The following is a 115,876-nucleotide window of genomic DNA, read 5'->3' as shown; positions in this document are numbered from 1 at the left end:
ATTAACACCAACTAAAGTCCAAAGAACCTGAAATGTAGAGATGAGTATAGTGTCAGTAAGCCGTTGTAATGAAACATGTTGGTTAGATGTCTTTAGGAGAAGATATATCAACCAACATACTGTTGTCTGAGGTGCAGGGGAATGTGTCACAGACTTTCAGATGTGAAATAACTAAATAACATTACAATGAATGAGAGAGCTTTAGGGCTCTCTTAGTGTTTGGAGCTAAGTTGTATTTCCTAAACGTGCAAAAGGACTAAATATCTGTTTTAAGTTATCAATTTTGTATCAGAAGGCACATTTGTGAGGCTTATAAGGACTTCAGTGTGAAATGTTTGCCTAAAGCAGAACAGCTGGAGGTCAGAGTGGGTGACATCAGCTGCTCCGCTATCGCCCCCTTCTGGCTTGGGCCCCGTTCCTCGTACGTGGTTCAACTAAGTCAATCAAATGTCCTATCATCCAGCTTAAATTAACCCGATGATTGATGTCAGGCTATCTCGCGTCCTCAAAGGCTGATCCGCGCTCAAACAATCTCGTTAATTCGAACCAGAAACCATGATTTTCTAACAGTACAACGGCCAATAAACTCAAAGAAAGAGCCTCTTTTTGTCCGCTGATGAGCAGGAGATGATCATGAACGCATATGAGGGAGTTAAATGCGTAAGTGTTGGGAAAATGTATAGGTTAATTTTAAGTGCCTCATCACCCCAATCAATCAGATGATATTTCTTTAAATGTGCCTGCTGGCAGTAGGCTTAATGGAACGCATCATCCAATGAGATCTTATAGTGAAAATTATTATCTCAACTCTTTCAGAATAAGTAGATAAAAACAAGCCCAAAGAGTATCTAACTGATACGAATTAATAGATACTTATGAGGATATATGTACTGTATGCGCTTATGTATCATGTACTATATATATGTGTATATACATGTATGTGTAGTTTACCATATACAACTAGGAGTTTGAATATGCGTGTGCGAATCTGTGTATGGGCATATCAGTATATGTATTATTCATAATCAGTAATTCAATCAATTGAAGCAGTGAAAATAAATTATGTGTGATTCTCTCTATTCTTATCATGAGTCCACCTTAATCATGTTCTACAATAATGATATGCTATGGTGTACTAATAATACTGTCATATAATTATGAGTGCTTTCAACCATCATGTAGTTGCAACCCAGCTATCAAGAGGACACGGGAGCGAGTAAAAACTAAGCACTAAAACATTATTCAGAATGGTGAGTCAATATGAAGGCAAATCACTGTCAAAATCCGAGAGCGCAAATGAGATCCATGCGCGAGCGAAAATCAAACAGCCGCGCTGTTACTTTGACGAGCGCTTTTATATCACTCAGCGAGCAAAAGTCGCTCGCGAAGTTTAAACCTGCTCGCTCGTGAGTCTTTTTCCTGCTCGCTCGCGAGTAGTTTTTCTTTTTGACAGTAAGTGGGCGGACCCAGTCTCCCTTGTATCTCTACATATAATTGGTTACAAACCTCGTCTTTGGATAAACCGGATATCACTCTGACTTTTCAGATTTTCAGATTGCACTACAGGTCAGGGGCAAATAATGTACATTTTACTGCACGGGTACTTTTACTTTCTGCACATAAAGTACATTTTGCTGATAATAACATACTTGACTAAGGTTTTGATTGCAGGTATTTCACTCGTAGTGGATTATTGTTTCATCAGTATGTTATTAGTACGTTTACTGCAGTGAGGATCTGAATACTTTTTCATCCACTAATTACTTGTCAGTGATTTAAGTTGGGCAAACAGTTAATATACAAATAGTGGTCCCTAATCTCGGCTCCAGATCCTTGAGCGGGTCCAAATTGTTGCTCATATTATATCTCTTAACTTCTGTAAACATAACAGTATGATTAAATATGATCATCATGTTTTAATCAATTAAGATCAAAAAGTGTCTTTGAGCTGTTTGTCACAAGAGGTTTGACTATCAAACACACATTGTCTGTAATAGAATGATGGAGTGAATTTAAACCAATCTGAGCAACTTGACTTTAACACATTTTGTATTATTGTATTTAATAACGCTATTAAATTGAATTGAAAACCACCTCTATCAGACCTAGCATCTGCGTCAGAGTGATATCCGGTTTATCCAAAGACGAGGATTTTAACCAATTATATGTAGAGATACAAGTGAGACTGGGTCCGCCCACTTACTGTCAAAAAGAAAAACTACTCACGAGCGAGCAAGAAAAAGACTCGCGAGCAAGCAGATTAAAGTTTCGCGAGCGAACAGGTTTATACTTCGCGAGCGACTTTCACTCGCACGAGAGTGAATTTTGCTCGCGGAGTGATATAAAAGTGCTCGTCAAAGTAAAATACGCTCGCGGCTGTTTGATTTTCGCGCGGGCATGGATCTCATTTGCGCTCTCGGATTTTGACAGTGATTTGCCTTCATATGCGGCGTGTGGTGTTAAATGTATGGCTTGAGAAGGTCTTGTAAATAAATGATTCCGTGTCGGCAGAATCGATAGCGCTCGTACAGGAAGTCATCATGCCATACCAGACAGTGATGCCTGTGGTGAGGGTGCTCTCTACCAGTCCTCTGTAGGCCTGGGTGAGAGGGCGACGGCTCAGACCAGCTTTCCTGAGCAGCCTGATGAAATAAAGCCTTTTCTGGGCTTTCTTTACTGTGGCTGTGGTGTTAGGAGTCCAGCTCAGGTCCGAAGTAACCTGCATTCCCAAGAATCTGTAGCCGTCGGTCCTCTCCACCTCGGTCCCCTTGATGATAAGAGGCTGTAGAGGGGGAGGATTCTTCCTGAAGTCTATTATTATTTCTTTGGTTTTGTCTGTGTTGAGGATGAGGTTGTTCTCTTCTCCGTAGACAAGAATGTTATTTACCAGGGTCCTGCACCCTGACTCGTCCCCTCTGTATATATGTGGCCTAATTAAAAGGATGAGACCAAACACTCAGATACATTTAGATTTTATGTGGGTCTGTCGTGTAGACAAGTTAACAAATTGAGTTCGAGGCGTTTACTTAGATTCAAGCAATAGTTTTATTTATCACAGAGATATTAGCCGAGCAGTTAAACGTGCACGGTCCTAACAGTTCCTCTCCGAGTGAGAGCAACGTGAAAAGGCGCTTGGACACGGCAGCTCGGTAAGTTTTGTAGGTTCTCCTTAGAGGAGCCTATTGGTCAAAGTCAAGTTGCAGGCGGGATCGATTTTAGCAGAGCGGCCTGGTTGGAGCACTGAGCATATCCGCTCACACTGGCTCTCGTCCGGGATCCTCCTTCGATGCGTCTTCAGTGTGTGTGTATGTTGTGAAAGCCTAGCCTAACAGGCTCCAAAGTGTGACGTCTACGTTTTGCTATCTCAAGCTGTGGTACGTACTGTTCTCAGCTGGCAGTTTACTCCAAGATTTGATATCAGTGTATAGTTGCCCAAGCGTGTCCTTCAGAGTTACAGTTTTCTCATTCCTTTGTACAGGCGAGTGCTAGAGCGCCCCGCCTGGAGTTTTAAACCCTTCATAACCTGTAACTCGCAACTCCGCTAATTAGCACATAACGCTCTGATTAAGTGTATTTACATAACAGGTCTTTTATTTCCCCCCGACTGCACTCACAGAGTACAGCGTTAATTAGTCAGATTTTAAGGCACTTTACAATTTACAGCAAACCTAAACCATTGCTTTTTACTGAATTTAAGGTTACGATATACATATAGCTACATATAAAACACAACAGTAGTGGCTTCCTCCTGCCAAACAGAAACAAAGAACCTCGGCATCTGGGCCATGCTGTTCAACTCTCCAAGATATGCAGATAACATTCATTTACACAGGAACACAATTTATCACTCCCTCACTCCCTCATCAGCAATCGACCTGTGCGCTCTGATCCACACCCATGGAACTGACGGCAACTTCCGTCTCCCCTCTAAACGAGGCAGATGTACACAACTCAACACCAGATGCGTACAACTTAACACCAGTTAACAAACAGTTAACCCCAATTTCAAGGTGATTCTGCATTTATTCGTAACTTACGCTGACCCGTAGTTCAGGTATTTCTAATCAGCTCAGTCCTCAGCAGCCTCTGATTCCCGCTCTTTATTTACACATGTCGCGTGAACTCAGTCCTCTCGCGTAGCTCACGCTTCACGGTTCTTAAAGTGACAGTACAAAAACCTTCCTACACCCACTTCGCCTGGCTACACATATATATATATATATATTTGTGAGCTGTGGCCAGGTTTTAACACGTCAAGCACTTCTACATATCACAATTAGAAGAGCAATATACACTCTAAAAAGCACAACACAGCAAATGTGTAAACCATTCGCCGTCAAGTCAAGGCTCGCTCCGCCGTCAACTGCCGACAGGCTCCGCCCCGCCCCATCCCGCTCCGCCCCACCCTGCCCCGCTCCGCCGTCAAGTGCAGACAGGCTCGACGGGCTCCGCTCCGCCGTCTAGTCCGACAGGCATGCCGACAAGCTCCGCCGAGCCACAAGCTCCGCCTGGCACACAAGCTCCACTGAACCGACAGGCCTATACCATTGCCAACAAACTCCCGAATCCGACAAACTCCGCCGATGCCGACAGGCTCCTCCGATGCCGACAGGCTCCGCCAATGCCGACAAGCTCCACCGAGCCGACAGTCTCAGGAGACTGTCGGATCGGCGGTGCTGCTCCGCCGAGGCTAACGCTCGGCGGAACCTGTCGGATTGGCAGAGCCGCTCGTCGGACGCTCGTGGATACTGTCGGATCGGCGGTGCCGCTCCGCCGAGCCTGACGCTCGGCGGAACCTGTCGGATTGGTGGAGCTGCTCCGCCGAGCAGGCTCGGCGGAGCCATGAAGGCAAAGCTCCCGGCGTCAAGGCTCAAGCGGCCGCCGTCTAGGCTCAAGGCTTCGCCGTCTACACTCAGGCTCCAGCGTCAAGGCACAAGGCTTCGCAGTCAAGGCTCAAGGCTCTGCTCCGCCGTCTGTTCTAGGTAGGGCCATCCAATCAATTTCAGCAAACTTCCCAGTATGATTTAATGCAAACAAATTAAGGTATCAAACACGCATTACTACCTTGCAGTTAAATATTTAACATTATTCCAACACGAGAAAAAGCAGTAAATAACATCTTATTTTTGTCACCCTCACAGGCAATTCAATATATATATATATAATAATAATAATAATAATAATAATAATAATGACGACTATAATACATTTAATTTCACTATATTTTTTAAATAAAGATGTCTACATTTCCCTTTCTCTCCTGTAAGCTAAGCTCTTTTTTATTCTACTATGTAAATAATCAATGTGAACAATTTGATATTCAAGGAGGGATTTGGTAATCCTAAAATCAGTCTGGTGGCACCAAACATCCTGAGCCAAATAACAAAAAGTGGTAGCAGTCAAAGTCTATTCTGAATCCAAAGTTACAGGTCAGATATGCTACTGGTTTACACGACAGGAGTTTGGTGCAAGTATCTTACCACAGCATCCTACATCAGACCCACGGGAAGCTTGAAGTGAGCTCTGAGGCAGACTGGCGCAAAGACTTCCTGCCCCCAGGTAGCACTGAAAACTGGCCGACCATCTTTACACTCTGCTGACGGCAGCCTGCGGCTTGCCCCACCCAGCGAAGTAAGCCACACAGTGACCTATCATTGGCAGGACTCAAGAGCGCGACTGAGTCTTCCCCCCAGTTCAAACACTCACCGTCAGCATTGGCTCCGAGAAGCCAGCTACTACCTGAGGGCAGTTCTGAAAATATGCTGCGGCCTACCTCAGAGCTATCCAGCTGTCCTCTGTGGAGTTGTTTTTTTTCCATACTATACAACATTTCTACAACTGTGTGATTATAAATACCGTGGCTCATTGGGTAGAGGGGGTCGTCCGGTAACCGCGAGGGCGGCGGTTTCATCCTTGGCTGCTACATGTCCTGTGCCGAAGTATACCTGAGCAAGACACTAAACCCAGCCCACTGCTCCCAATATGCTAGGGATTGGTTAAATGCAGAGCTTGAATTTCATATGTATATAATGACGACTATAATACATTTAATTTCATTATATTTTTTAAATAAAGATGTCTACATTTCCCTTTCTCTCCTGTAAGCTAAGCTCTTTTTTATTCTACTAAGTTAATAATCAATGTGAACAATTTGATATTCAAGGAGGGATTTGGTAATCCTAAAATCAGTCTGGTGGCACCAAACATCCTGAGCCAAATAACAAAAAGTGGTAGCAGTCAAAGTCTATTCTGAATCCAAAGTTACAGGTCAGATATGCTACTGGTTTACACGACAGGAGTTTGGTGCAAGTATCTTACCACAGCATCCTACATCAGACCCACGGGAAGCTTGAAGTGAGCTCTGAGGCAGACTGGCACAAAGACTTCCTGCCCCCAGGTAGCACTGAAAACTGGCCGACCATCTTTACACTCTGCTGACGGCAGCCTGCGGCTTGCCCCACCCAGCGAAGTAAGCCACACAGTGACCTATCATTGGCAGGACTCAAGAGCGCGACTGAGTCTTCCCCCCAGTTCAAACACTCACCGTCAGCATTGGCTCCGAGAAGCCAGCTACTACCTGGGGGCAGTTCTGAAAATATGCTGCGGCCTACCTCAGAGCTATCCAGCTGTCCTCTGTGGAGTTGTTTTTTTTCCATACTATACAACATTTCTACAACTGCAGTTGGTAGAGCGCTACCGAGTCTTCCCCACAGTTCGAACGCTCACCGTCACCTTTGGTTCCGAGAAGCCATGGGCTACTATCCAGAATGTAGTTGTTAACATATACTGCAGGACACTCTCCAAACAGCTCAACACAGTGAGCATGAATCTGCTTACATGAAAGGGCAACACCCGACTGTAATAGGTTGAAAAGCCTCAGCCAACTAGCCAGATGATAGACCTTCACGTCAACAGGGAGCCCCCCAGGAAGTCTGACCACAGTCAAATAAAATAAAACTGTACTATAAATTATGAGCAGTTGTTTTCCCACGGCCTACCTCAGAGCCTCAGAGCCTCAGAGCTGTCCGGCTGTCCTCTGTAAAGTTTTGGAAGATACTGAGTTTAATTTGCATATTAACCTGGCTTCATACATAAGATGACACGCCAACATTCTAATTTATTCGAGTCAGAGAACAGTGCGTGTTCCATCCAGCATTCTATTCTATTCTCAAGGGCAGATAATGTCTTCTTTTATGAATTCACTATTTGCTAGTCCAGCATTCACTATGTTTTCCATGGCACAGTTTTCACAAAACTCCACACATTATGACCAGTTAGCAGTAATGAAATAACACTGTATATTACAAATAAAATGTGTCTATTGCTTTGCAGAGTCACAAGTCAGAACAAAAGTTTAAGCTGTTGCAAGTAACTCAACAAATTCTCCTTTTAACATTGTTAAGCTGTCTATGTTTGCAAATTCATATTCAAATGCTAATATATTGCATCCTGTGTACTTGATGGTAACTATAGCAACATCCAATCTCACCTGCTCCTGAGTTTGGGAATTAGTCAGTTGATGGATTTAAGACCTTAAAACTGTTTTGAACTGAAGTATTTGGTGGTTAATAGTTATTAAGACAAATAATAATAATAAGTCTTTCTATTACCCAATTTACATTTTACTACTATGACTTTTTTTGACATAATATAGGCCTACTATGACTTTATTCAATATGCTATACTGTGACTTATTTATTACTTTATTCGACATGCTAAAGCTAAACTATGACTTTTTTAGCTTGTGAAGTAATTCATATTTTTCTAGCTACAACGTTAGCGAGCAAGCAAGCTAAGGTTAGCCAGCTAGCTGCAATTTAGCTATGCTGCATGGATTTGGCAAAAACGTTTTGGACATACTTTATATGACTTTTTTCAATATACAATACTTAAACTTTTTAGACATACTGTAATATGACTTTTCTCTGACTTGGTCCATATTATTTTGCGACAAAGGATGCTCTGCTTAATATTTAAAATGTAAAAGGTATTGTGGACTCTCATCTTAGTATAAATATTCATTTTCAATTGAAAGCTTCCTAAAATTCCTCTTTTTGGGGTCCCAGTAAAGGAGGACGATGCTGTAGGATCTCTGAAGTACTTAAACTGCAGGCTTGCTATCTTAGTGAGTGTGCAGTATGAGAACAACGGAACTGTGACATCAGTGGCGGCTGGTGGAAAATCCCAGTATGGTTTAATGCAAACAAATTAAGGTATCAAACAGGCATTACTACTTTGCAGTTAAATATTTAACATTTATTCCAACACGAAAAAAAGCAGTAAATAACATCTTATTTTTGTCACCCTCACAGGCAATTCAATATATATATATATATATATATATTAATATAAAATGCATATATAGATATAAGCTATGATGAGTTTTCACTGTTAATTTACCATCTCAATTAAATATTGATGCCTCCATGACCAAGTTAAGCAGATGAGACTGAGGACAACTATGTAGAAGAAAAGATGTTCACTTTGCCTAATATGTAGCTTGACAGAGTTCTCATGTGTGCCCTGGTGTTCTCATGTTTCCTTACCTCCTCATCCCTCACTCCCAAACCTGGTTTTTTCATGTTTCCTTACCTCCTCATCCCGCACTCCCGTAACTGTCCGTGCTGGATCTGTTCCCGTTGTTTTAAGTTATTAGCATGACTGCATCCAGCTAGCCAAACCTGTCTGGTACAGCTAGTAGAGAAGCTTCATGTACTGCTTCCTTTTCCCGCTAGTCTGCTGTCTGATTGTGAGGTCAGGCTTATCTGGGGTCAGCTCTTTGGCCTGTAGTTTCTCCTAAAACTTCTCCTCTCAAACGGGTCTTGGGGGAGTAGCGCTCGCGCTCGCCTGTCGAGACTTCTCCTGACGAGAACGCGCAGCTTGGGGCCAAATCATTTTGGCCCCACTCTGAATCTATTTGAGGACGCTGATTGGGTAAATTGTATGTCACTCATTTCTATCTTTAATCAGCAATTGGCTAAACTGCTTCATAGACCCGCCTCGGTGGGGCCAGCCCCACTAGCTGCGCGTTTTGAGCCGTGCACACAAGCGGAGATGATGAGCAGACAGGCTGCATACAAAATCCCCTTCAAAATAAAAACACAGGATTTTCTTTTCTTCTTTTTTTTTGGGGCTCAAGGTGGGGTCAGGCCCCATGGCCCCCTATTGACCAGCCGCCACTGGAACCAATGTTCACAGGGTAGGCATTGCACGTAGAAATGTGTTCTCAATTATATGTTATCTATTTGTATTGTCATATGCAGGCTTTATAGAGTTAATTCAGATACTGTGTGATGGACAAAGAGAACAGCCAATAAGAGGTGCTGAAGGTGACGTGTCAATAAAGTTTTACTTTGAAAAAAGAGTTCCACTGAACAGAAGTGATGCCCCACGTTGTTTTATTCCTCCGTAATTACATTCGGGTTAGCACTGGGTATACACGCCAGCATCGCTGTACAATCTACATCTGATAACAGGTTATGGGCCCAGAGTTATCCAGAGCTACCCAGGGTCACCCAGAGAAAATTATGCAGCGAAGTACCACCGAGAGAAAAGTCGCAACGTACCGCGTGTCCAGTGAGAGTTCGCATACTATGCTAGCACCATGAGTAGGCGAAATTATGAACTGTGGGAGACGAAATTTTTGGGCCATCTTCGGTTGCAAGGGCTAAAGGATACTATTTTAAATGAGCCCACCGAGGATGAAGAACCGGCAGCCTACGAGACGAAAAATGCCAAAGCATACGCAGAGCTAATCCAGTTTCTGGATGATAAAAGTTTGTCGCTAGTAATGAGAGAAGCGGCAGACGATGGGCGGAAAGTACTGACGATTCTGAGAGACTATTATGCTGGCAAAGGGAAGCCACACGTAATTAGTGTGTATACAGAACTGACTTTGCTTCAAAAGTCGAGCAGTGAGAGTGTGACGGAGTATGTTATACGCGCAGAGACCGCCATCACAGCATTGAGAAACGCAGGTGAGACATTGAGTGACGGGCTGTTAGTAGCAATGATTTTGAAGGGACTGCCAGAATCATTTAAGAAGAGGGAGATTGGGAGCTTGTATGTCATATGTGATGAGTATTTTCTTGTTGATACAACGCCAAAGTTTATGGGCTGTTAAGTCCCATTAATACAAATATATATATATACATAATCAATCAAGTTGTTGTCTTGTAATAGCTTTGCTTAGTTACACTGACATTCCGTGACTGTTCTTCCTTTTTGTGGGGTTCACCAGAGCTTTGTGTACATTATATAAACCTGAATGCTCTGCTATACCAAATTGTGAGAAAACAGAAAATCCAGAAAAAAGTATTTCCTATATTTTAAATACAAAATACATGTATTTTGTTACATTTTCTGGCACCAGTATTTTGTATTTTGTTGTAATACATTTATTTGGGGGTATTTTGTATTTTGTATCAAAATACATTTTGATGTATTTTTGCCCATCTCTGGCTGTTGCGGTCTTCCAGTACGTTTTTAACCAGGAGGGTTCAGTAAACAGACTCAGTGAAAACTAAGACTTCTCCGTACATGTACTGAACACTTGGAACAAGTGAAGAGAAATTAAAATTCTAAGTTGGATGCAGACAGAACTTGAGAAACCTCACTCTCTTTATTTTACATTTTTTTTACAGTGCAGTTCACACTCACCTCTTTGATATTCCTGTCGTACAAGTGAACGCATTAATGTCCCGAATATCAACTGCCGGGGCTCACAGGAGAGGCACTCACAAAGCTATTCTCTGCAGCGCCCAGACCCATCAGCGAGGCGGTGGAGGAGAGGGGGCCTGAGGAGGACAGCTGATTGATTAACTGTTTATACCAAACAGGTTCGACTGCGACCGCTGGCCGGGCCGCATCCGCACAGATTTACATTCTCCGAAGGATCGGTTGACTTTTGTATTCAAGATGATGCATCTTCTTTTTGCTCCCAGCATGCAGTTGGCATTCGAACCACTCAACAGCCTTGGTTGAATGGAAAATGATAATCCCCCCGACTGTTGATTTCCCCCAAAGCCAATTGGCTCAAAACTGCATAAAGACCAGGATGATGCTGAGGAGTCGACGGCATGATTGCACAGGGCTGCTGGTTGGGCTATTGATGAAAAGAATCGCAGAGAAAGAAGGGCCGGCTGCAAGGCGAAGACTTTAGTGGAATCTCAATACCCCCTGCCTCTCCTTTTCCTCCTCCCTTTTGTCTCTCCCTCCACCTCTATTCCACCTCATCCTTCCTCTCGTCTCCTTCTCTCTGCTGGCCCTGCTACCAACGCTACCCTGTAATTTAATCCATTTAGTCATGGCTCCAGATCAATATCCATTTTCCTTGGCCTTAGGGAGAGCCTCTTGAATCTGCTTGTTTCAAACAGTGGCTGTGTTGGCCAGCAGGGGCTCCCATGGGCCTGCGGGGCCCGATACAGATGTACAGCCTCTGAGAAAACAAAGCAAAGCTTATACGTCTAATCTCTCACTAACCTGCTGTACAAAACACAGCTGTATGTGTTGAAGCCTTATATGTGCATTTTTTAAGGTACTTTGCCTCAGTTAAAATGCGAAAAGACTCTTTATTTTCATTATTCTCTTCCACTGAGACGTTGAAATGCAATGACCCGGCTGCAAAGCAAATGAATGACATCAAAATAGATTAAATTAAGGCTAATTTGATTAGTGGCCTTGTAAGTGACCAGGAAGAAAGACGGCATTATTATTTCTCACAGGATTTGATTTACTGTCGACACAGTGTAACATAGTGGGATGGCAGATGAAGGTTTTACTGTACTGCAATGAAAAAGGTTCAATCACCACATGCAGGCAAGCACACAACGGCCTGCTAAAGTGTCCTCGAGCGAGATAACAAGATGCCATCAGCTGAAAGTCTAAATGTGACTGTAAGAATTAGTCACTCGCTGTCATTGGGTGAATATTTTGAGCGCACATAACATTATTAGCCGCACTACTTCAGTATGGACTGTCTTTAGCCCGCCCCGTGGCGGCCTGCCACCGGCCAGCTGCACGCTCTGTGGACGCTGACAGTGATTCTCCTTCACCTGCTCCACTGCGTTGTGCGTCGCCATGTTTTATAAATAGCCGTGTTAAATATTCATTTGTCAGCCTTTGAGTATTTTGTACTTCACAGCTGAGTTTCATGAAGTCAAAAGGACAGGCAAAGAAGTTGCACAACTGTTTAGTGACGCGATTATAAATACTGGTGTGAAATAAGACGTTAAAAAGAGATGTGTCAGAATAATCCATTGAGTTTAATGGATTTCACTGAACCAAAAATCACCCCAAAACAAACGCCCCACCTTTATTTCAAACACACATTTTAGAGTTTATGTAAAATATTATATGAAAATATATTCATCAGTAAATATTTAGATTTTTTATCTAGTATTTATATTGCATATAAGTCCAATTACACTCTAGACAACTACATTCTGTAAAGTTTTCATGGTTTCTGTCTCGCAGTACTCAAATGATTTGCCTGAGGGTTTACTCCAAATAAATGTCACTATTTTTTGTTTTCCAATGGGATTTTCGACATTTTATGCCTTTTATTATAGAGTTGACAATTGACAAACAGAGTAATGTCTTAACTTCAAAAAAGAACAGTAGTATTTTGGGGTTTTCACGTGACCTTCATCAGCAGGTTTCTGTGGTCAAGAAATAACTATGATGCTCAACTGTTAAGTGCTTAAATGTACAATTTCATCTTAAATATGCAAAACTTCTGATAAATATCATGCGATAGCTTCAGAACAGCTACTAAATGGAGCTGGAGGTGAGTTTGTTTTTTGCCATTAAATAATATTTGTTTTACAGTATTATTGGATACTGTTTGTAGTTTACTGTTTGTCTATAATTCATTTTGACTCATTTTGAAGCAACTTTCTTGTTTTTTTCTGTTAAAAAGAAGAGCCGTTTTTGGTCACAATTGTGCATACTGACAGTAAAAGGTAATTTTTAGAAGCTGAAGTGGAGTGTGTTTTTGTTTTTGTCCAATACTGAAAGTCTAAATTTAGAATAACTTGCCTTGATAAATATTTCATGTAACCTCACCTCCAACTTAAGGACTTGAATATTTTATCAGGGTCCTCATCATCTCAAACATATGGTTCTTATCCATACATGCATATTAAAGTAGTTGAAAATGTCTGCCTTTCATGACTGTCCCTGTACCATATCCACAAAGATTATTTTTTTGTCTTTCTTATTTTGTTGCAAGAAAATCTTATTTTCTTTCCTTTTTTTGTCTAAAGCTCATTCTGCCTGTGTTCGTGTAGCCTGATGTTTTACTTGCCTTCACTTGATTTCTTGCACTTCTTGACCCAGTTTTGTTTGATTTCTATTCTAAAACCACATGCACACACAGTTATCCTTTCAAGCTAATGTGTTTGAAGGTTAACATTTATTTCCTCACCACTCTTAGAACTATGCTTTTTAGCAACTATATTTGCTCAAAAGTGACTTGAGATGAGAAGCTAACCTTGTGACATCTGTTTTACTAAATATATTATTCCATGGAAATGTATAGATTCTTTGAAAACAGCATGTTGAACTGGCAGTAAATACAAAACAGCTCAAAACCAAGCCTAAAGGCAGTAACTGCACTCTTAGCTATATATTTAGTGAAAGCTAACCAGGGGCTAGCCTTAGCTAACGGTAAAACTACATTTGTTATCTATTTTTGATAAACTGATGTCATCAATTTTGATAAACTGACATGTTGATAATTCAGTGTTTTATTCGACATAACTAAGTGAAGCAGTAGCTAAAATCATGATGATGAAAGGAGAAAAAAGCTGCTATGTTAGCTTTCTGCTTAAGCGAAAAAGCTAACATAGCTAGTTTAGCCACAAAGTAACATCTCAGGGTTCGACTCTGGTCGAATTCATGCCATTTGTGAGCTTTAGCTACCTTTAAATCACATATTTGGGTGTATTCAAATTGTATGTGATAGATATCGTTTTAATATAGCCACATATTAATAATATACTGTATATGGACAGACACCTAGCAAAAAAGAGATACTGTAACCACACAAAATAACATTTATTTTCCTTAAAGAATTGTTAAAACAATAGCTGAATGGACATTTTGTTGGTGGATGTTGCATTTTGTGAAGATTACCCAAATCTATTTTTTAGGATAATAATTAGACAAAAAGGCATCAATTTAAGGCAGGCAACCTTCTTTTTTTTGTCAAATGTATTGTTCCAGGGATATATGTTTCACAGACAAATGAAGGCTACACATGGGAACTTACAGATATAGACTGTAGGACTACCCAAAATCTGAATGTACGTAAGTTAAATTTCCCAGCTTGCAACAGTGTCAGCGATGCAGATTGTTCAAAGGCTTCTCATTTGGGAAAAATAAAGTTATTCAAGAAATGTTGCTACGGGCTGCTATTGCAGAAGGAACAAGACTCCTGCTGAAGCGAGTTCTTCTCCGTTTAAGTGTTCTGTATCTCCGACCAGATGGAAGTAATGAAGTGTTGGTTCACACTATAGTTAGCCTACAGCTCTCTGCCAAAATGCTGAAAATGACAATATTTAGCCTAGCTCCAGAAGACAGAGTCATTTAAACTGTCATGCATGTGTGCTGTGCAGGCATAAAGGAAACATGGCTGCAGCCTCTGACTCCTCCTCCTCACACATTCTCTGTCTTTCTTCTCATTAGGAGAAGCAGGAACAATCGAAAAACCCTTCAGTTCAGCACTTGTACATGATTAATCTGGAATGAATGTGCAGTTTTATCCATAATGATCGTGGAAGATTATACCAGCAAGCCGAGAAGAAAGAAGTTTCACAAATCACTTCTTTTCCAGCCTCGGAAGCGTTTACGAAACTGCCTCGTGTATCCCAAATTGTTTCTATCGGGAAGTTCTCTTTGCAATCAAGTGTCTCTCAGCTTATCTCAGAAATTTCTGTTGCTCGCTTCTTGCCAGTCAATATGCGCCCAAGGTGGCATTGGAAAACCCATCATCGGTTACCGTCTCATTCATGGATGTAATGGTTTTTGATTGAACGACTCAGCTCTTGTTAGAAATGAGCAAAAGTTGTCTTTATCAGAGTTTGAGAGAGACTGCTTTCCACTGTATTGTTCTTAGCTTACATCTCTTTTTTGCCGAAGATTTGAGTTAGTCAGCTCTCTACTAATTAAACGTATTCAACCCTTTTTTCCAGGAACATTTCTATTCACTTAATGACAATTCACTGACTTTTTTACTGCCATATGAGCGATCGTGTTGTCAGGTCTTGCTTCTCTGAGGAGTTGCACATTTTCACTTTTATAGTTATGACTGACTGAGATTTCCGAGATAAAGAAATAACATTTGGTGTGCACAAAGCAATAACAACATGCTCTCTTTCTAAAAATAAGAACAAGCAAGAAGAAAAAAACCCTCCTGTGATGTCACCTTGTAAACCTGAGGTAGCCATGACTGAAGCTAGGACTGAATACTAGAGTGCCATCTTGCCTTTTACTCCAGCAACAAGTAAAATTGCTTCTAAAAATGTGCTCAATATAGAGTCAAGGGCAGGGTCTATTTTTAAGGAAAGCAAAGATTCCTACTCTCTAAATTCTTTGATATACCAAAAAGTCTAAAAGCCTTTGGCTAAGCGCTGTGTATCCAAAGATGAAGGCAGATTTACCCCTAACCGCACATTTTTTACATAAAAGAATGACTTAAAAAGATCCTGTAGTATTTTGCACCTTGACGACATGCAAACTCCTCTTTTATCGCCAGATGTCCTCTCAACTATGAACAGTCATTAATGTCTTTATTCTCTTCTTCCCTGAGAATAAAGTTCTTGACCCTGAGCTGAATTTATCAAGCATGTCTGATTGATTCATGACTGCCAATCTCATTACTATCATTAGGCCATATATCTCCGGTACTCTCTGGATATGGAGCTTGTCAAGGACAGCTATCATGGTGGTGTTACGCTGAAAGTGACCTGCCTGTGAACTGTCAGCATTATCTGTGGATTAATTAAGGGGCCGGTGAGCTCCATCAGAAGTGCTCGCTCCAGCTGCTCTCCTCTTATTCCCCATTGTCCCTTTCTTCCCTCTGAATTTAAATGTGTCCCTCCTTCATTTTCTCCCCACGTACCTTTGATAAAACACGGTGCATAATTTAGTTATTAGATTCAATTTACATGTTTTTTTTAAATCCATCATACTGCAGTAAAAACAGTGCTACTAGCAACTAACAACTGTGTCAGTGGCCATTGTCATCATCATCCCCCTGAAGGGAAATTCAGAAACACTGAGCTGTGCCCATTGTTTTCACTGAGAGCAGCACAGAGAGCAGTAACCTAACACAGGAAGTCTTGCGTGCCTCTGGCTTCAACACAAACTTGTACCCCTCCGTACATACATACAAATGCATACACATACGTGTACTCACGTGCATATATAAATACACTGCAGGTGAGCACATACTTGCATGACACACACACACACACACACACACATCTACCTCTTTCATGCCATCGTTTCTCGTGTGTAAGTACTAGTGAATGAACTGCAGCTGGATTCCACGGTTTTGATTCAGATCTTTCCAGCATGCTGTATTTATCTGTTAAATGTATCTTTATCCTTACGTGGCCGGCAGCGGTTGTTGTGTCACGTGATGCATAGTTTTCTTTTGAAAAGGATGCAGAATAAAGTCTGTAATAACACCGCTGAAGGTGAGAATTCATGGCAACAATGCTGGAATGTCCCAGCTCAGGATTGATCGCTCTCTATTTCGCATTGTCATTTCGCAATGCATCTTGTTCAAAGGCATCTGCAGGTTATCAACAACGTATTTGAACTCGGCATGTTAGAATGCTATCATTTGCATAAAACTTAAAGTACACTTAAGAATGATTTAGCAAATATTCAGTCATAAAACAAAGTACCGGTTTGAATTTTGAGCTGATGATGGCGCTGGATAAAAAGACGGGAACAACAAAGTTGGCTGGAAACATTTTACGGCAATCCCTTCTTCTTCACCATGAATATTTCACTCTAAACCACAAATATGAAGCTTATAGTGGCGCTAGAGTCACGGTCATAAGGATTCATCGTTGCAGGGCCGTGAATGTACAACATTTGTTGTGCCAATCCATCGGGAAGATGTCCAGATAAATCACAGAATGAGTGAAAGCTTTGACCGAAGTCATTGCGAAACATCACCTAGAATCTACGAATGTCTGTTCCAAATTTCATGACGATACATCCAATAAATGTTGAGAAACCTCAACCGACCAACCAACATTTCCATCCATGGAGCCGTGCCATAAGCGTGGCCAAAACGCCAGTAAACCACTCTACACCAGTAGAGAATTGTCAGATCCCTTCTCAGTGGGGAACCTCGTATCGATTTTCTCATAACCCACAGATGTTGCCGATGCTATTGATAAAAGGGAATTTGAATCGGGATTCACAGACTAACCCGGCGAGATTACCAACTAAACCCAGTAAGACACTGAGAACAGAGAATATCTCCACCCTCCAGTCTCTCTGTCTCTCTCCCACTCTCCAACACTGATGGATATCCAGCGCTACGTCTTAACTCAGCCATGCACACTTGTCCTCACATTTCCCCGCTCAGAGGTCAGTTCTGTTCGTGTCCATTGGAAAGCTTTCACAGGGAGCAGTGTCCTTAGCCACTCTGAGCTAACAGCAGGTTAGCCGTGGCCTCTGTTAAAGTGAAGTCTGAAGAGAGCAAAGTGAAACACCTGTACTTGATATCCCCAAAAATGCAAATAGCATCCCTTTAACTGAATGAATATTGACTTTGTTTTATGTTTTATGGTTATTTGCAAATTCTATATATGTTTGAGCCTGTTAATTAGCTCTTTAGTTAGAGTGTTTTGCACGTAGCTTGATCTTGTACATTGTTATTTCTTTGATCTCTGTGCTTGTTCAGTGATGACCAGTTTGAATTCCCACATTTCTGAGCTCTGAGAATGAAATCTTGGATGAATGGCATCCCTGCTGCCTCGGGGAACAGATGACCTTAAAGGTTAGAGCATTCTTGTACGTGACTCTCGGGTTAACGTCCGCTCCGTCTCTCCAAAGACAGAAAACACAAGCCAAGCAATGCACTGTGGGATTTAGGAGAGTGTAACTGTCATGTAGGTCTGTAGATTCCCAGGCATACAGGGAATCACACAGCTTGTTTATGATGCTGGTGAAAGGCTGATTTGCAGTTTTGTTGCCACTTGCCGAATCGTTTTGAAGCCTATCTGAAGGTAATAGTTTCCAAGGTTGATTAGCTTTATTAGATCTTTACCCAGTGGCCTCATTCTCCTTTTCTGTAATGACGGCTGATCAGGTGGGAACCGCAGGGCACCAAATTGCAGAGAAGGATAATGATATATCAGCTGGGGTGGGGAGAAAAGCGGTTTTTGGAACTAGCGCAGTGTTATTAAAAATATCAATTGTGGACTTGTACAGCAGGTGGAAAAACATCACAAAAATGGCACCTGACTCCTGAAAACACATCCATGTGAACGGGAGCACAAACAATTTTTGGAGCACACACCCAATACACACAAACTGTGCACAGGAAAAGATTGCACTCCTGCGTGTATGTGTTTGTGTATGTTTACTGTATGCGCTGTCTCTCTGTGACTTGCACAGTGTGCATGTCTTTGTTGGAGAAGAGTGTTCATGAGTCACCACTGTCTTCAGCCCGAGGCTCAGCAGCCAGCCAGCCAGCTGAAGGAGGGGATGCATGTTTTATTTTAGTCGCTCTAATATGCCGTGAAGACATCATTATCCTGAGACATGTTGTATTCCAGAGCCTCTATTGTTTTAAAACGGCACAGAAGACGTGGGTAACTTAAACTGTTTCATCCTCATCACAGTCTTGGAGATCATTAAATGTGCAATTCAATTTGCTTCATTAGATGTGGCTTTTGTTATTGCCAGCTGAGCAGCGTGTGGCTGTGTGAGCCCTCCTTGGCGAGTGAAGGATGTGATCTTTTCTGTCATGCACATACCAGCGCTGCCCATAGGGACGAGGTGAGCATGCAAGGAACTTGGCTGATTGAGGGCACGGAGGCACGCTGTGCACGGCGACGGCTGCCTGCATACTAAGGACGCCTCACTAGAGTCTCTTTTGTCAGCATCAACTCCCTTTGAGGAGAGTCATGAATAGCACAGAGTGTTTGAGATCGTTTCTACATTCCTCCCATAGCAGCATTTCATATCTTGAATTTTATATTTATTTATTTTTTACGCCTCTGCAGAACCCAAGAGTTAATTTTTCCCTTATACATCAATGTCACAATAAAAAACACTTTATGGCGTTCACGGTTTGGTAGATGATATCAGTGTGATATTTTCCTTCAAATACATCACAAAGAAGTAAAGAAAATCTATGTAATCTAATGATTTTGGCATCAAAATCTCTTTCGCCGTGTCACCACTTTGGCCTTGATGGGATTTGTGACTGTGAAATATTATGTGCATGAAAGCATATTTGAGCTGAAGCTCCTGGTCGGGCCGAATTTACCGACAAAATATGGGAGGAGCGTCAGCCTAAATCTTCTGCTGCACTTCAGGTCATTGACACTTATGGAGTTAGGCCAAGAAGTGTTTCAGATGGATGTGGAGATAGGTGACAAAGTACATTTACTCAAGTACTGTACTTACATTTTGAGGTACTTGTACTTTACTTTTTCCAGTCTTTACTTTTTATTGCACTAGATTCATTTTTAAAGATTTAGTTACCTCGCAGATTCAGATTATTTATGCAACACACGTTTAGCTGATAAAGTATGATGTGTTATTCTATATTGAACTTCACAGCAGTATTAAAACTAGTTAAAACTAGCCCCTTATTTGCCAGCTGTATCATGTGTGGCGGTTTATATCCATGCTGGTTCACAAAAAGTCATGTCTGGCCTACAATAACAAAACTAAGCTCAACTCAGTAACCTCAGCTTCCTGCAGACAAACACACACACACACACACACACACACACACACACAGACAGAAGAAGAAGAGGAATCCCGACTCTCCCTCCTTTAAAATGGAGCAGCCACCCAGTGCGTCAGTAACCTGATTACCCCAGCTGTCAGTTTGAATAAGGCCGGGCTTTGGGATCCTCCCGTCCCCTGATCCTCAGTATGGGACGTAGCCGGTCCTCCTGGAGAGTCTGGAAACAACCTCAGAACAGGACAGACGCAACAACCACAGAGGAGGGAAAGCACGAGGGCTACACAAGTCAGCAGGTAAGAGGATGCTAAAATGAGGAGTTTCTTTTTTTAATTCTATGTCAGCTGATGGTGAAGTTTTTCACCATCAGACATTAGGCTTTATGATGTTACTCTCCTACTTCAGATTGGTCTGGGAATATTCTCTTGATATTCAATTCTATTATCACATTACTGTAAAAATACCCAGCCTGATAAGTTATAACAGACAATGTGAATGTGGGAAAGTGAATCAGAAAAAGTCACAGTTGAGAGGATAAAGGAGGGGGACCCTTTGGGGCAGCCAGCCACTAAGGGGAGGGCAACAGGATACAACTAGTGGGTTGGGCCTTGATGATTGTTTCTGTGCACAACAAATCTTTCACTTCCATGCTTCCTTCCCTCAACAGAGGAGCACTTTGTATGAGTTGGAGGCAAGTTCCTCAAGTTATACTTCATTAATCTGTGTCTTTCAGTACTTCAGAGATCCTGGATCACTCTTTGGACCCACGAAACAGGTCATATTACTGCAGGAAAGGGAGGAACCTGAGCTGCACTTGGCAGCTCCAAAACAATGGCGGAGTGCACACAGGACGCCAACCCCACCAAGGTGATCAAGAATCCACAAGCTGACATCAAGGACTCGGTCAGGGCAGCGGTCAAAGTCAGACCCGCAGACCTGGGGCTGATTCGAAGCTTGTCCAAGTCGGACTCTGACTTGTTGGCGTCACCACTCGGAGAGGAGGATGGAGGTCTGGCTGGCCGCAGTGGGTCCGTGTCTAACTGCAGCACTGGGCAACCGTCCATGGAGCGCATGCCTTCCTTTGCCTCTGAGTGGGATGAGGTAATACTCCAGCTCTGTGGATGGGAAACAAGTGGGAGGGTGTAGATGACAGAGGGAGTGGCACTGTCGGCGTTAAGGCATGGACGGGCTTTCAAGTAGAGTGTGTTAATGTCCTTAAGAGACAGTGTGTCAGCGAGAGTGAACGTGTGAGGAAAAAAAAAAGAGAGGCCGATGAAAGATGCAGCTGAGGATTAGTGAGGGAAAAAAGAAAAAGAAATGGGAAGCAGCATATTTCAAGAGAGAGGAAGGAAGGAAGGAAGGAAGGAAGGTAGGAAGGAAGGAAGGAAGGAAGGGGAGCAGAGGCAGCATTATGAGAGTGATCAAGAGTCCAGCAGAAGCAGTGATAGACTGTAGTAACTTTACCCAGGCCGTTGGCGTAGAGTGCCTGTGGGTGAGTGCTTGAATGCATGAATGGTTTGATCACTTGCACCGACCTCCCTGTAGCAGCCCTGGCATCTAAGACTAATTGGGCTTGTGCTGTCATTCCACATCCGCTCAGTACATGTCTCAGGGGCCGACCCACGCTTCCACTGTCTCCTCCTGCACTCCTCTGGCTCCTTTGCTCCGTCTTAAGCCATCTACTTTCAGCCCACTGTGAGCGATTCCCCCTCCCCCCCTCCCCAAAAACCTTAACTTGTGATTTCTGAGCACTTCGGAGCGTCAATGCCGTACCCTGAAGCACTGCAGAAACCCTGAAGAATATTAATATCTTACCAAAACATCCAGACGCACTTAAATAGTCAAAACCTTTAGGGGACAATAGCTGATGTCTGATAATACAGTGTATTATCATAGTGCACAGCTGAAAGGCAGAATTATGTAATCCAAAATAATAAATCAATTCCACAGCAGACTAGAATATTTCTGACACTTTCTGCTGAGTGTTTAATCCCCATCACAACGATAAAAAACTGTAAGATGTTATTCAGAATATGAGGTTAAATTCTTAGAATACTGCAATATTTTGTCATAACCAACAGCTATGTTGGCTAGCAACTAACTTGTCGAAGTAACAGTGAAAAGTCTGTTTAGGAGCGGTTCACATTTATCTACTTTGACTTTGTGCGTTTTTATCTGCCGATTTGATAAAAGGTTGAGCAGAATGGAGCAGAACTGCCATTAAGTCCAAGGTAATGTTCTAAATACATGTATTCAAGAAGGTATTTATCCTGGCACCCTTCTGTCAAGCTTCGAACTTTCCAGGAGTACACAGAGGATATGAACTATATGTACTGTATTAATGCTTAATAATTTATGTGAATACAGGATGTTTAATGGCATGAAGAGAGTCTACATTTTGCGGTTTGGGTTTGGATGATTCTGATATAATAGACAAAATGTGATAGTTTTCGGCAAAAAACCCCTTACAACAGAATTACATACCCAGCAATGTAAAGACAACTTTGAAAGAACATTTAGACCATAAGTAAGGCTGGTAAACTTAACCGAAAATCTCATTGTACACCCAAGTGAGACATTTTGAGATTTTTCTTATATCCTCAGAATTTCTGCAGAGTTTGGATGGAGGCTGGTCCATAATTTCTTGCTTAGGTGGTTCTGCTGGAGTTATTTGGACTCATGACCTCAGTGTTTTTGAAAAAGAAATCCTGGCTATAGCCATATTGGCCTCTACTGAGCCTGGTTATCTTTTGGGGGGGGGGGGGGGGGGCTTTCTTGCCACATGCCTTCCTCACATGCTGCTAGTAATGCTTATTTCTCATAGTGTGTCTTTGCCAAGTAACAATCTCGCATCCTCATTTTTGATAGAGTTATGCACAAAGTTATGTTGTTTCCTGCAATAGAAAAACAAGTGATCTAACAATCAAACACAAAGCAGGTGATGCTGATGCATGGATAGGTGCACAACACATACACAAAGTATGAACTTGGTGTTGTCTTCATTTGGAATTGAATTGAAACTGTCCAAACAAAGACACGTCTTAGACTCAACTTCAGTGGTCTTGACGACAGCCCTGCTGCAGTTATGGTCACAGAAAAGGGGCGTGGCTTTTACATTATGTCGTGAGCATGTCACTTTTTCATCCTTACAATAAGAGCAGTTGGGTGTCACCTCAGCTCAGAGCACTTAGACATCTTGAACTTTTACTTGACCTGTATCCCTCTCTTTGTCATCCCTCCCCGTCCCGAGCCTGCTCAATGCTCCACCCCTCTGCTCTCTGACAAAACTGTTTATTCAGGCCATGTTGGGTGGGGTGTCCTGTTCTCAAGGGCATCCTGTTTTGCAGCTGCTCTTGAGTGTCTGTTTCTCTTCCAGATTTCAAGGGATTTGTTTGGGTTGGGGATATGTGTGTGTGTGTGTGTGTGTGTGTGTGTGTGTGTGTGTGTGTGTGTGTGTGTGTGTGTGTGTGTGTGTGTGTGTGTGTGTGTGTGTGTGTGTGTGTGTGTGTGTGTGTGTTATGTGTGAGTGTGTGTGTGTTTGTGGCAAAAATGGACTCTTGTGAGTATATTTCGTCAACCACCATCAAGCGATCAACCAGCGTAAAACATTAAAGCGACACACAAGTCTCACACGGCGGCTGGGCGTTAGATCAGCTATACAAACGCACACATATGTCAGTGCATGCGCACACAGGAAGCAAACGAACTGAATACGAATGCTGGTTTTCAGATGTTGTTATCATAAAAAAGGAAGTTATGAGATAAAGCGTAACCTTTAAACCCCATTGGCATTTTCAGTGGTATATATACATTTTGAATTGTATTATGTCTGGCAGCTTGTGTAACTGCTGACCATTTTTTCCATATCTTGTCCTATTAATGAAAGTACTTGGTATTCTATTTAAACTTTTATCTGAACAAAGAGAAGAACAGTATTTGTCGATTTTTTTAACCAACACACCCAACTTTATAAAAAAAAAAACTAAATAGACGACAGGGCAAACATGTCAAGCTATCCTATTTGTACAGGGCTGGATATCAGTCAGATATAAGTGTGCGGGACACTTAAACTCATGGTTAGCCTTCTGGAGGTGCAATGTTGATACATTTAAACAAAGAAAAAGACGTACACCATGTTCACCTGTAATTGGTGGCTGCATCTGCATGATGAGTGTTAATGCCACAGTGATGGTTCAGATTCATGATGTTCACTACTGTCAGTATCGTTCTTTCGACATTTGGCTGCGGGCGTCTTTATGGATGATCACTCTTTATCAGATTCAGATCGCATAGCCTATTGGTAAAAATATATCTTGAAATCTTGAAATAAATTACAATTAGGCTACTTAAACTGAGTAATTGATTTTAGGAAAGTAGTGAGCCTGTGGTATTATCATATTTATGAAACCTTTAAGGTGATGTGACAAACAAAAATAAAAACAAAAAAAATCTTAATACCATGAGTTTCCTTTAAAACACTTTTTTTAAACTTAGGTACATACATTGATGTACAGTTTTCATTGAATTTACATGAAGGAGACAAATAAAACAAACTAAAAACCAATGAATCGTATAATCAAAAATCAAATTAAAGGAATAGATACATAAGAATTAAAAATAAATTAGTAATACCGTTAGCCGCCATCTTTATCGTCTGAGTCGGCAAAATCCAAATATGGGCAGCAGGGTGGAGCGGAAGAGAGGCTGTAACTGAGTAAATCCGCTAAAGCTTTGCTTGAACTAGAATAACGGAGTCACTAATGGCAATTGTATTTCATTTTTTTTTTGCCACATTATATCAGTTTAGTTATGCTGTTAAGCTTGACACAACAGCCATGGGTATGGAACCCAAGGTTGTGTAGCGTCGGTGATGACAAAGATGGCATTTGATAACTCATAAAACGTTGCAGGTGATGTCCTCAACTCCCGGGACACAAGTTTAACCGTTAGGTTAACGCCAGACGTTTTCAACTGGAAGTGAAGTTTTCACTTTTAATGTTGCATGTCTTTTCTGTTCAGTTAAAGTTTTGTCTCACACAGCCATCATTTCAGTGTCAACTTCATGTAAATTGTTGTAACTCCAGTTAGCTAGCTAGCGTTACCGTTAAACCTGCTTAACATTAAAGCTAAGGCGAACGTTTCGCTTGACAAACCGGTCAAAACGCCTTTTAAAGTAACATTATTTCTATGTGTATAGAAGCGAGAAAAAAACAGACTTTTGGAGGGGGGAGTAGATAACCTGTTAGCCAGCTAACTCAGCTTGATTAATGTCCACCAAAAGGTTGTGAGTTAATCCTCACTTTTGAGGTCTTCAAATGTAAATGTCCATAAATTGTATTATCAATATTCATCATTCAGCAAAAACAATTAGAAAGTGTTTGTTAGAGTTTAATAAAAAAACGGATTCATAAATAATGCAGGACACGCTCATTATTAATAATTATGAGCGTATTAATAATAATAATTAGCCCTGCCTACACTGTGCCTTGTCAACTAACACTCAACAGCTGTACTGAATGAAGAGACAGTAGGGACATTGCCATCTTGCTCTCCTACAATGCCTTTACTTCTGCATGGCAGTCGTCCCCTTAGCTGTATGATTAATGTTACTCATGTTTGACTAGTTGGACTTTCAAAGGGTACATCAGTGCAACATTGCGTGTCTACGGCAAGACACACCATACATCTCATTCAAATTGGATAACAAGTGAATAATTTGGCTGAAAGAGCAAGACTTTAAAAGTGCTCAATAGCTACATCTTGTAGACATTAATAATGTACTTCCCCTCAAACTGTTACTGCTGCTACTATTTTATATTACAAGAACACAAATCTGATAGATTAATCCAGCAGTTTTGTCTTCAATTTTGTTTCAATAACGGTCATTTAGCATGTAATGTAAACAATTATCTTGTTAAACTGCCTTGTAGCTGCCATGAAACAAGTTAGCATCCTTGTGTTGACATTTGGCAAGTTATCCACATAAATTAGAAACGTGCACCACTGACCAACACAATGGATCCCTGAATGTTTGGCATATCCACACTACTGTTACTGCTTTTATATGTTCATATAATTTAACGTGGACTCCTCCTTTTCTGTTAAAATTAATACCACAAATAACACAAACGTCGTTATACAGTAATCTTGCATTTCAGTCACCATTACATTACTAACAATAGAAATGGCATCCATGATTAAGGTGATTGATGTCTTCACCACTGTCTGTTCAATACTCAAAAGGCAAAGGTTAACACAACCACATGTTACAGATGCTTCAGTGGCTTCATTCGTGTGCGTACTCTAAATTTCCCAGCGGTATTCCTCAGGTCATTACACATGCAAGCTTTTAAAGTGCACACAGTGTGTGTGTGTGTGTGTGTGTTTATGTACCTGCTGCAACACTTACTAATGGCTGTAGTCTTACATAACACAAGCAGATTGGGACCCCTAATACCCCTAATAAAAAAAACCCATATTTATTGATATGTTACCTTTGGTTTATTACAATCTTTTTGAATGTATATGATTTATACAGCTTTAGTAATATAATAATGTTGATAGTGTGAAAACAGATATATCATAGCTCTTATAAACCAAAATTCGTTTTCATTAGTTATCTATGAATTTGAATCTGCCACAACGAAAAAGAAATAAAACTAACTTACATCTTCATGTTGGTAAATCCAGTTGATGTGGATGGAATATTTTCAAAGTACATGTAAGTTGGTTTATAATTCATATAGAGAGCCACGGCAGAGTGAACACATCTTAAGATCTGGTTTGACAGATGTGGTACATGAATATGAGAGTAGTGGTGATGGGGTTGGTGGGTGGGGGGGGGGAGGGGTGGCAGTCCTTTTTCACCTGCCACATTGCCCGTAAAATGTCTCACCGGGTGTAACACATGAGAAACCACATTTCCTCCAACCCGCTGTTAAATGCTGTTTTTCCACACATGCAATAGACCTGTTTTAAAGTCATTTTGCACCTTAAAAAAAAAAAAACAGAAGCTCTAAAATAGCGATGTGAGGATTTCAATTTGAAGGGGAAGACATGGTGGCTCCACAGTTCCATAGCTTTTAAGTAATTGTTGTATGTTATTTAGTGAAATAACAGGTTCAATCTGGCTTTCTTTGTTGTGATCACATGCTTGAAACTCAGACTAGCTCAGTTATGCTTGACTGCTGGCCGTTTTGACAACCTGGTTCAATAGAAGCTGCTTATAAATTACAGTCAGATGTGACAAATGTGCCAGATTTGGCTTTTGAAGAATCATATTTTGGAGGAAACATATTGCCCAACAGTAACATAGGAGACCAGTCAAGTTAAAGTGCCAATTAAATGTTTTATTAGAAATGAATCAAACATAACTATTTACAAAGGAGCATGGGTTTGTGGAGAGTAAACGCATCAGTAGTGAGCGGAATGTTTGGATGAGCGTGGACGGTGTATGTGCAAGTGTTGCAGGCAGCAAATTGTTCAACCATACCAAAACCTGGGCTGTGCCAATTCTAGGAGAGCAAGAGGCAGACAACGAAAAGTGGCTGATATTTGTTGCCTTGGCGGAGGCCTGAACAGCTGCCACCAAATTAGGATAACGACCCTCCTGACTGCAGGCTCCTGCAGGAGGAGACAGGTTAGTTGGAGGGGTCATAACAACATCCAATATCAACCTTTTGCAGCATTTCCATGACTTTTATTGCCCCCAAAAAACCAAGAGGTGTTGAGAACAGGGATGATTGTATAAACCATTTTCTTTTAAAACTGGTGTCTCATTTCATAATAGCTAGCTTTTATATACTTAATTAAGCAGTTTTTTGTTGCAGAAACATACATGTGTGAAGTCTCAAAGAAAAGCATATAAGACAGCAATACTTTCCCCCCAAAACGTTTTTTTTTATTAAAATATCTACGTGTGTTTATATATATATATTTATATGTAAAATATGTATAGACATACATTCAAATTCTCAACTTTACAATTTTGCTTTCATTATAGATGGAACAAGTAGTCGATCAATCAATCCTCAGATCGACAGAAAAATTATTTTTAACTTTTTTGAAATTGGTAAATCATTTAAATCAGTTTTCAAACAAAAATGACAAATATTTAAGAGTCCAAGTTTTGCCTTTGTGCGGATTTGCTGCTTTCCTTTGTCTCATGTAATAATTTAATATCTTTAGGTTTTGGACTGTTGGTCCGACATTTAAACGCTTCCCGAAATTGTGATGGCACTTCATAGGTCAAGCAATGAATCCTAAATACAATCAGCAGCAGCAGCTGTTAGTTGCAGCCGTACATCTCACCCGTCAGTCACGTATATAGAGTTGATAAGTCTTATTTTGTATAGGTGGGAAAATACACACTATGGAATTTAATTTATGATAATCTGACGTTACCTTACATTAAGTCCCAATCCCAGCACTACTTGACAGGCTGAATGCAGCGTGGAAAAATCCACACAAATGAAGTGATGCTATACTCTATCATTCAGATGCATTAGCACTGTCAGAATCTTACGTTTATTTTCTTGTAGTCGTTAATAAAGTAACTGGTCCCTGACTGAAACCAATACAAAAGCATTAATTAAATGCTATGTCCCCTAAAAGACCTAAATGACTAAAATATTTGACGCTTAGAATGATAACTTTAACTATAAAATTGTATCAAATTCATGTCACCATGCCTCGCCACATTTATAGCACACCATAAATGCCATCATGACTTTATTATGATCATTCTTAGTAGCTTTATTTATGCTGTGTGGTTTCAAAGCTGTCCAATACATAAAAAAAACAACAATCATCAAATCATGAGCACTGCTGGATAGAATTATGTGATCTGGGTCTTGTATAGTGGGGAGCTACTGGCCCATCTGTCTTTATTGACAATGATACTGAGTGGTAATCCTGTTTCCAGGCCAGCGCCAGTGAGGCAGGCAGCCTTTTTGGTTAGTTTATTATATCAGCCATCATTTCCATTATCTGCTCTGCTTCGGGCTCACTGCCATCGTTTATGTGCGGGAGACGTTGGCTCAGTGGACAATATTGTACTCGCTATCGCTAAAGCACATTGTTCAAGATTATTTCACATTATCCCAATCTTATTTGGTAGCATGTAGTTTACTAGACAAGAAAGATGCGAAGACAGGCAATTGCATGCAAAAGAAGATCACTTGCTGAATTAGGATCACATGACTTTAGAGTGTTGCTGCAGTACTCTAAATATGTCAGTAATTATACTAAATTCTCATTGATCCGTTGAGGAACACTACTGCCCCACAATGCAATGCACACATGAAATCGAGAAGCAGCTCAAAGCTTGAAAAATTGGGGAAGGTGAGCCAGTTTCAGGAACATCCTGTAAAACAAAGAAGGGAGTGAACCTTTTACAAGTTTAATTGGCAGCAGTGTTCACAGCCGTCGCAGTGTGATGATTGACAGCTTATGTCTCATACAGTTGGTACAAAATCATTTATTGTATTCTGGCTGCATGAATATGAAGATTAGCGCACTGAATCAAGGTGGGACACAGCTATGGTTTCTAAATTGGCTCATTGTATTTGCTGCTTTATTGATTTGTTTTTTGATTAGGTTTTTCAAAGCCCATAGCGGACAGGGATTGATCATAAAAGAGGTGGCATCGAGGCTAAATATACTGTAAGGCACTTTTGTTAATAGTGGAGGCTGGAATTTGTTGTCTTATATTATATCATGTAATTATTGTACAGTTTGATTTTGTTTGCACCATTTTTGCCATTTCTTTCTGTCATCTGAGCACTTTTGTGGCACAGGGCCATTTCAGTGCAGTATGACCCTTTTGCCCAAAATGACTGGTTCAATAAATCTGAGAACACAAAACAGATAATTGGTGGGGCCGTAGGTAGAGCAGATTGTCCATTGATCACAGGGTTGGTAGTTACATGTCGGAGTGACCTTGAGCAAGACACTAAGCCCGATTGTCAGGTTAGTGTGAATGGGTGAACGTGAATGAGCGGCAAAAGCCTTGTAAAGTGCTTTGAATAAAAGCGCTGTATGAAAAAAATGGAGCCAAGTTTAGATAATTGGGAACATTTCCAATTTATTTTGATTACATTAGAATATTCAGTTCCCTGGTTTATACAAGTATTTCTGGACTCCAACTTTTCTCTCATGGAACAGTGCCATATATGTATATATGCTGCATATTTTCCAGGGCCAGCGAAGCACGTAATGAATGTAGGTATAATAAGGCCTGTAGGGGAACTCACTGAGGCTGACTGACTCAGGATAAAAAGTGCCCAATGTGGAGCTCTCTTCATATGTTCAAGCAATCTGTAAAAAGATGCAGTCGATGTTTAGAGATGCATATATCAACACCAATTGATACTGATATTGGATATCTCTCCGATACTGACTCAAATAGCTGGATCGGGTATCGGATACCATTATTTCAATAAATAATCATTTTGTTTTGCAAAGTTAGGAAAGCAAGATTGATGTTAAGCCTGATGATGCCTTCACATAATAGAATAGTCCCAGTCTCTTCCACACAGTGACCCATACAGGTTATTGATTAAAAACTGGTGTAAACACAAGACCCATTTTGGGTCAGGTCTGTTTTGTGTTTTTTTGACTTGATCTGACTGACATTGAATCAAGTCCTCAGTAGAGTTGGTCTCAGATCCTGGAGGAAACAGAGAGCATAACGGAGCATAACTTCTCTAAGAAGTGGGGAGTGCACTCCAAGAAAGATCTATCTTAACCATTCCTTTGCTCAGTTATTCTCCAAATGAGTCAATTCCTTTTTCCATGTTTTATCACCTGTTTTGAGTTTGAGAAGAACAAGTCATACTCTATAGAAGATAGTCAGAATAAAGCAAATGCTAGGACATGAATTGTAAAAAGAAGAAAAAAAAGATCAGTGATTTCCCCTTACTGTCATATCTTTTCATTTGTAACACTTGAGCTTGTAAAGGTAATAAAATGGATAATGTTTGAAGCGTGTGCATGAATTGAAGTGCAGCTCAACCTGTATTAGCATGTAAATCATTTCAGGATGTGGAACTATCACTCAGAGTTGAGCACCAGGGATTTAATCACAGTCCGCTCAGATCCCCATGTGCTTCTTAACGGCACCATCAATTACGTCTTTGTGTGAATAGATCTTCTTAGTTGATTATTTCCATCCTGCTCCCAGACATTCAGTGGAAAGTGCTCCCTGAGTCAAATTAATTCCCATTGAGTTTAACTGCACCTTCCTCTTTTGGTTTAAAGATCATATAAATAGGGTGGACAATATAATAGAAACACCTGTCAATGTCAGCTGGCACCTCTCAGTGTATTATTTCTTATGGTTTTAAAAATGAATTTACAACCTGATTCTCACCTGCCATCTGCTGTTTAAAGCTGAAATGGATCGAGCAGTTAAAGACACTGATGGAGCAGTTGTCGGATTCCAACCTGCCGGCTGGCCTCTTCTTGTGGCGTTTGCATGTGGTGTGAATGTTTGAATGGTTGCATGTCCCTGTGATTAACCGGCCAACCCGTGTACCCCGCCTCTCGCCCAATGTCAGCTGGGATTGGCTCCAGTCCCCCCCCCCCCCCCCCCCAACACACAAGGTTAAGTGGGTTTAGCTAATGGATGGATGGAAATGGAAATACTAATGGACCAATTGACCTCAGTTCATACGGCAAGTCTGTTTCATGAACTGATGTGGAAAATAATTTTGACATATCTAACAATACATTTCTCGTTTGAATAACATAAATATATTCAACACGTTCCTCGTCCATCCCTGAGCCAAACAGCTGGCTATTCGTCGGATGACGCTGAGTGTGCGTTATGAAATATTTCCGCACTTAAACTATGATGATGCAGGCTTCCCTAGAGGCAGCATTTTGGTGACTGGTTTTAATAACGATGCACTTATGCTCAGACGTAATGTAGTCCTGATGTGTGTGTGTGTGTGTGTGTGTGTGTGGGTGTGTGTGATATAGAATGTAACTGGGTTAATTCAAAGAGTAATGTGAGGTCTGTATTGCTGGAGGCATATGCCATGCGTCCCACGTGCCTGACTTCCAAATTAATCAAGGCTTTTCCACAGTGTTGATGCCACTAGCGAAGTGCATAGGGCTTTTTCAAACACTAAATATTACATCAAATAAGCCTGGCTGTGTCTCTGGTGTCACTAGTGAAAGCAGAATCAGCTTTTCAGGCTCGCAAAAATCTTCATTGCCGATTGTGAATAGACTAGTCTAGTGATTCTAAATTTAGATCTGCAATAGCTTGCACATGACATTTTAGGTGACTCCAGTCTGCTAATTGCCTCGTTTAAAAATTGTCAAAATAACTTCTTGCAGATATCCTCTTTTCTACCACAGTCAAAGAATATAAAATGATAATAATACGTAAAGTGTGTTCTCTATAGAATGGAGCGAATGGTACACTTGATCGTCCTGCTGTCCTTCAAGCATGAAGTGTCAGCAAGTAATGTGGTTTCTGTGGACAAATTGCGATAAGTGATTATTATTCAAATATGCAGTACATTTAATGGATCCCAGAGTGTTTGTTTTCGTTGGGATATCATGACTTGTGAATACCACTTTGTTTATTTATATGGAAGGAATATGACACCGGGTACTTCACAATGTGTGTTCCACTCGAGCTTAATGAAATCAGTGAAATGCAATCCTTGTATTTCAATGTTTAATAAGAGGGAACAGTGACAGGACATGAGGATAACAACTCATCTCACACCTGTTCTAAGTAGTCCCACCTTATTCAGCTCTCGCTCCGTTGCTTGTTCACTATTAGCATAGCATAGCATGCGTGGCTATGTCAAACATTAATGAAATGTGCAACTCCTGGCTACATTGTTTAAATTACATTACAAAAATAAACAAAGAGTGAACATGACAATTCGTGGTTTTCACATGGGGGTTGTGTGCAAGGCCATTTGTTGTCTCGACAGTGTGACTTCCTGTCATCACCATGAGTTTGACAGGCAAACCGCCCAACCCCCGATAAAAGGTTTGGTTTTTGTCTGCATTAATCAGATGAGATACATATGTAAAGTGTTAATTAGCAAGCTTTATAGATGCAGGTAGTTAGATTTTCTCTAACTGAAGAAAAAACTAAAGCACATTTGTTGTCCTACTTATATTTCCTGACCGCTTTTTATAACCCACTGCATCTAGTTCCGAAAGCACTTTGCTGGAACTTGAGTTACTGTTCAGTTATCCAGCAAATAAACAAAAGCAAACAACCTGGAAATGTATTTTGGCTCTCCTGGAAAGCCTGAGACTACTTAAATAAACATTTCTGTCTCTAAGCCCCTAAACAACTCTTCTCTGAGTTGCTCTGTAATCTCCTGCATGCAGCGTTGTGCTCACTTAACCTTGCAGTAAGCGGTTGCCTTCCTTCTGTGAAGTTTAAATAATACAGGTCTGAGAGGGCAATCAAAGACTCACAAAGAAACAGCCAGCAACAGATCTGAATCTCTGGAGGGTTAGTCTGTGCGCCGTACGGACTCGGCTACGCGGCCTAACAGGCCTCAATAGTTTGGAGTTTCAAAAGCTTCCCGATTGTAATTCACCTCATCACCCCGCTGTGCTTCTGCTGAGTCGTGGGTTGGTCATTGACGTTGGACTGCTGCTTGTAATCCATCATTGCAAAACAGCCCGCCTCCACTCCAGTACTCCCAGCAGCAGCAGCTCTTTTGTCCTCACCCAGTGCCTTCAGTGTTTCCTGCTTTCTAATTGGTTTGGCTGATGGAGGATTGGTAATTGACATTTCCCCGATCTTTCATGCTTGTTCTCTTCAACAGATTGAGAAGATCATGAACTTGATTGGAGCAGGCATTGAAACGTCCAAAAAGAAACAGCCCGCCCCGAGCTCAGGTAACGCCTCACCACCTTCTATCTTTTCTCGGTGATAGACCTTTTTTCATTCATGCTGAATTGAGCTATATTTTTCTTCCAGAGATATGACTATGTGGTGTGTACTTTATTGGTTGGTTAACGCAAAATGACAACTGGGTCCAAATGAGTCCTATTCATTAACCATTTATAAAGCTCTTAATTGCTCTTGTTGCTGCATTCATGATAGCTCTGTAGAGTTTATTGGGCGGGAATTATACGTAATGTTAGCAGCAACCAAACTTCTCACAGCCTTTAACTGATTTGTGAACAGCTTTCTAAGAGCTGCTGTTCAGTATTCAAACACAGCTTCAGAGAGGACGGAGGGGAGGTTTTTGTTTGTCCTTATAAGTCACAGAGATTCAAGCTGACACTTGTTTGGCACGTTGTTGTTATTTGTTAGACACAAGGTTTCCACTTTGAGGGAAATCTAATTCAAAATTCCCCTCACTGTCATATTTTTTTCTTTTCTGGAGTTACTGTATATCTCAATAGGGCTTGAATTGACAGTATGCTTCATCAAGCGTCCTTCAGGCGGTTCAGCGGGAGAAGCCAGCTGGCATCGGCTCAGTTTGTTTAGATAACCCTCCTGAGTTGATACAGTGTAAAGCTTCCTCTATCAGAGACTCTGCCATAAGGTGGTTTCATCATACAGTATTGTGTAACAGCTCCTCTGGGTATGCACGGGACTGCCTTTTAGGAGTCAGGTTTATTAAGATACAATTGCCATTTGTTATGCGCCGTATGTTTTACGGATTAACAATCTGCTGACCACTGCAAGGTGGAGCACGGCCCAAGCTGGAAGACAGAAACGGTAAAATATGTGGTGGTGATAAAAGGATATAAAGCAAGGAGGCAGAAAAGTGGAGATGAAATTACATTTGAATTAGGAGAATTAAGGCTTTTACTGCCGCACCACCATTTAACCCTACTCGTGTCAGTGTGTGGTATATTACGTCTTACATCACTTCTTCCTGTCAGCCCATTACAAAGCAAGCCGTTAAAATGGCAATACGCGACAATTATTCATAAAAGGTAAGTGATAGTTTGACCTGCTCAACCAATTAAACAAAATGCTGAGTCTACAAAATGACAAGGGCTTCTACTCCTTTAATCAACTCTCTTCTTCATTTAATGTGTTTCAATGAATTTGAAATTGGAGGGGCGCTCGCATTTTCACAAAAGTGAAACACAATTTGTGTATCCATCCCGTGATTCGGATCCACTCCAACCTTTAATAGGTTATTCTTTTGCCCATGCTTCACTCTTCAACCAATTTTCATAAATATCGGGCCAGTTATTTCTCCTGCTGACAGACAGACTAACCAACCCAACCAAAAGCATTACCTCTTTGGCAGAGTTAATAACTATAAAGCATCTTTCAGAAACAAACTGCAGCTCAGTGTGCCTTACGTGAGAAAAAAAGAAAAAAGAAAAGTGTCGACAATTGAAACAAGTTAGATGACTGAAATACATACGAGAAGGGAAGCAAATGAATAAACAATAAAACATAATTAAATAAACAATAAAATAACTGTAACTCTAAAAGAATAATTGCAGTAAGAATAACCAAGACAAGATGCATATTAGCAAAGCAATCCTAAAGCAAAGCTGGTTTCTATTTACATTGTTAGATTAATTGCTAGCCTAACAATTAACGCCAGAGGTTATTCTACATTACATAAGAGGAAATATGTTGTTTGTTTTTTTGTTCTTCTACACATATAGGTGTGTGCTATTTATAGGCCTTGTTTGAAGAACAGCATGCAGAAAGTGTCCCAGATTCCGCTGAGTCATGCAGTCGCTCCCCCGATTTTAATCAGAGATCGTGCACAAGTAGTTCTGGAGGTTGCGAAGATGCTTTTGTTGCTGTTTTTGTGCGTGACGCTTAGCAAAAAGGGCACATCTCTTTTCTTCACAATGTAACGAAAGAGAACAAACAGGTACCCTTCAGCGTCATCGCCAGGAGAGGGAGGGAGGGAGAGGAGGGGGTTAGAGAAGGAGATAAGGGAGATTACACAAAGATGGAAACCTAAATTGTCCCTCTGCATTCCACCTTTATCTTTTTATTGTGACAGAACTGTGAAAAGCCTCAGCCCTGTTTCAGTGTATTCTCTTTCCATACACCTTTTCCTGGTGTGCTCTCCGTCTCATATCAGGAGCAAAAGGAATGGCCATTTCATCTTCCAGAAGCAGAATTCTGAACGTCTGATTTCTGTGGCTGTTTTTTTGATAAACCGGCCCTGCGATTTGTGCGCCATTCTGCACACACAAGGATGAGGTTGTTTGTGTTGTGTGTCCATCACGGGTGCCTCGATTGTGTGCTAACAGAGCACTGAGTAAATGAGCTTAAAAAGAGAGAGGGAGCGGAGAGAGAGCTCGGCTAACAGCACACAGGAGGCATCGGCTCAGTTTGTGTACAGGCACGCTCAGACGTTCAAAGGAAGAGTCCGCCTTCAGTTTCCCTGAATTAATTCAGCTTTGCGACTCATTTTCTCCACTGCTTGGGTGTGTTGACAAGGAGCTAGTTCTTTTCTCCTGCTCTGATAAAGAGGCACGGCTTTATCGAGGCACAACCTCTGCCTCAACCTCTGTAAATAAGTCTTTCTGGATGCTCCTTGGAGCCACGTCTAGCAGTAGCAGGGCTCAAACGGTACACAAACCCACTTGGATAGATGTGACAGCTTGGTCTGTTTAACAGGGGATAAGACAGTGGAGGAGCATATACTCTGTCAGTCAGTAATTAGGTCCGACTACCGTGGGAGGTGTTGCTGTCCCAAATAAATGGAAGTAATTGGATGGGGTGGCGGGTATTTTTAACAGTCTTTGTCTGGATACCGTGGTGTAAGAGCTGACTTTGGCATGAGGCTTGGGAGGAAAGAGTAAAGAAGGTGGAGTTGTGGGATCTCGTAGTGAATCATAATTAGTCCGCTTCAATCCTTCTTACGTCCTATTACCATCTTATCTCGCTCATATGTTTCATCACCTCCTCCTACTCGTCTTTCTCTGTCTCTTATCAGTCTCCTGCTCATTCTCTCTCTCTCCCTGTCTCGCTCGTTCCCTCCTTCCATCATCTTTCTCCTCACTCAGGGCAAATCTGACAGCAGCTCCTCTATCTGATAACAAATGATGAGCGCTGGTCCTCGTGTATGACTGACGGGTCACGGAGACCTGACGTGGCCTTTTACCTGATCGGTAACGCCAGAGCAACAGGGGTACAGGCGGCCAATTACGGAGGAGGCTCAATCAATAGCCCTTCACTTTGCTTCCCTCAGTTGGCACCGCTTCTCCTTGCCCTGACTGCCTTACTGACTGGCTGACTACCCATCTGGGAATGTGTGAGGTGATTGCTCGCAGCTTGAAAGCCTGCGTAATTACGCTCTGCCTTCAGCTGTATCCAGATAACACCCGTGATGGACACAGTGAGCAGCCCTGCATAGGTGGGTGGTTAAAGTCTACAACTTCCTGTGTAAACTCTGGTAAAGCCTTACCCCAAATCTATCTTAGCTATATATTATCTCACTTGTTTATCCAGGCTTTTCCCCGTTAGAAGCCTCCGTTATGCTCTAAAAGATGTGCAATATGAAGTGAGCATCTGGAGGTACATAATGGAATTTGCCTCCTGGTGTATGACTGGGTGAGATGAAGAAGAGACAGGACTTAAAAGTGCGTCTCTTCTCGTCTTCTGTTCTCCTGTACAAGTGCATAAGAGACTTCTGCTGACTTAAATCAATGCTGCCCCCCCCCCCCCCCCCCCCCCCCCCCCCCCTTGTCCTATCATCAAAGTAAGATGTAAATGAATTAAAGCCGTCTGCTAATAAGCAGGGGCTTGATGAGGCTCTTTGTTTCATTATCCCATGTTAGCCTTAAGAACTGAGCCGGATCGGATCTTCGTCATCCCTTTACATTCTAGCCATTCTTGGAAGAGAGGGACTGTGATTTTTTTAGGCTTTCTGTGCTTGCTCTTTGCCTCTGATGGTGGTATCCTTTCTGCACTGGCAAGATCAGGGTGCCTCTGCAATTCTAATCAGTGCAGTCAGTTGGGGGGGGGGGGGGGGGGGGGGGTAGGATAAGGTTAGAGAGAGACAGACGGAGAAGAGCTAGTGTGTGTGCATTTGTATGTGAAAGAAACGAGAGCAAGATAGAAGGGGAGAGGGGTAGAGAGACAGACAACACAGAGAGATAAATAGCGTGTGTGTGTTTGCTTCGGTGTGTTTGAGGACGAGAGGCAGGGAGCGAGACGGAGTGAGGGAGAGAGGGAGAGAGAGAGAGAGAGGGGAATTGATATAGTGGGAGAGCGAGGGAGAGAGAGAGAGAGGCTGTTACGTGGAGCAGCACCCCACTTCATCAGGCAGCATAGCAGCCCTGCAGTGCGATCACACGGTATGGGAATGGGGCCGTGAGATCGGGAGCGAGGGAAAGAGAGAGACGAGAGCGAGGAGGGGGGGGGGAGTTAAAAAGAAGAGCTTGAGGGATTTGGTCGGATGAGAAGGGGAGATGATCTGAGTCTCTTGCCTGTCGTGGATGTGGGAAGGACGTGGCAGCAGTGGCTGAGGCTGAGGCAGTTTCTTTGGTCCCCTGTGCAGAAGTAGCCGGCGTCAGGACGTTATGCCCTGTGAGCAGTGAGGGGGGTAGCGTGTGTGAGCCGGGAGCAGCTGCTCTGACTGCATCTGCACCGCCTGCATGTCTCAGACAGGCAGGGGATGCAGCAAACCTCTGCCCTGAGCACAGAGGCTGCTAGCTGTACCCAGCGAGGAGAAGAACCAGGTGGGCTGGGGTGGGAGCGTGGGGGGGGGTTGGTTGGGCGCCTGCCTCAGGAAGGAGCTATAGCTTAAGTGATCCTGGCTTCAGAGTCAAGAGTCTCTCACCTGCCGTCTGTCGGATCGAACCTGGATTTACTGCTTTGAGAGAAGAGAAGCACGTTGTCTGGCGGAGCCGCACAGCCAGCAGCCTGCTGAGGAGTGTGAATGCTGGGCAGCACTGGCACCACCAAGGACACCCAGCCTTTTTCCATTACCAGGAGCTTTATCAAGGAATCTATATTTGGATTTGATTATGAATTGAGGAGTTTGGAATCAGCACACTGGAAATCCTAAGCCAACGTGTTTTTTTTTTTTTTAAGTAGGATTTACAATATGTCTACCTGACCGTACTCCTTGTGGCTCTGGAGTAAAGGCAAATGTGTATTCCTCGATAAAAAAAAAAGAAAAAAGAATTATAACAAGAGTACCTCAACAGTACTTTAGAATGCTGCTACCTTCATTATATGAGCCGTGTCCTAGCTCTCAAAGAGATTGACCAATGAAGCCATGGGACTCAGCCAGAGCTTTACAAGTATGTGTTGAAAACAGTGACAAATCTATTGTGGGGCAACTGAATATTTCTGTGTTACACCCTGATGGAGTAATTTCTGATGGTAAAAAAATGATGGGGATAGTTTTAGCAGGGTAAATAATGTGTGATGTATGAAAATGTCTGATTCAGCGATAGATGTTCCCATTTTCCCTCAGCCTGAAATGTGTTTAGTCTGTTGACCTGTAGTGTTTCAGAATTGTTATGTCTTTGGACTAGCTAGGCACTTGTTCTTACACTCGCTCATCTGCTCACTAAAGGAATGTTTAGTGAACCCTGTTTGTTGGAAGATGCCATAATGGCTCAGTCCAACATAACTAACTATACCAAGCTTCAGATGGGCTTCCTTCCCTGCACTACCTCCACCCTCGCCTGACATTCTCAGTCAGTCACACTAACACCAGTGGGTGTATATTAGCCTAGTCAGTCCCCTGCAGGGCTTGAGCTGGGCCCGCAGCACTTCCTACCCTCCTCCTGTGTTTGAGTTAGCTGGGCCCCCACCCGTACCTTGGGAGCCCCTCACCCCCGGCCTGGACCCTGTCTCCCCCCCACCCCGCCCGGTGCTGCTGCACTCGGCTCTGCCTCTGCTGGCCGAGGATGATGTGGCAATGCCATGTGTCGTCCTCTGAGTGCCGCTGCTACCGGCTGAACGGCTTCTCCCTGCTGAAGCGCTTCCCTCTCTCGGCAGATGGGGCCTGTGGTAAAGCCCTGGACCAGCCGGTCGGAGAGTGGCTGGAGCACGTGGGGCTGCCGCAGTACGAGAGCAAGTTCCTGCTCAATGGCTTCGACGACCTACGATTCATGGTGAGTCACCTGCAGCATGTCATCCCAGGGGTCCGTTCCACTTTACATCACTCCGCCTCACCCCGTGCCAACCTAGCCGCATTTGTCTTTTGATGTCACCACTCAGCTCTCTCACCCCCTGCTTGTCTGTCAGTAGCTTCACTCACCCCCCCCCCCCTCCCCCTTTCCCACTCACCCCCTGCACCGTTTCTCTCCCTTCCACCTCTTCTGCTCTCCCCCTCATAACTCCTTTTCATCTCCTGTGCAATGCATGACCCTGCTAAGATTTATGGACCCACACTGAATCCCTATAAAGAATATGGGCTGTCACCAACAGAAAGATGAATGACGACCAAAACCCATTAACTTTCCCCCAACATTCCCTCTCATATAGCCTACTGTACAATTCTACAGCCACCTCCTCCCCCTTATATTGAATCTTCTTATTTAGAGTCAGTGGTCTTGACCTTTTGTGTAGATACAATCAGATGACCTGGACAAACAATCCTCGGTCTAAACACACTGTAGTTGCATGGTTGCTCGCCAAATCTCACTAAATCCTCGACCCGTTATGCTCTGCCTGTGGTGCTTATGAGGTGGGCTTGCAATAATTGCACATTGTAGGATTGCAACAGCATGCTAATGTTGTTTTTAAATGCTGTATACTCCCGGGTTTAAGCGCTTAATTACACATTTTAGCAAGCAGACATTTATTTTCGTAACAAATGTATTATTTCACAAGTAAGTAAGTTATTAACAGCTACATGATTCGTCAACTGCAATGTTTTTAAAACATGATCAGACAAGTTTCTGGAAATCATCAAAACCCTTTTGGATGGATGTTTTGCATTTTTTAAACGCCTCCATCAGAGTACATATTGATACATTCATTCAGCTGCAGCTCAAATGACGTCTGCATTCTGACTGAAAGCATTATCATGTTTCCTGCAGAGAACATTGCAAGGAAACTTGATATTCAGCTGGTGATGATTGTAGAAAACACCACTACATTGTCTACCCCCGGGTACATGTTAATCTGAAAAACATGGCTGTACGCTGTAAATAGTCAGGTCCAAAGGGTAAACGCAGACAATTCTCATGCCACAGAGCTGCAGTAGCACTATGGGCTATATGTTACATCGGTTTGTCACAACTGAGCTCACTTAAGTGAGACCAGTAAGCTCAGAGGGGAAGTGGTTGTATTCATGAAGCGTTCCAGTTGAGGACTGCTGCTCTCTGATCTGCTTTTCTTACTGGTAAGGCCTGAGATCACAACACGACGGAAGTCCTCATGAACATGTGATCACTCCTACTATGAAGTGCTTCAGGCTCACATTTGTGTTTGTTCATGAGGCGACAACAAACCTAAAGTAGTATGTGTAGTCGTAATATATGCTCATAGTAACAAGAGCACAGTAGAGGTGTGTGATATAGATTACAGCCGGACAAATACATCGTCCTGTCTGATAAATCCACAGATGTTAGCTTGATGCAGATATATAGACATTGTGTTCACGTCAGACAATAAGCAGGAAGACATCGCAGTGCAGAAATGCCAAAGAAAAGTTTGAGGTATTTTGAAACTGTGTCTTTATTGCATAGTTTGTCCGCCAGAGAAAAAACGAACTAAAAGGATCGGGGGGTTTTTCTTGGGGTATTTAATGCCCTTTTTTCATAAGCAGACATGAGAGAGAGGGGGGACAGGAAATGAGGGGAGATGGATATAGATAGGAAATTGCATGGAACAAAGGAAGTGAACCAATGATGTTGCGTTCATAATAAATGGCATCTTAACCCCGAGACAAACTGGACGCACATAGATCCTTATCATAAGTGTTATTAATGTTGATATCAGCCTCAAAAATCAGTTTGCCTTTATAATGCACAATCTTTTATCACCATGTAATATTATTGTATGTGATAATATTATGTACCATGATATAGTTATATACCATGATTATATACCATGATCTGTGGAACTTCAATTGTGAAATAGAATATATAGATACAATTGAAATGCTGGCATTGCACTAATCTAGTCTGTTGAATACCTGACAAATAAAGATATTTCATTAAATTGATGCCGACATTCTGTAAATCCAATATTGGCATAAATAAATAAATCAGTCCCGCTTATTGATTTGCATTGACCACAATGGCCTAATGCAACCAGAGATATTCAAGAGATAGCGAACTGAGTATTAAACATATCCCAGAATCTTCAATGGTTGATACAAATATTTCATCGTCCCATATTGTTTATATTGTTATATTAGTTCACGGATCTCTAGACAGTAGTTAGGAAGAAAAACAACCTTCTTGTCTTAGTGGGTTGGAAGGTTCCACGTTGATCAAGATTTCCGGGACGTGATGCGTTGAGGAAGATGGGTCATTAAGCATTCCTATGTTCATCTTCACGCCACGACTAATGTGTCTGCTGGACTTGATGCATCGAGGAGATAAATCATTAATTTCACAATGCAAATTACCCGTGGATAGTTACCAGGATGTGGAGGTCGAAAACAAGGGAAAGGTTAGTGTAGTCAGACAGACATTGTGAATGTTTAATATTGTGCCCTTTTAGATTCTGCCAGACTTGCTTCGGATGTAATCAATCTAACTGAGTGTGGACATCGGGATTAGTTCGTGGGATTCATTGTCAGTCAAACAATTCCACGTAATTTATTTTTTCCTTTTGTAGAGTTGTGTTTCGTTGCCCTGATGACCAAACTAATGTGGCAATGAGGCAAATTTCCTAGTGTGAACCAACTTAGAAGTTGCCCATCGTGCATTTACATTGCATCTTCCCTGCATTAATATTGCATCAGGTGTTGCAGCCCTCTCTTTCTCAAACGTCATAATGTAGAACTAAACATACATATTATAACACATCAATTAAGTCTTCTTTCTTTGCCATAATATTTTTACGCCAGCTGACTCTTGAAAAAGTAACACAGTTTGATTTTAAAAAAAACAATTCCCCCATGGTGCAGAGCAATAGAGCAATTCTAATTCACTGTTGCATTAACTGAGTGCATTTAGTGAGATGAAGGACTTCTACCATGGCTACATCTGCAAGTCGTGTCAGATTAAATCAAACCACCGTTGCTCATGAGCTATGTAAGAACTGAACCATATATTCCTGTCACATGTTTCAAATGCAGCATGAAATAATAAGTTTGCTGAGTCTCCCGAGGCATCATCAAACTTCAAACTGTGTTAATAAAAGTGGAGAATCTATTTTGGGCCTCCCTTACATCAGACCCCGCTTCATTTTGACCTTTTATTCTGGTGATCAGTGAGTAATCTCTAAACTGCACCATGATACAGGCCTGTGAATACTGCTGCATCGTGCTCTGAAACCAATCCAGTAAGAGCAGATTGAGTAAAGACCACAGAACATTTTAACATTCTTGGCCAGGAAGAATCAATCTGCAGCAGTCCACAGGGGAAAAACGCTTAGCTCCACATTTTCAAGGTTCTCCTTGTATCTTTATTCCCGCCTATAAACCGGAATAAGATGACAAAGCAGCTGGAGCTGCAAATATGAATAGCTACATGAAATAGACAAGAATCTGCTTGTCAGTCAAGAATTCAGGAGGTGGAAAAATATAATTTTTCATTGTTTCTATGCCCTAAATTAAGGAATTGTTACAAACTGCAGTGAAATCTTGTTTCCTCTTGGACGGTTGAGTTTCCCTCAATGAAACACTGCAACAAAGGGATCCTGTAGATGCTGCTGCAGTTATGAAGGCTTTGTTCCTTCCGAGTCACACCAGATCAGATTGATTACTCTTGGCATGCACAATTAATTTGACTTCATTGTCCTCCCACTCTGCTGTAACTGCTTGTGTCAGAGATGCGCATATTTCTATGTGTGTATGTTATTAACAAGTGTGTGTTTGCACAGCTACAATGCTGCCCTGGTAGTTACAGAGCAGAATGAGTCATAGCCTTTGTTCATACAAAGCTATTTGTCATATGCCAGTAGAGTGTCTTCTATGTGTAAATATTGGATACCAGTTTGTGTGTGTGTGTGTGTCCAGACATTGAATTTATTGCACAGTGTAACGGATTACAGATTTATTTTTCATGGATTCTACTGCTGTATGTCTATTGTGTGTATTGTCTCCGTGCATGTGTATGTGTTTGTGCTTGTGTGTATGTGTTTATATGTTTGCATGCACGTGTGTACGGGTATGACTGTGTGTGTGCGCCTGTGTGTGAATGCGTTTTTTTGTGTGTGTCTCTTGCGTTTCTGCTTATGTAGGGGGGTAACGTGATGGAGGACCAGGATCTCAGAGACATTGGGATCACTGACCCAGGACACAGAAAGAAAATCCTCCATGCGGCACGCAGCTTGCCCAAGGTACTTAACATCATAACTTAACCTCGGCACTGAGGGAGGACAGTGACTGACAGTGTCTCTGAAAAAAAGATCAAAATGTCATGTTTATAAAAATAGCAGGTAAGCAAACAAACAGATAATACAGAAAAGGGAAGACATGTCTTATACTTGTGGATAGATCCCGAGGTTCATCAGAGTTGAATCAAAAACCTTCCAATAGAAAATAGTAGATGTAAAAACCTTTTTTTGGACCAAAGATATAATAGATTTAACAACAAACAAATACAATTTGTAATAGATAATGAGATAATAAGGATTGGCCTACTTTATACTGTATGATAAAGGTTGCACAAGGGTTGTAGATGGCAAAGTAAGGAAAACATTTATAATGTATTCAAAGACACAATTATGTGTCCAACCCTGCAAATGTTGATGGTTACAAAACTAAGCTAGAGCCATGCTAGTGGCTATGTAAGGCCGTACTCTAGCACAGCAGTGCTTTGAGCTAAATGCTAACATCAGCATGCTAATATACTCACAATCACAATGCTAACATGCTCATAAAGCAGGTATCATATGTACCATGTTCACCATCTTAGCTTGTTAGCATGCTATCATTTTGCAGGTATTTGGCCGTATTGGACAAATGTATAAAAGTCATAAAAGTCAGTAGCATTCATTCTATTTGGACTTTGAATATCTGTAGAAAATGTCCCTGCAATACATCCCATCTTTTGTCCAAAAAAAGCTGGTGGCACTAGATGAAAAGTTGACATTGCAGTCCCTTTTGCCACACAGCTAGCTTGGCTAAAAACAGCAGCGACATTGTCCAGCTTTAGTGAAGTAGAATTATATCCACAACTGGAAAAATATATATATATACTGTACATTTCTAGTTGAAGCCTTTTTCTCCATACAAAAAGTTCCAGTGCTTGTTCCCTTACTTGTGTTTTCCCTTCACTCTAGGTAAAAGCACTGGGCTGTGATGGCAGCACATCTCTTGTCTCCTGGCTGGACGGCCTTGGCCTGCATGAATATCTGCCCAACTTTCTGTCAAGTGGCTACCGCACACTGGAGTGTGTTAAGAACCTGTGGGAGCTGGAGATTGTCAATGTAAGAAGCCATCGCTTACATTTTTATGAGTGCTTACAAAGAGACATGAGTGTTGATGGACTCACGTCTTTAGACATTCTGGACCAGTTCTCACCGAATGGTCTCCTTAATCACAAAACGACCTTGATTTATGGATCATTATTGAGGTTTACAAACTCTCTAAAATGCAATGTTGAAATATCAGAGGGCTCGGTGATTAAAGCATTTGCTTTAAATAGCAGAAACATTTTCCATATCACTGAGTAATTAGAAGTTGACTATGCGATAACACGTAAATTAAGGAGCAATATGGTGACTGATGACAGGGAAGTATATAATTTGGTTTAATCTTTCTGGAAATCGTGCTACATTTTATGATAATTTGTAATTACAAAGGAGGACAAATTTATTTTGGGCTGACAGCTGTGGATGTCGTAGAGAAACACATGCACCAGTCTGGTTGAACATGTGTGCAGGTGTCAATCTGTCTCTGTTTGTGCGTACCTGTGTGTTAAGACTACAGCAGTGGTTTCTTGATGGGTTCTCAAGATACATCTGAGGGTTTGCAAGACAATTAACAGGACAGGAAAGAAAAATAATCATACTCTTCAATAGAATGACGTTCTCCTGACTTTTCTCTTTAATCATGAATATAGGAATGTTTTACTTTGTTTCATTTTTAAAAAAATGATTCAAATGAACCAATCCGAGAAAGAAAAGTCCATTTTTGTTTCCTTTGTCTGATGCCATTGCAAGGTTATGTTTGAAACAGCAGTAATAACCAATCATGAAGACATTATAAATGTTTATGGCATGTTGGGCAACTGGACAATCCAAACGGATGATCTGATACGGTTGATAAGCACTCTCTGAAGGCAGTGTAGGAGCAGTGGATGAGCTTGTTTACAGCGTTTATAATTTACCCACTTATTACTGCATTTCTATGAGTAGATAAGATTATAATTATTAGTGGTGTTATTAGTCTTTATTAAGGCTCTCAACGTGTAGATGGCGAGCCGGCAGTTCATAGCTAACGTTGCTAACTTCGCTAACAACGGCAAACAGCGTTTACCTGAGGGGGGACTTGAGGCTGGGTGTGATGCTTCTGCCATCAGATGGGACGGCTTTATCAGCTGTAACAGTCATATGAGAGCACTGCAGAGCGGCAGCTGTGCACGCTCACATGCACCTAACGTGCACTAAAAGCGTGCGCGGCCGGCCCGGTCATGTTAACAAAGCAAGGAGCTGGGATAACAACACATACTATATATTATAAAATTAACTATAAAATTACAATTCATTACAATTACAAACCTGAATCACGGTTATAAAATGACTGTTCGCTCATCATTCATTTTTTTGCACCATGGAAAAAATAATTTTTGTGTGCAGTTTGTGCATACACACAAAGATAGTGATGGCAAAATGGCAGAAACCAGCAACAGCTGCAATAGCAGCAGCAGCAGGAATGCAGCAGCCAAACAGACTGTATATGCAGTGGGCGATGGATAGTGTCCAGCAGACTGCGATGCAGTACAGAAAGATGGGTGTGAGCGCAGCTCACTTTGCTTCAGTGTGCAGAACCGCCTGTGAGCATCTTGCCAGGAATCGCTTTTCGTCATTAGCATTTCCTACATCCTCTTCAGCATGTTAGTATCAACCATCCGTTTGATCTACGGGCTGGTGTTCATTCCCAGATAATCCCAAGACTCTTTTTATGTTAAAATGCTCTCTTATTTCACACACCTCGTGCTTACTGGTCTCACTGGGATTCATACGCGAGAGTAATGGAAACAGCACTAGAAATCCAGACTACAGACCAGTTGCCTCAACTGACTCTGACTCTCACTGAATAAATAATTGAAGCCTCCAGACAAAGAGCCGTACGAGCCAGTCATGGTATATGTTGTACCAGCTACATAATTGCGATTGTAACATTAATCACTCGACGTCCACCTTTGCCGGATGAGCATGAATGTTAATAGGCAATTATGCAAATATACAGTATGAAGATAATGAGTTTTGACTACATAAAATTAACCTATGGTTCCTCCTCTGAGGGTTTAGCAAAACAAGCAGACACAGCATTTGTAAAAGATACTGTGGATAGACGTGTGTCAGGTGAACTTGCAGTGTTAAACTACTGTCAATTAAATAAAATGTAAAATTTGTGAAAATAAGTGGATCTGTGTAATCCCGTTATTTGAAAGTCGCACGGTTATTTGCATATCACCTCGTTGTCGTCCCATAAATCGCCAAATTCTTCTCGGTTATTTAAGCACTACGTCCAAAAATGGATCGTGAATTATAAAGTGTCCCAGGAAGGAGACAGTGCGGTACTTGAAGCTTATGGCAAAACAGATTGAGGCTGAATTATTGAGGAGAGTCATTTCTGTTTGCCTGCGGAGGCCTGCCAGTGAGGGGAGCATGCCACTAACTCTCTCAGTGTATTTTGGATATATCTCTATTAGCTTAGTCTAGATAAATTCCTGTGTTTGCGATATTGATGTGACAATGCAGTGGAATGTCTTGTCTTATATTGAGCTCTAATGCTGTCCCCTCTAGGTTATTAAGATTGGTGCCCTGGGCCACAGGAAGAGGATCATTGCCTCTCTAGCAGAGAGGCCCTATGAAGAGGCTCCATCAAAGTCCCGTCGTCTGTCCCCGATTATGGTGAGACCTGTGATGCAGAAATTGATACAGTTCACAGAATGATGTGCTCTTCGTTGCTATAGCTCTTCATGAGGTGGCACTGACTTGATCTCTAATCGGCTCTATAATCCACAAAAACGCAGAACAGTCTCCGAAAAATGTTTTTTTTTTAATCTTAAACACCTTGCAGCAGTGTGAATCAGACTGCAGCATTGTAAGTGCTGCTATTTAACCATCGAGGTGCAGAAACACAGCCAACGCTAATTTGGTTAATAGATTGGGTGTGCTCAATAGGCCCAATTACAAGGGCTGTTCTGCTTTTGGCCTCAACATAACCCCTATTTAGTGTCAGTGATGCCTATAAAAAGGTAAAAAAATGATTTTTTTAGTTTAGGTATTGTTGTTACATAGTGCTCTATAATTCAATAGAGATCGATGATTAAACCCTTTTACTTTTCTTATTGAACAACAATCAAAACAGAGCTGAGGATGAAAGTTAAGCAGCATTGCTCGACAAGCTTTATTTCTATGCCAACATCATTTTGTGAGAAAATGGATCCTTTTTTTTTTTTTTTCAGCAGCGGATGTCTAATTTTGGAATGAGATTCTTCAATATCATTATGTTCACAACAGTTAAATACTCAGAGCTGATTTCCCAGGCAGATTAAAACCGGGCTGAAAAGAACTGAGAATCTCTGTGGAAGAGGCTCTTTTGTGGAGGATTAAGCCTGGATGTAGATCAAGGAAACCAGCCCATGTAGATAGTGCTGTCAAATCATTAATCTGTGCTGTGTGTGTGTGTGTGTGTGTGTGTGTGTACTCTTTTGTGTGACTGGGTGTTTGGCAGTTCCATGACCTCCTGTCCCAGACCACATCTCCCCTCAGTCAGATGGACCCCTACACCAGTCGCTCCATGGACATGCTCCTGCCCTTGACCGAGTCCGACCGGAGGCGGAGGGGAGTTGACCAAGACTGTAGTCTTTCTCTGCGTTCGTATAGTGAGAGGCCGCGCTCTGTAGTGAGTTCCACCGTCTTTCACTTTTAACGTCTTCTGGGAAAACATCAAACGTACCTTCAGTGAGCGACGAGCTGAATAATAGAGGAGGAGGACGCTGCACAAAGTTCGATGTGTCGGGATGTCTCGTCACGTGTTGTTGCTGGAGTTGTAGTCACATTTTTCAGACGCGGAGCTGCGTTGCGAAACTAAACCTACTGGTCGAGTTAAACGTTAGTGGGCAGACCAAAATAATCACAACAATATTAGATTGTAACCAGAGGACATTTCAGTGAAAGTTAAAAAGCAAAGCTGAATTATTGGCCTGCCCTACTTTCCATTTTTCAAACATAACATAGCTTATAGTTAGCATAATTGATTTAGCTACTGTAGCACATTAAATCTCCATCATGAATGACATGAAAATCAGCTTCAAGTAAACAAACCTTTTTCTTATAGCACTGTGGTCTTCAGCTCCGTTCAGCGTATTTGAACTCACCCATTAAGATCATTGGTCTCCTGAGTAGCTCTCATTTTTAGAAATATTTGACAAGGGAAACATTTAATGCAGCATTTTTAATAACTGACATGAATTCAGTTCGTATGTGTTTCCCTGAATTTCTTGCTTTCGCCTTTAAGAAAATTAACCAAGAATAACTCGGTGATCAAATTTACCATTTTGCAAAAGGTCAAACTATGACACATGTTCACAGCCAAGCTGGCATGCCTCGTTTCTGACTCACGGAGGTCAAAGAGAAAACACAGAGGAGCGTCCACAGACAAGAGAAATGTTGAATCAGGATCAATCCATGCATTTTCTCGAACCGCTTATCCTATTCAGGGTCACGCGGAGCTGGAGCCGATCCCTGCTGACGTAGGGCGAAGGCCCACTCAGGATCCGTCATACTTCAAATCAATACTTTTCATTTTCCTAAATTCTTAGTGGATTATTGTCAGTAGTATATTTTACTCTAACCTAAAGGCCCAACCCTGTTCATGAATATTTATGATCATACCAGCAGATCAAAAAGGACTTATAGTAAAGTGCTGACCAAGCATTTGCCTTCATACTAATATTCCAGCAATCAAAAATCGTATGTCTTGTGTGCGTATGTGAAGAAAAAGTATCCCGTCCCTACAAACGTAGAGGATTTCGATTGCCATTTTAGAGCAAATGAATGTTTACTGCCACAATGTAAGCAGTGTTTTCCTCTCTTTGCTGTCTTCACCAACCAATGATTTTGCATCTCTGCAGGACAGACAGAGTGAACGACACAAAGACTCTCGTTTGAACCTCCGGCCGCCGAGCCAGTCTGCTACCTACGCCACGGTGTCCGCCTGGCATCACCAGCCTGAGAAGCTCATCCTGGACTCCTGCGGGTACGAGGCAACCGTAAGTCACTTTTTACCGTCTGTAGCATAGAAGCAGACATGCATTGTTTTTTTTTACATGACAGAATTCCCCATGGTTCCATAAAATAGATTGACTGGGATGTTTGATTACATTTGTTTCCAACCTGCACTGTAGTTGACGTGCAGCGTGTGTCTTGATTCTCTCTCCAGTACCTAGGATCAATGATAATCAGGGATCTACGAGGGATCGAGTCCACACAAGAGGCCTGTGCTAAAATTAGGGTAAGTATTACTTCAAAGCTTTGACAACATTTTTCTTCTAATTTGATTTGCTTTGACATTTTGAAGAACAACTAAAAAGTGTTGCACTGATTAAAAAAGCAGATTAACAATAAAAATGAAATAACAAGAATTACTGATGAAACATGAGGACAAACGATTGCTGTTATTACATTTATAGTGAATGAACCATTGTGCTTTGTTGTACTATATCTCACCTATTTTATTGTGTCCATTGCAGAAATCAAAGGATTCAAGAAAGGGTCCAGTCGTCATACTGTCCATTACCTATAGAGGGGTCAAGTTCATCGATGCAGCCACGAAGGTAATGGTAAAGCATGTTTGTGTGCCTCCGTGCGTATTGATCTGTCCGACACAAACACTGCAGTGGAACCTCTCGGCCTCCATTAGTGGTTGATTTCCAGTAAGTACTCACTTCCTTCCTTTCTCCATTAGACTATAGTTGCGGAGCACGAGATCAGGAACATCTCGTGCGCCGCCCAAGACCCAGATGACCTCTGCACTTTTGCTTACATTACCAAGGATCTGAAGAGTGGCCACCACTTCTGCCATGTCTTCAGCACTGTGGAAGTGGTGAGTAATACAACTCTATTCTGTTCTTCTATTCTCTATTCTTATATATATATATACATATATACATATATCCTGTATAATACATTGAGGAAACCCTTAAGTCTTGATATTATTCTTGAGATTTTTGTAAATTCCTCATTGATTCATTTAGAAAAACAAAGTGTCCTTCGTGGGATGTCCAGCATCCCGCAGTGACAACTGGTGTGCAGCACCCTGTGGCCGTTATTTCCTTGATTGACTCATCGAGTAGCTTGATTGAAGTTCCTCTCCCGCTACGCATGGCATTTCCATGTACAGGCACAGATTATGTTGCAATTTGTGTCTCAGCTTCCGTAAAAAGGTCAAAGACGATCTTTTGTCGTTAGCAGGTGGACCACTGTGGAGTTTCAGATACCTGCGGGGACACAGTTTTAACTGAACTGTGATCCTCAAAGTTTTCACAATTTTGAGCCTTATTTATTTGTATTCAAGCACGACCGCTCCATGTCGCAGAATGTTGTGTAAAGAATGGCTTTTTGCTTTTGAGCCAATGAGAAATTATACAAAGCAATTATCCAAACGATGTGACGAGCAGCGCTTTTGTGTGATGCACAACACACTGTTGAAAACAATCCTTTGCAAAAACCAATAAAATGACCGTAATTCTTAACAAATATTGAAACAGTCATAAGTCATTTAAATGATACAGTAGATTTTGTTAAAATTGTTTTAAAGAACTAATAGTAAATGTTAAGTCATGTTTGTGAAAGTGTTTTGCTTTGACTAAAGGCTGTTAGATTAAACGGTTTGTCATGCACACAAGCAAAGGGCACATATTCTGTATCTCTTAATGTGAATTTCAGTTTAGACGTATCGGGAAAGAAAACCACTGTGAAGAAGTTGTTTTGTGTCAGTTTGCAGCAGCTAAAATGCCAGCTGTTTGAATTTAACTTTATTTTATTACCAAGACCTTACTTCATGTTCAGTGTCTCCTGATTTCAACACCCTTTAAAAAAAAAAGAAATGTCTTCATTCACATAGACCCAGACCTACGAGATCATCCTGACACTGGGACAGGCATTTGAGGTGGCCTATCAGATGGCAATGCAGGCCAGGGCGAGACACTATGTCCCGCCTACGTCTCTGAGTTCAGAGGTCATAGAGACCAAAGCCAGCCGTCCTGTATCTCAGTCATGGAGCAGCATGCGGAGATCAGCAGTGAGTACCACCCTACAACTCTTTGAAAAAAACAAAACAATGTTGAACGCGTGTTATCTGTGAGCGTGTGTGAGTGTTAAATTTGCCCTACTTGTTAAAAGGACAGAGGAGTGTGGGGGGGGGGGGGGGGGGGGGGTGGAAACACGCCGTTGCGCGATCATACTGCAGAAGAAGTACACAGACCTCGTGACCGACTTTCTTTTTTCCCCGCCACTGAATCCCCAATAGGCCACCTACAAAGGATGATTTGCTGCGTGTGTGGTAGAAAGTGATGAGTCATTACTTTGCGACCAATTTCATCACGCCCACCCCTCAACTCTGAGTCACTCAGATCAGGCGAGATTTTAAAAAAAACGGATGAATAGTTTCATTTGCTGCTTACAGGCAGGTATGTGATTCCCTCTGGTTGTTGTTCTGAGGGCTCAGCCCCGCTAGTTGGACCCATCCGCTGCTGCCTCTCTATTGATTGAGTGTGTTGCTTAACGCGTACACCCTGAGCTATACGCATTGATGCATTGACCTCTCAGGCCTGCATATAATGAGCACTCAGTGATCACTGTCACCTGAGAGAGCACGCACACGGCAAGACCACATGCTCATGCGGGGACACAAATCACTTTGTTTTACTACCTGCCTGTAAGGATAATATATGGAGTAATCACAGAGCTGCATAATGAGTCTGGCTGGTTGTTTAAGTTTTAATTGAGAGGGGGGGGGGACTCCTATCTACTGCAATTTGTTTTAATGTTTTTTATGGCTATGTGAATGCTTCTAAGCCTAGTTGGTTTAAACACAGTTTTCAGTGTAGGGCTGTCCCCTCATAGACGATTAGTCAACTAATCGCTCGTTTTGGTCTCAGCGGACTAAGATGTGTTTAGTCGATTGGTCGTTTTGGAGATTTTATTTTACGCGGGATGACTCATTTCCAAGAAACTTATGAGCACATCTCTGGTAAACTCACGATTTAAAGCAGTGCTCTTGTGTGAAACTGAGCTGTTGATTAAATCAACTCATCGATTAGTCCACACAATTGTGTGAGTGTTTGTTGACTAATAATTCCTTTGGTGGAGGACAGCCCTATTGCAATGATAAGGGTGAAAGGCATACTGTTTAGAATTATTTGTAATATATGGAAAAAGGGGTCTGTGGTTTCAGAAGTAGACAAAGTCATTTCTAGCTGTCGACAGAAGATTTTTCCACCTGAATAGACAGCTGTAGCTAGCTTGCTAATTCAGCTAATTAGCTCCGTTAGATGACTACATACATTACCTTTCAAAAGTTTGGAATCACCTGCCACAAAAGCTTGATTGGGTACAGTCTGATGGCTTCTACTTTACATATCTGAAAGGGCAGAAAGAGACAAAGGTACCTCTGAGCAACAGTCAAATAAGAACAGAAATCATTGATGAAAGACATTGGAAGCATCGCTTCAGTGCCAAACAATGCAGCCTGTAGCAAGCTGGACTCAACGGGCATGTTGCTTTAACAAAGCTATTATTCAAAGTTCAATAGAAGTTTAGTCTCGGGCTAGCACTGTTAGAAGTGGATCATATTATATCAGCTGGACCTACTATGAACTGACAATCACAGTTTAAAACTCTTCAATTTAACCAGTGAGTAGACGGCAGAGGGCCCAAAGGAACCCGGCCTCCCAAAATATCTAGAGCCTGATTATGATTAGACTGTTTATGTCTCTGTTGAAATAGTCATTATTAGAAAGAAAGAAGATCAATATAGCAGCAGATATTACATTTTTCAACTGTAGTTTACATAATATTGTGCTGAAATCTCCATGACAGCATGTTGTCTGTGTAGGAAACATGGAGATTGTTAGTATCATATATATATATATATATATATATATATATATATATATATATATATATATGATAAGGAATAATGTAATAACAGACTGTTGTTGACATGACACTGTTTACATGGTTTGTCCTTTCAAACTTTTACATTTACATGAGAGAAAGCTGTTGAGATGAGGTCTAAGCAAAGTGTTCGTAATCTAAAGTAACCGTGGCTGGATTTGCTGGAGCGGACTCCAATACAGAGAATGAAGGAGCTAAAGTTAGCCTTCACTCCAGGTCTGGCCTCCACACAGAGGGAAAATCATCCAAAGCTTGACAGAGCTGCCATGCGGGGGAGAATTCTAGAATATAAATACAAGAATACACAACATAGAAGGTTTTTTTGGGGTATAATCTGGCTCCTTTAGCTCTGAACAGGTGATGAACTGCTCCTACTGGATTTCGTCTTTGTCCGTCCGATGCATTCAAATGCTCTTGTCCCTCTATACTCTCGTTTTTTTTAACGTGTCTTTGTTCTTGTCTTCTTGGTCCTCCTGCCTCCCAGGGTGCCCCTCTGCTCGAATGCCGCTGCTGTCACTGTCACACGTGTACTACCCACCGTCCTTCCTTCCTCCCGTTGCACTCTGTTAGCCCTGGAGTCCAGGTCCTTCTCTTTCCTTTCCTCTATTCAACCTGTAATCACCACACTCATCTGCTTACACAGCCATCCCTCCCCTCTTTGTTTATTTTGGGTTGTTGGGGTGCCGCAGTGCACTTTGTCTCGTTGTTTTGTGGTTCTTAACATTTCAACCATAGACATTCTCCTCATTCCTTTACTTTCCCATCTCTCATCTTCATCTTACATTTCAGAGTTTAAGATGCAATTCGCTGAAGTTTTGTGGTTAAACGCAGTCAGGGAAGAGAGGTTTTCTTGATGTTGTTTACCTTCTTTACTTCAGCTTCTATGATGGCAGTTGGCTTCGTTGTGTCAGTGAGAGTTTGTAAGCAATGGTTTGAGGTTGTTCCCGTCAGGTGGTTTAAAGCTCCTTTTCTACATTTTTTTAAATCGGTCTTTTTAAGACGTGTTGAACCGTAGATGTCCTTCACATGCAGAGAATTTAGAATTTTTTTTTGACCATTTCAAAATCATGTGTAATCTCTATGTAAATCAGTATTAATCAGCACATGTGTGTTTTGACTGCTTATATTGTGTTTGTCTGAGCTGCCGGCGTAGAGCACATGTTGCCTTTGAACCACTAATCAGTGTACCTTTGAGCTCCCAGAGGGTCGTAGCTTCGTTTGACTGCTGCTGCTGCTTACAGAGGCCAAGTGTACTTCCTGTCAGACATCATCCATGTTGTGGATTGAGCCCTGAGTGTCTGTGATTATAACACGATCACTGGACTGCACCTCTAATCCACATGCACGTGTGTGAGCTGAGGACTTGTCAGTGTGGCGCAATGGCCTCCTCCACTGCCGCCCGTCTCACGCCCTCCTCTCGTCCCTCCTCCCTCCCTCCCCCCCGGCAGATCGACCCCCTGGAGATGGACGCCGATATGCAGTCCCTGGGCAGCACCAACTGGCTCTTGGACCAGCGGGACTCTCACAGGCGCCCCGTCAGCACCAAGTACGAGACCACCATATTCTGAGGCCGGATCCCCACAGGCGGCCCTCAGCACCCCCTCGTACTTCCCTCTCCCCCCTGCATCCGATTCTTTATTTATCTCCCACGCACACACACAGACACACAAACATTTATACATGCGAGCCCCGTGCCTTCTCACTGTGATGGTATAGCATCCCTCAGGGCGGCCTACTCCTGCACCCTCCTTTGCCCTGCCCAGCGACCCACACCAACCTCTTTACCCGCCATGACAAACACTCCTGCGGCTCCCCCGTGCCTCCTCCCCAAAACCCCTAGCAGCCCCCCCCCCCCCCCCCCGCCCCACCCACCCACTCGCCTGTTGCTGCTGCAGCCAATGGTGGAGCCCTGGAACGGATGATCCTGCTGGACTGATCTCATTTTACAGTGGCCCTGCTCTCTCAACCAAACTGCCTCTTCCTCCTCATCCTCCTCCTCCTCAACTTGCATCTGCCTCCAAATCCCCGATATCTACCAGAGGTTCCATCTTTATTCTTCTTCTTCTTCTTCTTCTTCTTCTTCTTTCAGGCCATTCTTTAAATTGATTCACTGCAGGCAAAATTAGCATTTTTTATTTTTCTGTTTCTAGACTCCAAATGAGCTTAGTTTAATTTCCAGAAAGGTTAAGTTTATAATATTGAGTAAACTACAAACATGAGTATAATACCAAAAGGGTCAGTGTGTTCAACCGTTAACGGAAAAGTTTAAGTTTTTGAGGAAGGTGCTTATTTATTAAAGTTAGATGAGAATAAAGATACCATTCTCACAGCTGTACAGCAAATGTGCTACAGCCAGCAGCAGGCTAATTTAGCTTAGCATAAAGACTGGAAATGGGGAAACCGCTAGCCTGGCCCTGTCCAAAGGTTAAAAAAAAAATCTTCCTACCAGCACCTCATCATCTCACTGGTCCTGACCCGGACATAGTCCAGCATCCCCGTCAAAACGCCAATTTGTCATTTTTACATTTAGGTTTTCGTACGTATTAAACAAATGGCATACAACATGTTAATTAGCGAGCTTTATAGGTGCTGGTAGGTGGATTTATTTTTATTTTGTTGGACAGAACCAGAATAGTTGTCTCCATATGTTTCCAGTCGTGCTAACCCAAGTTAACATGTGGGTGGCGTCCATATTGACAAGAAAACCAATTAGCGTTTTCCCCAAAACGTTTAACTTTTCCTTTGAACGCGCCCTTTCGATATCGCTCTTATAGAAGGTTTACTCTGTAATGTAAAAGCATGAATCCTTTTCTAGTTTTTCCACCGTCACTTTTTCTTTTACAATTTCTGAATTGTTTGGTTGTTTTGCCTCAAGACAGTTATACATATTTTTTTCTTTCTCCATCTTCAGCCTGTCCTGTCTTACCAGGCATCTACCACTGTGAGGCACTATGAGGAGGCTGCTTTGCTAGCATGGGATGCAAGACGGACAATTAAATCAATGACAGACAAAACAACAACATGCAGCAAACAACCTGTTTTTATTTATTTTTTTCTACACATTTGTACAATACTCATAACTACACGATGGATTGGACATGAATCTATCAGTGATGTCTGAACTTAAACGGACCAAGAACTCAACCTGCGAACACCCCCCCCCCCCCCCCCCCCCCCCCCCCCCCACACACACACACACACACACACACACACACAGGTGGACAACTTTCCTACACTTTACCGAGGACAACAGCCTTACGTCATTTCGATTATCTATAATCAACTAAAGCCCCCACCTTCCCCCCCGACCTCCCTGAATACCTCCAACAACTGCACGCCTTCCCCTTCTGCTTCTAAAAGAAAAAAGACAACACGTCTGATTCCCCGGTGTGTTGAACTGACGATGATGACGATGACGATGATGTCGTTCTTATGATGGTACAGATTTGTCCAGATGAGAGTTTCGCTCTGGCCTTTGTACCGCCCCGTCTGCAGTCTCTCAGCATTCACGGTAGCACCGAGAGACTGCGACTCGCATCTTCTACGTGTCAATTTAAAAAAAAAAAGAGGAAAGAATAACACTGTGTTAAAAATGTAGCACTATCCCTTTTAATACCTTATTTTTCTTTTCTTACGGTGCAAATAGGATATTAATGCATTTTGTGATACTTTTTTGATAGACTGGTACACCAGACTGAAATACTTTTGGACAGAGCGATTAAGAGGGGATCATGAAGGATCCCAACGTTGATACAACCCCAAGGCAAAAAAAAAAAACCCAACAACAAAGAGAATGCTACCAAACAAAACTACACAAGAGTGTACTGACATTGGATCCACAACATGATTTCATTTGACTCGTATATTAATGAGCCCGGAGCACATTTCCCCAACGTAGCATCTTATTATCATGATTACATGGGTAGGTATCCATGCTGTTTCACACCAATTTAGAATTAGGTACAGTACATGCAAAGTATGTCACTTGAAAATAAACATCAGTGAAAAGATTTAATTCCACTACATTCAAAGAGCCAAATCTAAGTGTTGCTCTGGTGTCGTGTGGATGCGAATGGATTTGTTATGCTGAGAACATGACACAGTTTTTTTTTTTTTTTTTTTTAAAGGAATAATTTCCTTCCTGCACTGTGACTCAAAAATGCTCGTCGTGGAGTCGACACATATCTGTTGGTCCTCCCCTGTGTGCACTACTACCTACTGTGCGTGCTGTATGCCTTGTTGTCTGTCCTCATGGGAGTTTGGACCGTTGCCGTTCCATCACCGTCCCGCCGTCCTTGTTTGTGTGTGCTGCAGGAGATGTGAGGTATTGAGCTCCTCTCCAGAAGACGGTGTGTGCGTGTGTCTGGAGACTGACTGTTAAGATGTAACTGGTTTGTGTGCGGTACCGTGGCTGTGCCATTGCCACTTTGTTCTGACTGTTAGCTTCCACTGACGATGCATGTTGGCAGTGTTTCTTTTGTGTGTGTGTGTGTGTGTGTGTGTGTGTGTGTTTTCTGTACCTTTCGATGCACTTGGCCTGAGCAGTCTATGTACGTACTGTAGCAAATGTCTCGTCTCCTCTCACCCATCTACCATTTGCTTTTCATGCCCCCCCCGCCCCACACTCTTCGTTACGCACCATTACAGCGATTCATCCTCATCCCTCCACGTCGTCATTCCTCCCAACATTTTTGTCACGTATGTTCTTCCATTTTGGCGTGTCACCAAGACGACCTGCTCTAGTATGGATGCATAATATAAAAGCATTACACTTTAATGAGCAGCCGCTATTTAAAGCAACTTTTGGTGGCATGATTTTTGGCTGTGCATGTACCAGTCTTCTTTAACATTGGTGTTTTCCTTGTGTAGCTCACCCCAGCGTTCAAGTTTCCGGATACCAAGCTGTGAGTTGAAGGGGAGCAGCCGATGTGAGTGTGTGTGTTGAGTTGTAGTGGGCAGAGCAGTGGGAAAAGAGGTAGAGAGAGAAAACGAGAGGTAAGCTTTATGCAAACGTGCAGGGCCAAGCAGACATTTAGATCTCACTCTGTATATGCCCCGCTCCTCCACTGCCCCTCATATGAAATCCCAACACACTGACGAAAAGGTGACCTGTTGTCCCACGTCGCTGGCTAAACGGGGACCCGTGTATCACTCCTGTCTTGAGAGAGGTCAGTCAGAAAAGGGTCACGTCTATGTCCTGAGCTCCGTGTGACTTTCTGACCGTGTCATGTATAGGTACTGTTTTCTTTAAAGCACTGTAGACCATAAATGATAAAAAGACCATTAACGGACATTTCTATTGATTCAGGGTCAAAGTTATTAAGGGTATACAGAAATGTAACAAAAAAAAATAAACTACCAGCATACAATGCTTGGCCCATGTTTGTGGACAGAGCACGGTTTGTCTATGAAAATGTGATACTGTTTCAAATTTCAAAGCAATATTATATTAATGAAGAATTAAATAATACAATGACAAAAGAATCCCTCAACAAGTCTGTTGTCAGCATTGATTTGGTTTTATGGTTAAAAAGTAAAACACAGAAACATTACACCAGCTGTTTGAACTTTAAATATAACATCATGGTAACTATATTGTACAATATCAGTGTTTCCCTGCTGTGGAGAATAGTGGATGGTGCAACTAATACATCAACAAAAGACGTGTGCGTACCATTTGTTGTGTTACATTCAAGCCCCAGAGCTAAGCGTCTGATTTCCCTGAAGTGTCGGTGAAAAGATCAATATTACCTCTGACTTGTGCAACCTTTAATCATCTGTTCTGCTCGGAGCTGTTAGAGGGCCAAACACGTGGTTTCACGTGTTTTAACTCGTTATATGAAAACAATTTCCTCATGATAACCGTTCTGCTTTAAAGTTCTACGACAACAATTTGGCTAACATTCAAGGTATCCATTGGTGTATTTATTTCAGTACAATATGAAAACATGCTAGCTGAGATGTGAAACTTGCTTGACTCAAGTCACTTTAAAAAAAAAAGAATCTAAATAAAACCTTACAGGTTTTTAAGAGAGCAATCTGTTGCACTTTGAACTTTCAGTTTGTTTTTGTGTTAAGTGTATACTGGATACACTTATAATAACTAACTGTTACAAATGTATTCAGTAACAATTTTCCCAGAATACTGATTCAAATTCACCAAGGTGGACCGTGAGGCCTCGCAGAACTTTGATAGCATATTTTCATTTGTTTAGTGGATCACGGCTGCTACAAAATGGAAAAATACATCAATTCGATATTCATAAAAATGAGCACCTGTTTGCTACACCACCTCCCACCAATCTTAACTGTCGGGGAAACATTGAGAATATTGATGGTTCATAATGAAAAGGTGCAAAAAAAATAAAAAAATGAATTCAGAAAAAGTGCACACAGTTTTGGGTGAATTATACATAAACATCTATCAACATAAAGATAAGAAGAGAAACCAGCTACATATTAAAACTATTCGAAGTATTATTTACAAACTTAAAGCATCATCTTTGGTACTTATTTGGTTATTTTCCTGAGGGTGTTTATCTTGAAATAAAGTAAACTGAGAACTGAAAACCTTTTCAGGCTATTGATCTTTTCAGAATCATAATCCGTCTCTTGTTGTGACTCTTTTCATTAGCACACTAAAAACTATTTGTTCCTCTCGTCTGGGTGAAAAACATTCCGTTATTCATTTTGTTTCACACAATTTGTTTTCCTCATGTTCTATGCTCTCAAATGTGTGGTGATGGTGCACCAATGCAATAATAATGAATCTGCCTTCTGTTTTTGACCTTTTTTGTTGTTGTTTAAACACCTTAAAAAAATATAATATACAACTTTTTTTTTTTAAATCTGCAGACTGTAAATGTCTTTCCCTTAAACATTCACTGTATTTACACTATAGCGACGCATTGAATGCCGAATGGCATCTTATGTTAAGGTCACCGGAGGTGGTCTGGGTGAGGCCTCAGCCTAGCGTGAGTCCTCCCCGGTCTCGGCCTCTCCTGGTGGGAACAGCACTTCCCTGAGGATGGGTGCGTAGAAGGTCCCAAAGACGCTTCGGTTGAAGTGGACGATTCGCCCAAAGGCCGTCCCCAGCTCGGCTAGCTCGGCGCTCACCAGCCTGAGGGGAGCGGGCAGCTCTGGACTCCTTTTAGCGAGGCCGCCCTGCAGCATGGCCCGGAGGAAGCCCTGTGCTCTTTCTCCTATGTTTGATGGAGAGAGGGATGAGGGGGTGGAGGGAGAGAGAAGGAAAGAAGTCGGCACACATCCAAGTTCAAAAAACATCCACGTGGACATGTGACAAGGCAAACTAAATGACATTTTAACGCATGTGCTCTCCTACAGATTAAAATATACTACCATATTACCGCATTATTCTGTGACTATTTTGATAATCAATTCATAGCCAGTATTTATTTTCAAAGCCAAAATGCCCCAAAAAAATCCTGCTTCTGAATGTGAAGATTTACAGGTTTTTTTTCATGCATGAGAGCAAAATGTTTTGGTTTTGGACTGAAAATGATCAGTGTGAGGATGCCACCGTAGCTGTCAACTAAGAATATAATGGCCGGATTAACCAATAATGAAAATAACCGTTACTTGCAGAGCGTGTTTCTCTTGTCCAGTGAAAACGGTGCATCCCTAAACTAACAGCATTTTCTAAACCGCACACTTTAAAAGAAATAAAACTAACAACAACCATACTGGTGCCATACCAGCTTTAAATACTTAGAAACTTAAATCTTCTATGTGGATTTTTACCACTCCCCCCCCCCCCCCCATTTGTGCTTCATTGAGTCATTGATGGTGCTCAGCCTGACCTATGAGTGTGCGGACAGGGTTGTTGTGCTTCCACAGCTCCGATATTTGTCCTTTCAGCAGATCCTGGCTCTCCTGAGGCAGCGCTGCTCCTCCCTGGCCGCTCACAGCTTCGGTCACCAGCTGCAGCACCGTCTCCCCGAGCCCCAGCAGCGCCCCCTTCAGGTCAGCTTCCCTGCGGCACCAGAAACAAGCATCAGACACATTACCAGCAGGCTTCATTAGATGTGTATTAAGTCACAGGCCTATGAATTTTTCCATTTATAAGGAGTGTTGAGCAAAGAGTCCTGGGACCCATGGAAGTGAATAAATAAGGGTGTTTAATAGCTTCTAGCTCTCTCTGGTTTAGATTAAATAAAATTACATTTTATTATAGGTGATTAAGAATTGAGAAGTAGCCGATGCTGCATTTTATTGTAGCTTGGAGCGTGAGCAGGCCTTGAATATCACAAGCCGCTGTTCCACATTTATCCACTAATCATGACGGGGCCTCTCTTGAACAGAAAGAATGAGGTTAGCTGGATCCGTTCCGACAGGTTAGTTGTCTCCTGTCACCTCCATCAGTTTGCTTCTCAAACAATACCTGTTCCTCATGACAGCCAGTACAAGCATCACCAAATCCTCCTCTTACCTGGTGTGACTGCCCTCCAGCAGGGCAGTGACAGACTGCCTGAGTCTACCTACAAACCCCTGCAGGGAGAAAACCGCGTCCCCACACTGAGCGTTGGTCAGGAGCAGCACCGACGCCTCCAGGACCAGCATCTGGAGCCGCTGGCCCAGAGCGTCCAGCCGGGCTCGGTCCATCAGCACAGTCTGCGGGTGGAGGTCAGGGTCACGTGTCAAACAGGTTAATCACAGGGAATCTGCAGCTTAAATAGAAGCTAGAAGCAATGAAAACATTCTTTTGGATACAAAACGTGTCACTGGAAACAGTGAGAAATTGTTCGGGATAAATGCTTGAATAGCTAAATGGATAACATTTTAAATAAATGTCCAAAAGTAATAAATATAAATATGAAATTGTTAACTAAAAGAAATGGATAAATCACTAAAATATCCTAAAGATAGATCAAATAGATGGCTAAAAGTAATACATATATAGGTGAAACTGTTGGCTAAAAGAAATGGATAAATTATTAAAATCGTTAGCTAAAACTTATGGATAAATTCCTTAAATAGCTAAATGGATCAAATGTTAAATAAATGTCCAGAAGTAATAAATATATACATGAAATTGAAAACTAAAAGAAATGGATAAATCACTAAAATAACTTAAGATGGATAACATAGATACAAAAGTTTATCTGGCTAAAAGTATTAAATATATGGCTGAAATCATTAGATAAAAGAAATGGATACGTGTTTAGGCACTCCATGTGGAGGTAACAGGAATGCAAACTTGACAAAAAGCACCCAAACATTCAGTTTAATTATATGAAGGTATTATCGTAGGCTAACAATGTCTGCTTTTATATAATTAATCGTGTTAAGTAACCTGGAGTTTAAAATCAGATGATGAGATCACATGGTGGGCGATGTTGATGAAGGCCGACAGGCTGCGTCAGTGCATCAGACTGAAGAGGTGCTGCTTGAGTCCTAATGAGCTGTCAAATGCGCTAACGTGCGGCGGGGTGAGGAGAGGAGTGTGTGAGGGGACTGAATATTTCCCCACGATCAATAAAATATCACTCGATTGAAATTGCAAAGTGACGTCACTTTTGCAGGCTGCAAGCTGACCTCGGGATATTTCTGGTCTTGCGGGTCCCAGTGCAGCAGACGCATGTAGGCCCGGTAGAGGACAGCGGTGGCGCTGACAGGACCTCGGCTGTCAGGACTGGAGGACTCAGGCCGAGCTCCGACGGCCGCCGCCTCTTCTGACGCCACTGCCTGAAGCCAAGCGGTGGTGTCGTCCAGAGAGGCTGAAGGAGAACAGTAAAACACACGACAAAAGGTAGCGGTTACCGGAGGAGTCGCGTGGTGTTTAGGGTGATACAAACATGGATCTGCTTCAGTTTTCTTCCTCAGAAAGTGGGTTTAAAAGGTGCAATGTGTAAAATATTCCCAGTATTTTTACTTTTAAAACATGAAATAAAAGTAAACCAACAGTATCAACAGGATGTAAAGACTTGTTGGTGTCATGTCAAAGACGTCTTTGTTTTGTGTCGCTGAGATAAGCGCGCAAACAGTCGTGTGGTTGTAATACCACTTGTGCCTCTAGAGGCGATAGTGAGTCACGGTAGCGTCCTTTCTGCCCTCATGAGAGGACAAAGAAGTAACTGCTCCAAGGGCGCGTTGCTTTTTAGGGTACAGCGTCTTTTAGCCTACGTATTGATAGTTTGTTTATTAGATTTAATCCAAAGTGTCCTCGCCGCCACCACGAGACAACTCCAGCTAACCGCTAACTGGCTTCTCCTGGAGCTGCCGGGAGGTCAGTTAGCGGTTAGTAGAGGTGAAATACTAACCCGGATTTGTTTAGAGCATGTGGCCAAGAACTGTAAATTGAACCTTTAAATGTCTGTTTAGGTAGTACGGGGAATAAAACCTGTTAAATTACACTCACAGCACATTTGCTTCACTCTCACAACAGCTGTAACACAATGAGGAAATTACTTTTTTGAAATATGCTGGCACCTTCTTCCATAACTAAGATTGCTGGTATAAGAGAACACATTTATTAACCAGAGTAATTCATTTACTAAATATGTTTTTTGGAGGGCAATCGTCTTATATAAAAACTGTGATTGGCCATCTGTCACTGATTGGCTGTCCAGCTCTTCACTTCATCTGTGAGAAGCTGAAAAACGGATGGTGCTTTAGAGGGCCAAAGGTCAAAATCAGTTAAATTGAAAAGAATACATTTCACAGTGACAAAGTCACCTTCATCATCCATCACTCACACACATATACACACACTGCAGCAGTCAGGTTAGAGATTTAAACACCCTTCCTCACCCGGCTGCTTGTCCAGGATCTGCTGGAACTTGGCCCTCTCGTACTGCACGGCCTGCTGCAGGAGGTGAGGCCTCAGGCTCTGGATGGTGAAGTTGACCATGTCGGTCTTCATCAGGCCCAAGACGCGGAAGATCTCCCTGAGGGGGGAAGGGGAAGCGCTTCTGAGTGAAACAGCTTTTCGGATGCTTCATCGAGAAATTACAAAAAAAGCAAACAAGCGAGCTAATGTTGCACTTCTCAAAACTGAGGAAGTGCTCATATTGTTGACTAATATCAGTTAGTTAAATACTGTCAATAAAGCAAATAAAGTATATAAATAAAGCAAAGTCATACCCACATTTACAAAGGATTGGCAGTTAAGGTAAATATATAATTTGGCCGACTAAAATCATATTTTTGAAACAGCTTGGGATGCTACAGTGGCTTCCTGTTCATATAGTTGGTAGCTTCTGACTGGACAATACCAGAGATGTTTCCTTGTGCGACCCAATTTAGTAAGTCTTTTTTCTGGGTTGGTCAAACATCGTTGGTTGATTATTTTTTAGAGAAATTGATAAAATAATGTGTATGTGTAATATATAACAAGTTTTGTCTGGTGTCAGTTCTTCCCCCGCACCTCAGGAGCTCCACAGGGTCCCTGAGGTCCCTCAGCGCCCTGACCGCTGGGTCACGTACAGGTGCGCATAAAGATGCCATGGTGTTGATGATGTATCCTGCCAGTCTGTGGAGATCCAGAGCCCCGTGATCGACCTCCTGCCGGATCAGCTCCATGTCCAGCACCTCGTCCAGCTGAGCTCTCAGTCTGACGTGACCGGGCAGCAGCAGGGACTGAAGCATCTAAAAGGGAAATATTAGAAACAAAATAAAATAAATAAAATCATGTACAGTACTGCCAAAGATGTGTGAGGTCATTTAGAAATGGTGTCGCTGTTAGATGAGAACACTGACAAGTAGATTTGTAATCTGTAAAATGACAAAGTACAAACTGTAGCTTGATTATAATTCTTTAATAACGGTATTTGATGTTGAGTCTCTGATGTACGCGGACACGTCTTCATCTCATTTTTTTTGATCTCTCAAATATCAGTATTGGCATCAAAAACTAAACATAGCGTCTGACAGACGAGCTTTAAGCCAACTCTGGTACAAAACATCAAATACTAACATTCATATTTAATATTGAACATGGTCCCTTGGTTATTAAATAAATAAATATACTGTCATCGATAGATTTAAAGGAATAGCTTGACATTTTGGGAAATACATGTTTTTCGCTTTCTTGCTGAGAGTTAGATGAGAAGATTGATACCAAGAAATAGACATAAGAGTGACATCAACGCTCCCATCTAACTCTGCCTGAAAGTGAATGAGCACAATGAAGATTATCATCACTTATTACACCAACTGAAAGTACCGCATCACTATCTATCGGCGTGAATAGATTTATCAATAACAAACATGGTCAGTTGTTTCACCTAGATATTATTATTATTATTACCACGTTAATATTTACTTCCCTGTGAATAGCACACAGCTGTAATGAGCCATGTGTTTATGTCGTCATCTGTCCATACTGCAGACACTCTGTTTTGATCTTCACATGAGGATGAATGGGGTCAGAGGTCTCAGTAGACGCTGATGCTACCGATGCCGTGCACACTTACAGTCTTGACTTCCTGGAGCAGAATGACGGCATGGCTGTAGTTTGGAGGATCGCTGGTCAGCTGCTCTTGAAGACTGTCCCAAAATGCCCGGTGAACGATCTCCGTCACTCTGCCCTCCAGGCTACAGAAGGGAACAAACAATTAAAGATAAAAAAAAAAAAAACCCAGCTCAAAAGAGACTTTACTCTCAATTCATTTGGGACATAAGAATAACCACGGTCACTTTTGGTGTGTTTTTCTTGCCTGTCAGTCGGAGGGCTCCTGGGTTTGAAGCAGAAGTCTCGGTTCAGCACTATCTCATGTGCGAGGTTCAGGTTGGAAAGACAATTTTCCAGCTCCATCAGACTGGATAATGAGGAGGTGGGTGGGCTCCCTGACAGCACAGACAGGACACACACACACACACACACATGCGCAGATAATTAAAGCTGCCACGGTGGTAGTAATTCAATTACTAATGGTCCCTGAACGTGCCTCAGCCCAATAACGGCCATAATAAAGCTTCATACCTGTGGGAGAGTCAAGTTTTTCCAGACAGGGAAGGTCCGCAGGGGAATCATCAGCGGCCTCGTCTCTTTGATTCTGCATTTAGGCAAAAGTCTGGGTGGAAGAAGTACTCAGATCCTTTACTTAAGTAAAAGTAACAATAACACAGTGTAGAAATACTCATACATACAAGAGCCAACAATATTAGATTATGGTTATGGCAAAAGAAGCAGGAAATGGAAATAGTCAAGTAGAGTACAAGTACCTCAAGATCGCAGTACTGGAATGTAACTAAGTATTTACTCAGGGCCCAAGTACAATTTTGACATATAGTATTTCCATTTAATGGTACTTTATACTTCTACTACACTACATTTTAGAGGGAAATGTTGTACCTTTTGCTCCACTACATTCATTGGAAACTTAAATAGGATGCAGACAGTACTATTCCATCACTGCAGTAGTATAGAAAGTACTGTATCTGAAATTGTTTCACACTGACAAACTCCAACATTACAATGCTCTGTATTAATTGGTGAATAAACAGATTAATGTAATATTCTACAACAAAAAACTAAAATGAGCCATTGTGCATAACGAGTACTTTTACTTTTTGATACTTTGAGTACATTTTGTTGATAATACTTTTATACTTTTACTGAGTAAAGGATCCGAGTACTTCCTCCACCACTGTAATTAAAGTTAAGTAAAGTAAAGGTTAATCAAACGTAACGTTACCACCACTGAAAAAAGCAAAGGTCACATTAAAAGAACAATCTAAAGCAAGCGTGACACTGTGACGACTATAAGACACCTTTTAGAGAATAACCTACCTGTAGCTGGTATTTCGGTCACTTTATTAAAACTTATATATGAAAAACAGGAAATAACAAGCTGAAACGTTACACACACCCGTCTACCGTTTAAAGGCATCATACAGATCCTGTCCCAACATCAGCGTTAAAGTTTGAACCTGGCTAAACCACTCTAAAAAGGATATAGGGGAGGTTAAAAATGACAGCCATTGTTATCGTTTGAACACATAATCTAAACCTGTTTTTACAGTTGTAAAGTGATGTAAAGGTCAATATAAACGCTTTAAATTGTTGATTTTTGTACATTTCTTCTTTAAAATACAGAAAAAGACCGCGGCTTCATTTGGTTTGGTCCGCTCTCAAATCAAAACAGTGGGCGCGTCAGTAGCGTGTCACTGCTGCTTTTGAAAGAAATACGCAGTACGCAGCCTGTTTGTACCTGTTCCCTGTTTGTTCAGTGGAAACAAAATCGAAAGCGGTCGGTGTGTTTGTATAAACGGTCCATTGTTTGACACATTTATGAGTTAAACAGCTGGAAATGTCCTGTTTCCTATGAACCAGGAACTTCGAGAGAGCACCGAGACAGAAGAGATACGAATTAAAACCGCAGAGGATGAGCAGTGAACACAAACCAGTTTGTTACCCAAACGTGTGAAGAATGTACTCCAAATTCTTTAAATAAACATCTCTGGTGAAATCATCATCAATACTGTTGTGTTCAACATTTCTCAAACAAAAGGCAAAGGAAAAAGCCCCCCTCTCTGCTCCTGATCCGTCAGCAACATAAGGCCGAATCAGCTGGTTGGAGTTTAAATCAAAAGTATTTAATAATAAACAGAAGCCAAAACAGTTACAAACTAAATCACACTATGAATAACATGTATATATATCTATTTCATGAAATAGAGGTCTAATCCGTGCCCCCTGCCCGATGGCCCGCAGAGTCTCATATTACACATTCCACGCCACATCGATCAGCTCAGTGATTGGCTGAAATCGTTCGGACTTCAGTCGGCCACATCCTTGACACATCCCCCTCTCTCTGATTTGTATTACCTTTTATGGCGGCATCATAAATTCTCTGGTTTCTCTCACAGTACACAATACATTCAATAACTCTCCTTTTATTTAAATAAACCTACAAGTAAACATATTGTATCATATAATATCCATCGCTAGGAGCGCTTTTAAACATAGATTTTTCACAATACCCTTTTCTCGATACTATTTATATACAGCTTACCTTACGTACCTTAAATGTTTCGTGCTGCCATACACGTTTACTGTGCATGCACTTTCGACAATTATGTCTACAATTATGAATACCTATGTTGAATACACTTATTGTAAGTCGCTTTGGATAAAAGCGTCTGCTAAATGACTGCAATGTAATGTCCCTCAAATATCTATACATACAATTGCTTTGAAGACATCCCCTCCATTTAGAAATACTGTCGGATTCATGTGTCTGTTTATAATTGTTTTAATTGATTTGCATTTGTGTATTTTTGGCATGGTGCCACGCGCATGCACTGTATAAACAAACTAACGGCCATGCGTTACTTTAATAGTATGACTAATAATACCAAACAGTAAAAGTGCTGCATCTATAGATTTTTTTTACTTAGAGTGAAGATTGCATTATCAGTACAATGTACTCAATTTACTTGTCTGTTTAAAGTGGAATTTTTAATTCAAATACAATTCTGGATAGTTTAATGAATAACAACGCAAGTAGAAGTAATAATAAATCTATAGCCATTTGGGGCCCATATAGTTGCCAACCTTGCCCAATAGTAAAGTCTGCGTGTGCGGTGTGGATTCTGTTGCAGGGCATCGTTGTGTAGTTGTGTTCGTTGCCTCATTGGTAAAGTTAGGAGCCTTGGGGATGTGTCTGCAACGCGTGTAGACTATTGCTCAGTTAATTGCCTTGGCTTGCAGCCATTAAATCTTCTATATTACATATTGAGTCTGTGTAAGACTTCAGCGTAACACTGGAGCACTAGCAGTTGCTACACGGTATTTCACATGCTGCTCCCAGCTCAAACAAAACTTAAATGGCCGACAATAATAATTTTGAGTTATTGTTTTCTTACAAACCAGGAACTGTTACTGCCTTTGAGCAGGTGCCGAAACAGAAATAGACTCTTTCACACAGACATGCACAAAAAAATGGCCGAAGACAGAACTGTATTGCAAATTATTTATAATTGCAAAATGTTGCGTAACAAACTGTTTTGATAAATACAAGCATTTGACAAAGCCTCATCTAAAAAAAGGTTGACCTTCCATCACAGCCACAATACACAAATAGATTTAAACATATTTTATTAGACAAAAACAAACATTAAAAAACAATTCCCAGGCCAAGATATTTATACATTTGCATATTTCAAAATATTAAACACCATTAGATTTCTGTCTTAAAATAAAAAAAGCTTAACTTAAAGAAGACCACAGCTTCACACTTAGTTTCAGTCTTTCCCCCTCAATCAAGCTGCTATGTACATATACACTTGTTTAAATTCTGCTCTCACTCTGCTGGAGTGTCTCATAACATTAAAGCAAGTAAAAAGGAAAATAAGTGCCTGTATATAAAGTGGGGCTGTGGGAAGAGAGCAGCTCACCCTCATTGTTCCTCAGATAACTTAGTGTCTTCCTATGAAACTGAGACAAGAAATCAATGTCAGATTCTAGAAGATCATTTTGAAAAATCATCTGTAAGTCGTTAAAATCTGCAGGTGAAAAACTGGAGAGTTCCTCATGAAAGGGAAATCAATGTCACGAAAGAAACCGTTTCTCTGCATTCGAGCTTTGTATTGAGAGCTGCGAGTCGCATTGTGAGAAAAAGGCAACGGAGCGCCTACTGAATAAAAATGAGAACATTGATCAACGCAAGCATCTGTTCCCAGCCACACAGAAGGGGCCCTCTTTCATTCACGTTAACAAAACTGTACAAAAAAACATCTCTAATAATAATAATCCATTCAGACTTCACTCTCGTTGTCTCAATGCCGTAATTCAGAGACCCGACTCGGGCACAACTGAGCTGTAGTGCACTTTGGCACGACAGGTTCTTTCAGTTTTATTTGATATTTTTTTCCCCTTTACACCTGCTCGTATCAAGGAACCTCCACTAGATGTGTTGTCTGGACAGTGACATAGTAATAAAGGCCTTAGCATCATCACCTGGTATTAATAAGCGCTCTTGTTGTCGAATGTTCTGCCCTCATTATGATAAGATCTTAAAATGCTAAATAAGTACACCTGGCTGTGATCTGATCACAGTGTTTAGGTTCCAGGTCTGGTGGATCCACCTGCAGTCCCAATGCTATGTGTTGTGCATGCACGTTAGGGCTGTCAACCAATATTCTCAATTTGAATATATATTGGTAGAGGAAAGAAAAAACGATTTGGAATATAAATATTAATATTCAATTTGGGGGAAAGAAAAAGAAAATGTCTCGGCCACAGAGAGAGACGCCGTGTCCTAACATCTAGCGCTACGTTGCGTCATGTAAACAAACCATCAGCTAGGGCTGCACAATTAATCGAATTTTAATCGCGATCACGATTTTGGCTGCCACAATTAAATGAGCATGATCGTCAGCCATATTGACGTTTAAAATACATGCTGTGCTACATATCGAATTAAGCGCTTCCTCAAATAACAGTCAGCCAACCACCAGGGGGAGAACGAGATGGGATGTCATGCGCGCACCCTGTAGAAGTAGAAGAAGTAGAAGAGTAGAGAGACAGGAGCTTGAAGGAGGAGTACTTGTGCTTAATTTATTTACACGCCAGCATGTCACGTCTGTCACTACACGGTCGCGCATTTACAAGTCCCCTGCTCTCTGTATCGCGCACGGCGGTGTTCCGCGCGCACGATGCAACAGTCGCTCTCAATGATCAATGAATAATCGTGATAAATAATCGTGATCTCAATATTGATCAAAATAATCGTGATTACGATTTTGGCCACAATCGTGCAGCCCTACCATCAGCTGTGCGCCTAAGATCAGACTGGAGACAGAACTTAAAGGATGGGCGAGTTGTGCCTTTTATCTTCCCACATTTGTGCTTTTTAAAACAGAACACACACTTTATGGTGTGATTTTTCCTGGTAATGGCGTACAACATAACAAACAGACGCGTTCAGCTCCCTGTTGATCTCCCTCCAACTTCACCAATCAGCCGTTTAAAGCAAGCAACAAGAACCTACGCGCTTCTTAAGAACCAATATTGGAAATGCCCTAATGCATTTACACGTAGCGTTCACATGCCTTGTTCTTTAGCCAGATCAGGTATCAAGATACAGCTTGCATGTTAGTACCACGTGTGTCATTCACTCATTTAATGTGAGAATCAACATTGTGGAATATGGCACAAACCTCACTGTGGCTCCTGATTTTAGTCCCTTGTGAGTGCACGTAAACACAGACTAACAGCTTCCAGCGCTCCAGCTGCAACTCTAAACATCAGTCCTGCTAAAGACAAAGCTAACGTTTACAACGTCATTGAGCAGATGCAGGTGGATATGAGTGCGTTTCAAAAGGAACCAGTCCAGTAGTGGGGAGAAGGCGAGGTCATAGTGCAGTCGGTCTGTGTCGTCAGTGCCACGATATCGTCGGAATAATTCTGAGGAGTATTCATAATTTAGTTTTACGGTCCGCTCTTCTCTCACACACACACTTACAGACAGACGCGAGTGAGTCACTCTTTGCTGCTACGAGTCTTTGAGCATGTTGATGCGTGCGAAGATCTTGAGTGCAGGTCCCAGTTTAATGTTCATGGTGCTCATGAGGTGGTCCTCCTTCAACAGGAGCAGGGCCTGTCCGTCAATCTCCTGAGAGCGGAACTCGTCCGCGATCTCCTGACAACCTGCAACAACCGGAGAGGAAGAAGTCAGTCACACTGAAATTGCTAAGCAGAATAAATGTGCGTATGCAACGCCGCGTTTGCTTCTCTGACCTGGCAGCGACCGGATGAACTCGTAGACCTCCTCCACGTTCCACTTGGTGGGGTCGTTGGGTAAGAAGCGCCGACAGGGCGAAGGCGCATCTCGAACGCTACAGACATCCTGGTCGGAGGCCCTGCCCGGATGCCGGTGGGCGGGGACCTGAGCCGGGGCCGGAGCGAGAGCCAGGGGCCCCGAGCTGGCCGCAGACAGCGGGGACGGCGGGTCCTCGTAGCTCGACATGTCCGAACACGGGCTGGACTCCTCCTGACTGGGCTGCGAGGGGTGCGGCGAGGACACAGAGCCGCCCGGAGTCTGCTGCGGGGAGGGGGGCAGCTTCTGAGGAGTAACAGTTTGAGCATGGCGTGAAGATGAATGGCTCGTCGGTAAAATAGTGCCGCGACATTGCGTTAGACGCCGCAAAGATTAAAGGGGTGATGAGTGAGATCTATACTGTTCAATAGCTTCAGATGAGTCTAGTACACCTGCAGGGGTTTGATGGATACCAGTGTCTCGACAGAGCTGAACCCTCTGGATTATAAAACACACTTCTTGGTCCAAACATAAAACAAAAGCACAGCAGGTTCAACCCTCGAGGCATTACATAACTCAAAAGATTTTGGCTGTAAAACCGTAATAAGATTGTTCTCCAGCCAAAAAAAGAAGAACATTATCATTCTTCAGTGTCATCTAAACTAATTGTCTCGATTGTAAAAATGTTACTTTATTGTGTCATTAGAAGTTTCAGTATTTCAAGGGAGGGAAAGTCGGGTCACCACGACAAAGTCCCACAATAATACGCAATAAATAAACTAAACAAATAGGCAAATAAAGATGCTTTTCATGTCTATATAACTTGTGCAGCAGGCAGAACATCTCTATTAATGCTTCTCTGCTCCTGCTGGTCACCAATAAACGTTGACAAAGACCATAAAGTACAAGAGACAGAGGGACATAATTGGGCACCGACACAAATTATGCTTAAATTCATTAAAAAGCAGGAGGCGTGAAAGTGCAGGGCATAACATGTGCAGTGGAAGCCGTATCTGATGGGAGGTAAAGAGTGTGTGCGTGTGCGTGTGCGTGTGCGTGTGTACCTGCTTCTTCGCCGCCACACTGGAGCGACCCGGAGATCTTCTGCGCCAGCGATTGGTCGGTTTAGTCCTCTCTGGACGGAAGAGGCCAATCCGCTTCGTGCATCCGACGTTGTACCTGTCGACAGAGGTCCACTATTAGAGCTTTCCTTCGTTCATATAATAAAGTTGCTCGGATGAGAGGAAATATAAAGGTGACTTGCCTCTTCGCACAAACCATGGAGCAGAATCTCTTGGAGCCTTTGAATGTGAAGGCAAAGTCGACCCATCCACAGTATTCACACGTCAGCTTGGGCTCCTGCTCTTTTTCTGGAGCATTAGAAATAAGACAGACACTCAATAATGACTTTTGCAGTTTTGTCACTTGACAAAGGAGAGTTTTCCCAAAACTGATTTTAACAGGCTTTGGAAAAAGGTTGCATCGGTGCATCACGAGAGTTTCATACACAACCTGTTGTACTTTATACTTTTTGTCTCACCTGTCTGGTTCATGTCCTCGGGGTCGGAGTCACTGTTTGCTGCGTTGCTGACGGGGGTTTGGTCGGGGTCTGAGGAGAGCTGGTGATCCAGCTTCTTCGGGCTGTCGATAAGAATCGGCAGACGCTCCACCTGGTGACGGGAAGAACACATTCACTAATCTACCGATATGAAACCACGGCAACACGCTCCAGCAGTAACAATAGTGTGACTGACATCATAGTCGGCCTGCTTCATTTGAACGACTGCAATATCGTAACTGTGACAAAACTCCACAACAGCGCTCTTAAGTGCAAAGACTTCCACCCGTACATCCCGACGACGAGACCAACCAATGTCATATGGCGACCACATAATAATCAATCTCCTCCATACATTATTAAACACAGACTCTTTCCTCGTTTTAAAAACAGAACAATAGAAATAAAATAGCCATTTTTGGGCCCCATTTATAATTCAATTACAACTGGAGACATTGTTGGCAAAGAAAGAAGTTTGCTTTCAATAGAGCTGAAACAATTGGTCCAGCAGCAGAAAATTAATCTGTAACCATTGTGATAATCGAGTCATTAAATCAAACACAGCTCTGCTTTTCTATGTTTAATATCATTTAAAACTAAAGGTCTAAAGGGCTTTGTTCCGTTAGTCAGACAAAATGGGTAGTCTGAAGACGTCCCGTGCCATTCTTCAAATAAACACTTAATTCATTCATAGAATATATAAACACCAACAATCAATAAAACAGTCATCAAACACAGTTCAAAGTACCATATCAATGTCTTTGTAATGTAGATACTGCACTCTTTGTACAGTATGCATTGTTTGTGCTTGTTCATGCCTTTATACTGTATACTGAGCAGTAACAACACATGTCCAGTAGGGGGCAGTGAGCCCTAAGGCCAGAAATAAACATGTCAGCATGTTGCACCTGAACAAAAGGCTGTTCAGTCTAACGTTTACCTTTTAGTGTGGGATTATAATAAAGATTGGATGATACACATGTCAACATCTGTGTACGAACACCAGATAAACAATGTAGTAACATCAATTTGAAGCGAGATGACGGATTAAAGAAGGGAGTGTTTTTATGCCTTGAGATAATTGAGAGGCTGCAGCTCATTACACACACACACACACACACACACACACACACACACACACACACACACACACACACACACACACACACACACACACACACACACACACACACACACACACACACACACACACTAAAATGAATGACTGAATCCCACAGAAGCTGTGAGCCGTCGGCAGTAATAGTAGTAACAGAGGGATCTGTGTTTGCCTGCGCTGACAGCTCCCTACAGGCGACTACACCAGAGAGAGAGTGTGTTGGCTCTGGGTTGTTTATCGTGCTGAGATGGGGCCACTCACACACACTGGGAACGGCTCGGCCCCCTCCTGGATGACGAAGCCCTCGATGACGTGCGTGAGGACCTGGGGCTTGACGATGGCCTGCGGCGGTTTGTTCTCCCCGTGCTGTGGCACGCTGCCCGTCACCGTGGGCGCCTCGCTCTCGTTCCCCGAGGTCATGGCCGGAGGCGGGGTCCCAGGTGCAGCGCTCGGCCTCTTGGTCGAGCCCCCGCCTGCTGACCAGAGAAATGAATACGACACCATCACCATCAATGTAGAGAGCATGCACTCTGTGAGCGCTGCTCACTGGTGGACTGAGTCTGAAGGAAAATGGTTGATTAATCCATAGTCGTTTTACAAGCAATTGATTGATGAGATCTGAAAGTGAATATTTTGGGGGTTTTGGACTGTGAAGAATCTGACATCATCAAACTGTTGATGTCTTTAAACTTTTGAGGAATAACATAGGACTTCATAAAGGCTGATTATATTAAGATATAGCTCGATGAAAATAACCAAACAAATCATTTAAAGTTGTAGCTATCTATTACTCTAACAAGACGCACAGCTATCATATTACAGCGACATGCAGAACAGCATCCAGTCGTGTCCACCTGCCTCCTTACCGGTCTAACAACAGCTGAGCATTAGAAGTGACCTGCTGCCGCACAGTCGGTCAATAACAAACAGTGAATCCACAGCGCGTCGCGGATCTTCCACCATCACAACACCCACGTCAAAACCCCACAAAGCGAAAGTAAACACGAAGCTGCGACGCTTCATGTGTAAAGTCACCGGCGTTGAGTTGGATCTCTTACCGACTCCTCGTGTTTGTTGTTGTGATGATCCGCGACACCCACACACGCACATCACACTAACACACACACACACACACCGACCTGCTGCAGCTGCTGTCTGAGGCTGAGTTCGCGTTGAAGCTGCAGCGCCGCTAAAGATAAGCTTTGAAAGCAGGGTCCGCCTCCCTGCTTCCTCCCACAGTAGCTAGCGTTAGCATGCTAGCGTTAGCATCCTGCTGCTGCTATGAGACTACATGGTTCAACGGTGTCTCCAGATTCGGCCTCTTAATGTATTCCCATCGACCATCACGTTTTCAGCAGAGACACAGAGAGAGAAACTTTAGGGTCCAAATCACCCTCTGAGAAAAGACACCTAACGGCTCTTCTTCTTTTTTGAATTTAAGTTGATTTTCCACACTGCTTGCAAAAATTCTTGTGGAGTTAGGGCCGTGTGCAGCAGTAGTGGAAAGTAACCAAAGTACTGGACTAAAGAACAGTTTTGAGGTACTCCATTTATTACACCACATCTATTTGATGAGTTTAGTTACTTTGCAGATTCAGATTAATAACAAATGAACAATGATGTAATATTATAGATTAAGATATAGTTGTATTGATCCCCAGGGGAAATTCACAAGATACCCAGCAGATAGTGTAGTAAGTAGTTGGAATTAGTTCCACCTTTACCAGTTTACATGTTATTGCATCAATAGTTCAATCCAATAATATAATGCACATTATCCTGAAATGTGCCATTCTGCGTCATATGAAATATAATCCAGGAAGTCCAGTTGAAGCCTTTTGACAGGACACCTTGCACTACAAACAACGTCCATTATTACTCTTTGTAAGATGAATTTCATATTTGCAAAACTTTCCTAAGAAAGCAATAGTGAGGTGCATAATGTGATCCCAATGTTGGGTCCTCCAAATACCCAGAAAACTAATGCCCGCTACTCTGAATGTACACACTTCCATTTAAATACTTGAAAGAGAAGGGACAGTGTGTCTGAATATCTTTTTAGGGCTGAGGTGTCATAAATCTTTGGAGCCCGAATGCTCAATAAGCCAAATTGACTGAAAAGCAGCTTTTGTTCAATTTTCCTAAAGTTAAAACAATAAACGGTCTGGGCCCGTCGTCATCAGCCCCTGCAGCCAGTGGATTACAAAAATAGTTTCCTGCTCTGGTGATGAGCATCACACCCAACTCGCTGCCCATAAAACAGCAATTTGTGGTCCACACAATGTTTCATTTTACAAGTAACACAGCATCAGCCCCATTTCCAACCATTTAGGAGAATTATCACTATAGAAACTGATCTGTGTCAACATTTAGAAAATATACACCCAAATAATGAAATGCTCAGCAAGAAGAGTATAGCTGCTGCATGGTGATGCACTACTAGCCATGAATCACTTATTAGAGCCTGCTTAATCACTTTTATCCAAATCACCTGGCTGACTGAATGTGCACAGTAAGTAGAAAATACATCTGGCTGACGATGCAACATTTCGATGCAACATTTCGATGCAACATTTCATTTGCTTTTTGACTGGAATATGTTTTGAAAACCACTTTAGAGTCAACCAACATTATAAAACAGCTTGTCCAAAAGTTCTGCCCCCCTCATGTATGTAAAAGAGACTGAACAAAACATGACCACGGCGCCCCCACTGCATTGTGGGTGTCGGCCTCGACCCCGTTACTACTAACACAGTGAACCAGCATGCGCCAAATGGTCTCCAATATAATTTACAAGCAACAAAATAATGAGAACAATAAAGTTCCATTATGAGACCGGTTGTATGACTGATTCATGTTGTGGGTTTAAATGTTCAGCGCACAACAGAGCGCAGAGGGAATTGTGGGTATCAGCGGAGCTTTTTGGCCTTAGCCAAAAAAATATCACAGAGAAAAGGACAAACAGAGCAATAAGAGTCAGAGTGTAGAGAAACTAAATGTGCCGCATACACAACACGCTCTGAATTACACGTTAACATTGATTTTTCTTTCCCTCCACTGACGGTTTCTAAGAGTTGGCCAACTGGAGTTTCACTTTGTTTAACTGCTACTTCTTGTCCCAGTGGCTCATTGGTTTAAAAGTTTGCTTACAAAAACATTTCATGACTCTTAATTCAGCAGCTTAGGAAATCATGCTGAGTCATTACCTTGCGGCTGAACAGCTGGTGGGGCTGCAGTGACCTTGGGCTGCTCTACAGGTTTGGTGGGTTGCGATGGCGAAGGCGCAGGTTGTTGCTGCTGTGGCTGCTGTTGCTGTTGTTGCTGCTGTTGCTGCTGTTGCTGCTGTGGCGGCTGCTGTTGCTGCGAGGCGGTGGGGCGGGGCGGACACGTCTCTCTGACCACCAGCGAGGTCGGCTTGTCTTTACTGTCCTGAACCAGTCGGGAGGCCTACGATGTGAGAAAAGGGAAAACATGAGAAATGTGAGACAGATCAGGGGCTGTCAGTACTTTTAATGTCAGTGACTCAAACACTAAGAGACCATTAGGCTTGGAAAATATCACACCAGTGGGAAAATATTACACCACGAACCCCAAACTCAGAATATTCCTGTGTTATTTCAACATGTATGTCTTGGAGGGGAAATTGATTCGGTGGGTGTTGTTGGAACAGTAGCTTGTAATTTGCTGGTTACCACCCAAAAAAAAAACAAGGAGAATGTGAGCAGTTTAGATGTTAAGTAGTACAGAAAGTCATGTCCCATTGGAAACAAATGGTGGACAAAAACAATGAATCACATGAAATATGAAATACTGGAAACACACAATGGATTTTCGGTGACTGGGAGAAAGAGATACCCTCCTATCCTCTAGAATATATGAGAAATATTATTCTGTAGAATCAAAAATCGACTGTTTGTCCACATTTGAATTCATCTTTCCAAGTATTTCCAAATGAAGTAAATCACTTTCAACAAGACTACGAGTTTACAGCCATGCTAGCCGCCCTTTGTGGCTGAGGAAAAGTCAGGGGATCACCAAAGTGATAATGTATCTTGGGGGGGGGGGGGGGGCAAATTTTATAATTATCCATCCAACAGCTGTTGAGCTGGTGCTCTGAGAAAAGTCCAAAGTTACCAAAGTAAGTAGGGTGCATCATCTGGGAACCATGAATGTCTGCAGAAAATATCACAGCAAGCCATCCGATAGTTGTTGAGCTATTTCAGTCTGGGCCAAAGTTGACCAACCGACTGACAAACAGACCGTTGCCCATCCCTATAACCACGCTGCTAGCTAGCATGGCTAACACCAACATTATTTAGATCCCAATTAACAGAGCTCTCCGTTAAAACTGGCAGAGCGATGCTGCAACATTATTTTCTAGCGCCAACATTATGCTTCAGAAACTCTACGATAACAAAATATTTTCATGCCTTTCTGCATGAACTAAATCTAAACACAGACATTGATTTGACAGAGCAAAAAGAGCAAGTCCCTGTCCTGCTTGTACACCAACATCCATCTATGGCTTTAACCTTATCAGCGATGCTGGTAACAGTTCTTATTAAGCTATCCAAATGCTCTTTAGTTTGAGAGCCTGGTGTGCGTATCTGAACTCACCGTCGGCTGTATTTGGAGGTTGATGGCGGTGAGCTGGACGGGCTGAGCTTTGGCGTGGTTGAGGGAGGAGTGGAGGGCGTGGGGGCCGATGTTGGAGTGGAAGATGGTGGCCTGCTGGCCGGGCATGGAGGGCTGGTGTGGCGCAGGTTTGGGCAGAACGGGGACGGGGTGCTGCGACGGTTGGATGGAGGCGGTCTGCAGCAGCTGGCCCGCGGCCCTCTGGGAAGCTTGACTCTGATGGACCACAAACTGCTGCTGCTGCTGCATCTGCTTATGCTGCTGAACCAGCGAATGGGGCTGGATCTGTGTGTACGCTGGAATGACAACATTTATTTATTTTAAATTCATGAAGTCAGCCAACTGCTGTGTTAGCAGACAATTAACCTTTAAATTCGGTCTGACGCGATATATATATATTTAGTTACAGGTGTATGACTATTAGTAGACTGTACTTTCTCTGCTCATCTATGTTAGTGAGGAAAGGAAAACACTCACAGCGGAATCAGTGTTTTATTATTTTTATTGTACTTTTTTTGTAAGAGGATTCATGCTTTTATTCAGACAAATACTACTTTTAGTTAACATTAAGAGATTGGATTCAGATTTTGATGTACTGCACATGTACATAATGACATGTGATCATCTGTAATCACTCTTCCTGTCCATACTGGCTATTAATAAGCCAGTATGGACATAGACAAAGTAATCATGTTGTGTGTTTTAATAGTGCTGAAACTAAGTATTCGATTTGAAGTTTACCAGAAAATCCATCATCAACAATTTTGGGAATCTGAGAATCTTTTAATTATTTGAATCAATACAAAACTTTGATCTGGTTCTTGCTTTATTTACAGCGTTTCTTTTGCCCGGTGAGCAGAAGGACAACGTCACATTTGAGTCTCTGCTCCTTTTTTGTTTGACAGACCCAAAAATGTATTGAAAAAATATTTTTCACATTAATAGACGTGTGTGATTACACAACACACATTGCGTGCCACAGTCTCATCAAACACCATCGTCCTCTCTAACGGTAACTCAGAAATATCTCAAGTACTTTCGTAGCTCTCCCTCCACCTGTTTGCCCCTTTGTTGACAGGATGTGATAGTAAGAGCTCGTTGAAAGGTGCACAGAGAGGCCCTGGCCATTATTCACAAATCGTTTAAAAATGGCCCGTCACCACCTGTCAGTGAAAAGACATCCTGAACTCATGACTTGCCCCGAAGCAGCGAGACACAGAGCATCAATCTTGTATTTCGGGAGCACGTCTGAGTGGGAGATGGGTTCAGCAGAAAGCAGCCCGAGGCTAGCTCAATATAAGAACGAACACGCAGAGCCAACCGTCCGCAACACTCTTCATGGAGTTAATGTTGAGTCAGCAGGTCCGGGGCCCCTCTGCTGCCTCCTTCATCTTTAGTAGATCTACCAGGAAATACTGAGAACTAATGGACTCATTCTTCCTGCACCGCAGCACAGCCTCTGCTATATGAGGCACGTGAAGACGGAGGTGTGTTTGGTGGTGTTAATAAAGCCCATAATCAATCCAAGCGTGGAAAACTGCCAAGTACATCAGTGTTTGTCTCAGATCCCCGCCATCCCCTGTTCTTCTCATGATGCTCTGTGTGGGTCAGAGTCCATCTGGTTTCAAAGTTTCCCTCAACCGCAGTCTGAGCCCCGCTGTGGAATACATGGATGTTTCTATCCAGCCTGTCGTTAGTCCTTTTGATGCTGCAGGATCTGCTGAGGAGTGTTTTCTTTCTCACATGTCGAGAATAAAACCTGGCTATCTATGGCGTACAGGCGTATTTACAATATTCAGAGTAGGAGACATGTGAGCCTGGGACGGGTAGAGACGTCCTGCAGCAGGATAATCACAGATGTTAGCCTATATGAGGGTTCAGGCTGAGACGCTTCAGGTGATAACATCCAATGTAAATATTACGTGGCACCATGTTAGGAGCCTCGCCCGGTGTCTTCTTACGCTTTGCCAAGCTTACTGATGCTCAAAGCTCGACTTTAGTTTCAACAAATTTACGTTGATATACAAAATCAGGCAAAAAGCTAGACCAAAATATGTCAAGGATGAGGGCAGTTATTCAGTTCCTTTCCTTCTCATGACCTGCGTACTTAACGTCTGGAAACCGATTAATAAGACAACAACCACCATGAGAAAGTGGCTCAGCTCAAGGACAACAGCGCATGTGAAGGAACTCATAACTGAAAACTCGGCTTTCTGCTCCGTGTAACTCACATCAGAAACAACACAACATACCCAGACTGCACTGCAGCCAAACCTTCACTCAACCATTTTATTACCGGTAATGAAAGTACTCACATGACCTTTTTCATGGTTAATACTGAGGTTTATGTGGTTGTAAAATGTGACCGTAAAATAAGAAAAAAGTATTAAAAACAACCACACGAGCGTCAAAATGCAGCAACATTTTTTTTCCTGAATTTAATAGTAGCACCGTGACATCAAAATGTCACTGAAATCATAAAGTAGCGAGAGATTTCTCAGCCCCAGACGGAGCGGAGGAGGGGGATTTCTGAATCGGATAAACCGGATACAACCAGTGAATCCTGGTGACTTTCTCAAGCCCCTAACGAGGAGCAGAGAGCAGTCCTGGAAGGAGACGAGGACAGGGGGATTCATTTAGATGCTTTTCCCCCCTCACGGTCTTGGGATTAAGGGCTGGAATGACTCAGCCGCCCACACGCATATAATCATGCAATATTCAGTATGTGGCAGTGGCCTCCACGCCCCCTGAGTAATGAATATGCGTGGAGCCTTTACTCCCTCTGCATGTTGTTGCACAATGTCCCGCCGCTGGGGACGGTCTACGTTCCCTGATGGGTTTGTAGCACCCGGCCCTGGAAAATCCCTGAGATTCCACATCGTCACTGCTGCTTTGGCTCACATTCATGAAACAGCAGCAGGCCTCACGCCATCTTTCCTCCCTTTAGTACGCTTCACAATCAGGTTTGTATTTTATCACACACACACACACACACACACACACACACACACACACACACACACACACACACACACACACACACACACACACACACGCACACGCACACGCACACACGCTACAGTGACGCTATATTGTTATAAAGTGAGATGCTGAATGTTAATTTGAATAGACAAGACGAAAGATAAGAAGGTGAATTATTAGAAGGCATTAGGTTTTGCATAGTTAAAGTTTAACTGTGGGTTTTCTTTTTTTGTCATCATTTTCAAGTGAAACTGGCAACTGATAGAAGCTCCATAAATAACCATAATTACGTTGCCTTGTGTGCAGATCTGGTCTTTTAATGTGTGAGCATGGTGCTTTTGGGGGTTCCCTGCTGTGTTTTTCTTTTTTCAACAGTAAGGTGTTGACAAACGCTGACTGAAACAAGCCAGAAGTAACATTTTGTTTCCAATCCAATTCCTATTCAAGGCACTGACTCTGAATGTCAGTAGCAGAGACATTGCTCTAAAATGATCGGCCATCTTTTGGAAGGCGAGATGAAAACTGATGACCTAAAATAGCACAAAAACAAACAAACACAATAAAACACAGTTCTTCCACGTCTGTCCTCTCAGATCAGGCCAGGCTGGTTTCTGTTGAGTCATGTTCAGCGCTTATAAAGTAAAGACGCGTTTGATTTACGATATCACATTATGCTTATTGATAAGGTTCCAGACCTGATAAAAAAATAATTATTGAGCCTTTTTAACCTCTTTAATGGGATCTCATCTGTCAAACGTGTTTCCCGGGTTTTTCATGTCAAAGCTCAGATTCTGAGCAAAATACTAAAACGAAACGAGAGGTTTTTAGAAGATCTTGTTCTTTGATTATTTAGACGACAGTATTAATGCTAGTAATGCAGGCTTAGTCTACTCTACAGTTATAATAAAATAAAAGTGAGCTTAGCTCAACCCATTTAAGGAGGAAAGTAAAATGAATGATAGTTGACTGCTGTAACTAAATGCTCTTATTAGTAATAAGTATGGAACTACTTTTAAATTAAACAATTACGCGTAATTCTCTACATTTTAACAATAAAAATACTGACTAATTATACACAAAGCCTCATTATATTTACTCATTAAAGCTAAATGTCTGATAGCAGGACTCTAAACATCAGTCATGAAGGTAATCGGAGACACGTCGGTACTAAAAACCTTCCTCTGATCTAACGTTGTAATTCAAATTGCATAACGACCCAGTCACAGTCAAGTTGAATCCAGGCTTTTCTCCTAATCGGAGTCCCATCAGACCTCCTCTCTGCTGGTCCACGGTGTATTAACTCTCCAGCATCTCATGGGCACACCTGTCCCTCACCGCCTGCTGCCATGGCAACCCATGGTAATTTTCCCAGACAGCGTGCAGCCAGATTTTCGGCTTCCATCCTCCCTTTCACTTTATGTGAATCCATTACTGCAACAAAGCAAGACACAGTGGTGCACTGACACGGTCAGATAATCCCAACTACACACACACACACACACACACACACACACACACACTATAAGGTTTACAGTCATGTAAACCCCTCCCAGCACATATACATGCATATGGTCCATGCATGTCATATCAGGACCCTGTTTAAAATGTGCTAATGCTTCAGAAGGGCCTTATCCTGCAAACAAACAGCACTACATGTGATTTAATCAGCTTGAACTGCTGGCATATTCACAACCATTCACACTAAAAAGAAAAGGAAAAACAAAGAAACAGCAGCAGCTGCTAACTTTCGATTACATAATAAGTGGTTCAGAAAGACTCTTGCGTGGCAGTGAGACTTTCACAGCTTCTAATTCACAAAGCAGCTTGACCGCTCCAGACACAGACCAACACACTTTAACACGGCTTGTTTCACGGCTTTGGTCAGTGGAGGGGTTTCTGGTGCGGCCCCGACATGTCACACATACAGCCCACAGAAAGCTGTTAAAAAAAGAAACCTACTCAGCTAATCTTACGATAAACACAAGAACACATTTCCACTGCATACATGACAGCTGCCTGGAGGCCCACAAGTCTATTTCAAGGTTTGAGAATGGACATCTGTTTAAAAAAAAAAAGAAGTATGCAGCAGCTGGCAGGAAAGTTGGCAGTTTAAGTTATCTGCGAACAAAAAATGAAAATAAACTTCCTATGGAGTATTGAGTGTCGGTGTCCCTCCAGAAAACACACGCAGTCAGTTTAAAACAAGAAGAAGAGTCGACCGTGGTACCGTATCACACTAGCAGCATGGCAACATACTCACCATACGCTAACATGCCGATGTTCAGCAGGTTAATGAATTACTATCGTCAGCATTTTAGTTTACCACGTTGTGCTAATATTTTCTTATTAGCACAAAAGACAAAGTACAGCTGAGGCTGATGGGAACGTCATTCATTCTGCTGGTATTTTGCCAAAAAGCAAAAGACAAACTCAAATGTTGAACTGGTTATGGTGCTTGAAAAAAAAGAAAAGTCAGGGTATCACCAAAGTCCTGAGGACTGATCATTTAGGAACCCTGAATCTCTGTTAACAGTCCAGTTGATGTTGAGATATTTAAACTTGTAATATGTGGTATTGAGCTGTATAAAGAAAATTGACTTGACTAGCTGCTAGTTTATGGCTAAAAATAAGTGACGCACTGATTTGTTGTTCTAGGTATTTTTAGGTATTTGTTTAACTTTGTGTCTTCAGCCTGACTAACTCTGCTCTTTACTTGATCAATAAATATGTCAGTCTGAGTGTCTCACCATTTCATTATCAACTGATTGATTGATGATTAGAAGTGACAAATTTATGACACTTTATCAATCATCGAAGTTGAGTTAATCGACCAATTTATTCCGCTCTAAAACCCATATTGCTATTTTGCATTATTTTCACTATATAGACCAAATACTGAAAGCCTTTGTGAGAGAGCTCCTTCCTTTGGTTGGCTCTGATGTGAGCACTGCCAGGATCAGTTTTAAGAAGCCTGCACATATTCAGACTCTAACATTATTCTAACTACTCACCTGGAGCGATGAGAGGCTGAGCACTGATGGTGGTGACGCTGCGGCTCATGTTTATAGCTCGGACTTCTGTGACCGCTGCGCTGTCGCCCTTCTTCCCCGCCTCAAACGAGCCGTCGGAGGAGCCGGCCTTCCCCCCCGCGGAGGCCTGCATCACTTGGCTGGGGTTCTTGATGAGGGAGGCGGGCTGGATGGGCACAGGGCTCTGCTTCAGACTGAGAGCCTGCAGGGTCTGAGTCTGAGAGGACGTGGGCGCCCCCTGCTGGCCACGGATCACCAGATTCTGGACCTGATTCTTGAAGAGACAGAATGACGGGAGAGATTTACAAAGTGGGTTAAAGGATCAGATATCAGTCTAAGATATTCTTACTCCTATTCTTTGCAATTTCACATAAGCTAACACACGATTTCCAGTTACTCATTGCAACGGTTTCTCTAAATGTTACATTCACCTCTGCATTTCTATTTCTTTTGACCAGAGGGATCAAGTCCAGGACGTTTAATATACGCTCGTAATTATTTAGTGAGAGTATCCTCCACATGGCCCTACCTGTGAGGAGGTCTGCGTGGAGCTCTCTGATTGGACGGCCGTCACTGTGGCCGTTGGAGTGAAGATGATCTGCGGCGACAGAGGAACAGCCCGGCCCAGGCTCCTGGCCACCTGCACCAGGTTATTCTGCTGCGCCTGGAAAGCACACACACACACAACAAGTGATGGCAAGTTCAAAACAGACAACTTTCCCACAATCAGCAGCAAAATAAGCCAATAAATCTATGTGTATTCCTTCAGCAACACAACTGAACCTTTTGCTACAGCAGAGAGAACACCTGTGATGTGCAAAATGAATGTGTTTTGAGCATGCATGCACATTCAAGACATTCTGTCTTTAACGAGCCCTCTGGGACATTTCCCACCACCTCCTCTGGTGGCAAAATGAGAATAAAACGCACTATTTACTATGGCAGAGTGAGCATACACATGCACCAATCCCAAAACACACAGAAAGAAAAAAAGGTTGTGTTCTTGGATATATGCATACATGTAAATGTGTCTGCAGTCTCACCATCTGTGCGCGCAGGTACATATGCGCCTGGCTGGCCGTGAACGTGGGGCTGGACGGGCTGCCCAGCAGAACAGCCTGCTGGGAAATACTGGTGGGGGTCGAACTGATGCTCTGGGCCCGGCTGATCAGCTGAGCGGTTGCCGGAGAGGTCGTCAGGTTGATCTACAAGGAGACAATGAACGGGATACTTAGGTAGGTTATGCACTTCCTTTACTGAACTGTCTATGTCGTGCGTGTTTGGCATGTTGTGAAAAAAGGAAACACACAAAGACATAAGATCCAGAACACGCTACCAGAATGCATTTAAATCTCTTCCAAAGCAAAAGAGAAGGAGCACAGCTTGTGTGGCGCAAAGCTTCCTCAAAGCATCTTGTCGCTAAAATCAGCATAGTTCCATCACAATCTAATGGACAATGATAACGTTAACCTGGGAGGCTCTTAGGAGACAGACCCCGACACTACAAACTGCTCGTACCGTAGTCTGAGTTGATCCTGTTTGATGGGAGGAAGTGCCGTTCTGTGAAGCGCTTTGCCGGCCAGCTGCGATACTGGCCTAGAGAGAGAGAGGGAGAGAGAGGGAGAGAGAGGAAGGGGCAGGAAAGAGAGTAATTTGCAATTTCCTGAAACACGTCTTGGAGGGGGTCCACAATAACAACATCGTTGCTGCACGGTGAGCGTGATTCTTTCATGCGATGAGCGTCTGCCGACCTGCTGTACAGCGGCCAGGCTCTGGAGCTGAGCGGCGCTGAGGTTGTGCTGCTGCTGGAGGGCTGCGGTCTGCAGCATCAGGTGCTGCTGCTGAGCAGCGTACATCTGCTGCAGGTACTGTGCTGCTGTGTTGGGCCTGTGTAACGCCTGCTGGAACACCTGCATGTAAAGACAGAGAGAGCTGGTTATGTAATGCAACGTGCACACATTAAAAAGAGTTTGCAGATATCAAATGATGTCCGGGTGTAAGATTAGAAGATTAGAATATCTAAGAGTTGGTACACGACCACAGATCTGTCCAAATCATTTTGTAAAAAAACAACACTATCATCTCCAAGTCACGGCTGAAAGGAATGGGCTTTGAATGACTTGGGAGTTTTTTTAATAGATCATAAACTGTGAATGTAGAGTCGATAAATAACGTCTGACGGGGAGAGATTAACTCACCTCTAGAGTGTTTCAAAACATCCAAAACTTGTGATCACCGCAAGCAGGCAGACCTAAATAAACCCATTCCCTCAATCATTGTCTGCAAGAGACTCCGTGACTGAAGCTCCTAAATAACTCTCCTCACCCTTCACCTCTGAAAGTGCCCTCTTCCTGGTTGCCAAGTCACCAGAGAGGATGTTGACCTGTGGTCCACAGAAGCATCCGGACTCGCACCTTCTCGAAACGGAGGGGGGGGGGTACAATTGGTAGCAGAGACTCAACACGACTCTCGCTGACCATAAACGACCAGCAGTCCTTTGTGCCCAGAGGGCTGCTGGGCGACAACAGCGTCTGCCTTGTAGTTGCGTAATCGTCGGCCGGCAGAGTACAAGAGCAGGATGGCTGAATACAACGCTGTGAAAGCATCAGCACTAAAAGTTAAAAGCCTGTGTAGAGGCTTATGCTGGTGTCAAAAGGGTCAGCAGCACTAAAGCACATGGAGCATTCCTTCCTTCAACTTGGGACAGATCCTGTGAGACGGCCACTCATTTGAGTTTCCTCCGGCGATGCGTCGATCAGGAAGACAAATGGCTGCTATCTCATTCATTTATTTCCAATTAGAGAACGATGTGTTGGCTTGTATGTGGCGCTACAAACACCAATAGAGGGCAGTAGAGCAAGGGATGCGTCTGTCACTCAGACACAATACCCCAACTTTACATCAAGCGGTCAACAACTTCAAGAAACTCACCTGCACGGTTTGTCGATCAGGTATCCCACTGTAAACAGATATCTGAGGCACTGTCTGTCTTCCTGCTGTAGTACTACTACTGGCAGTACTGTTGGTGTTACTACTACTGGAAGTGGTAGCAGCAGCAGCAGCAGCAGTAGTAGTAGTGTTAGAGGTACTACTACTGCTGGCAGCTGTGGTGCTGGTGGCCCCGGTGCTGTTGGCTGCGGAGGCGGGGGCCCCCGGCTCGCTCTCCATGGTGCCCTCTGCTCTTCTCACCTTTGACCCCCGGCTCTTCTGAATGGCTCTCCTGTGCCTGAGGAAGAGAAGAGAGAGAGAGAGCACATGAGAAGATTGCACTGTGTACTTTCTTTACCCCAGAACATCTCTCATCAGATTAAAAAAAAAGAATACAATGGACGAGCGAAGAAACAGCTGTATTCAGCAGCACCTGTACGTGGCAGCTAATGAGCAGCTCAACGCAGAGCAAATGTGAGACCAGCAGCACTTATGACATGTCAAGATTTGATCTGATAAAGAAATCATAAATGAAGTGAGTGTGGGCACGTCAGAGAGGAAACATTGGGCAATAGTCTGTTTTTACTATCCATTAATCTGCAGACCATTTTGTCAATTATTGGATTCATCCTTTTGTCTATAAAAAGGCCACAAAATAGTGAAAAAGGCCCACAGCTCAACGTGCTCTATTGAGATAGCTCCTTTAAGTCGACTAAAGATATTCAGTTTACCTTCACATATGACAAAGAGAGAGAGAGAAGCCAGAAACAAGTTTTTGACTTGAAAAATTGACTGAAACCATTAATTGATCACCAAATAGTTGCCGATAAACATAGTTGCCAGTCAACTGACTCACTGCAGTAAATACCAAAGTAAAGCAAAGTTCTGCACAACACTTTTCTGCAGCAGGACGAGAGTCAGCTGGGAAATGAATGATTCTTTTGAAGTCGGTTTATTTTTATGCACAAATCCTCAGCAGGAATATCAAATGTAAATGTAGGAGCCTGTTAAAATAAACTACCCCTGCACTGTCCTGTGATTACAGACAGAAACAGGCAGGCTCTGAAACACTTGGCCTAAACAAAGAGTATGTCATCATTCTCCAAAAAAAAAAAAACGAAAAGCGAGGCATGGCACAACAAAGCTGGTTAGGACAGCGCACAAAAATGCCATTTAGGAAGCTAATGAAATCCAGGGAATTAAGCATAAGCGGTGGAGTGGCTGGCTAACATTAGTGGTCTCCCTAAAATACATCTTAAAAAGTGGAGCGTGTCACATACAGCAACACACGCATTTAGTGCAAGTTAATTAGGAAGGCAGCAGGGGCCCCCACTCCCATCAGAACCGCCCCAAACGCCAACAACAAACTGTCTTTATTAAAAGTAAAGGCCTGATTATTACTTAGACTCTCTCAAAGAGTCCAGTGTCCTTCTTAACAACAAGTTGAGGAGATAAACAGCGTCACGTCCATTTCTTCTCGTCAGTCACGAGGAAGAGAAAAGAAGGAATGATTTACGACGTTTCCGTAAAAGCCTTTTTAAGGTTGCTCCCCTGGTGCTCTGCTGTCCATTAGCACGGGAGGAAGAGGCTCAGAGCTCTGCAGACAGACGAGATGGAGGAGGCTTCAGCGTGACAGCTGAGTGGATGTGAAGAGGAGGATGGGAGGAGAGGAAGGATCCTTCCTCTGTGGAGGCAACTGCAAAGTTTCTTCAAAGAATACGGAGAAAGTTCAGAGGGCTTTGATGAAAGCAGGGCTCAGATAGGACAGGAGGACTTGAGATGCTGGTGGTGTGTAGAGGACGAGGTGGGATTAATGAGTGAGTGTGTGTGTGTGTGTGTGTGTGTGTGTGTGTGTGTGTGTGTGTGTGTGTGTGTGTGTGTGTGTGTGTGTGTGTGTGTGTGTGTGTGTGTGTGTGTGTGTGTGTGTGTGTGTGTGTGTGTGTGTGTGTGTGTGTGTGTGTGTGTGGGGGTTAAACAGCATGACAGCTGATGTGACAGAGCTGAAATGAGACGCCAAAACAGGGAGGATGGAATTTCTAGCCTTGAGGTTAGAGGTGTGAGTGTTAAGTTAGAGGGGGGAGGTTGAGTGAGCAGGTTGAGGGTTTTAAAGGGGTTGGAGTGGAAAGAGGGTGTGATGGAAGTAATTAAATAAGGACCAATGCTGCCGCCATGTTGCGGTTCTTAAGCTATTTCCTCCTCCTCATTATTCTTTTGAACGGATTAGGGGCCAGGGCCAAAGAACACGGCTCTACAGCCCACTTAGCAGACTAGGAAACAAACTGCAATCTCACTAAACCAAATGTTGTTCTTTGAAATGGCAAAAGCAGATCAGCCCTGAATCTGTGAATGAGAAACAGACTGGAATTTGAGTTTGGCTTTTGTTTGTAGAATTGGGCTCTATAGCTGCTCATGAATTAGGCAATTAGTGACTGAATAGCATCCAACCATTTAAATTAAATATGCTTTGACATGCAAAACGGAAGAAATCTCTTGAACACTATTCTCTAAGCAAGCATGTCTGGGGTCATCCCAAGAAATGAGGACACTTTGAATAAAACATGAATATCAAACCCAGACCCCCCCCCCCCAACAAAAAAAACTGCGATTCAACTGGCAGAAATTAAATTTAGTAAAAACATAAAAACTAAAATCAGTTGTAGTCCCCCAAAACAAAGGAACAGTGAGTTTCCATTGAGCCGTGTCTGTCAGAAGCTGATATCTAGAGGACTCTCTGGTTGTAAACAAAGCACCAGTGCTGCCAGTATGCCGTCATTAGCCTACATCCCAGAGTCTGCTACCCATGTGTGGAGAGGGGAGGGAATCCCCTCTGGTAATGATGCCTTCATGCCCCGTCTTTCTGAGAGGAGTCAGCCATCCATCAGTGAAGAGATGCAATAGAGAACAACCCCCCCCCCCCCCCCCCCCACACACACACACACACACACACACACACTCCAATCCTTAACCCCACTTCCACATCTACAATCATGCCGTGAGATGGTTTAGATGGTACCCACGAAAAGTGGTGACAAGCCAAGAGTGTTTGAAAGCAAATCAAAGCAGTTCCAGCAAACAGCCAGTCAGCACCATAACAACACAATGTGTTTCCTCACCAGAGAACATATTGATCTACTCATGCTGGCATTACAAGACCGCAAGAAGCGACTGTCAGACTTGTGTCTGGAGGATCTGCGTGGCCTGCAGGAAGAGGAGAGCTGTTAAGAGACTGTCAGACAGACTGGCTGGCTGTCTCTACTGAGCTTAGATCACAGTGAGGAAGTGCAGTAGCCTCCATCAGTGTGCATCCTTCAGTGCACAGATAGGAAAACTCTTGACGACCCACATTAAAAAAGAAATACCACTAGGAACGCCGCACAGATCGATAGATAATGGCTTTAATAGCCATGAGATCCTGAGCAATGTATTCGTGTGTGTGTGTGTGTGTGTGTGTGTGTGTGTGTGTGAGATGGGGTACTCTGCTGCTGAGACAAAGCCCCCTAACCCCGGTGCTCCTACCTCCTCCGGCCCCCCCAACGCGATGCAGGGGTATGATGCCCCATCCCCCGGGAGCGTGCGGTCCTCCTGCAGGATGCTGCTCCTCTTTGTCTGCCTGGCTGGCCGACGGACTGAATGAATGAGAGTATGTGTGTGCGAGCGCGTCTCTCCGTGCCGTATCCAAAAAAAAAAACAGCACCTCTCTCGTCTACCCCCAACACACAGCATCAACACCCCGCTCCACCAACCAGGCCGCGGGCTGCCTCCTGATTATTTGGTATCCTAGCGACAGCCAACGGGGTGCCTATGGAATCCCCGTGCAGAGCAGCGTGCTCATTGGTCAGCAGGACGCTCTCTAATGAAGATGATGGTAATGATTTTACTCCGTCTTTCCCCTCCCCCTCTGCTGCTGCCTGAATACTGATTTTTTTTTTTAGGATGCTTAGACCCTCCAACATAAGGTAGACTGTGTAATCATCACCTAATTGTTTTTTTGTTAAATCCAAGGTAATGAGGTATTTGATTTTAATGACAGCATACACTTTATTTTGTTTAGTCTACATCTGGATAGATGAAAACAGATGTCTCCATTCAAGTGCCTCAAATTCTAGGGTCGACAGGAGAAGTTACAGAAAGCACTATTTCCACAAATAACCAGCAGTAGTAAGTGGGCCAATTTTGTATCATTGAGCGATGGACAGGAGCAGTAACTCACGGCCAGAGCATTGAACCCATCATCTGACTAGCAGCACAGTAATCATCATCAATTTTGTGACCGACACTGATGCTAGAGATTAAAAAATGAAATCAATTAAAGCTGCGAGCAGCGATGAACGGGCCCTCGCCTCCCTTGCGCGTCGGGGCTTGCGGCGGACTCCGGCCTGCGCGTCGGAGAACGTCCGCGACCGCTGGACTGCGCGTCTGCGAGCGAGACGTCGTCGATCCCGCGTGGGACCGCCCGATGCTGGAAACGATGCTTTGCAGATAGTACTATGCTGAGGAAAAATGACACCGAAATCAAAATGGCCGACTTCTGGTAGGTTTTACAGCATGGTGCCATGAGACTTATATTTAAGTCTCCACAGGATACGCGCGCCTACCGAGTTTCGTACGTGTAGCTCAAACGTAGCGCCGGGGTTGCTCTTTTGAAATATTGTAGGGGGCGCTACAGAGGCAATTTAAAACGCACAAGGCCAAAAATCATACCACATATTTCTTCCGATGCCTTTGACACATGTGCAAAGTGCCATGAATTTTTGAGCATCATCACCTACTATGCTATGGAAAAATGACACCAAAATCAAAATGGCCGACTTCGGTAGGTTTTAGAGCATGGTGCCAAGAGACTTATTTTTAAGCCTCCACAGGATACATGTGCCTACCAAGTTTCGTACATGTAGCTCAAACGTAGCGCCGGGGCTGCTCTTTTGAAATATTGTAGGGGGCGCTACAGAGGCAATTTAAAACGGATAAGGCCAAAAATCATTCCATATATTTCTTCCGATGCCTTTGACACTTGTGCAAAGTACCATGATTTTTTGAGCATCCTAACCTACTGAAACAAATTTCCTTTAGCCAGTAGGTGGCGCTATGAGTTTTTTGAATTTTTTCAAATCAGGTATGTTCAAGCTTGAAGTGGCATCATGCACAAGAAGTTTTGTGCAAATTGGATAATGTACCTTTGAGTTATAACAACTTCAATTTTGCATGGCGAACGATGCGTCGCCACGGCAACAGCGTTCAACGAAAACACACAATACTTATGATGGCTCTTCATCAATGTCCTAAGACTATCCTTACTGATTTTGAGACTAATCGGGTCATCTGGCTAGGAGGAATAAAGAAACGTATAAAATATGACATTTCCTTCAGCCAGTAGGTGGCGCTATGAGTTATTTCATTTTTTTCAATTTAAGTATGTTCAGGCTTGAAGTGGCATCATGCACAAGAAGTTTTGTGTGGATTGGATTATGTACCTTGGAGTTATAACAACTTGATTTTTCAGAAAAATGATGCAAAATGGCCGCCACGCCACGTCAAGGTTCTTCGACGAAAGCGCTAGCTTTTAATAATTTTTAATCACAAAGGTCTTAAGAGCACCCTGAACAAATATGAAGTCGATCGCATAAATGCTCTAGGAGGAGTTCGTTAAAATACGAAGGCTGCAAAATGCGAAAAGTGCCAAAAAACACAACTTTGCGGGTTTACTGTAGCGCCCCCTATTGGTTGAATGCAACAAAAATCTCAGGGTATGTTGCGGTATGCGATGTGCACATATGCTGAAAGTTTCGTGAATTTTCGACAATGGGTTGAGAAGTTATGTGAATTGATATTAAGCCACGCCCCTAAGAAGTTCATTGGTCCATATCTTCTCAACGCAAATAGATATCAAAAAGCTTTTGATAAATCTGAGTGATCTACATCCAATAATGATCCACAGAAAATTTGGTAGCAATCGGAGCCAGCGTGTGGGAGGAGTTTGCAAAGATGTGTTTTACACTAAATTCAAGATGGCGGAAAATTTTTCCAGGCGCAGTTTCGGGGTCTGAGAGGCTTTTTTTTAGATCTAGCGGATTCGGACATGTGTGTCGAATTTCAAGTCAATCGGACAAACTGGCCGAGGGGCGTGGCCGGCCCGCCTTGTAGGGGGCGCTAGAGAGCCATTTTTTTACACACAAGTATGCAACCTTGCGCAGCAGAGTTTCTCCACCAGACCTGAGAGGTGTGCAAATTTGGTGAGTTTTCATGCATGGCAAGTGCCCCTACTAGCTCATTCCCCACAAATATAAGAATCATAATAATAAGAACCCTTAGAAACTCAATAGGGCCTTCGCCGGCCCGACGTTGTCGGCGGCTCGGGCCCTAATAAGAATACCCCTTAGAAACTCAATAGGGCCTTCGCCGGCCCGACGTTGTCGGCGGCTCGGGCCCTAATTAAAACTGCGAGCAGTGATGAACGGGCCCTCGCCTCCCTTGCGCGTCGGGGCCGGCGGCGGACTCCGGCCTGCGCGTCGGAGAACGTCCGCGACCGCGGGACGGCGCGTCCGCGAGCGAGACGTCGTCGATCCCGCGTGGGACCGCCCGATGCCGGAAACGATGCTTTGCAAATAGTACTATGCTGAGGAAAAATGACACCGAAATCAAAATGGCCGACTTCTGGTAGGTTTTAGAGCACGGTGCCAAGAGACTTATTTTTAAGTCTCCGCAGGATACGTGCGCCTACCCAGTTTCGTACGTGTAGCTCAAACGTAGCACCGGGGCTGCTCTTTTGAAATATTGTAGGGGGCGCTACAGAGGCAATTTAAAAAGAAAAAGCCTAAAAATTATATCACATATTTCTTCCAATGCCTTTGACACATGTGCAAAGTGCCATGAATTTTTGAGCATCCTAACCTACTGAACCATATTTCCTTCAGCCAGTAGGTGGCGCTATGAGTTTTTTTAATTTTTTCAAATCAGGTATGTTCAGGCTTCAAGTGGCATCATGCACAAGAAGTTTTGTGCAAATTGGATAATGTACCTTGGAGTTATAACAACTTCAATTTTGCATGGCGAACGATGCGTCGCCACGGCAACAGCGTTCAACGAAAACTCACAATACTTATGGCAAATCTTCATCAATGTCTTAAGGCCATCCTAGCACAATTTGAGACTAATCGGGTCACGTGGCTAGGAGGAATAAATGAAAGTCTAAAAAAAAACATTGCCTTCAGCCAGTAGGTGGCGCTATGAGTTATCGAAATTTTTTTAATTTGTGTGTGTTCATGCTTGAAGCGGCTTCATGCACAAGAAGTTTTGTGTGTATTGGTTAATGTACCTTAGAGTTATAACAACTTGATTTTTCATAAAAATGATGCAAAATGGCCGCCACGCCACGTCAAGGTTCTTCGACGAAAACTCTAGCTTTTAATAATTTTTAATCACAAAGGTCTTAAGAGCATCCTGGCCAAGTTTGAAGTCGATCGCATAAATTCTCTAGGAGGAGTTTGTTAAAGTGCGAAGGCAGAAAAATGCAAAAAGTCCCAAAATCACAACTTTGCGGGTTTACTGTAGCGCCCCCTATTGGTTGAATGCAACAAAAGTCTCAGGGTATGTTACGGTATGCGATGTGCACATATGCTGAAAGTTTCGTGAATTTTCGACCAATGGTTGGGAAGTTATGTGAATTGATATTAAGCCACGCCCCTAAGAAGTTCATTGGTCCATATCTTTTCAACGCAAAGAGATATCAAAAAGCTTTTGATAAATCTGAGTGATCTACATCCACTAATGATCCACAGCAACTTTGGTAGCAATCGGAGCCAGCGTGTGGGAGGAGTTCGCAGAGATGGGTTTTACACTAAATTCAAGATGGCGGAAAATCTAAGTAGGCGGAGCTTAGGGGTCTGAGAGGCTTTTTTTTAGATCTAGCGGATTTGGACATGTGTGTTGAATTTCAAGTCAATCGGAAAAACTGGCCGAGGGGCGTCGCCCGTCCGCTTTGTAGGGGGCGCTAGAGAGCCATTTTTTTTCACGCAAATATGGCTCCTATATAAAACCCCAAGTTTCGCCAGACCTGGCAAGTATGCAAAATTTGGTGAGTTTTCATGCATGGCAAATACTCCAAATATGCAGCCAAAGTACAAAAATAAAAATCAGAATAAAAACGACCGAGAACCCCTACAATTTCAATAGGGCCTTCGCTGGCCCGACGTTGTCGGTGGCTCGGGCCCTAATTAAAGCTGCGAGCAGCGATGAACGGGCCCTCGCCTCCCTTGCGCGTCGGGGCCGGCGGCGGGACTCCTGCCTGCGCGTCGGAGAACGTCCGCGACCGCGGGACGGCGCGTCCGCGAGCGAGACGTCGTCGATCCCGCGTAGACCGCCTGATGCTGGAAACGATGCTTTGCAGATAGTACTATGCTAAGGAAAAATGACACCAAAATCAAAATGGCCGACTTTGGTAGGTTTGAGAGCATGGTGCCAAGAGACTTATGTTTAAGTCTCCGCAGGATACGTGCGCCTACCCAGTTTCGTACGTGTAGCTCAAACGTAGCGCCGGGGCTGCTCTTTTGAAATATTGTAGGGGGCGCTACAGAGGCAATTTCAAACGGGCAAGGCCGAAAATCATACCACATACTTCTTCCGATGCCTTTGACACATGTGCAAAGTGCCATGAATTTTTGAGCATCCTAACCTACTATGCTATGGAAAAATGACACCAAAATCAAAATGGCCGACTTTGGTAGGTTTTAGAGCATGGTGCCAAGAGACTTATTTTTAAGTCTCCACAGGATACATGTGCCTACCAAGTTTCGTACATGTAGCTCAAACGTAGCGCCGGGGCTGCTCTTTTGAAATATTGTAGGGGGCGCTACAGAGGCAATTTAAAACGGACAAGGCCAAAAATCATACCACATATTTCCTCCGATGCCTTTGACACATGTGCAAAGTTTTAGGAATTTTTGAGCATCCTAACCTACTGAAACAAATTTCCTTCAACCAGTAGGTGGCGCTATGAGTTTTCTGATTTTTTTCAAATCAGGTATGTTCAGGCTTTAAGTGGCATCATGCACAAGAAGTTTTGTGCAAATTGGATAATGTACCTTGGAGTTATAACAACTTCAATTTTGCATGGCGAACGATGCGTCGCCACGGCAACAGCGTTCAACGAAAACTCACAATACTTATGGCAAATCTTCATCAATGTCTTAAGGCCATCCTAGCACAATTTGAGACTAATCGGGTCACGTGGCTAGGAGGAATAAATGAAAGTCTAAAAAAAAACATTGCCTTCAGCCAGTAGGTGGCGCTATGAGTTATTGAAATTTTTTTAATTTGTGTGTGTTCATGCTTGAAGAGGCTTCATGCACAAGAAGTTTTGTGTGGATTGGTTAATGTACCTTAGAGTTATAAGAACTTGATTTTTCATAAAAATGATGCAAAATGGCCGCCACGCCACGTCAAGGTTCTTCGACGAAAACTCTAGCTTTTAATAATTTTTAATCACAAAGGTCTTAAGAGCATCCTGGCCAAGTTTGAAGTTGATCGCATAAATTCTCTAGGAGGAGTTCGTTAAAGTGCGAAGGCAGAAAAATGCAAAAAGTCCCAAAATCACAACTTTGCGGGTTTACTGTAGCGCCCCCTATTGGTTGAATGCAACAAAAGTCTCAGGGTATGTTACGGTATGCGATGTGCACATATGCTGAAAGTTTCGTGAATTTTCGACCAATGGTTGGGAAGTTATGTGAATTGATATTAAGCCACGCCCCTAAGAAGTTCATAGGTCCATATCTTTTCAACGCAAAGAGATATCAAAAAGCTTTTGATAAATCTGAGTGATCTACATCCACTAATGATCCACAGCAACTTTGGTAGCAATCGGAGCCAGCGTGTGGGAGGAGTTCGCAGAGATGGGTTTTACACTAAATTCAAGATGGCGGAAAATCTAAGTAGGCGGAGCTTAGGGGTCTGAGAGGCTTTTTTTTAGATCTAGCGGATTTGGACATGTGTGTTGAATTTCAAGTCAATCGGAAAAACTGGCCGAGGGGCGTCGCCCGTCCGCTTTGTAGGGGGCGCTAGAGAGCCATTTTTTTTCACGCAAATATGGCTCCTATATAAAACCCCAAGTTTCGCCAGACCTGGCAAGTATGCAAAATTTGGTGAGTTTTCATGCATGGCAAATACTCCAAATATGCAGCCAAAGTACAAAAATAAAAATCAGAATAAAAACGACCGAGAACCCCTACAATTTCAATAGGGCCTTCGCTGGCCCGACGTTGTCGGTGGCTCGGGCCCTAATAAAAACGACCGAGAACCCCTACAATTTCAATAGGGCCTTCGCTGGCCCGACGTTGTCGGTGGCTCGGGCCCTAATAAAATGATGATCCGTCAAGATGCCCATTACTCAGTAACTGTCAGTTGTGAGGTAGAAGACTTTTTTTTTTTTAAAAGTACCATAATCCTGCTAAAACCGCACCTTTAAAACTCAACTAATAACATACTTCAGGATCTTTGAAGTCGCAGCAGGAAAGCGTCAAACCTCCGACTCATAGCAGTTATGGAAATAAAATGCTAAACAATAAGACTAGAAAATTGCAACCCTCTCCCTAAAATTCAAACGGGATATCTTTGCAGCTGAATCCAAACCTCTCTTTGACAACAACAGAATTCATTGATGTGAAATAGGAAAGATAAAACCAGAGGGTAATGGCATACTTATGCTCTGCCCCGCCACATTAACGCGCCACCCAACTGTCTGGCTCTATGAAATGTAGCCATTTGAACCGTTTGCCGGTGCAATGTGGTATTGATTGGGGCCAACCATGCATGATCCCCATTGATTATCATCTTCTCATTAGCATATAGATTAGCTGGCGGTGCAGCCGGAATCATCGCAAGCCTCCAGTCTGACACTTGGCAGACAGAGCTGAGGGATCAAAAAGGAGAAGTAAAATAAAGATAGGAGCGGTACGGTGTGAGCCGCTTGATGATGGACGTCAACATCTGAGAGCCCGGGACTCTCAGATCAACAGAGAGCGGTCGCAGTGAAGTGAGGCGGCAGGGTGGTGCAGCAAGGGGCTTTAAAACAAGTAAGCCCCAGACACCTTTTGTTCAAAAGAGCATTCAAGCTCATTATTAATTTTAAGAACGCTGACGCCAAACAAGCTCTTGGTGGGAGCAGCATAATTATAAATAGTCTAGGCACCATATGAGCCGTAGCTTTGAGACACCTACATCAAAGACATCGCCAACCAATGCATAAAAAAAGTTTGGTGGAAAACATACTAACTCTATACTCGTTATGATTTATGTGAAAACTTTTAAATGAGACATAAAAAAACATAACATGTCAAGTGACAAATGAGCTACACAAGATAGAGTAAGAAGAACACTAGCTGCTTAATTAAACACCGTGTCCTTTAAAAACAGAAAATGGTTTGTTCCTTTAAAGGGGATGATTTTATTGGTTGAGTTTGTCTGTCTTCAATTATTTTTTGGGTGAGCAGTGCCTGTTTATAATCACACGGGGAGGATGTACATCTGCCTGCCAGGCTCATCAAGTTTTATGGAGAAAGTGTTCAAGCTGGTGGAAATTTCCTCAAAAAAAGAAGAAAAAAGAAAAGAAACCCGCATGTTTGCACGATTATAGGGCTGATGAGTCAATCGACAGACAATGCACAATGATAGATTCTAATGATAAATAGCTTCTCAGATGAGAGGATTTGCAGCTTTTGTGCTTTATGTGAAATTGTAACTTTAATATCTTTGAGTTTTGGACTCTTGGTTGTGGAAAAACAACCAGCGTCGACTCTTAAGGGGAAGTTCTTCTGACATTTAAAACACTGATTCTTAAATGGAAAAAGTAAGTTCAGTGCAGTAATCATGTTGAACTAATGGACTAACAAATCTTAACGGACAATACATGTCACATATAAGGACGCACTGATCTGACCTTTTTAGTGCAGATACCCGGGCTACAGAGTACCGATCCGATAGCGGCGTTTAATCAATAAACTGTACCTCACTGTGTGGAAGCGACTGGGATCATTCTCAAGGCAACATCAGGCTCAACTTAAACATAAATAAATACATAAAATGTACTGAATTGTTATCTACTAAAATAATGGTATCCGATACCGGATTGGCCCAATGTCACCGACACCCGATCCGGCTATTTGAGTCCTCAGCGGACCAATACGAGTATCAGTGCATCTCTAGTCTCCTATATTGTGGTTCATTTCTAATGACTGAGAGGGAAATCCCTGTTGTTTAGATGATAACAGTAAAAGTCAGATTCCTCTCCAAAGCAGCATTTCCTCTGTGTCCCCCGAGGGTTATGCCGATCGATGGGACTTGTCCAAACAGAGCGAGCAGGGCACTGCCTTTGTTACAGTGTGTAAGACAGAGATACCCTCTGATCCCGGGGCCTGATTGGTCGGGTAGCCGTAATTGAGCCGTCTGACTCAGACGGACCTTCCACAGCCGAGTAGGCCAGCACAAAGAGACGCTGGCTGCTTTCCAGGTTAAGTGTGCAGAGCGTGTGTTCATTCCGGCGCACATAGCCTCATGCTGTGAAGATACAAAACCCTTTCACTTGACTCTCCCCAGAGGGCCGTGGTCTTTTTCATGTTCAGCTTTATTTAGTCAGCTCGGCAAGATTCTCAAAAAAAGAAAACGCTCGGACTGTTAACAACTCTCAAAATAAAACGCAGGAGAAGCAGCCGGAGAAGCACAGAGACAGACTGTGGCAGAAAAAGAAATGATCTATAAATACCGCAGTTAAATAGTTCTGGCAAAGCTCGCAGATTAGCAACACGCTTCAATCCCGACTGTTCAATCAGAGCCGTCTCCGAGGCATCACTCTCGGGCGTCGTTCGCGCTGAGAGGAGAAATAAAATAGGTCAGGTATGAGCCGAGATGAGCAGCAGCAGCAGCAGCACGGAAAAATGTGGCGCTTCGCTGCCTTCATCAGACAATTTCCATCAACGGCAGCAGTGGACCAGGCCCCACATCAGAGGGATAACAGAGACGCCTCTAGGTCACCGGAGACCCGGGACTTCCTAGTAGCTCGTGATCAACTTTCTATGAATTAGAAGACCAAAATGACATGGCATTCATATTTATGCTAATGAGGTTGGAAATGAGGGCCCTCATTTCTCTTTCATTCGCAACAGTATTAATCTTATAACAAACATCCTGATCACACACTGTGTTGTTCAAAGCAGACGCAAAGGTCGAGCTGATCATCTATAAGCCGGCTCCCTGAGATGGATTCAAAGGTCACCACCGGGTCCAAGTGCTCTTTGATCTCATCTGACATTTTGTCTTGCACTTCCTGGGTTTATCAAAAAGCACAGCCTTTTAAAACGATGAACCGTTTCACAAACATCTTTGACCGACGCTGTTCATATAAATAATAAGGGCTGATCCTGTTGTTGTCTACTTTAGTGGAACACCGCTTTGACTGTAGTCTGCACCAACAGACTGGTACCGCTGTAACTGTGCTGCTTGGTGCAGGGGACTAAACACCACTCCTGTCTATTTCTACCTGTATTGAATACAAACACTACATTTTCCAGCTGCCTGCAATCACTTGGTGTGACGAGCACAGATTACTTCAACGCGTGGGTAGAAAACATGTGACATTTGCTCAGGGAAACATTTCCAAACATCTCTGTTCTTGCATTTTTCCAGCAGGTGGATCTTTGCAAAGCTTCTCCGTATCATGCTGACTGTCAGAAGGCCGACAACAAGCTTTCTTTTCAAAGGAATAAAGCGCAGATTCTGCTCCCTTCAGTCATCACAGCAGTTTTTATCAGGGCACACAGTTGGATGTCGTTCACTTCACCCATTCAAACCCGGCTAGTAATTGTCACATTTGCACAGAAAGAGATCATCTAAAAAGATGAACAAATATGCACTTGTTATTACAAAATCAGACATTATTTCCGGATGTCTTGCACACATACTGACATCTTGTACGGGACTATAAATGGAAATTCTGCCTGTTTGTGTGTAAAAACAAAAAAAAGACACTGAATGAGAAAGTGCGGCTGTTTTATGTTCAATGGCTCCGATTGGTCGTTTCATTGATTGACGTTTGTCCCACCTATCATGTGCAGCCGTTAGCTGATGCCACAGGCAGCTCTAATTATTGTCAATGAAGAGATTGTTAGCAGCAGACAAGTAAAGGAACCTTAGACAGCCTCTCTCTGGGACACTGTTGGTGTGCAGTCCAATGTGTGCGTACAAGAAGCAGTTGTATCAACATCTGTATGTAGTCAACAACTGACTGTCAAATCAAATAAAGAAAAAAATAATATCTGAACAGTATTTATTGTCAAATTTCATATTAAACACAATCTAATAATAAATCAATGTTCTTCTCTCGTTTCAAGTCAAATAAGGGCTGGATTTAAAGAATAAAATACAGAACAGAAAGCTTTTTTTGAAAAATTTGAAAAATGTGCATCTTAAAAAAAAAAATATTTAACTGAATTTTCTTTGCCCTGCAGCTTTAAATTCAGTTCATTCAGGGTGAAGTAATGTCAACCAAACAAATGCACAATATTATATTATTCTCATCTTATAAGAGAAATGTGTGTCCAGGGTCTCCCTGTGGTTATTAAAACTTGTTTCAGCTCTATTCCTCGATGACATCATTGTTGGACAGTGAATTCATGTATCAGGATTCTGATCATATTGGGCTCTTAGGTTTATTTTTCTGTGCCTTCATTTCAGATGTGAGTGGGTACATTTGCTCGAAAGAGTTGTGCTTTGTCTCGTAGTGGCGCTTCACATTACCGCTTTTAATAATCGTCACAGTCTCTGAACACATGTGACACACTGGTTTTAAACTGTCCGTGGTAAGAATAAACATAAGAGTCTGTCCATTCTTGGTTAAAGACTCTGGTCTCACTGACCACTTTCCTCACCATGTCAAATAACTTAGTACTATTCTGACTCCTGTCTGTTTATGTCTCACTAAAGCCGCGATGCTTATCGGAATACACACATTTGATTAAGGTTTACATGTACATAATTACCATACCTTTGTTAAATAGCTGTTATTAGTGTTATTACACGCCACAATTCCCGTTCATGCCGTGCATAGGAGCAGTTATCGAGCATTTGGATTATGGCAGTTGTGGTCGAACGATCCTTTGCTATATTTTCATCATTTCATCTGTTAAGTTAGTTTAGTAACGAAGGGTAACAATGATCATTTCTTCCAAAACACGTGTATTTATCTGCTGTGGTTCAATTTGCTGTACATTTTTCTCATATTTGTTACAGAACCACACCCACCTATCACTCAATGTATGGCAACGACAAATAAAACGTTCAATTGGAAAGACCAAGCATGTGATTCAAGCCCTCGACTAAGAAGCGGTTCTAATCGTACGCTCGGGCAGCAATTCAACTTCCCACATCTGCGGTAACCTTGAGAGATTTTTCACTGACTGCAACCGGTACATCGCACAGACGGGAACACATCTGGTGAGTGTCATGCAAAGGAAAGCATGCCCAGGTCTGCTGCTTTTGCACTAGAACAAGATCAATCCAACTGTTTCCTCCTGAGTGAACGCATCAAACCTCTCTGATGCTGCTCACGCTTTCCTCTTGATAGATGTAGCGCAAGAAGCAAGAGAAAGTAAAGTGGACACAGACGAGGGAGCATCACATCTTGCATGCAAATACGTCTCAACTAAACACGTGTGACGTGTGGCTCTCACGATAAACAAATCAGCCTTTTCATGACGCAGAGATAAATAGCACACGATAGCTTAATGCACAAGACCAGGTGTCAACTATAAGAATGGATGTGCAATTTTCTTGGGCTAATAAAAAAGATGTGTTTGTTTAAAAAGAGTCGCTTTATTTTATATAATAACCGCTCACCTTTCTTTAAGTGGATAAAGCGAGCGTCCCCCTGTAATTAACAGGGGGGGCCTGAAGTGACCTTATCTGATGAGTAGTCATGTTGCCCAGTGAAGCAAAATACAGGAACTTAACCTGTGTCCATTCGGATGTGAAAAGTGGCATGTGTCATCACCTTGTAAAGTGGCTGTGTGACCTAATTGAACAAAGGCCATTGCAAAGTGAGTTAACCACAACACACGCTGCCCATTAAGTGCTCCACCTCGGGTGTGCCCGTAGTCAAATGTGCTCTGTGCGCTCACTTAACACGCCACCAATGTACTCATCCAGCATCTGAGAAAGAGTGGCATGCGAGCGTGATTAGCAGTGAGTGTGTGTTGTTTGTTCTCTTCTTGGCGAACCCTACACAGTCTTGATGTTTTGCAGTGCACCGATAATTACATCTTTACATCTATTTATTTGACTCTGTCTGTAGAAGTTCGGCGCTGGTTGTTTTCGACTGATCAGCCTAAAGTTACAGTGATGTGACGTCTTTGCGCGTATTACAGATACGCTTTCTACACATTTGTGTGTTGGACGAGAAAAAGTCAATCATTTGTGGGAGAGCTGAAATGACTCATTGAAAGAAACTTTAAATCAGCTATTTAGACACAAAATCCTATCAGTTACTATTTACATAAGCAATTGATTGTTTGTCATTTTCCAAGCAAAAATGCTAATGTCCTAGAAAACTGCATATCTCTGCATTCCAGACTATAGCAATTTGAAGATATTGTCTTGCATTCTGGGAAAATAAACAAAGCAATAAGAGCAAGAGAACAAACGCATAATCTATAATGGAAAACAACTGTTAGTAGCAGCCCAGGTGCCAACACACCCACGTGACCATACACACCGCGTGTGTGTAAACCAAACACAGACGCGCTGAAGGGCTGGCTGTAGCGGTGATGTTATTCTGACTACATTCAGGTCACTGGTGGGCCACGGCCGCACTATCGGGGTGATGACCTCCACTTAACGACGTAACTCCTCCTCTGTGCCAAAGGCCATGACCTCTGGGACCGAAGTTACTCTGGTGAGCACCTGGCTAACTTTAGCAAACGTCTTTAAAAAGGATGAGGCAAAGCTTAAACTACACAAGCCAAAGAAGAGTTACTGTCGCTAGCCATAACATTCAGTTAACACACTTTTCTCACGCACTGACTTCCATTCATAGCTCATTTTCTCCTTCCCTCGCGGGAACTGAATTCCTTCACAACATTAGCTAACGCTAGAGCTACTTGGGTTGTTGTTCACCAGCACACTGATTCTAGTTTTAGCTGGTTTTATGGAGACACTGCAGGCTAAACGTGGCCGTTAAACAACGTTAGCAAGCAAGCTAGAAGCAAACGCTGCTGCTGCTGTTGTTGTTTTGGGGGCCCCGGGAAGACGTTAGCTAATACGACCCGTTAACTTTACGCGTTCCGACACACGTAGCGTTACATACGTTACACACGTAGCGTTAACGTTAGCGTTACATACACACGCGGTGACTGACCCCCGCCCGTGCCGAGCGTGACACCCTGTGCGAAGAATCAAGCTGGACGTCGCACTTACCGTTATCGTAAAAAGCCTCGTAGCCTCGCTGTCCCTGGCTGTTTTTCCTGATATTCTTCACCATTTGTGGATGGTGGCTCAGAGAGGGAGCAGAGCAGGGGTGGGCCAGAGCAACTCTTTTGCATTTGCGTTCCTAACTCACAACGTGACGTCAATCAGACCAATGAGCACAGAGTATGCTATTTGACCCCGCCCCTTCTGCTGTCAGCCAACACCCCCTGCCCTCCTCTGCTCTGGTCCAACCCCCTCCCCTCCCCACCCCGCCCGCCTTGTGGCTGGTTCCACGCGCCTGTCAAGGCGCCTTCTCCATGGCAACAAGGGATTTAACCCTTGCACTGTCCTCTATTTACACTTTCAGCTACAGAAGTATACCGATTTTTTTATTGAAAAACAACTCCATTTCACATCCCTCTGTGTATGCAGACTTGTAATTTTGGCTTATGTTATCATTTTTAAACATATATCATTTCGTAGCAAAAGGTTTGCTATTAAAACAGCATTAAGACCGTATAAAGTAAATAAAAACAGGGAATAGGATTGTAATAGATCACTTTTACAGAAGGTAAAATGTACTGAAGATAAGATATAGATAGATAGATAGATAGATAGATAGATAGATAGATAGATAGATACATGAATTTGCTGTACAGCAGTTGCAATAAAAAGTGGGAAAAGTGCAAATATAGAGTGTAAATTCCAAGGCAACAATGATAAGGTGCAAATCCAAAATATATACAATAAATACAATGTTAAGATCAGTTAACAGTATGCATAAAGAAATTAAAAAAAATTAATGAACAGTAAGGATCAGTCTAGGTGGGTTGCCTACGTAGTATCAGATCTGAAGTATAGGTGTAAGAGAACATGTTTGATACAGAAGGTTCATTATTATGTCATTGGTATTGCAGTTGATGTCCCAAAGTAGTACTTAATGTGCAGTAAAATGGTTTTATTATTATATATGATGTTTTTGGATTAATATCCCTGCTTTATATGAAAGAAACTAGTATAGAGGTATATACTAGAAGTATAAAGTTGTGTTGAATAAAGTATAAAGTGGAAGTACATCCAACATTAACAGTACTGAGTCGTGGTAGTGGGCATGGTCTGTGCTCAGCTGCAGGGGAGAGATGTGTGGGAGTGGTTCAGGGTTAATTGGCACAGATGTAACCTGTTGCTAATCATCCCTGACCCTTTTAAGCAGTAACAGGCTGACTATATTGTGGACGCTGGACTGCGTGCGCTCTGAGGTTTTGCAGTTTGTGTGAACATTAGCTGCTGTGAGTGTTTGTGTTGAGGAGGACTTAGTTACATTCTACTATTGGTGGTTTTCAGCTCATATTAGTGTTACAAAAGGACCAGAGCAAAGTCTTAAAGATGAAGATATATTCTAAACGGGACCACTAGCTGGTAGAGATTTGGGTTTTTGAGCACTTCAGCAGAAGCTTTTGTTTTCTTTCACAACTGTTTTACTTGCTTGCCCGTAATCACTACAATGTACTGTTCAATACCTCCATATACAATAGAGGAATGCTGCCCCTAAATTAAGACCATTTTGGTGTTTGTGCAACAAAATAATCTCAATTCAAAAATGTGTGTATTTGCTTTCTCTGAGCTTTCACTCGCCATCGCTTGGTCTTCATCAGCAAAAAAAGAAACCGTAGCCTGGACATTTATCAAATTAAATTAACATATTTATTTCTATATATATTTATTTCAAATGTATTTCCATATTCTTTTAACTGCTTTTTTTATTTTAATATTTTATTGGTGTGGAACTTCTTTTTCTTTTCTTATTGTGATATTCTTTCATTCTCTAGAGGAGAATGATGAGAATGTGCATACATCCACAAAACCCTTTAGTTGGGTCTTGTGCATCCTATGAGAAATATTGTGATGGACCGGGTAATATCAAATACAGTAAAGATGATTGAAGATCTGCTCTATCGTGCTGGACAACAAGCATTGACTCCACACAGTGTGTCCGCATGGAAACGACCGGGCACGGTGATCAATCGAACAGCCATGAATGGCTAATGTTTCAGTGAGTCGCTATTGTGTTGCTTGCAATATGAGCAGGGAGTGCATTCATCCGCCTGCAAATACTGAATAATTTATCAGAATATGACTTATTTGCTTGGCCCTTGAGTTAATTATCTGGTCCTTCATAGCTCCCTTGATACCTCGCTCGCAGCATCAGCGTGAGCACAGTATCATTCCAGCTACTCGGTTAATCCCCTAAGGCGCATTAATGGGCTCGCAGCCAGACAGACTGTGTGATATTAATGTTGCTGCAGAGGTGACGCTAAATTCAAGCACTGCTCTGCTGGGCTGGAACATACCTGCACGGTGATGTTTATGCAAGATAATGGGCCAGATGTAATGTCTAGATAATACATGAGAATCCTAATGGAATATTTATGTGGGCTCCTGTTCAGCTTGGTTGATCCTCCATTTCAACAAGGTCAGGGATTGGGTGGTTGGTTCTCTATCACCAAGCAAAGTGTCCCTGTGTCTGCACGGTGCTGCTCACTGGTTTGAAACAGAACATTATGAGATAGAGATCAAACCTGTAACTGAATCACTGTGTTGAAAAATTTAAGTAAAACGCACTCTCGCACAGCTATTTTTCAGCTTTGACTGTAGTTGGTGGTAGAAGCTTTTTTTTGCCCAAATATTTTCCATACACAAATGCGTTTCAGTTCATCCTTTCAGTATTTATCATTTGAAAAGTGAAGTCGATGCAGAAGTGCTTCAAACTCACAGTTTTTGTTAATGGCCAGCAGGGGGCGACTCCTCTTGGTTGCAGAAAGAGGTCTCATTGTATGGAAGTCTATGAGAAAATGACTCTACTTCTTCATTGATTTATTACCTCATTAACATTGTAAACACGTTTATGGTCTAAATCGATAGTTTCAAGTCTTCAATACATGATGTTCATTACATGAATTATAGTCCCATTTAGAGTAAAATATACAATAAAGCAGGGTGTGCTTTAATTAAGGCGTCGCTACCTTGTGATTGGCAGGTCGCTACCACGCCATTGTCTGGGAGTTTCCGTGTTTTCGTCTCACAACATTAATCCTTTCTCCGTGTGTTTGCTGTTCACAAAAATGAACTATAACATTGTGGTCGACTAAAAACGTCTTATTCAGCGTTTGGTTTTACATCTGGTTGTAAAAAGCCAAGATGGCAACGGCCAAAATGTCGAACTTGAGGCTTCAAAACGACCAATGGGGACGTCACAGTTACTATGTTGACTTCTACAGTCTATTATTTTTACCTTGTGTGTGTGTGTGTGTGTGTGTGTGTCATCATGGCAAAGTAGAGCTTTTATCCAATCAGATTTCACCTCTGTGTCTCTAGGTAAGAAGAGAGGCCCGAGGCCCGCAGACTCACAAGTGAATCCCTTTGCAGTTTATGTGAATTGGGACGATATTGTTGATTGTTTCCTCCGTAGGGTGGCCGGGCTCAGCCTTAGAGATAGGGTAAGGAGCTCGGACATCAGGAGGGAACTTGGAGTTGAGCCGCTACTCCTTCGAGTCGAAAGGAGTCAGCTGAGGTGGTTCGGGCATCTAATTAGGATGCCTCCTGGACGCCTCCCACTGGAGGTTTTCTGGGCACGTCCAACTGGGAGGAGACCCCGGGGAAGACCCAGAACACGCTGGAGGGATTATATCTCCCAGCTGGCCTGGGAACGCCTCGGGATCCCCCAGTATGAGCTGGAAAATGTTGCGGGCGAGAGGGAAGTCTGGGTCAGCCTGCTTGGCCTGCTGCCACCGCGACCCGACCCCGGATAAGCGGAGGAAAATGGATGGATGGATGGATGGATTGTTGATTGTCATAGTGTTCAACCAATGTGATATTTTATTGGTGTGGAACTTCTTTTTCTTTTCTTATTGTGATGTTCTTTCATTCTCTAGAGGAGAATGTGCAAAATGTGGTCCTGTAGACTTCTACTGTAGCAAGAAACACTACAGAAGAGGTTTTAAGTAGTGTTCCAATCAAAATGATATAAATAATCAAAATGAAGGCCGAGTTCGAAAATGGGTGTGGGTCGAGCACGGGCGCTGGAAGTAAGCGGTGCTAGGAGAACCGGCCCCTTCCCCACTAACTGTGCGTCGCTGCTGGTATGATCGCATCATAAGATGGCCTCGAGTTGAATGTGTTTTACCATTTCAACACTGATGACCAGCGCTAGGGTCAAAACAAAACATGAAGAAGCATTTATCTTGAGTATTATAGATGATCATAGCTGAAGAAAATATTTTCAGTGAGAATACACAATAGCACAGCCTGCTGCTGGAGAAATACACAGGTAGTGTATATGCTCACGTAATATGTTTTGATAAATGATGAGAAAACACTGATCTTACCCAGTAAATGTTAAATACAATTCTTTCAATTGAAAGGTTTAATTCTCAGGGGAAACTATGTGAATTGACAGGAATATAGACTCTTTTCACATCTCTTTTAGATAATGTAAAGCTGTTACATTAACTTGCTGCGATTTCATATTGTGACCTAAATGAACCTCAAAGATTCAGCCATCTGCAATTATATCTTTATACCACCGGCTATCTAAATAGTGTCTCATTTCCCTTTACCGCCATGATCCGTTCTACATAAAGGAAAAAATGGTATGTTAATTCAACACCGTCTTGAATACAGTTTAGTGTGGCATGTTTTAAACGACCTCCATGTTTAACAGTTCACAGCAGATAATCTGTCGCTTTGTCTCAAGGTTGAATAAATCAGCCTTAAAACCCATAATAAGCTCTTCTCTGACAGATAATGACTTCACTACATTATAAATTGAGGTGATGGGAGAGCGGGAAGATGACCGTTTAAGGGAACAGTAAACTGTGAGTGAGTGAGTGAGCATTAATGCTTTGTCATTTAAAGAAAAATGAAAACACAATATGGATTTTTGTCCCAGATAATATTGTCATAACCCCCCGTAAAACCAAGGAAAGCACCACTTTTGTTAGCTTATACATGCAGTTTATACACGTTATACATCTTGTGTAGTGACTCTCTTGTGACTGAATAAAGGAGTAGATTTAGCCTCAGGTGGAGGTTAGGAAGTGTCTAAAGAGTCTATGGAAGTTCAGTCAGTAGGTCATTTAGGGCCTACTATCAGGTTACAGCTTGACCTGATAGTTAGACCAGCATGAGTATAAAATGTGAGGATAAAGTTAATGTGTTATATTACTTTCTAATTATTATAATGCAATGTTTCCTTTTAGGCTCCTTTTTTTTAATCGCACTAATTGAAATTCAGTCCCTGAAGTCGTCGGCCCTGTTGATGAACATTGATGCAGCGTGAGTCATTCGAGCCCCGGATGAGTCACTTTGCGTGTTTGTGGCCAGTGCAAACATTTATACCGAGAGGATGGATTATTTATGACGCAACACATTCTTGTCTTCAACTTGAGGTTGAAAATCTGCTTTTACCCCCTGATTGAACATCTTCACCGTAACGGCGACTACAAGGAGACCTACTAGACGTAGCAATACACTCATAAGGCAAACCCTGAGCTGAAGTTTTGAATGTTTGAGTTGCAGCATGGATTAGAAGAATCGTTTGATTAATATCTCAGAACACAGGGTCAATAAGAAAGTGTTTCTTCTTTTCCTTAGGCAACGGAACTTCATGATGTTTTTGAGGGAGCCAATTAACAATATATGAACAGCAATAAAGGGAAAAAAAGGCTGAAAGATATCTTGTTAATACAAAATGAAAAACTTATATTCAAATCAAGCGGGATTATGGCAATAAATCTTCTGTTCTAGTAAATTTACCAAGAAGTCAAAGGTCTTCAGTAGCACAGTTGAGATCAGGAATCCTACCTCGGGCCCTTGAAGTTGGCAGTTTTAAAATAAACCAGGTTGTGTGAATTATGCAAATTAGGGGAAGTTGAGAAAGAATCACATTTTCTTTTGTATTTACTTCATTGTATTTTATTTAGAATATCTATATTAAATGAAATCCTGAAATGGTTTCATGCAGTGTTGATGACAAAATGGATTCTCTGGTTTCTGGTCTCTTTTTCTCAATGATGGTGTCTTGTGAGGCTGTTGGGTCTGGGCATATTATTCATACACGACACGATAATAACAAAAATCAAGAAAATCAACCACAGAGTGAGGGCATCATAGCATTTTAGTGAGTCACAATCGAGACGGAACGATCCAAACCAAAACTATATTCACTATAGCAACATGTTAAAACAAAGCAAAAGCAAACAAGACTTTTAAAGGCGGAGGGTGTGTCCCTCATTACATTTATTCATCCAGGAAAATCTGACTACTGGATCCACATGTATGTTAAATCGTGTGATGTTCTTGCATTTGTCTTCCACACGGGGGCGCCATCATGTAATCTGTCTACAAAGCACGTCCACTGCTCCGGCTCCTTCAGGCAGGCACACACTCATTGGGACAAAACATTACCGGCCAAGTGTGATTTCCCGAATTCATTTTTATAAGTAGTGGAAAATTATGTGGCTGTCTTTGGGAAATGGTGTGCTAGTGTGAGCATTATGCACAAAATCTATCAATTGTTTGGTATTCAAAGAAGAGATTTAAAGAATGTATAGATAAATGTTCAACCGGTTGTCTCAGTTCAACACGTTGCCGTCATTCAGGCCAGTGAAAAGTGTTTAAAATAGCATCCAGGAACGCGGTTAATTGTTCCCCTGAAACAATGAAAATTCCTGAAATGAAAGGCTGCGTGCGTTTGCTTCCTCTCTGGTTAGTCCGGTTGTGTTTGCTTTTATTATTCTCTACAAAGAGAGACTAAACCACCACCTTGATGCCTTTTTGAACCCTTTTTTTCTCTGCATGAAAGAGCTTGGGAATGACGATAGAGTGGCCTCTCGCATCAAAGTTTGCTTATTAGTTCAAGAATTACTCCGATTTCTCCTCATTGTTGTGTAGTTCTCCGATTTGTCTCACTCGGTGTTTGTACAGCAGGGATGACTATTGTGAGGAAGGATATTTAGTCTGATTCAGGACCAGCAGACATCCCCTCCCTGCTGCATAAAACAGGTTTTGGGATTACTGGCTGCCTGTATTGACCTCCGTGTTTACTCAGTCGTGGTGTGCTTACACCAATACGACCACTATTTACACTTATTCACAAGTAGAGTTAACCAGTGAAGCAACACGGGAGGGTGACTGGCTGCCAACTTCCTCTGGTTGACAATTCAACCCATAAATGACCTTTTGGTCTTTCCAGTTACTGTTCTTGACAAATCAAAATGACTGAATACTGACATCCTGGAAAAAGAACTTGCGGAGGATTTCCTCTGCATCATATCCTTTTCTGATCCCTCACACCTGTCTCTTTGTATTTCTTCTTTAATACGAGCATGTGGATCTTTAAAGTTTCATTTGTGGAAAAACCTCCCAGCTGATTTATAGCAGCTTAAACGACTCTCTCTCTCTCTCTCGGGGGAACCTGCATGGCAGAGTACATCGAATACACTCATTATTTCAATTTCCTTACACCCGATCAAAATAATAGGATTTTTGCCATCAAAGTTCCAACATGCCGGGTGGTGTGCAGTGATGTGTGAGGAGGAACAAGGGTCCAGTGTGTTGCCGGCGCTTTCACTGCCAATGAATGGCTCTGGTTTTTGTGTGTTGTTGTCTCCTCTTTGCCTTTTGGCTCGGCTTACTCTCATCACTTTCCTTTTAAGTTGTCAAGTTGCAAATTATATTTGGAAAAAAATATGAATGTCATATCGGTTATCACAAAAATACCAACTCCCAACAAAGAGATGTATAACAAATAGAAACATTTAAAACATTATGGATGTGATTATGATTGCTTTACTCTGCTGAGTGTTATCTGTGCATCGCATCTAAAGTCAGAATACTAGGAAAATATTTGTATTTGCTTCCTTCCTCTCTACTTGCGAAATATCTCAGTTATAGTCATTCAAGTCCACATAACTCCCTTCCAGTGAAATTCTATTTTAACTGTTTTCTGTTTCTGTTCATTCTGACGTGTGCTTAAATGTTAAATTCTCAAGTAATTTTTCAAAGGACATCCCCAGCCCTTCAGAAACCTCTCTGAATCAATGTGAAGATTGTGTTCGGTATAGCTAAGTCTCCACATACTTGCATAAAACCAAGAATATTGTGAAGCAGTACACAAAACGCCAAATATAACAAAAACAAAAAACACAAGAAAATACATATTTCCTTGTCCAGCTGTGCAGATACATGTTTGTTTCGTAATTTATCTATCTTTAAATAAAAAAAAGGAAAGGAAGTTAATTGGAAAGGAAACAAACATATTATATTAATATAACTTATTTATACATTTTGTAAAAATGCTCATGCCAGCCGCAAATTGGTGTAAAAGGTTCGACAATGTCGTCAATCAGAAGCATCCCGATGCGTCAAAGCTGCACAGACAAAAACAAAACACAGGTTGAAAAAAGATTTTCTTGTAATTATTGTATTTTTCATAACAGGTGGTGTATTAGTTGGATGTACGCGTGGTAATGATTGTCACTGTTCAAAGCCACATGATAAAATAAGACAAAATAAAAAATCAAGAATACTTGGCTTATTTGTCAGGCTTGTAATGACAACTGATATTTATAAATTCAATATTGATATTGTGTGAACACACAAATGATAATATCGGGTTATAATACACATTTGATAAAATCGTGTAAATAATCCAAGAACTCATTTTTTTAAAAATGTTCTATAGATATGGTGCTAACATTATTATTGTGAATTCCCTTGGCAAAGATCATTACGGAGTGAAGGAATGATATCGTGACAGCTTTATCTGTAAACTCATTTTCCCTCTTCTTTCTTGCGTGTTTGTGTGTGCGTGTTTGCCTGTGTGTGTGTGTGTGTGTGTGTGTGTGTGTGTGTGTGTGTGTGTGTGTGTGTGTGTGAGTGTGTGTGTGTGTGTGTGTGTGTGTGTGTGTGTGTGTGTGTGTGTGTGTGTGTGTGTGTGTGTGTGTGTGTGTGTGTGTGTGTGTGTGTGAGTGAGCATTGCAGGTTGAATGAGGTGACCTAACAGGAACAGTGTAGGTGGATCATGCACC

At 42.4% G+C, this 115,876-nt stretch overlaps 3 protein-coding genes across 4 annotated transcripts; 1 reads left to right on the top strand and 2 right to left on the bottom strand.

Moving 5' to 3' along the window:
- Nucleotides 1–20,779: 20,779 nt before the first annotated feature.
- Nucleotides 20,780–55,939, top strand: anks1ab (ankyrin repeat and sterile alpha motif domain containing 1Ab; the record flags this gene model as incomplete). Its single annotated transcript, XM_079186289.1, has 12 exons — nt 20,780–21,049; nt 39,692–40,006; nt 44,256–44,354; nt 45,300–45,446; nt 47,991–48,098; nt 48,946–49,095; nt 50,327–50,464; nt 50,635–50,706; nt 50,945–51,028; nt 51,160–51,297; nt 52,318–52,494; nt 55,820–55,939. The coding sequence occupies 12 exons, from the start codon at nt 20,780–20,782 to the stop codon at nt 55,937–55,939; spliced, it is 1,818 nt and encodes a 605-aa protein (XP_079042415.1).
- A 3,932-nt stretch (nt 55,940–59,871) lies between these two features.
- LOC306693827 (T-complex protein 11-like X-linked protein 1) lies at nt 59,872–68,248 on the bottom strand. 2 transcript variants are annotated; one of them, XM_079156466.1, is made up of 10 exons: nt 68,125–68,248; nt 67,315–67,405; nt 67,049–67,178; nt 66,806–66,926; nt 65,758–65,978; nt 65,142–65,278; nt 63,927–64,108; nt 62,821–63,002; nt 62,192–62,364; nt 59,872–61,573 (listed from the first exon to the last, which is right to left on the bottom strand). In XM_079156466.1, exons 2-10 carry the CDS (start codon nt 67,391–67,393, stop codon nt 61,341–61,343), a joined length of 1,458 nt encoding a protein of 485 aa, XP_079012592.1. In that variant the 5' UTR covers nt 67,394–67,405; nt 68,125–68,248; the 3' UTR covers nt 59,872–61,340. The 2 variants fall into 2 exon arrangements, with proteins under 2 accessions (XP_079012592.1, XP_079012591.1); XM_079156465.1 differs by having other exon boundaries at nt 67,315–67,435; nt 68,125–68,244.
- Nucleotides 68,249–70,333: 2,085 nt separating this feature from the next.
- phc2b (polyhomeotic homolog 2b) lies at nt 70,334–92,905 on the bottom strand (the record flags this gene model as incomplete). The annotated part of the gene is made up of 15 exons (XM_079186288.1): nt 70,334–72,987; nt 73,078–73,402; nt 74,161–74,275; nt 74,361–74,466; nt 74,637–74,766; nt 76,033–76,244; nt 78,978–79,218; nt 80,389–80,702; nt 86,400–86,691; nt 86,947–87,081; nt 87,461–87,622; nt 87,936–88,013; nt 88,169–88,327; nt 89,349–89,643; nt 92,862–92,905. The coding sequence occupies 15 exons, from the start codon at nt 92,903–92,905 to the stop codon at nt 72,833–72,835; spliced, it is 2,763 nt and encodes a 920-aa protein (XP_079042414.1). The 3' UTR covers nt 70,334–72,832.
- Nucleotides 92,906–115,876: the final 22,971 nt, after the last annotated feature.

This window comes from Pholis gunnellus, assembly GCF_910591455.1.
Source record: "Pholis gunnellus genome assembly, chromosome: 3".
NCBI lineage: Eukaryota > Metazoa > Chordata > Actinopteri > Perciformes > Pholidae > Pholis > Pholis gunnellus.
The sequence above is the reverse complement of the archived record's forward strand: the minus strand, read 5'-3'. Positions and strand labels throughout refer to the sequence as shown.

Excerpts from the sequence above, each read along its gene's own strand:
- LOC306693827 (XM_079156466.1), bottom strand. The coding sequence starts at position 67,393 with ATGCAGAATCAAAGAGACGAGGCCGCTGATGATTCCCCTGCGGACCTT. Across the intron at positions 66,927-67,048 it reads AGGAGCCCTCCGACTGACAG|CCTGGAGGGCAGAGTGACGG; the intron begins GCAAGAAAAACA and ends TCCCTTCTGTAG. Across the intron at positions 65,279-65,757 it reads GACCCTGTGGAGCTCCTGAG|GGAGATCTTCCGCGTCTTGG; the intron begins GTGCGGGGGAAG and ends TTCCCCCCTCAG.